Here is a 144,179-nt window from a genome sequence, read left to right as displayed (position 1 = left end):
TCTTTTTTAAAATTTTTGCTTATTTTTATTTATTTATCTGAAAGCAACAGAGAGAGAGAGAGAGAATGGGCACACCAGGGCTTCCAGCCACTGCAAACGAACTCCAGATGCATGCACCCTCTTGTGTATCTGGCTAACGTGGGTCCTGGGGAACTGAGCCTTGAACCAGGGTCCTTAGGCTTCACAGGCAAGTGCTTAACCACTAAGCCATCTCTCCAGCCCCTAAGTACAACTTTTTAAAAGTTGGACTGAATGCATTTGCATCATGTGATGGCGGTGAGCCTATAGGCATCAGAGGTGAAATATGGTAGTTTGAATGGAACTCATCCCACATAGCCTCATGTACTTGGAATTAAGCATCATAATCAATCCCCAGCTGGTGTCACTGGAGGGTAGATCTTGAGGTGTATTACTCCAGCTCCAAGCTCAGTTCTCCCAGACTATGTCCACCCAGATATGACTAGTTCTGAGATGACTTCCTGCTCATGCTATACTTTCCCCACCGTGGTGAAACTTCCCTTCAAAACTATAAGCCTGTGTGGAAGAGATGGATTAGTGATTAAGACACTTGCCTGAAAAAAAACCTAAGGACCCAGGTTCGATTCACCAGTACCCACATAATTTATATGCACAAGGTGGTGCATGCAGTGGCTAGAAACCCTGACATGCTCTTGCTCACTCTCTCTCTCTTAAAAAGAAAGAAAGAAAGAAAGAAAGAAAGAAAGAAAGAAAGAAAGAAAGAAAGAAAGAAAGAAAGAAAGAAATTTTAAAATGGGCTTGAGAAATGGTTTAGCAATTAAGTACTTGCCTACAAAACCAAAGGACCCAGGCTCAATCCCACAGAACCCACATAAGCCAAATGCCCAAGGCACATACATCTGGAGTTTGTTTGCAGTGGCCAGAGGCCCTGGCTTGCCCATTCTCTCTCCCCCCCCCTCTATCTCTCTGTCTCTCAAATAAATAAAAGTCAAAAAATTAAATTAAATTAAAAAAAACCATAAGTCTGAAATAAAATCATTCCTCCCATCTGCTGCTTCTGGATGTGAGTTTTTACCCCTCAATTTGAAATAGGTAACCACTATAATGATGAAGGGGATTGGTTAGGTTAGCTTACACAGTATGGACTGGGCAGTCCATCAGTGACTGAATTCCAGTTCAAATGTGGGAAAACCCAGTATCTGCTCAGTCCATGAGGCTGGGAAGCTCAGGAGTGCCAGTTTGAAAACTTGGAGAATTCCTGGAAACACACTGGTCTTCTGTCCACCTTGGAAGGCTAGTAAAGCTGTGTCCCAGTGTCCAAAAGGGACAGCAGCAGCGGGTAGACAAAGATGCCAGCAAGCTGCCATGGAGGACAGGCAAGACTGCATTCTCCTCAAGCTTCTTTATCATAAAGTCTTCCATGGGAATGGCTGCCCAATCGAGGGGAAGGTCTTCTTCCCTCCCTCCACTAGTCCTTCCTAGAAAAGCCCTCAACATCCACCCAAGAGGCATGTTTCCTACATGATTCCTAATCTGATGGAGTTGACAATAGACTTTGACCTTCCCACCTTGACAGTATGCTCCGAAGCCCATGTCTTTTCCAACCTTTATATTCTTTTTGTCATTTTCACTCATAGTAGAAACAACCAAAGAAACCTGTATAGCTCCTATTGTTGCAAAGGGTTGCGAAAGTGCTCAAGTAGCTCCACCAGTGTGCAAAAGCCCTTGGTGTTGCACAGCATTGTGAATGTGTTTACAATGTTCAGCTTGATTGTCAACTTAATTGGATTGAGAACCATCTAGGAAACTAGAAAAGTGTATCTCAGTGTGTCTGTGATGGCATTTCAGAGGTCATGAGCTAAAGCCTCTTTAATCACTGATATTCATAATAAAGAGTGTGACTCTTCAAGAATATATAAACATATATATACTTATAGTATAGTCCTGGGTATAGTATTTGCTTGAATGTAGTAGAACCCTGAGATCCTAGATGGAATTAAAAAAGTGGGGTGCAAGCTGAAGAGATGGCTTAGCAGTTAAGGTGCTTGCCTGCAAAGCATGAAGACCCATGTTTGACTCTGCAGGTCCCATATAAGCCAGACACACAAGGTGACACAAGCACTCAAGGACGCGCATGCATTCAAGGTGGCACAGGTATCTAGAGTTCAATTACAATGGCTAGAGGCCCTAGCAGCCAATTTTCTACCTCTTTCTCTCACTGTCTGTCTGTCCCTCCCCCACATGATAAAAGGCCAGTCTGTTGGGCTTGTCTCAAAATGGAAAGGAAGGAAGTTAGGAACGAAGGAAAGAAGGAACAGAGGAAGAAAGAAAGAGGGAAAGAAAGAAAAAAGCAGGGGGAGAAAGGCTTCTAGCCTATGTATTCTCTGATATCTTCTGCTTCCTGGCCGCCATGATGTGATCTGAACTGCTCTGCCACATTCTCCACATCATGGTGGACTGAAACCTCCAATTCCAGTACCCCAAATCAATCTTTCCTTGCTTGCTTCACTCAGGCATTTGATCACAGAAGAAAAAAAAAACATGTACACAGGGCTATTACATCATACACTTAGAACAGCTAAAATAGTCCATCTTAGGTTGTGTAGACTTGGCCATCGGTGGTGGTTTCCACCAGATAGTTCCCATAAACTCATAGGTGGAGCCTTTCTGGAGGACATGTGTTGCGTTGCTGGGTGTGGACCTCGAGGTCTACGAGGCCCTAGCTTCCCACTGTTAGTTTGGCTCCTTGTCCTGCTGCTGTTTTCCACCTGTTATGGCTTGGGTGAAATCCAGCCTCTGCTCAGGCCATGTTGCCCGCTGCCATCCTGAAGCTTCCCCTTGAGCATCTGGAGTTTGTTTGCAGTGGCTGGAGGCCCCAGCGTACCCATTCTCTCTCTCTCTCTCTCTCTCTCTCTCTCTCTCTCTCTCTCTCTCTCTCTCTCCCTCTTTCTCGCTCTGTCTGTTGCTCTCAAATAAATAAATAAAAATAAACAAAAAATAAAATTAAAATAATGAAAAAAACTTTCCTCCCATCCAACTGTTTTTGGTCAAGTACTTTGTCCCAGCAAAATGGAGGTAACTGCAACCTTACTATAATTTGTTTTAGATTCCAGAACCTATTTCTGTATTGTTTCGTCTAGTCTCTCCCAGCCCAGTGACCATTTTCTTAAATGTTCCTGGAACCTAGATTTCTGTGAGTCTTCTAAAGCTTGTATTTGTTTTCCCCGCAAATGAAATCTCAGCTGCTGGAAAAATCTTTTTGTTTAATTCATTGTTTTCAGTGATATATTTTATTATGCCTCATTTCTACCTAAGTATAATATAATAACCAAAATTCTGAAGTGTAGGGGAAAGTTAATTTGCTACTTTGATAACATGCAGAATTTAGTAAGGAAATCTCCTAGACTCAATGCCACACAACTCTAGAATTCCCTTCCTGACCATAAAACAGGCAGGATGAGAAAAGATTTCTGCATATAAGACTGCTGGTACTTGAAATGCAGCCATCACGGGGCAGAATTTAGTTCCGGGCAGTGTACAGCCTCAGCACTGGGAACATCCATTGTCTAGACGTGATAGATGCTTAGTAAATATTTGTAGAAAGAATAATGAATGTTAGTCTGCTCCATGTTTTAGGGGAAGGTGCCTTCTTTCCATCCTAGCTTTTCAAGTGGGACTTTGGGGTACCACAGATTTACAGACACAAAGGGCGACCTGGTAGCTGACTCACATTTACTATAAAGGAGGTGATGATCTGGAATCTACCCTTGCTTTGGAGACACAGAACATCGAAGATGAGCTCTGGTGATGGAGCCACAAGCTGCTGTCTTGCGTCTACTTGCACCTCTGGGCGATGTGTCAAAAGTTACCTGGGTGCTTCACCTCACTGCCACACCCTCCAGGCTACACATGAGAAAGCATCAGGCTTTGTCGACATGGGCCCTTTCACAGGTCAAGTCAGCACCCACGGTAAGAACTGGCCACGATCTTCCAAGGCTACATGCTAAGAAGACAATCCTTAGGAACTATCCCTAGCTGAAATGCATCTGATCGGGTCAAAGGAACAACTCCCCGGGATCTATGTAAGCCAGATGCACAAGGTGACGCGTGCACACCAGGTCAAGCATGCACTCAAGATGGTGCATGCATCTGGAGTTTGACTGCAGTGGCCAGAGGCCATGGAGGGCCAATTCCGCCCCCCCCCTTTCTCTGTCTCAAAATAAATAAGTTTTTTAAAAGGCAAAGACATGTGGAGAAGTATGACTGAGCAAAAACGGTGCGATCTCATATTAAAATCTGGGGGAAAATTTAAAAGGTACGTTCAAATTATTTTGTGTGCCCCTGTGTCTTCAAAGATGGGGTGTTCCTATCTTCCATGGGTAGGGATGGCATCTCACAGGGTCATATGATTTACATTCAAGCAATTTAATAATAATAATTTCATAATATTTTCCCCAGGAGAATGGGGAAAGGGACCTGCATGCTTCTTCCATGAGCTCAAATGCCAAGGAGCCATGTCATGGGCTTGGGCGCCCAGAATCCTGACCAGTGTCTGTCGCCACCTGCAGAGATTACGTCATGCTCCCTTGGGACAGAAGACAGGCACTGAGGGCCCAGGTTGCTGTCCATGAACACCACTAACTGGGGGAGCTATGCCAGTGGTATAACTGAAGGATGGAACAAGTTTTAAGTACCTAGGTGCTAACGACGAAGACACAAAACACAAGAAAACGTAGCTGCCTACCTTAAACAGCCTTGTACCATGTATGCTAATGGTCCCCAGTTACAAAGGTGTACTCCGAGGTTCAAGATTAATATGCCAGGACACCAGGACACGTGATTGATTGAGACCTAAGAGAGCTGGATGGGATGAGGAGGACCACAACTGAAGGAGAAGTAAGGAAAAGAATTCTAGCAAGGGAAAACAGGAGCCTCATGGTTCTTCCCCCACAGAGCAGGGGGAGCTGGGATGGAGGTGGGGTGGAGGAAGGAGTTTACGCCTGACCTTTTGAAATTGATAGGACAGGGTATTGAAGCCAGATTCTTTCAAGATTGCTTTCTGATACCACTGGCAGAAAGAAAATAACAGAAGTAGAGGGTCACTGAGTAAGTGTGACATTTCCCAGGCTCATATCTGTGTTCTGTCAGAGAAAGACGTCCTCCTCTAAGAGGGCTTCTGACTGTCGTGTTTCAAAGCATGATTCACTTACAGACCATGACTGGAAATGACCGCACAGGTCTACATTCACTCTCACCACTGCCCATAGCAGACGTGTGACCATGTCTGGAGAAAGTGTTGGATGTCACACTTAGCAGGGTGATGTCAAGCATGGTAGAGGCCAGAAAAACTCCTGAGCACCATACAATATACATCACGGCCCCATGCACCTTAACAAAGATGTCAGTATTTCCAGGGTGGAGAAACATCACCCTAAGTAGCAGCAAAATGCATCCCAAGATGTGGATGCAGCATAAATAAACATCTTAAAAACTCATGTAGGGGCTGGAGAGATGGCTTAGCAGTTAAGTGCTTGCCTGTGAAGACTAAGGACCCCAGTTTGAGACTCAATTCCCCAGGACCCACATAAGCCAGATGCACAAGATGGCGCATGCATCTGGAGTTCCTTTGCAGTGGCTGGAGGCCCTGATGCACCCATTCTCTCTCTCTGCCTCTTTCTCTCTCTGTCTATTGCTCTCAAATAAATAAATAAAAATAAACAAAACATTAAAAAAATATCATGTAGAAAAACCTACACAAAGTGAGGCAGTCTGAAAGTTTCAAAGTTGAAAAAAAAAGTGACAGTAAGAATTTAAATTCTAGAAGCTTTATCTCTTATTTTTTTAATTAAAAATTTTTTTTCACTTAATTTATTCATTTGAAAGTGGCAGGAAGACAGAGAGAGAAAGAGGCAGAGAGAAAGAGAGAGGGAATAGGCATGCCAGGGTCTCCAGCCACTGCAAATGGACTCCAGATGTGTGCGCCCCCTTGTGCTTCTGGCTAACGTGGGTACTGGGGAATCGATCCTCAAACCAAGGTCCTTAGGCTTCATAGGCAAGCACTTAACCACTAAGCCATCTCTCCAGCACTATTTCTTATTTTTTGACTTGAAAGAAGTAGGAGGATTAGGAGAGAAAGATCCAAAACTATTGGGCAATCTACGCATAATACAAAAAAAATAGACACGCTAAACTAAAAGGCTAGCGCTGAGGAGAAGGCTCAGAGGTTAAAGACACTTGCTTGCAAGCCTTCTGACCTGGGTTCAGGCCTCCTGAGAACCCACATAAAGTCTAATGCAAAGTAATGCATGAGTCTGATGTCATGGTGCCCATGCTAATGGGAGGCGAATCCAGGAGTGTCCTGAGGTTTACAAGCAGCAGCAACAGGAAAGAGCTTGTCTCAGAAAGAGGTAGCGGAAGGGAGCAGCTCTCCAGGATTGTCCTCTGACCTCTGTACACGCGCCCGCATGCTGTGGCTTGTACCCATGCACACACACTTATCTACATACAAACACCTACACATGAGTGCACAATTACAAATTCAATGCACCTGCAAGAGGAAAGTCATCACAAAGGGAAGAGAGTCACTTTCTGTCAGCTTATTTTTCATTTTCTTCAGTGCTTTACGAATAAGTTTCCCACTGATTTCACAGGACGGTTTGCAGTTTAGCTTTATGGAAGCTATAAATTAAATGTCACTAATTATCAATGTCCCTTGTGTCAGATTTTAAATCTCCTAGAATATAGATACATGCTTGTATACAATTTATGCTGAAACCTATATGCTAGGCCAAAACAAATACTTTTGGTGAACGTTATGGGAAACAAATTATTTTTAATTTCTGGGAAAGGTTACATGAGAAGGAAACAAAATCGGCTGTTATAACAAAATATAAGTCCAATTCAAGAAGAACTAAAACCAAAAAGACAAACAGAAGACATCCCAATGGTGCATGAGATGGGTAGAAATTCTTAACAAGGGCTACTTTTTCTCAGCCCATCTGCGTATTTCTTTGTACAATCCAGTGCTCACAAAGAACCCTCTAGATCAGCCTTTGGTGTTTACTGTAGAGCATGAAGCTATAGTGTGAGTACATCCCACAGAAGTTCATGTATTGTTAGAAACTAAACCCCTCACCTGGCAGTGTTGGGAGGTGGGCCCCAGCAGGAGGTTTTGGATTATGGGGAAGGCTTGCACGTGGATTAATGACATTGTCTCCTGAGCAGCTTCTCGCTCTGACATAACTGAATTGGCCACACGAGCGAGCGTGGGCTGTGATGAAATGCAGCTTCCCCGTGCTTGCTCCTTCTACCCACTATCCAGGGCCTCTACTGTCCTCCAGCACAGATCTTCACCACATGCCAAATCCATGCTGGAGGCATGCTGTGCTGGACTTCCCCATCTCCAGGACTGTGCCAATAATCTCCTTTAAAAAAAAAAACATATCTAGTCTCTTGTACCCCCCATAGTAATGAATAAAATGAGATTCTTACCCACACACTCGTTCAATGGAGCAGAAGCCCCAACCACCACACATAATCACCATGCTACCTTTTAGTAATTAATAACTCAATGATCTCAACCATAATTCTCAACTCTCCCACACTACATTGAAAGCTGAACCTTATCTCTCATGCCACTGAAAAGTCCTGTTCTTTAAGGTCCTTACTGTGACAGCCCTAAATTAAGCTGTCTTTCATACACTTCAACAAATATCTTTGGGTAACTTTCTATTAAACAGATAAAACTAAAAACTCTATGATACTGTGTTTTTCCAGATTTTATCATATATGTTATTTGTTGACATTTTGAAAAACAGGAAACAAAACAGAAAAAGATAAAGATGATTAGTATTTCTACCACTCAGTAGAAGTAAGTGTATGCATTTGTAGCAGAGAAGGCTTTCTTTCTACTCTAAAAATCCTGTCATGGGAGGCATCTTTAGTAAGAGAAGAGAAAGAACCAGAGTCCCTCTTAGAAAAATTAATGGTATTTCAGGAGCAGAGTCAGAAATAACAAAGACTGGAAAGGACAAGTTAAATTCTGGAAATATTTTTTATTTCAGAACTGCTTCTCTTAGAAGGACCAGAATTGGTGACCTCTTTCCCGAAGCCCTCTCCTCTCAACGAGGGGTAACTGGAAGGAGCCAGTTGACAAGCGAGGAACTGCACCACAGACTGGGACTCTCAGGTAAGTTGTGGTCTGTATGTAAGAGTGAATGTCAGAGAGACCAGACTAATCATTGCTACAAGGACCCAGGACATCCTGAACATAAGCAAGAAACGTTTTCAATACATTGACTCTCGAGATAACATGATCAACTATCACGAAGATTTCATTAAAACAAGGCATGGTGACTCCTGGCTATAATCTCAGCATTTGGGAGGGTTAAGACAAGGAGATTGCTGTAAGTTCAAGGCCTCCCCTGGCTACATATCAATACCATATCTCAAAAATTAATAAGTAGACACCTGTGCAATAGTGGCACACTGCCTATGCAGGTAACCAACTGTTCTCAGATTGCCCATGAGACCTGCTCAGTGGTAGAGAACTCATGCCTGGTGCCAAGAACCAAGTCATCATCCCATGGATATGAAACTCATAGACTCCAGAGAGAAACCTTCACTGCTCTCTGGAGAAGCAGAATGGGTGTACACATCAAAAATCCCTCAAATAAATCACTAGGCTTGTACCCTTTAATTCAAACTTCTCTCACTTTTGGTCACTCTGCCACATCTTCCAGGACATAGGAGACATTGCAGAAGAAGTGGCAACAGGAGTACTGCTCTCACCGCTAGCCTGACAACTAGTTCCAGGGAGATGGTGACAGACACTGTGATAACTCAGATCTCATCAAGAGATCTAGAGGCTACAGAGAATTCAGCACTGAATCACATTTCTAACACACCCACCAAGGCTCAGGGAACACTGTGGAAAAGGGGCCAAAAGATTTTAAGAACTAGGTGGATGGGATTAGTCTAAGGCACAATTCCCCCCCCCCCATGCCCACAGAGATTGACTGAGGCCTTCAGGATCCCACAGTGAATATCAATAACCCCACTGAGAACAACCCTCAGTGGAACAGGGGTGGGGAGAGGGGGGTATAATGAAATAACCTTTGAAAAAAACTAAAATTTAATTTTAAAAAATTTGAAAAATAACACCTGTAAGAAAAAGAGAGAGAAATTAAGAAATTCCCCAATTATTACAACCTGTTCTGGTGGTCATGGAGGGAAAATGTGAGTTAACAATAAGCTAATCAACTAGCTGGGCCCATAATAGGACAGGGTCTACCAAAATGTGCTACAAACTAAAGTTCACTGAAATTTTACTAAACTTACTACAAACTTCCACTTCTAGAAACTGTTCATATAGAAACGGTCATGCATAGTAGAAATATCTCATAAGATGTAAGGGACATAACCTAAGTTGTGTATTAAGTTTAGGTACATCCCCCAATTGCTCCCATTGCCTTTTGCAGAGCTATGAGGGTGAGCCAGGAAGCAAATAGACCTCTCAGTTCCTCCGTGGTTTCTGGGTGTCCTGTGACCACAGGCTGCGGTGTCTTCAGCATCAGGAGCTTACCTTTTAGCCAGGTAACCAAGTGATTTGGCAATGGCCTGCATTATTTTGGGAACCTCACATGTCTCTCTCACCAAAAGCTCACTGTGGGGAGCCCTGGGATTTACCAAGTGAAGCCCTTAGTGTTAGGATTAAGCTTCCTCTTCCTTCAGCAGGCCACTTCTGTTTGGGTGTCCTCTCCCCATTTCCAGGGGTTATATTTTGTAGAAAGCTATCCAGGAGCAAGATGTCTATGGTTCTGGTTCATGTTTTCATTAGTTCTATGGAATTCTCCACCCTCCTTTCTCCTCACTACCCCCAAGACTCTGCCAGCCCTCTGTTCCTTCTTTGGTTCTGTTCTTCAACTTGCTTGTTGAGCAGCCACTCCTCCCCTGCCTCTCTGTTTCCCCTCCTTCCTAGCCTCATTCTTGTTCCATGGCAATACTCCTGATGCTTACTATGGCTTACAGCCAGCTCAAGCTGTCCCAGGGTAGTGATCACATATGAGAGAGAATATGTCTTTCTGAGCCTGTGTGAACTCACTTCGTATCATTCTTCCAAGTCCATTCATTTTCCTGAAAATTTCACTATTTTGCTTTTCCTTACTGGTGAGCAGAATCCCATTGTGCGTAAGTACCACGTCTTCATTAACCATTCATCTGTTGACGGCCATCTGCGATGATTCTAGTTCTTAGCGATTGGGAACAGAGGAGCGATGAATATGGTGTCTCTGTGGTATAGTCTTTAGGGTATATGCCCCCCAGAAGTTACAGCTGTTTCTTTTTGGTAGGTTTATTTTCAGCTTTTTGAGGAGTCTCCATACGGATTTGCACAGTGGCTGTGCAAGTTTGCACTCCCACCAGCAGTGGAAAAGAAGCCATCATGCCCACATTCCTACCAGCCTTTGCTGTCACTTGACTTTTGATAATTGCCTTTCTGGTTGGAGTTAGATGGAATCTCAAAGTTGTGTTAGTTTGCATTTTCCTGGTGAATAAGAGATGTTGAACATCACTTCGAGTATATATTGGCCATTTGTATTTCTTCCTTTTGAGACTCTTTGTTTAATTCCCTGCCCCATTTTTTTTTTTTTTTTTGGAGTGGATTGATTTTTTATTGTTTACTTTTTTTTGAGTTCATTATAGATTCTAGATATTAAACTTCTGTCAGTTGTATAGCTAGTAAAGATTTTCTCCCATTCAGTATGTTGTTTGTTGACCTCTGTTGATGATGTGCTTATCTGTGCAATAGATTTTTAGTATCATGAGACTCTTTTGAAGAGGCTTGAATACTCAAGGAGTGTCTTGTTCTTCAAAGTCTGCTTTATTCACCCATGGATTAACAAAGGAACATCCTACCTGGAATTATGTACTATAGGAAATGTAGGAAAGAGAGAGTCATTGACTTTGCAACATGATCTTATGTTTTGAAAATGGCCATGGGCAGTGTGAAACAGGATTGCGTGCATGGAGACCCAATGGAGCTGTGGGGATGAGCAATAGATTGCAGTGGAGACCCAGCAGAGATGCCTAGACCACAAGATGGCTTCTAAGGAAAGTTGCTGGCCTGGAATGAAGTTTTCCAGGAGCAGCCTAGCTGAAAGGGAGGAAATGGAACTCCAGAGAATTGCTGCTGGTTAGAATTATCAGACTTGGAGACTTGTCACTGGCTAGAGTTGTTGGATTTGAAGCTACAGAGTTTGACGTTTGCCCTAGTTGAAATCTTGTATTGGCTAAATATTTCTTTGCTATGTCCAATGCCAACTTTTACAGTGTGAATGTTTATTCTGTGCCATTATGGGTTTTTTTGAGGTTATTTTTGACATTGTGGCTCAGTTACAACATCTGGGACAACGGGGATGTATGAACATCATTGGAATTGATAAAAACCTGTGGGGACTTTTCTGAATGCACTGCATTTTACATCATGTGCTGTTATCTGTTTATGGGGGCCAGGGGCAGAATTTGGTGGTTTGATTCAGGTGTCCGCCATAAACTTAGGTGTTCTGAATGCTAGTTTCCCAGCTGATGGAGATGTGGAAACTAACGCCTCCTGGAGAGAGTATATTGTTGGGTGTGGGCTTATGGGTGTTTTAGCCAGTGTCCCCTTGCTAGTGTTTGGCAAAATATATTCTTGTTATTGTCCACCTTATGTTGGCCAAAGGGTGATGTCCACCCTCTGCTCATGCCATCATTTCCCCTCCATTATGGAGCTTCCCCTTGGAGCCTGTAAGGCAAAATAAACCTCTTTTTTCCCACAAGGTGCTCTTGGTTGGGTAATTTCTTACAGCGATGCAAACCTAACTGCAACAGTCCCAGTGGTTGAAAGTTGGTCTAATTCCCTAGGCTAACAGAGTCTTCTTATTCAGAAAGTCTTTCCCTACACCTATATTGTATAGTGTTATATATATATATATATACACATATACATACATACATGTATATACTCTAAAATAACTATGTATGCATATATATGCATAAAATAACTATATATGGTTATTATATATACATATATATATAGTTATAGTTATAGTTATTTTAGAGTTTGTTTCAGGTCTTACCTTGTGGTCCTTGATCATTTGAAGTTGGTTTTGGCGCAAGGCAGTGAGAGATGAGGTTCCAAATTCTTTAGTCGACTTGTGGCTGTCCAGTCTCTTCAGCACCCTTTGTTGAAGATGTTAGCTTCTTTCCAGTGAGCTTTTTTGCCGCTTTGTCAAAGATTAAGTAGCTATAGTTACTAGAACTTATTCCTGAATCTTCTATTCCACTGATATAAAGTACCTGTTTGGTGCCAGTAACATGCTGTTTTTATTATTATGGGCATATAGTACATATTAAAATCAGGTATGGTGATATCACCTGAGGTATTCCTTTTGATGAGGACATTTTTGGCTATCAGAAGCCTTTTGTGCTTCCATATGAATTTTTTTTTTTTAATGAGGTAGTGTTTCACTCTATAGTCCCAGGCTGGCCTCGAACTCACAGAAATCCTTCTACCTCTGCCTCCTGAGTGCTTGAATTAAAGGTGTACACCATCACTCCCAGATCCATATGAATTTTGAAACTATTTTTTTCTAACTCTATAAAGAATGTTGCTGGGATTTTTAACTGGAATTGCAGTGAATATGTATATTGTTTTTGGTAGGATGGCCATTTTAGCCATATTAATTCTTCTGATCCATGAGCATGGGAAGTCATTCCATGTTCTCATATATTTCTCCAGTTATTTCTTCAGTGGTTTTGTTTGTGTTCTATAGGTCTTTCATTGTCTTGGCTAGAAACAAGATAATTATCCAAGATAGTTAATTTTTTCTAGTTATTGCAAATGGGACAGCTTCATAATTTCTTTTTCCATATGTGTGTCATTGGTATATACAAAGTCTACTGATTTTTTCTGTGTTGATTTCGTATATTGTCACTTTGCGGAAAGAATTTATCTCTTCTATGAGGGTTTTTTTTTGGTGGAATTTCTTGGTTCTTTTATGTATAGAATCATGTCACTTGTGAATGGGGCTAGTTTGATGTCTTTCTTTCCAGTTTCCATACCTCCCTTTTTTATGGGGGGGGTTCAAGGTAGGGTCACACTCTAACTCAGGCTGACCTGGAATTCATTATGTAATCTCAACATGGCCTCGAACTCATAGTGATCCTCCTACTTCTGCCTCCCAAGTGCTGGGATTAAAGGCATGCACCACCATGCCCGGCCCCTTCCATCCCTTTTATTAATTTCTCTTGTCTTATTACTTAAGCTCAGACTTCAAGCACTGTGTTGAAAAGCACTGATGTCAGTGGGCATCCCTGTGTAGTTCCAGACCTTAATGGGAATGCCTCAAGTCTCTCCCCATTCAGTATGAGCCAGGCCTTGATTATATTGAGATATGGTCCCATCACCCCTAGTTTCTCCAGTGTTAATCATGAAGGGGTGCTGTATTTTGTCAAAGGCCTTCTCTGCATCTGTTAAGATGATTATGTGGTTCCTGTCATTAACTCTGTTTATGTGATATATTGTGTTTATCGATCTGTTTGTTGAATCATCTCTGCATCCCTGGGATGAAACCTATGTGATATTTTTTTTTTCGATATTTTTAATGTGTTCTTGAATTTGGTTTGTGAGAATTTTATTGAAAATTCTTGTGTCTAAATTCATCAGGGATATCAGTCTGCAATTCTCTTTTCTTATTGTGTCTCTGTCTGGTTTGGGATTAGTGTAATGTTGGCCTCATAGAAAGAGTCAAGGATCATTCCTTCCTTTCCAATTGTGTGAAGTGACTTGAAAAACAGGGGCTTAAGTTCTTCAGTGAAGGTTTGGTAGGATTTGGCAGTGAATCAGTCTGAACCTTTTTGTTGGGAGACTTTTAATTACATTTTCAATCTCAGTTGATGTTATAGCTCTATTCGGTTTATTTATCTGGTGTGGGTTGAGTTTCTTAATGTTCTATTCACAGTAACAATTATTGTATTTTTTATCCCTAGAAATTTGAGCTAATCTATATTTTCTTTGGAGTGCATATTTAAGTGGGATCATGTAACATTTTTCTTTGGGGCTAGCTTACTTCAAGAATTGTTACTGTGAATGGGGGTAAGGGTCAGAAATGGGGGATATAGATCAGAAGGTACAAAGCAAAAATATGGAAAAAAAACCAAGTTGAAAGTCTAATGTACAATATGAAGACTATAGTTAATAATGCAAGGTGCTGTATTTGTGATTTTAGTTAAATAAGTATATTTCAATTATTCTTGCCATGAAAACTATGTGAATATATATATATATAACATAACTTATATGATATATGTTAACTTATATTAATATCTATATGTATATTAACTTATTTCACTTTGGTAACTATTTTGTTTTTTTTTTATCTAATCTAATACAAAATTTTGTCAATTTCAAATATTGGCAATACAACTTATCTTAAAATATACTTACACTATTTTTAAAATACTTATAATAATGTCCTCTTCAAGCCTAATTTTTAAAATTTCTCTACATTATTGGCTGCTTTTTAAAGACGAAGTTAACTGATTTAATTTTATTTGGCATTCTTGTTGTATTTCAAAACTATAAATAACCTTTGGAGTACTATTTGGGCTGTATCGCAATGCATGTTTTCATTCAATACAGAAGAGACTAGAGTCTCCATTCTGCCCTAAAATAGTTTCTAATGGTTTAAGCTTTGTGTTGATTGTAACTCTGGAAGAGACTGTGTCTTGGCTGGTTGTGAAATGTTTATCAGGCACTGACGTTGTGAATAGCAAGGCTCCTATACTTGCAAATGTGGCCCGGTACCTATCACCAAACTGAATGTGACTAGCTGAAATTTTTTCATGTGTGTCAGAACTTCAAATCACTGTTTGCTTGGTACAAAGTCATGGATATTATCAGTTTAGTTGTGTAATTTTTTTTATTAATTGAGAACTTTACTATATAAACATATTCCATTTTACTTTTTAAATTTTTTTGTATGTTATTTATTTTGTATTTATTTATTTAGTTGACAGAGATAGAGGGAGAGAGAGGGAGAGAACAGGGATGCCAGGGCCTCCAGCCATTGAAAACAAACTCCAGATACATGCGCCCCCTTGTGCATCTGGCTAACATGGGTCCTGGGGAATCGAACCTGGGTTCTTTGGCCTTGCAGGCCTTAAATGCTAAGCCATCCCTCCAGCCCTATAAACATATTCCATTTTAGTCATATTCCACTGGGTTATACTCACATGTTCCCTCTCTCCATCCCTCATCCCACGGAGGACCCTCCTCAGCAGGGCTATTTGTATTCACTATGGGGTCATGAATGTACCAGTCTCTGTTGCAGGGGGCTACTCCTTCCCACCCATGGCTGTTACAATCTTTCCACTCCCTCTTCCTCAGTGTTTAGTGAGCCTTGTGGGGCCATATTTCTTTCAAGTCTCCTGTGGTACTTAGTTCTCAAAAACCTCTGGTTTTCTGCTTTGATGAGTTTTGAATCTCCTCACCATCTACCACCATCTCACTGGAGGTGTTTCTCAGGCTGGCAGTGAGAACAGCATTCTTATGAATCTACTATGCCTTCTGTAAGGTTTCCTAGGCCCTGGAAGATGTGATAGAGATGACCTATATAATTCTAGGCAGACAGCTTACTTTTCTTGTAGTATGGATGGACCTTGGGTCTCCCCAGTATTCACTGCCATCTGTGAGAAGCAGATTGTTTCAACAAAGGTGATATGAGAGCAGCCTGGCTCAGAAGGGATGAGCATGGAGTTGTAGAAGACATTTTGAAAGACATAGCCTTTCCTTGCAGCCAAACAACAGTGGAAACTGCCCTGTAGGGTCTATGACCTTCCAAGCCATGGGCTTCTGATTTGGTTCTCAGGACCACATACGAATTCCCTCCCACTGAACGGGCTTCAGATCCAATCAGGAAGCAGTTTATTACCCCTACAACCTATGTGCCACTATTGCATAAGTATATTCATCTTACCTGGATGGTTGATTTAGTAGCTTGAAGGATCCACTGCTTGTTCACTCTGTTGGTGACCTTTGTCCCCCCGAAGCTTGCTACCAATTTCTAACACCATGAGAGCGAGCCAGCAGGGAGCTGACTTCCATATCAGTCCCAGCATGAGCTCTCAAGGTCCTGCGACCAAGCCTACGTTGTCTTCAGCAATAGGGTCTTACCATTTAGATCTTGTGCTAACTGAGTGCTTTGGCAATGGCCTGCATTGTGTAGAGCCTCCTTCCTGGACAAGAGCTCAATATATGGGGTAACCCAGTTCTGGCATTGGGATTCGCCAGCAAAAGCCTATGTGTTTAAGGTAAAGCTTTCTCTTCTCCCTACAGGGTAATTCTGACCAAATTATTCCCTCCCCCAACATCTCTTATTAAGAATTATAGTCTTTAATTAGCTAACCAAGAGGAAAATTTCTATGGTACTGACTCATGTCATCATTAGTTTGGTGTATTTTCCCCTTCCCACCCTTCCTTACTCCAGTATCCCAAGATCTTTCTAAGCCTTGTATTTTGTATCTCCACTTGCCTATTAGGTATTCCATTCTCTCAGCCCTCCCTGCTCCCCCTCTCTCCAAACTTTATTCTAACTTCCTTGAGAATGGTAAAAAAAAAAAAAACACTGCAACACTAAAGTGATACAACTTATAAAACAAATCAATGCGTTCCCTGTTAGCAACTGCACACGAGAGAGAACATGTGGTGTCTGTCTTTGTGGACCTATGTAACCTCACTTAGTATGAATTTTTTTTTGAAGTTCATACATTTTCCTGCAAATTTCATTATTTCATTTTTCCTTACTGCTGAGTAGAATTCCACTAAGTGTATGTACCGCACCTTTGTGATCTGTTCTTCAGTTGATGAATGTAGCAATTTTAATGCCCCCAATAGACTCAGGTGTCATTAAAATTGAGCTTCTGCTCCTACCAGGCAGACTTCTGCTACAGTGGGGGCGTATCACTGGGAAGTGGGTCTGAATTCCAGCCTGAGGTATGAGCTCTGGATGGGTTCCCTGCAGTTTGGTGCCTGCGTATGGTGGCTGCTGGTGGTTTACCAGCCTTTTCTGCCATTGTGGAACTCCCCCTAGATCTGCAAGCCTGAAATAAATTACATTCCTCCCATACACTGTGTCTGGTTTGGAGGTTCATCCCAGCAGTATGGAGCGGACTACAGAAGAAACTGGTACCAAGAAGTGGAGACAATTTTGATATTAATCTGTGGGTTTGGGGAAAGTTTCTTCTGGAGGAATGGACATGGACTTGGTACTTGCCCCTGAAGATGCCTTCCAGAGTGCTAAGCAAGTTTTATGGACTATTGTGGTGAAAGTTTAAAAATGCTAAGTGTCAAGAGAATTGTATTTGCAGGCTTTGATTATAAACTTTCAAGAAGGAAGGAAAGACTGTAGAGAACTTTGCTAGGACTGGGCCACCAGCAGAAGGGCTGGCTGTGTGCAGCTGCCTATGCTCAGAAAGGTTGAATTTCAAAGAAATTTCAAAGAAATGATGTACATAGTGAAAGATATATGAGAAATTTAAGATTTAAAATTTTAAAAATTAATATAGGTTTAAGATTGCTGGCACTGAGACTTGTTGCTAAAACTGCTGTTATTAGGGTGATATTACCATGATTAAGGATGGCCCAACTGCTTTACATTGAAATTATGGAAAGGATGCCTGAGGAAAGACTGAATGGTAAAAATGCAAATTCTTTCAGAAGCAGAGCAGATGACTGAAAGGAAGGAACCTGCTCTTCAAGGTCATGATTTATTTCCTCCCTGAAATAATAACATGGTTATATCCCATATACTTGGTATTGGTTTTGGAAGCATGCAAAATGCAAGGAGCAGGTCACGAAGCACACACAGCACACACAGTTCCAGGAGCAAGTGCTGAGACATGGCAAATGAGGCAGGACGCGATGATCCCGATAACGAGGACAGTCAACCTATTTGAAGACAGACCATGGTATGCATGGAGACCCAAAGATGTTTTGTGTATTGCAGGACTGTGAAAGGGCTACCATGGAGCACTGCTGGCTCAGGATGGAAGATTTCCCTGACTACTCAGCCCAGCTGGAGGGGTGGAATTAGAAAATCCAGGGACTTCCAGTCACTGGTTATTTATACCAGACTTGAATTCCCGATGTTGGATGACTGCTTAATGGTTGTTGAATCTGTATTAGTCTAGCCTCTCCTTGTTATGCCCATTAGCAATGGGGATTTAAATTTTGTTTTTTGTTTTTTTTATTTTTATTTATTTATTTGAGAGTGACAGAGAGAAAAAGAGGCAGATAGAAAGAGAGAGAATGGGTGCTCTAGGGCCTCTAGCCACTGCAAAACTCCAGACACGTGATCCCCCTTGTGCATCTGGCTAAAGTGGGTCCTGGGGAATCGAGCCTTGAACCGGGGTCCTCAGGCTTCACAAGCAAGCGCTTAACCGCTAAGCCATCTCTCCAGCCCAGCAATGGAGACTTTTACTCTGTGCCATTATATATTAAAATATTGAAGTTGTTTTGATTTTACAGGATTCACAGCTAAGAAATAGTCTTGAATCTCAGATGAGGCTTGGAACTTCGGAACGATCTTAAAGTCGGTCTGAAGTTGTTCTGAATACAATTTACAACGTGAGATAATCATGAATCCATTGGCAGCTACGGGTAGGATGTAGTAACTTGAATCTCTGTCCCCCAATAGACTCAGTTATAGTTAAAATTGAGTTTGCAGCTTCCACCCCTAGCCGGCAAACTCCTGCTTCAGGAGGGGCGTGCCACTGAGGGGTGCATTTGAATTCCAGCCTAAGGTATGCAGAGTGAGCACTGCCTGGGTTCTTTGTGGTTTAATGCTTGCTTGTGGTGCTGGCAGTAGTTTTTCTATCTGCGTGGATTTGTGAAAGGAGGCCTTTCCACCAGAATGGAACTGCCCCTGGATCTGTAAGCCTGAAGTCAACCCCATTCCTCCCATCAAGTATATCTGGCTTGAAGGTTGAACCCAGCAGTATGGAGCTGATAATGACAATGGGCATCTGGGTTTGTGTCATTTTGATATGCTGATTTCTTTTTACGATGATTTTTATTATTATAAACTTCACAGCATGACCATATTGCCATTATTTCCACTGGGTTGTATTCTTATTTCCCATTTTTATTGTCCCCCTTCCACTAAGCACCTTCCTCAGTGAGGCTGTTGGTAGTTACGTGGGATCATGGGATCAGTTACTTTCAGTGGGAGGAGATGGGCACAATGTCTCCAGATATACCTTGCTCTCCTGTGGCTCTTACATTCTTTCTGCCCCTTCTTCAACAATATTCCCTGAGCCTTGGCAAGCACTTTTTTTTTTTTTTAATTATTTATTTGAGAGCGACAGACACAGAGAGAAAGACAGATAAGGGAGAGAGAGAGAATGGGCACGCCAGGGCTTCCAGCCTCTGCAAACGAACTCCAGACACGTGCGCCCCCTTGTGCATCTGGCTAACGTGGGACCTGGGGAAGCGCGCCTCGAACCGGGGTCCTTAGGCTTCACAGGCAAGCGCTTAACCACTAAGCCATCTCTCCAGCCCGGCAGGCACATTTTAAGTTTCCCTTAGTGTTGGGCTTTCTGTATCTGCTGAATTTCTGCTTTGAGTTTCTGTATGCTTTACTAGGATATGTGTTAAAGTCTTCCACTAAGTCTCTTGAGTGTCTACTTATCAAGCTATGTGAAGAATCTTTTTAAACATGCTAATTATTACTATGTTCATTAACTTATTAATATCTTATTTATATTTGTATAGATATTATCAGTTCATGATTAATATTGATAATTAATATGAATAATGAATTATTCATTATAAAACTAAGAGGTTGCTTATACTTAAGGCACTTGCCTGAAAAGCCTAAGGGCCCAGGTTCAATTCCCCAGTACCCAGGTAATCCAGATGTACAAGGTAGAAATGCATCTGGAGTTTGTTTGAAATGGTTGGAGGTCCTGGCCCACCCATTGTCTCTCTCCATCTTCCTTTCTCTTTCTCTTTCTCTCAAGATAAGTAAATAAAGAGCTGGAGAGATGCCTTGGTGGTTAAGGCATTTGCGAAGACAAAGGACCCAGGTTTGATTCCCCATGACTCACATAAACTAGATGCACAAGAGCCACATCCATGTGGAGTTCATTTGCAGTGGCTACAGGTCCTGGCATACCCATTCTCTCTCTCTGTGTCTCTCTTCTCTCTATCTCACTCTCTGCTTGCAAATAAATAAATAAAAATTTTAAAATTATTTTAAAAGACAAGTAAATAACTAAAATATTTATAAAACTTTAAAAATCTATAAGCAGTGTATTGATATACATATAATTGTCCCATAATTAGTATCAAACACATGATAAATATTTTTGATAGCAATGCATTATATTTGTGTATAATACACAATGTAAAATAATTATATTAACCATGAGTATTACCAAGGTGATTCCACTCACCGCCTGTAGTACTGAGGTCGGGATGACTGTTTAGTTTACAATGTTCCTCTCGGGCTGTTCCTTCGGTCGTGGTGGTTCGTGGTTGTGTATTTAGCTTCTAAGATGATCTGGGTGGATGTTTGTGCTGTTGCTCCCATAGCAGATAATATAGAGCCAGACCTCGGTGTTTGTGCAAGTGGCAAGGAGAGGAGAGTGGGAAGACCCTGGCATCTTGCTCATCCAACTCACAGCCAACTCTTAGATCCCCCCACCCCTGGGTAAGAACTGGCCCTTTGGAGCAGCATCCTGGGAATCAAGAACTGAGCCGGCTTTTCTGCAGGTGTGGAGTTGCGGGGGCCTGGGGGGCATGTTCTTTCCCAGACTTCTCCTTTCCAGCCCAGGCAGGCTTTCTTCCTGTGGCGTCAGTTCTACTGTTTCTTGGGTGTAAGCTCAAGCTTTAGAATTTACATTACGGTGTGATGAGGCTCTCATCTTTGACAACATTTCTGTCAACCTGTTACCAACTATTTCATATGTCCCAGACATGCAAGTTTCATTGTATCACCAGCATTCCCAGTGGTTTGCTAGTACATTATGAATTTAATTAAATATATCTCACTTTAATTGAATAAGATTTGAGAGGAGGAAGCAATGACTGTGCTTATCATCACCTAAAGTAGACCAAGGCCCAAAAGGGTTTTTCGTGAATTTAGATTGCCACCGTTCAAAACCATGCTTCATTCCTGACTCTATGATCTGGGTAAATTAATGTCCCTTGGCTTCCTCCATTTCAGAGTATACACACCATCACACACGGAAGTATCGAGTGATCCATAAATGCTAACTCTGTCAGTTTATTAAGTACATTGTAAATGACCACATCTTGTACAAAGTCAGCTTTTACTTTTATAACCTGGTGTGTCTGTGTGTGCATGGATATGGGATATAGGGGTATGTGTGTCTGTTTGTATGCTTTCCAATAATAAGGTGCTAGCACTTATAAATACATAGTATGGATCGTGTGCCTTTAAAGTTCGAAACTTCTATTTGCCCATGGCAAAATAAATCACAATGAACATTAGAACTTATTTTGAGCCAGTAATGAAAGCACAACAGAGAACTTATGAGGTGCTTTTTTTCCCATTATGTTTCCTAATTAGCTACTGCTCATGTCTTAAAAATATTTCGGGTTCTATTTATTTATTTTGTATTTAGTTTCAGTACTGAGCAATGCCTGAGGCAGAGGGCTTATGAGCTGCTTTTTTATTTTATTAGGAATTACCATTCCACAGAGCAGAAATGAGGCACAAGGGGAGTGAAAAAGGGGAGATGGAGTCAGCTTGAAGATGCTAGGGAGACAGCCACAGCTGAGTGGACCTGCTCAATGCGTGGAGCCCACTCCAAGGAGGCAGAAACTCTGCCTCAGTGTAGTCTGCAGGAGGAGCAGCTTAGAAGAGGAAAGAGTTTGCCTTCTCCCTTCCCTCTGGGACGTTAGGCCCTCAATTCCCCACCTTGGCAGAAATCCAACTCAATAAGCTTGCTTCCCCACAGGAACTTCAAACAGCTACTGTGTTCAGTGTATCTGGCTTGTCGGGTCATAATCATTGAGGCTTTGGAAAGGAGCACCGAGCTAAAAGCGGCAGGTGATACAGGTGTTTTTATGCTAATGAGTTGTCTGAAGCCTGGGGCTAGCCTTGTGACCAAGCACAGCTTCATAATGAAGCCTTCATTAAAAATCCATGGGTTCTGCAAAATTTTGCAGAAGGGGGGGCAGAAAGAATGTCAGAGCCACATGTTGGGTCATGATATACAGAGACATTTATCGTACCAATAACTGTGGGCTAACCCCACAATGCACGACCCATATACCTCAACAAAGAGGGGCCAATGGGGAGGAGGTAGGTCATGGATGAACCTAATAATGGTACCAAACTGCCTGTACTTGCAGAATAGAAAACTAATTAAAAAGAGAGAGAGAGAGAGAGAGAGAGAGAATAAAAAAAATTAAAAGTTCTCCAGGGATATATTCCTGAAATCCATGGGTAAAGATGTCAGAAAAATAAATTAGTTGGAATAAAACAAGAAAATAATGTGTGTTCAAGGAATATATATTGGATAAATACATATATTTTAAATAAAAATAAATAAATAAATAAAAGTAAAATTAAAAAAAAATCCATGGGTTGCGGAAAACGGGGTGGCTGAATACTTAGAGGGTCCTGGAGGGTAGTGCCCCTTCCCCACACCTCTTCCCATGCCTCTCTCCCATCTGCCTGTTTCCTGTATCCTTTGCATTGCATCTGTAAAAGAAGGACTCCAAGTAACTACCTCCCTACGTTCTATGAGCTGGCCTGGCCAATGCTCAGAGCCCAGCCAAGGCTTGTGGAAACCCTAACTGCAGCCTTTTAGTCAGAAGTACCCATGAAAACCGACTGCTTACAACTGGCATCTGCAGTGGAGACTGCTGGGGTGCTGAGCTCTCCCCCTGTGAGACGCTCCCTGGTAGGTGGGCTCTGAATCAGAGGACACTGGCTGGTGTTTATCACAGAGTCCAGGGCTGCAGAATTGGCTATGCATGGAGAGAAATCCCTCTATATGCACGTATTTTGGTGACCAGAGGTGGTATATTTTGAGAATCACAAGAAAAAACAACAATACTGTGGTGTCTTCTTATCCCTTACATAGTCTTCTCTAAATACTTTTACTTTGATTAAATCTTGTTCAGCTAAGTCTTCACCAAAAAATCATTTTAAAAGTGTATTAGGGCTGGAGAGATGGCTTAGCGGTTAAGGTGTTTGCCTGCAAAGCCAAAGGACCCAGGTTCGATCCCCAGGACCCACATTAGCCAGACGCACAAGGCGGACACATGCATCTGGAGTTCGTTTGCAGTGGCTGGAGGCCCTGGCACACCCGTTCTCCCTCCTTCTTCCTCTCCATTTCTCTCTCTCCCTCTTTCTCTGTCAAATAAATAAATAATCTTTTTCTAAAAAAGTGTATTGGCTTTAAATTTTTTTTTCTTGTTTATTTTTACTAGCATTTGCAGAATTGGATTCCATTACGGTGTCTTTCAAGCAAATGTTGCTGTTTTCCCTTCCCCTTTCTCCCTCACCCCATTCCCTGCCATGTGCCTGCCTCTACCAGAGCCTCTTTTCCATTTTCACCCCACGTGTTGCTGTTTGCTCCCTCCCCCACTATTTATCAGCTCTTGATTCCCTCCCGTGGTCTCCTATGTATTTTCCTAAACAGCTGTCTCATTTACAAACCTGTAAACATTCAATTTAGGAGAGAACAAGTGAATTTGCTCTTTCTGGGCCCAGTTTACCTCACTGAATATATTTTTTCCTAATTCAATCTACTTTTCTGCATATTTCATAACTTCATTTTTTTCACAGCTGAGTAAAACTCCATTGTGCATATTCACCACGTTTTCATTACCCAGTTTGCAGCTCATGGACACCGAGGTTAATTCCATTTCCTGGCTTTTGTGACGAGAGCAGAGGTGAGCAGGGATGGGCAAGTGTCTGAGGTGGATGCTGAGACCTTGGGTCTCAGCCCAGGAGTGGTATAGCTGGGAACATGGCTTTCGTTAAGTTGCTTTCCTAGTGTGTTACAAATTCTCTGGCATTTGGCGGATGAGAAGCACCACCTCGCTCAGCTGTCTCTGTCAGTGGGAAGCTAGACCCAGATCAGTGGGGATGTCTCTGGCTCAGGGTCTCCCAGGCTGTGACTGGGGACTAACCAGGGCTGCACCAATTTTAACACTCCCTTGGGGAGGAACCAGCTACCAGTTTCCCTCAGGGGGTTATGGGCTGAGCATTTTCCCTCCAACTCTACACAGAGAGCCTTGGGTCCTCCTTGACTGCGGGCCTGAAGCTGTCTTCCATTCCTTGACGGGTGAGAGCTCTACAAGGAAGCCTGCTTCATGGGATGAGCCGGTGAGAAGAAACAGTGTGAGAGAAACTCTAGCAAGAAGGAAAAACCTAGTGTATTCTCAAGTTAGAAGTGGCATTCCATTGCTTTCCCTGTATGGAATTTGCAGAAGTAATTACTGGGCCTCAAACACATGCCAGGCTTTTATGTTCTTGTTAAAATTCCCGTTTGGGGGGGCTGGAGCTGTGGCTTAGTGGTTAAGCACTTGCCTATGAAGCCTAAGGATCCTGGTTCAAGGCTCAATTCTCCAGAACCCACGTAAGCCAGATGCACAAGGTGGCACATGTGACTGGAGTTCCTTTGCAGTGTGCCCATTCTCTCTCTGTCTATCTTCCTTTTCTGTCTGTCACTCCCAAAAAATAAATGAAAATAAGCAAATACAAATTTTGAAAGCCTCCCCTTTTGGATGGAGAAGAAAGCTTTTATCCCTCTACAAACGTAGCAGCAGCAGATAGCACCTGTACCAGCTACTTTCTTGTGACTGAACAAACACCCAACCAGAAACACGCTATGGAAGGACAAAGGTTTAAACAGTTTACAGCGTCAAGGGAGAGTTGCATGGTGGAGAAGACATGGCAACAGAAGCAGAGATCTTCAAATTGTTTGCTGTAAAGAGGCAGCGAGTAAGCAGCCAGTGGGAAGGATTTACACAGCTTACCATCAGCCTCCAGTGGCCCACTTCCTCCAGCAAGGCTCCACCTCTTAAAGGTTCCACAGTTTTCTTAACAGTACCACCAGCTGGGGCCCACGTGTTCAAACGCATGAGCCTATGGGGGACATTTCACATTCAAACCCTAACAGCAATCTTTTCACTGCCTTTTTAGCAGCTGGAAGTCCTGATCTGCCCTTACCCACTTGGATCTACCAGTCCAGGCTTTAAAACAAAAGCTCCTTGCAGAAGGAACGTGGTGGCAGCAACATGCAGGAGGCAAACACAGCTGTGTGGCAAGGGCACTGTGGATCCTGCTTGCAATGGCTCTGTGGTCCAGGCCACAATATCAGTGCCTAATTTTCTTCATAGTTCAATACCGAAGTCTCCAATCCTGGCTTTGGAACCTCTGAGATACTATAAACTAATTAATGTCTTTAAGTGAATTCCTTTTCTCATTAAGTTAGTAGTGTTGTTTTCTGTAGTTTGTTGTTAAGAAATTGGAATGCCATAGTAGTCTCATTATAGTGTTAATTCTTTTTGTTAGTGCCCTCTTCACCATTTGGAGCTCTCCATTCTAATTTCTTTCTTTCTAAACTGTATCATGTTTCCTTTCCCTGTGCAATCTGAGATGTTTATGAGTCACCTAACAATGACTTGTTTTATAAATTGATCTTCTGATGATAATTTGAATTTTATAATCAACTCTTCATATTGTTTGCATTCTAACTTATCTCATCTACTTATCTTATTTCTGTCTTTTTTTTTTGCCTATTCATGTATGACCAGAATTTCCAATTCATTGCTGATTTCTTATTTCATAGAATCCACTTCCTTTTATATGTAATTGAGTATGAAAGCAAATTTCCACAAATTTGTTTCCATGGTGAATATTTTAATGCATTTGAAAATACTTTTTTTTCAATATTTTTATTTATTAGTTTTTTTATTTATTTCAGAGACAGAGAGAAAGAGAAAGGAACAGGAAGAGAGAATGAGTGCCCCATGGCCTCCTGCCACTGCAAATGAACTCCAGACACATGTGCCAGTTTGTGCAACTGGCTTATTATGGGTACTGGAGAATCAAACCTGGGCTGTCAGGTTTTGCAAGCAAGTGCCGTCAGCCACTGAGCCATCTCTACAGTTCTTCATTTTCCTCCAACTTGCTTAGATTCTTTCTTGTGTAAGGTACACATTATTTCAAAGATCAACTCTTTCAAGAATAAATTTTACTCATATATCATATATATTCACTGTCTACCTGCTGCAGCTAAAATCTTCCCAGATTTAACCATGAAAGCATGTTGGTTTTCATGGCCACTAGCATACTTTAAAAATATGGTTTAAGTCTAAATTCTCAGAACACACACAGTATATCCTTACATGTTGTTTCTTAGGTAAGAAGCTTAAAGGTTGAATGGGGTTATGGACACGGTTGAAGTACGTTGTGTACATGTGTGAAGATATGGTAATGAAGTCTATCACTCTGCTCAAATTATACACACTAATAATTTTAGAAAGAAAGTGCTTTAAATTCCACAACAGCATAAGTCAAGCCAAGTCAGAGAGAGCAAACTATACAAAAGGGAAAAGTTGTCATCAAGGTTAATTCTCCAACTACATGCATAAATATTGCTCTTGGTGGGGCTTGGAACAAACAACCCCAAAAGATGTGACTAACTTAACACATTGAATATTGTAAAATAAAGGAACTTAAGAAATAGCAGGTATAGGAAGGACTTATTGACTTACCTCTAAAGTGGTCATAAGACCTCAGGAGAGGAGCCTAACCTACACAAGAAGGAAAGAGAGAGCTTCCCTCTTAAAGGAGAGGGACACCAGGAGCAGTCTGAATGAATTGCCCTCGCTAAGTTTTCATCGTTACTCCACTCAGCTCATATGCTTTTGCCCAATCATATTTTTTTATGGTTTTTCATTCTTGATCTAGTGTAAAAACACATAGGTGTAACCATTTCTTCATATATTTTCTTCATTTTTTTATTAAGTAGAAACTTTGCATGGACACATCATGTGTTGGTACCATCATTGCCCTCCTCCCTGCCCCCATTCTACAGGGACCCTCCTCAGTGGGCTTGCTGGCATTCCCCTGGGGCTGTGGTCATTGTAAGATGGGGGCAATGCCTCTGGATATTCCCTTCCACTTAGTGGCAAATGCTCCCATGTCTTATGAAACTTATTTTTCCTTTTTAATCTATTTTATGTCAGACTAATTTGTAGGATCCCAGCCAGTGCACATAGGATAAATAGAAGGAAACATTTTTTTCTTCCCATAAATTTACTGTAACTATCATTTATATATTATAGACTGTCAAAAAAGAGAAAACAATAACCTTATAGATGTGTACAAAGGTTATAATTAGGTAACTCACAAAAGAGGAAAATTAAATAATTTTATACTTATAGAGATCCCTCAAAAGAAGAGATTTCAAATTCAAGCTGCAGTAAAGCCCCATTTCATATTTCTGACATTGGGAAAAATTTTGCAAAGCGCTGTGCAGTCAAATTGTGTGAAATAAGTATGTCATCCACAGTTATTGGTGACATAGATGTGATACAATTTTTATAAAAGTTCTCACTGTTACAGTTTTAACTGCATCTACCTTCTGCCTCTGCAGTTCCATTTGTGGTCTTTTATCTGACAGGTGTGCCCAGAGGTGATATGCTAAGCTGTTCATCACAATATTTTTTTATTTTGTAATGACAAAAGATTTAAAACAGTCTAAATGTCTGTTAGCATGGGAATGGTGAGATAAATTACAGAAACTCATATTGCCAAAGCGATTCAACACGCAAAATAATGTGATAATTTGTTTTTCTCACATGCAATACACGCCAAATCATGGTGGAAATGGTAACAGAACAGTAAGAAAAAAGAAACAAGGTGCTATTTGGGGTTCATCTTATGTCATCATCTGAGAAAGAAGAAGGAGGCACATCTGGTTAAACGCTGGTGTTGGCACTGAATATCTCCAGAAGACTAAAAGATACAACTACATTGTTCACTCTGGCAAAATGCTGAGGGACAAGGGAATCCAATAGTGTGATCGTCACACTGCATCCTGTTGTGATATTTGGTATGTGACATATATATAATTTCAAAACTATAATTAAAAGTTTTAATGAGTGTGCACTGATATAATCAGCACAAGTTTTCATCCATAAATATTGTTTCAACTATATGGCTTGTACTTGTTTTATCTTATTTTATTTTATTTTGAGACAAGGTCTTGCTACATAATCCAAATTGGCTTCATATGTATGATTTCCATTCTCAGTCTTCCAAGATCTGGGATGACAGGAACATGCTAATGAGCCTTGTTTATTTGTGCGCTTTACTAATGCAAATTGATGCAAGAGCAATCGGATTTTCTGGACCCTTATATTCTCAATAGCTTTGCAAATTGAATAAAGGCTAGTTTAAGGAACAGAAGCATAATTAATTTTAAAAGTATTTTGTTGTAAGTCATTAGACAGTAAAATCATTTTGAGAAGTGAAGGGTAAAACGGTTCAAATTCTTGAGTCCTTTTAAGTTAAACTTGACTCAGAACTTGAACTAATTACACTAAATGAATCTGCCCAGTTCAGAGGATGTAACCGAATGGCTACCTGCATGGAGACAAACAGAGTGTATCTAATATATTCCTCAGCTTCCTCACAAAATGTCAGGCTTTGATCTTGGCTGCAAAATTACTTCACCTGTGTTGGTTATTTCTCATTAAATTATCTTGATTTTAATTATGGACTTACATCTTTCTTTCTTTTCACAAGTTATATTTCATTTTTTGTTGTTGTTGTTGTATTGTTTTGTTTTTAATCCAAATGGAAATTTTCACTGAGACTGCCAGAGTTCGTTATTTATAGCAGTCTGCCAGGATTCTGAAATGAATGGAGTTTTGTGAGTGAGAGTGGCTGCTTCATTTGTAGTATCCTATTTAGGAAAATTTAAAAGGAATTTGAAATCACTTTTCTCTTAGAGACTAAGAATCAGTAGAATCTTAACATTGGCATACATCCCTACTACCTAACGAAGTGGTTGATTTATTTTTGGCTCACAGTTTCAGAGGTTTCAGTTGATTGTCTTTGGACCATGTCTGTGGCCTCCAGAGTAGAAGCAGAGCATCTGGGTGGGAAGGGTCCAGTGGAAAAGAGCTGCTCTTATCACGGTAGCCAGGAAATAGAACAAGAGCCAGCAAGCAGTGACAGAGAAGAGAGAGAGAGAAAGAGAAGCTGAGGATAAGTATACCTTTCCAGAGCATTCCCAAGTAACCTACTTTCTACAATTGGACCCCACCTTATAATTTCTACAACCCTGCCCCCAATGATACCATCAGATTATGAATTCACCAGTGAATTAACCTGTTGATGAAGTTAGAAACTCCCCCGCCCCCCATCTCATCTTTTCTCAAAATTCCCAGTTCTGACTGCTGATACATTGGAAACCAAACCTCCAACACATGAGTCTTTGTGGGAACATTTCACATTCAAACCATAATAGTAGCTATGCTCATATAGCTGCTTTTGTTGGCTCACAATAGACAAAGCTATATTGTCAAGAAGTTATAATTATTAAAGTGGGAATTCAATTATAGAAGGAATTTATCAAATTAGCTCCTATTTGGTATTGTTAGAAAATTTCCACTGTTTAAAATTTTTATTACATATATTTGAGGTATAGATAACAGTTTGATACACATATACATGGAGAAGTAATTACCACAGGACATTCATATATTCGTATAATAGTATAGTATTCTACAATACAATTGTACTGTTAATTATCATTTCACATGACCCTAGACATGGTTAGCTAACATAACTATAATTTTATACTCTTTGACTTATTCCTTCCCATTTCCTGGATCCTGATATTTTATCGGTTAAGACATTTTTTGCCTGTGAAGCCAAAGGCTCCCTGTTCGTTTCTCCAGGACCCAAGTAAGCCAGATGCACAAGGGGGCGCATGTATCTGGAGTTGGTTTGCAGTGGCTGGAGGCCCTGGCATGCCCATTCTCTCCTCTTTCTTCCTCTTTCTCTCTCTCACATAAATAAATATACAATGTTTTTTAAATGATGCTGCTGGGATGGAGAGATGGCTTATCAGTTAAGGCTTTGCCTGCAAAGCCTAAGGACCCATGATTGACTCCTGAGAACCCAAGTAAGCCAGATGCACATGGTGGTGCATACATCTAGAGTTTGTTTGCAGTGGCTAGAGGGCATGGCATGCCCATTCTGTCTCTCTCTCTCTTTCTAAGTAAATAAATAAATAAATAATATTAATAAAAATAATGCTGTTTATTCCCAGTTGCTTTCCTTAATCAGCACTTCATCTTTCTGAATGGAACAGTCATCCCTCAGCATCCACAGGGGCTGGTTCCACTTCCCACTCCCCACGACCAGGAATACCAAAATCCATGGACATTCAGTCCATTACATAGTATCTAAAGGCATCATATTTTCTTATCACCTACACATCCTCTTATATATTTTAGATCACCTCTAGATTACTTTTGATATCCAATATAGTATAACTGCTATATAAATGTATGTTTGTTGTAGGGACTAATGACATAAGAAGGACATTTGTACATGTTTAGTACAGATGAAATTTTTTCCACATATTTTCAACCTGTGGTTAGTCGAATCCATGGATGACGAACTGGAAACCTGATAGAAGGAAAGAAAAAGGCTATATATCACATACCAGTGATCCTGATTCAAAAAACTATGCACAGGTATAGAGGTATAGGGCTCTGGCTACGTGGGGGCCTGTTTACATTTTTTTTCCACATGTCTCAAAGTATGTATGTGTGTGTGTCTCTGTGTGTGTGTGTGTGTGTGTGTATAAATATAATTTTATTTATTTATTTATTTGACAGAGAAAGAGGGGAGAGAGAGAAAGAGAGACAGAGAACGGGTGCACCAGGGCCTCCAGCCACTGCAAACTAACTCCAGATTCGTGTGCCCCTTATGCATAAGGCTCTTTCTTTCCCTCCCTCTCTCTCTCTCTCTCTCTGTGTGTGTGTATATGCGTATCCCCCTTTCTCTGTTAAATAAATAAATAAATAAATAAATAAATAAATAAATAAATAAATATTTTTACAACTTGAGTCTGCAGATTCAGCCCCAGCAGGCAGACTCCTCTTACTTTCTCTCTCTCTCTCCCTCTGTGTGTGTGTGTGTGTGTGTGTTTATGCATATCCCCCTTTCTTTGTTAACTAAATAAGTAAATATTTTTAGAACTTGAGTCTGCAGATTCAGCCCCAGCAGGCAGACCCCTGGCACGAGGCCGTGTCACTGGGGCAGATCTGAATTCCAGCCCAAAGGTGCAGCGAGGTGGGGTCTCCAGCCGCCTCCTGCTTGCTGCTGTGTTTGCTGGCTGTTTCGGTTGTCTATCTCTGCTTGGGTCTGTGCAAGGTGACCATTTCTTCTGCCATCAATGGAACTTCCCCTGGATCTGCAAGCTTGAAAGACATCCCTTCCTCCCCTAAACTGTCGCTGGTTGGATGTTCACGCCAGCAGCACTGGGACTGTCTACAAGCCCCTTACAGCACTTCACAGATACTTCGAACCCCCAAGGCGCACACTGCCGGATTCCAGACAATGTTGCCATCAAGATTGTAGGGCCAGGATTTCCAGATTTTCCTCATCTTTAGATAATGATAACGTGTTCAAGCATTTTTACTACAAATACGTTTGTTAAGTAAGCAAGCTGTATTTGCAACTCTAACTTTGTTATGTGGGGCCATGTTCCTGGGCCCCAGGATCATCTTGGGAAAGAACATGTGCTACAGAAAGTGGCACGCAAGCTCAAAAGCTTGGTGACAGAAGCAAAGGTCCAGGGGAAGGAGCCAGTGACCGCGAGCGCCACATGCAGTCTTGCTCCCACTCCGAGTGTCACCGTGTCTCTGAGCAGAGCTGTGCACCTAAGTCCTGGCGTAGGGGAAGGAGGATGAGAACCAAAGATCTACCCATGACACGCTGAGCCTGGAGTTCCCCTCCGATAAGAAGTTGGTGGCATCATATCAGGACTCTCAGGCTCCACAGAGACCATAAGCCTTAGTTTTCCAGGAGCTGAATGGGTCAAGAAACCTGGCTCTGCCCAATAAGGCATTTCACACTTACTCTTTGCTTATAAGTTGGAACAGAAACAAGTGAGAGACATTTTTGTTTTGTTTTGTTTTGTTTTGTATTCCGAGGTAGGGTCTCACTGTAGCTCAGGCTGACCTGGAATTCACTCTGTAGTCTCAGTGTGGCCTTGAACTCATGGTGATCCTCCTATCTCTGCCTCCTGAGTGCTGGGATTAAAGGTGTGCACCACCACTTCTGGCTTGAGAGACAGTTTTACCTCTACCTTTTCCTACTAGTATAAAGCACTTGATTCCTCTGTGAAACACACTGATTAAACCCGTCTCTCTCCCTTGTGTACAAAAGCTGTTCCTAATAATTAAAAATTTTTTTGTTATTTTTACTTATTTATTTAACATTAACAGACAGACAGAGAAAGAAACAGATAGAGAGAGAAAGAGAATGGGTACGCCAGGACCACCAGTCACTGCAAACAAACTCCAGACACGTGTGCCTACTTGTGCATCTGGCCAATGTGGGTCCTGGGGAATTGTGCCTTGAATCGGGGTCCTTAGGCTTCACAGGCAAGCGCTTAACTGCTAAGCTATCTCTCCAGCCCTGTTCATAATATTTATTATCAGCTATTAAATGTTTCCTCTTTCTCCAAAATATCGGTTTTATGCTTTTATTCCTGTTGTTGCAATTTGTATTTCCTGAAATATTTTCCTCTTATGCTGTAGTGTAATTGACCTTGTCAATCCTCCATCAAAGAAGTATGTGTGTGGTGGGGAGTCCCTGCCTGCTGGAATCTAGATCAGTGGCGAACCTGCTTAAGCCATGCAATTTGGTAGAAGATACTCCACGTGACTTAGAAGGCCATGTGGTCAGGTTCTGCAGCCTCAGTGTAACTGACCTTGGGGGGTGGGGTGAGATGAAACGGGGCATCCTGTACACACAAGACTGTCTAGAAGCACCCCTGGTCTCCACCCACTGGAGGACGGAGTCAGCTTGCTCTCAGCTAAAACGACCAACACGCAAAGGTCCACAGATGCTTCCCATCATGCCCCGGCTGGGCGAGAACATCCCCAGTCGAGAACGGTGCTCCACAAAAGGGCCACCAACATTACAAAAAGCAAACTACTCAAGACCGTCCTGCAAAGAATCAGTTATGTGTCTCATCAATAGCTCCCTATGGAGTCTAAGCTTCTCACCAACACTCCCAACTTGCTATATTTGTGAGTAGAACCGTATTGAATCCTCCAGAGCAGCCCAACTACCAGCTAAGCACAAGCCACTACACTTAGTGAACACCACTGAGTCTTGAGTCCTTACCTGCAGAAGCTGTGATATTGAATTCTTTTTATTTATTTGAGAGAGAGAGAGAAAGAGACAAAGAGAGAGAAGGAGAGAGAGAGAATGGGCACGCCAGGACCTTAGCCACAGCAAACAAACTCCAGAAGCATGCACCACCTTGTGCATCTGGTTTACATAGGTCCTGGAGAATCGAACCTGGGTCCTTAGGTTTCACAGGCAAGAACCTAAAGTGCTGAGCCATTTCTCTAGCCCATGATATTGAATTTTGAAGAGGCTACCATTTGAACCAACATGTTGGGATGGTTTGTATATAGCAATGAGTAGAGCACCTGAACAGAAGACAGGTGAAGTGATGATATTTTACTCTTTTTTCAAACGAAATTGATATTCTTTGTTTACCTTGAATGCTTGCTTTAATTTAAAAAAATTAATGTTTTATTTACTTATTTATTTGACAGAGAAAGAGGGAGACAGAGAGAGACAGAAAGAGAGAATGGGCGTGCCAGAGCCTCCAACCACTGCAAAGGAACTCCAGACATGTGCGCCCCCTTGTGCATCTGGCTAATGTGGGTCCTTGGGAATCGAACCCAGGTTCTTTGGCTTTGCAGGCAAACTCCTTAACCACTAAGCCATTCCTCTAGCCCTTTATTTTAAATTTTAAAGAACTTTATTTAGAGGCAGATAGAGGGAGAGAGAATTGGCACGCCAGGGTCTTGAGCTGCTGCAAACTCCAGACACATGTGCCACCTTGTGTATCTGGCTTACATGGGTACTGGGGAGTTGAACCTGGGTCCTTTGACTTTGCAGGCAAATGCCTTAGCCATTAAGCCACGTCTCTGGCCCATTTCCCTGCGATCTTAATGGGTAACTTGCTTTTTGGAGGCAGTGACCTTGGCAGACCTTTGTCTTCTTTGGCTTCTGCTCGCAGGAGTCCGCTTCCCTGAGCTTTCCTCCCTCCGTCTTCCTGGATCCTGCCATGCTAGCAGAGCACACCCAGCATTGCCTCTTCCCTAAAACCTTGCGTACTCAGTAGAAAAAATGGACTGTGGGGCTGGAGAGATAGATTAGTGGTTAAGCACTTGCCTGTGAAGCCTAAGGACACCGGTTCAAGGCCTGATTCCCCAGGAACCACGTTAGCCAGATGCACAAGGGGGCGCACACATCTGGAGTTCGTTTGCAGTGGCTCGAGGCCCTGGTGTGCTTATTCTCTTTCTGTCACTCTCAAATAAATAAATAAAAATGAACAATTTTTTTAAAAAAAAATGAATTGTGTCTCTTTCTAGCCTGCCCATTTTTTCTTCCCCTTGTTGTCTCCATTTAATATTATGTATTATTGTCCTTATTCAAGGCCCAACCTTTCCTCTTGTTTTACACAGAAAATGGAGCCCATGAGCATTAAGTTCATGGAGTCCAGTCCCTGACTCACAAACCACCCCACATGATAAAAGCAATTCATGTGTACATTCATACGGGCATTTTCCTTGAACAGGATGCTCCTTCCATTGAGGGCCACTCTACCTGTGTTGTGGAACCACAGCTATCTTGCTCTCTGTCATGGCCAGCTGCCTCTAAGAGTCAGGCTACATCTCTCTCGCTTGCTTTCTCGCTCGCTCGCTCTGTGTGTGTGTGTGTGTGTGTGTGTGTGTGTATGCGTGTGTGTGTGCTCGCCTTTCTCTCTGACCCCTACCTCTTTCACCTTACCCTCTAGTGGCTTCAGCATATATGATAAATTAAAGCTTTTCCTGCTAGTAAAAGTGGGGGTGCTGAAAAGGTTGCTCAATGGTTAAGGTGCTTGTCTGCAAAGCTTGAAGACCTGGATTCTATTCCCCAGGACCCATGTGAAGCCAGATGCACAAAGAGATGCACGCATCTGGAGCTTGTTTGCAGTGGCCAGCAGCCCAGACACACCCACTCTCATGCATTCTTACTCTCTGCCTCTGTCTTTCTCTGTCCTTGGAAATAAGTAAGATGGACATATGACAAAAAGGAGTGAGGGTCTTCCTTGCTCTGACTTCAGCTGCACCTGCTGTCTTCTCGCAGACACCCTTCTTGCAAGCGTTAAACACGGCCACCACCCCTTCGCCGCCATTTACGTATTAGCCTTATTCCATTTCCTGCATCCTCATCCCAGTCCTCGCCCAATCTCTCACATGTTTTATGAAAATGTCCCTGATGAAACAATTTTCAGCTTGCATTTTGGTAGCCTCTGCCTTTATCCACACAGCTGCCCGATTCTTCCTGCCCATGACTCCCTTGCTTCTCCAAGGCCCCGCTCCTCTCCCCCTGCGCCTCCTCTGTCTGTGTACACAAATCGAAATATTCTCTTCCTAGAGTTGCTGCTGTTCAGGTCACTGGAAGGTGCCTTCAAGAACTCATACGGCATCGGTCACCCCAAATCGCTCCCCTTGCCCGGGGCTTTCAGTCCAAAGGCTCTCTACGGGGCTCACTGATGGGGCTGCTTCATGGACATATCCAACTGGTCATCCCTCAGGCACCTAGAATGTCACAGGCTTAACTCCTAATTCATTCTCCACCTGTCTAATTCCATCTGTCCTTTGGTCTCCATCTGGAGGACAGAACCGTGTTCTCTGAACTAATCCAACCCGCCACCAAACCTGAGGCTCCTCCTTTCATCATTGGACTCAAGTCACTTGGGAACCCATTATTACTTCCTTGGACCTCTGCAACTGCCTGCTAATTAATGTTCATCTTTAAATATGCCTGCATCTAGCCTCTCTCCTCCATTCTGCCAAATCCCTCTTCCCAATGCAGCTGTAAGATCATCAGAATGGGTGCGTGCCGTCTCCCATGAGAACGGAGCCCGAGTTCCTCAAAACCAGACAGAACATGACAGGGTTGCCTCTGCTTTCTTGGCTCACCTCCTCCTGCATCTTCACCTGTGTACTGGCCACACCAAGACCATTTATAACCCTTAAATACATCCTATTCACTCATGTCTAGAATTTGCCAATGTGGTATTTATTATTTTTATTTTTTTATTTTGGTTTTTCGAGATAGGGTTTCACTCTGGCTCAGGCTGACCTGGAATTCACTATGTCATCTCAGGGTGGCCTTGAACTCTGAGCGGCAAACTTCCTAACTCTGCCTCCTAAGTGCTGGGATTAAAGGCATGCGCCACCACGCCCTGCAGTATTTGGCTGGTACTTTTTGTCTTTAAAATTATTTTTATTGGGCTGGAGAGATGGCTTAGCGGTTAAGCGCTTGCCTGTGAAGCCTAAGGACCCCGGTTCGAGGCGTGATTCCCCAGGACCCACGTTAGCCAGATGCACAAGGGGGCGCACGCGTCTGGAATTCGTTTGCAGTGGCTGGAGGCCCTGGCACGCTCATCCCCTCTCTCTCCCCCTGCCTTTCTCTCTGTGTCTGTTGCTCTCAAATAGATAAATTTAAAAAAATGAACAAAATAAATTTAGAAAAAATATTTTTATTTACTTTTTGAGAAAGAGAGAGAGAACATGGGTGGGTACGTCAGGGCCTGTTGCTGATGCTGCAAGCCAATTATAGATGCGTGAGGCACTTTGTGCGTCAGGCTTTATGTGGGTACTGGGGAATCAAACCTGGGCCTGGCAGGCTTTAATTTTAACCAGTGAGCAATCTTCCCAGCCCCCTTTCCCCCCCTTCTTTCTGGATCTTTTTTCTTTCTTTCTTTCTTCTTACTCTTTTCTGAGTTGGGTGCATGTGCTCGGTCTTCAAATCCTTCAGCTCATTTGTCAACGACTTAGGTAGCTCCCCACCCCCATGTGTTCCCCAAGGAGCACAGAGTAGAAACCTTCCCCCCTGGTGACTCAGCAAACCCTGTTTTTTCTCTGTGAGAGCACTTACTCACTGTTCCCTATAGCATTGCCATCACTCTCCTCTTCTGTCTTTAGGCTCTAAGCCTCGTCCAGGCATACAGCAGGTATTGCAAAGACAAACACCAGGCGAGAAGCAGCTTATGGGAGGAAAGGGTTAGTCCAGGCTCACAGATTCCAGGGAAAGTTGCATCACAGCAGACTCTGCCTTACTTCCTCTTGCATCCACAGCACAGAGAGGATAGCCAGAGCTCAGCCCCACCCCGGGGACAGATGTCTTTCAGGAGAACTCAGCCTGGTGAAGCTTAATCTTAAACAAAAACACCCGAAGCTATGGGGCGTATTTACATCCAAAACTACCACCATAGGTCTTCGGTAAATGCCTTGAATAACCACATTGCACCTGCTGGGAAAGCACTGTGCATGGTCTCCATCTTCTTTCTGATTGGCACATCTGTCTACCACCACATGATATGACACAAGAATTTTTCGCATGTGCCCAGATAAACCTAAATGGTTTATCTTTTACAATACTGATTGGCACCATGATGCCATCATAGTGAAACAGGCAGCTAGCTGTGACTTGTCTAGTCAGAGTGCACACATCCTTTCAACCACCATACTGCTATACAGTCTTTTGGCATCTTGTCCACACAATAATTTGCATTGTTTCCACTATGATTGTATACGACAGTGCCTTCTGTCCCTAGTCAGGCCCTGAGGGGGGCAGTTCTCTGCAGCCAGTGTCTGTACTCCCAGAAGCTGAGTAGAACAGCCAGCAGAAAAATTCAGCTCGCCTCTCTCTGTGCAACTGCATGTTCATCAAGCCCATGCATTGTGGATCTGCTGCGTGATAAGATGTGAAAAATCCCCCACTCCACCTTTACTTAACCTTGCAAAATTCTAATTCTGGACTTATTTTGTGAGATTTCACAACTTTTAGGACATTACCTGTGACCTATTAAACTTGGATGCCTCCATACTTATTTTATGGTAACTATAACAATCTTTTCAGTGCTGGATAAATGTCCTCACATGTTTGCGAAGCAGAGTCTCTCATCGTTTACTGCTGGGCTGACCAGGCTAGCTGGCCTCCCAAGCTTCCGGGCAATTCTGACTCTTCCTCACTACAGCATCAGGCTTTCTGTGAGCTCTGAACACAGGTGCTCAGGCACCTGCTCTCCATCTGAGGGGGGCTGTCCCTTCTGCAGTCTAATCCCAGCAGCCAGTGATGGCATTACTCTGCTTGATAGCCATTTGCCCCAATTTCAGTTTGGAAATTACCAGTTTCAATAATAGTTGAATCTCTACTCAAAATGCTAAAGTTTTATTGCATGAGAGAAAAAAAAAAAAAAAAAGGCCAAGTGCTTTACCCTCTGAGCCATCTGCCCAGATCAATAGCTTTTAATGTATATAAAATCTTTTTCCAGTCAAGGCAATATGTGGATTAGTGTATGAAGAACATAAATTTTAGTCTCAGTACAGTTCTACTGTACTTGAGTTAGGTTCTAAAGTCAGTCATTTTGGCAAAATGCATAAAACAACTAACTCCCTTTGGCAATCAACCAGCCAAAGGCAGATATTCCTCACTCCAAGTCCAATACAGCTGGATTTCCTATGTTGCCAGAGATATCTGTTTTTTCAATTTACACCAAATGAAGTTTCTGGCTTGCATTTAAAGGCTATTATACAAATAACATTTCTATTTTTAAAAAGAATCATTTTCAGTAGTGTGAGATGTTCACACAATCAGAGAATTGCTGGAATTGACACTAGATTTGTGTCCCATTTAATCTGACTCTGGGAATGCATGGTCTTTAGTGAACAGCAGGTAGAATTGCCACAGTGGAATCCCTCTCTCTCTCTCTCTCTCTCTCTCTCCTGTGAGATAACACAGGGAAGCTAAATGTACCTATTCTGTGACTCCACTGGAATTTTCCCCAATACCTATCGCAAACCTGCGGAAACCAAGAGCCTGTCTTTGTACACACTGCATTGTGCACATTTCCCATATTCTTCCACTACAAGTCTGACTTCTGTTCTAGAGTTTTGAAATTCCATTACTGCATCACATAGGAACAAACTGGATTTGTGTGCTTTTTACATAATTTAACAAACAAAAAAAAAAACAGACCCGATGACATGATCTATGGCTGTATCTTTTGAATTTTAATTTGTTCCTTGGTAAATGTACACACATATACATTGGATTTTGATCATGAAGGGCTTCCCTTACTCTCTAATCCAGCTCTCACCTCCACTGAACCCCTTCTGCTTACATGAAGTGGACAGACCACTGAAGAGAATGCACACCATTCCCCCAGCAATCATTAACTATCAGTAACGCCTCAGGGAGTGGTGATGTCACATGATTCTGTCCCCTGCCCATGACAGAATCTTGGCTGGGCTCATCCTGTGAGTCTTGGGCAGGCATCTTAAAGTCCATATAAATTTCCTAAAGGAGCTGATGGTTTCCACTATCCTACATCTGAGGCAACATATTTCCTTGAATTTTGGAAATGAAAACTGCTCTGTGCACCTATAATGGCGGATTTCTTATAAGAAATATTGACTTTTGTGTGGTTATACCTTAATTCTCTAAGATGTAAACTGCATTTAGGGATCCTCATAGGATTCATCCAAACAAATTAAAATTTAATCTGTCATCTATGTGTGTCTAGATTCTATTGATTTATCTACTGCAAAAGTAAAAGAATAAGTAAAGACAAAAGAAAAGGAAACTGGATAAGAGTATCTGAGAAGCCCTGACACTGGAATAGAAACTAAAGACAGCTAACATAGTATGTATTTTCTCTCTAGTCCTTTCAACCATGTTGAAAAAAAAAATGGATGTGAGGTTTGCAAATGAAATAGAGATTTAAAAATATCCAGTGATTTACCCAAGGTCACAGAAATAGATGGTAGAGCAAAGACTCAAATTCAAGTTTATCCGACTCCCACACTCTGAACTTTACCACATACCATGCAACTACCATTCTTGCCATAGCCTATGTTTCTTTGTTGCCTTATCCTAAAGGCATACTTATTTTTATAATAATTTTTCTTAAGCTAGGAGATTTTTGCGTACTGATTTCTTGAAAAGATGTAGTAAGGTAGATCTATGTTTCACTTTAGCTTCTGAAAGTACCTAGAAGTTAGATAAAAGGTTTTTTTTTTTTAAAAAAAAAAGAGAGAAATAACTGTCTAGGCAGTAGGTAGGTAGAGTCTGAAAAACAGGAGATTAGGCTTTTACAATAGAGTTGTTTTGCCAAATGTGTACTTGAATTTTATAGCCCCAGGGGCTGTAGGATATAAGACATAAGATATAAAGCCCAAGGTTTACCCCAGGTAGTAATTGTAGATACAGGACAGACGGAGCTGGAATCCTGAAGAGTTACAACCTAACACAGCAAAAAGTAAGAAAGTGAGGCTGCGTTCCCAGACTCAGAGTGCCAGGGCATAAATCGGCGTCTCCGTCCTTGGTTTGAGCAGGCGGTAGTGAGAGGGTGATGAGAGTTTGGAGTTACCAATTGGTTAATATAAAATACCTACTTAACTATAATATAAAACCCCTATTCAACCGCCTCATGAGACTTGAAGATCTCAAGCCAAAAACTTAATTCTGAGAAAGAACGTTTATGCAATGAGAACCCATGACAAAATTATTTGGAAATACTGGAGTTCTCATAATTACTAGCCTTACAAGAGGACATTATAGGTAGAAATACAGACACCACTATTTATTTCTCCATCATGAAGTGTCCCATGCAAAAAGCTAATATCACACGCCTTGAGAAATACCAGTAGTGGTGGTTTGCATTAGATATCCCCATACATTCACATGCTTTGAACATTTAGTCCCCACCTGGTGATGATGTGGGCGGCAGAGCCTCGCTGGAGAAGGTGCGTTGCTGGGCAGAGCTGAGGAGTGAGGTAGCTAGTTCCCCTCCGCCAGGGCATGGCTCACTCTACTGGGCTGTGGCAGAGGTGATGCCCACACCACTCTAGCAACTGTCCCTGCCACCAGGCCACTCTGCTCAAGACCAAGCTACAACAAAACCTCTCCTTCCATCAGCTGCTTCTGGTTGGATGTTTGGCCCCAGCAACGTGAAGGCAGCCACAGCTCCAAGTTGACATGGATGGGCAGCACCTCAAAAAAAGCCACAAGTAAAAGTTGCCCGAAGAAAGACATATTTACCTCAGATTTCAAGAGTTGTAAACCCTTCCCAAAGTTAAGCAATAAAAATGGCATAACAATGAAATAAACAAGGAAATAAGCACAGCACACAGTAGACATGAAATGTATGTGCCCTGCCCTAATAGATTGCAGTTCCCACACTGGTACCTGGTAACTGGTACCAGGACAGTAGATAGATGAGAGATTCTATCTGGGACATATGCCTAACACACTCCCCCACCCCAAGCACACCATAGCATGGCCAGCCTAAGATTTACATCTTTCCTTGGCCTGCCTCATACCTGCACCAGGGCCCTGCTGAGACTAACAGGGTAGTCTATCCCGGGGACTCCTAAGAGCTCAACAGCTCATAGGAGCAGGAGCACAGGCACGAAGGGAAGATCAAGAAGGGAAGTCATGGGCTGGAGAGATGGCTTAGCGGTTAAGCGCTTGCCTGTGAAGCCTAAGGACCCCGGTTCGAGGCTCGGTTCCCCAGGTCCCACGTTAGCCAGATGCACAAGGGGGCGCACGCGTCTGGAGTTCGTTTGCAGAGGCTGGAAGCCCTGGCGCGCCCATTCTCTCTCTCTCCCTCTATCTGTCTTTCTCTCTGTGCCTGATGCTCTCAAATAAATAAATAAATAAATAAATAAATAAAATGAAGGGAAGTCAAGCCTAGCGTTAATCCTAGCACTTGGGAGGCAGAGGTAAGAGGATCGCCCATGAGTTCAAGCCCACCCTGAAACTACATAGTGAATTCTAGGTCAGTCTGGGCTAGTATGAGACCCTACCTTAAAAACTCAAAAAATAAAATAAAATAAAAAGGAGAAGTAAAAGGGAAATCAGCCTAGGAGAAGCAGCTGTGGAAGAGGGGAGGGAAGATGGTACGATGTGGAGCCCATCTCCGCTGCAGAACCAAGCCTATGGCACCATTCCATTGGCTTCAAATACAAATCACAAATGCCCATTAATTAGGAATGTCAAGGTGGCAACTGTGGAGCATTGCATTCCAAGGTAGAGGCCTCTCTGCTCTTGGGGCTCTATGTGCCCACATCAGTGTCACACCACCTTGCAGGCCCTAAAGCTACTCTCACAGGGACCTGTGGGGACTGTCACACCAACACGCATACATCCGAGATGGCTCCTTATGTTTGCAGGGATACGTATGTCACTGCAAGAATCTAAATCCCCTCAAAGTGTATATAGTTTCATTGAAAGCCTTTCTTTTCAGTTTCCCTTTCTCAGGCATGAATCCCTTGGCTTAGATTTCCTCTGCTTCTGACTCTCCGTCCAATATACCTCTTGTCTCCTGATACAGAAAAGGAGTCCGGAGAGGAAACGAGACGAGTGAGGAGCAGGTCTGTAGATCGCTGCTTCGTATATGACTGCCTGTCCGCGTGGGCCCCGCACAGATCCTGGCCATGGAGGTAGATGGTGCTTTCTATTTCCAAAATCTTCTGGTTCAGGACATTGTGATAGAATTCTATTTCATTTCTTCTAGTTCACTTTCCTCAGCATCTCTGTTTGCCATTTCTCCTGTTTCCCTTCTAGTTCCAAAGCTGTGATGCAGTTCTCTCTGCTCTGACCACTTTCATTCTATGGATTATCATATCCAAGAATCCCTGTCATGCTAGCTTCCTGTATGTTAGGAGGGGGGAATGGAATGTCACACATGTAATCCAATCTACATGATTCTTGAAAACCTCTCTTTTGTTAAGTCTCCTTCCCATTTGAAGACAGAGGTTGCGTCTTTTCTCCACTTGTCCAGTGGTTTATATCGAAGTTCAATTCACAATTAGGACTAGGATGTAGGACCCAAGATACTGGTTTCCACACGGGTTGCAATCACATTAGCTGGAAAGAAAGCACAGGTGCTCACTGTTCAAGCAATGTTCCTACAATGTAGGCACATTGTAAGGGAAGCTACACAGACATTGTGCTCCTGTTTCTCCAAAACACATGAAGACGAGTTCCCAGCAGCAGTCGCTAGGCCATGGACACCCTTGGCCCTGCGCAACAACAGATCCAATTGGAGCAATCAGGTAATCTCCCCTTAACTCAGCTTTGAACCAAGATAAGAGAGTTAGGAGATAACAGTAACCAAGGAAAGCACGTGGCAGCATTCAGGAAGGAGGGCCTTGAGGTTCCAGTGCAGAGGTCCCCAGAGTCACCCTGGTCCTCACACATCACAGGGTCCTCAATGGTCAGCTCATCTTCATGTCCTCTGAGGTAGTGCCATATTCCATATCTGCCCAAGGAAGTCTACCTTTGTGTCCAATGTGATTCCACGAGCATGATACTACAACTGAAAGGAAAAAAAAATGATGCACAACATCCTGTAACTTTATGCTCCTTGCTTTTGCATATTTAAATCAGCCACAATGACCATATTTATATCAAAATAATTACTGGCAAATGCTACAATCTTGGATCTACTCCCATCCATCTGTAAGGTGAGCTGATTCGTTGTTTAACAGTGTCTCACTGACTGCCATCCCAATTGTACTTTCCATGTTCCTCAATTTACCCATGACTAAGAGACATAATGCCTTGGTTTTTTCTTCTCAAAAACATGATGGAGATTTAACCTAGGTAATAGCAAGCAAAGGTTTAAACTAACAAATGCTCATAACTTTGACAGTTTCAATTTGTTTTTAATGAATTCATTGCTCATTTACATGTGACGTGGCATTTAATGGGTTAATGGTTTTCTTTAATGGAAAGAAAGTATATAGACTGAACAATGTGAACATGGTGGGACTGTGCATTACAGAAAATAAAATAATGTAATACTATTCAGGACATAGTTTGAATGCCAAGTAAGTAAAATTTCCATGATTCTTTAGTAAATCAGAACAACACCCATTAGAACCATAGAGAGTTTAAAAAGAAAAAAAAAAAAGGTATTTTTACTGCCATACCTTCTCTTTCACAAGGTATCAGATTGGAAACATTTTCTCTAAGAGATGGAAACAGGCATCTATTCTGAAGGAGTAAAATCCTGTCTGCACGGTACATGGTTACTCCGCGTTTGTTCATATTTTACAGAGCAAGTCTATGTGCCTTGTCTTCTGCAACTCTGTTAAGATGTATTTTCATTTTATCATCCCAGTAGAACTCTCACCTTGCTTTTTCTCTTTGCTCCCACATAAGCTAGACATTCTCAGATAAAAGATAGATCGCATTTCCATTCCTGGTGCAGAGTAAGGATCCTCAACCCCGGCATTCAGATCCCTACCCCGGGCTTGTGTTCTCCACTCTGAACAACAGAGCCACCATCGCCTCGATGCCCCCCATTGGAAACTGGAGATGGGTGAGGACAGGGTGGCCATCCATCACTGAGGAGAGCAAACGTGTGTGCCAAGCAGTTCGGCTAACGTTAGAGCACACGGCAGTTAGATGTTAGCATGGATGTGGGCCTTTGAGAGAGAAGCCCTGGTCCGTTGGGGCTAGGCTTGAAGGACAACTGAGGAAACAGAAGAAGTAAGTAAATGGAGACATGAGAGCTGAGAGGAAAGCAAGTCTCAAACATCGAGTGCTTCTGGCTTTCAGTTTCATCTGTTGTACTTCCTTGGGCCATCTCTTTTCATCATGCGCTCTCCTAGCAGGAGGGTTTTATTAGAGGGCTGCATTCAAACGATGTGGTGAAACAAATTTGTAATTTCCACTTGGCTGAGGAAAATCTAAGAGAAATGATTTTCATATGCAAGGCACAGCCTAGGAAAATTTAAAATGGGAAAGGGAGTATCAAGACATAGAGAAAACGATGAAAGGAATATATATATATTGGGCAAGAGAGAAAAGGAATTTCTCTAAGAGGAAATGAAAAAGGTTAAGAAATATATGGTGTGTAACATAGTATTATCATATCTTTATTTACTAACAATTCAGAATTACACACCTCTCATGAGCCAAATTTTCACTTCCATACCAGAATGAAAACAGAAATTGTTCTTGCCTGCCTGGTAGGTGCTTTCCTCCATCCTTCTTTCCAGGTGCCAAGTGCATGCTTTGCCCATTAAGACCTTCGCCATGTCTGTTATCTTTAACCTTTATCTCTGAGTTAGAATGGGAAGCATTGTTCAGGTAAAACAATTTCAGAGATCATTGAACAGGAACGTCTTTGCCTTTGGAACCCATCCACGGAATCTATCACAAGCTACCAATTGTGTGTACTTACATATTTTAATTATCTTTCGGCTTTTGAGGCAAGCAAAAATCTAACTTTCCAGTGCTGATAATGATTTAGAGTCAAATAAGTAAAATATTCAATGTAATAAAATTGAGCTAGTTCTAAAATTAGATAATGTAATGGCCATTGGCAAAAAGCAGACATTCTAGATGAAGGGGAGGATGAATATACCATGCAGTAATTTCTTCAACCCTATATTTATTCACTCATTGAATGAGCAGCCATTCTGAATTAAGACATGATCATTGCATTTATTTTTAGGGAGAATGAGACAAAAAGTTCTTTGTTCCTATAGACATTATATTACAGGTGAAGGAGGAAAACAAGTAGCTAATCACACGAGAAACACATCAACTAGTGACAAACACTGTTTAGGGATCTAATAGGATGTCAAGCCTTTTAAGTTGAATGGTGAGAGGTCTCTGCAACGAGGTGATATTTCATCGGAGCAAGATTGTGTGGAAATAAGAAGCAGCAATGCGAGTGTCAGGGAAGAATATGCTCAGAAAGGAGCACTGATGCCCAAAGGGTGAAAGGATTAGCTTGTAGCTGGACTTTCTAGCTGAGGAAAGAAGGCACGAGGTAATACTGAAATTGCAGGCAGGAGTCAGATTGTACACAGTGGGAGAGCAAGCACAAAAACTAGGCTGATCTTCATCCAGATTACTATGGGAAGCTTTTCTAGAGTTTTGAAAAGGAGAGTGATAAGATCAGATTTCTGGGGTCTTTTTTAGCTTTTTGTACATATTTATTTTATTTATTAGAAAGAAGGAAGGGGGCTGGAGAGATGGCTTAGTGGTTAAGCGCTTGCCTGTGAAGCCCAAGGACCCCGGTTCGAGGCTCGGTTCCCCAGGCACCACGTTAGCCAGATGCACAAGGGGGCGCACGCGTCTGGAGTTCGTTTGCAGAGGCTGGAAGCCCTGGCACACCCATTCTCTCTCTCTCTCCCTCTATCTGTCTTTCTCTCTATGTCTGTCGCTCTCAAATAAATAAATAAAAAATTTAAAAAAATAAAAAAAAGAAAGAAGGAAGGAATGAACAAATGAATGAAAGAAAGAAAGGGAGAAAGAAAGGAAAGAAGGAAGGAGGAAGGAAGGAAGGAAGGAAGAAAGAAAGAAAGAAGAAAAGAGCAAGTAGAATGGGCACACCAGGGCCTCCAGCCACTGCAAACGAACTCCAGATGCATGTACCACCTTGTGCATCTGGCTTGAATGGGCCCTAGGGAATTGAACCAAGTTCCTTTGGCTTTGCAGACAAGCATCTTAACCACTAAGCAATCTCTCCAGCCCAGATTTCAGGTTTTAAAATATCACATGGGATGCTGTACACAGGATGATTCTTCTGGTGTCAACCACAAAAGCAGAGGACACTTTCACAAGCTATCATGGCAGCCAAGCAGAAAATTGACCATGGCTTGGATAAGATCAACAGAAATAGATAGAAGTGGCCAAGTTCAAGATACAGTTTAGAATGGCCCACAACAGTTCTTGCTTATAAATCAGGTAGAAAACAGTTGAGGGGGAAAATATACGATGAAAATTATTCTGGAGGAATGGAGTGGATCATAATGCCTTAGCTGGGATGGAGACATGTTGGTTAATAGGCTTGTTAGGAGGATGTAGAGAGATAGGAATTCCTTCTGGCTGAATTAAGTTTGACAAAGTTATTATGTATCCAAAAGGAGTGCTAATGGTCAGATATTTTGGGCTGTGGAACTTAAGAATATGATAGGCCTGAGATAATTCCACTGGTGATTAAGTCCATGGAGTAAATGGTGGTCCTTTATGGGTGCAGCTGTAGAAAAGAAAGTGAGAATGATCCCGAGGACACTCTGAAAACCTGTTGTTCAGGAAGTGTTTATGAAATAGAATTCAATTTGGTAGAGCGGGTGCCTTATAAGTATTTCAATAAAGGAGGAAGTAGTTAGATCAGAGATTCAAAAGTTAAAAGTAACTATGGGCCTCGACAGTATGGAAATCGTTAGTGACCTTGACAAAATGACCTCTAGAAGAGTTAACATAGGAGACCTCACAGTCCAAACTAGCTAAGTAGAGAAGTTGACGTATGGAAACATCGCCAATGACAAGCAGCTAAGATGGAGTTGGGTAACAAGTGATTTGGTAAGTAGATACTGATGTGAAATCAAAGGATTTCTGTTTAGATGTGAGATTTTAGAATAGGTTTATACACTAGTGGTGATTGTCCAATGGGGAGAGAGAAATGGATACAAGAGTTTGCTGTAGACAATGGAAAAAGTCCCAGAGAACTCATGGAGCGTAAGTAGTGAAGGCAGTATAAAGAGTGCCATAAGCCTTCATCCAGAGTAACAATGGCAGGTAGAAAATAGCTATTATATAACGAACCCTAAGAAAAGGCCAACGGTTGAAGGGGGAGGAAGAACTTGTGAAGAGATAGTAAGTAGGGGCTGGAGAGATGGCTTAGTGGTTAAGCACTTGCCTGTGAAGCCTAAGGACCTCGGTTCAAGGCTCGATTCCCCAGGACCCCATGTTAGCCAGATGCACGAGGGGGCGCATGCATCTGGAGTTCATTCGCAGTGGCTGGAAGCCCTGCATGCCCATTCTCTCTCCATCTGTCTCTCTCTCTCCCTCTCTCTCTGTCACTCTCTAATAAATAAATAAAAATGAACAAAAAATGTTAAAAAAAAAAAGAGATAGTAATTAGTATAAAAGATAGTGTGAACGGTATGAAACAACATGCTATGGAAAATGTAGTGAAATTGTGGACAACATTGATTAGTCATTAGAGATTGCTTAAGCGATCAGTGGAAATCATTTTGACCAGTTGGCATCCCAGCTTTTGCCATATCTGGCAATGTATACTTGCTTGAGTACCACATGAAGAAGAATATGTTGTATTGATAGTAGAGATTTCCAGATAAAAACAAACTTTGGGGAGTAAGGATTTCCAATGGAGTAATGATGGCACCTGGAATCAAAGTAGATACAAAGAAAAGTGATCGTATAAACACTATAACTGCCCATGAACATTTTATGGCTCGTAAGTAGAAGAACTGAGGGGTAAATTCACATAAGTAGAAAGAATAGAGCTGGTGGGAGTTGGAAGTCATAAACTGACACTTGATATCAAGAGTAATTCACTCCCACCGAAGGTGACTGTGTCAATGGCATAGTCATAAGAGTAGATCACTGGATGCTATGGAGGAAATGTAACAGTGATGAAAGTTGAGGAACTGAGAAATGCCACCAAGATGTCATCAAGGAGAGGGAGGTGTGATTTCATCACCAAAAACAGAATGAAAGTGGATAGCAATGGAAGGCAACAGATAGGAAAGTGTGTTCATGGTGCACGCAATCTCAGGGTCACACGTGAACTTGAGATATAGAAGACAGAGGAGGAGGAATTTCTGAAAGATTGCAACAAAGTAAATACCTAATACCAAAGCCTACAGATTTTAAAATGTGGATGAATAAAAATCCTTTATCTAAGAAATTTACTCTAGAAGTAATATCATAAAGAACACAAAGGAGGAACGGTCAAGGAGAAACACAGAAGAGGCTTCGGTGGTAAAAATCAATATTGTGAAAGAAGGCAGGACTTTGTCCACCAAATACTTGCTGACTGAGCAGCGATCTGGCTGCTTTGTGTATATACAACAATGACAGTCATGGTCTTCCTGTCAAAACAACTCATATTTTGGGCTGGAGAGATGGCTTAGCGGTTAAGCACTTGCCTGTGAAGCCTAAGGACCCCGGTTTGAGGCTCGGTTCCCCAGGTCCCACGTTAGCCAGATGCATAAGGGGGCGCACGCGTCTGGAGTTCATTTGCAGAGGCTGGAAGCCCTGGCGCGCCCATTCTCTCTCTCTCCCTCTATCTGTCTTTCTCTGTGTCTGTCGCTCTCAAATAAATAAATAAATAATTTAAAAAAAACTCATTTAAAAAACTCATATTTTAAAAGAAAAGATTAGGTAAGAAAGAAAATTTTTTTGTAAATTAAGAGGGAAAGTGAGAAAATTAAGTCATTGCATGGCAATGAAGAGCGTGATTTAAATAGTGCAATTGTGATCTGACCAAGTGGCTACTTTAGCTTAGGCACTGAAGAGTGAGTCTGTGTAGAAGAGTTTTAGAAACAGGGTCCTGCAGAAGGAGGGGGGCAGACAGGGTAGACGTGCATTCCCATCAGTGGCAGTATGGGGTGAACATGAGCCTCCGCAGGCTCGGGAGGCTGAGAATTGTCTCATGTCTTCTGTAGCAAGGGCATTGCAATATGGTGGGAACAAGTACAAAATCCATGGTACTCTTATCCCTGGGGGAGCTGGAGTTGAATCAAAGTCAGATCCTGAGCATAACGGAGATGGAACACACCTAAAGGGGGCCTGCATCTCCATGGATGGGGTAGGTGCACCAGTAAGCAGCATGCACTCAAGAGTGTTGCCTGAAGCTCTAACCTCACGGCACTAAAACGGTTGTCTGCGTAGGCAGAGGAAGGGACTAGAGAGCTCTGGCTCCCCACGAAAGCACGGAGGGAAGGGCATGTGAGGAGAGAGAATGGGACTACCTGAATCTCAGATCCAGTGTCCCAAGAGACCACCTACCACAGCCACTTTCCCGTGTGTAGACGAGACCCCCAACCATAGGCAGCTTCATGAAAGAGGTGGCTTCTTTCAGCTCACAGTTTGGAGGGGAAGCTTTACCATGGCGGGGAGATCAGAGCAGAGCAGACACAGCAATTCTGCATCAACATCTCATCAGCAGGTAGCAAGGAGAGCGAGCTAGCTTGGCCTGGCAAGGGGGACTAGACCTTAAAATCCCAGGGCCTCCTTTAATCCCAGCACTCGGGAGGCAGAGATAGGCGGATTGCCATGAGTTCAAGGCCACCCTGAGACTACATAGTGAATCCCACGTCCGCCTGGGCTAGAGTGAGACCCTACCTGGAGAAACCAAAAATAAATTAATTAATTAATCCCAGGGCTTGTCCCCATTGGCACATGCCCTCCAGCAAGGATCCCCCTCCCACTGGCTCTATCATTTGGGGATCAACTACCCGGCTTAATCATAGACTCATGCGGCTAGGTGGGGCATTTTACAAACAAACCAGACCCGTCGCACCTGACCATAAACTTCCAGCCTCAGAACAACATAAAGTGAGCTTCTGTTGTTTCCACTACCCAGTCAGTGTTGTTTTTTTTTTAATTTATTTTATTAACAACATACATTTTATGGATACTTCATGTGTTGGTACCCCCTTTTCCCACTTCCTTGACCCCATTCCACAGGGGGTTGTCCTCAGTTTGGTTGCCAGTATTACCCATGGGGTTGTGGGGTAAGCCTTGTGGAAGTAGCAGTCAGTTATTGGGAGGAGACAGTACCTCTTGGCATGACATCCCAACCTGTGTCTCTTACAGTCTTTCCAGCCCCTATTCCACAAAATTCTGTGAGCCTTGGTGGGTGAGTTTTAAGTCTACTTCAGTGGCAAACCCTTCGGAGCCTTTGGATCTCTGCTTTGGTAGGTGTTGAGTGTCCTCAGCGTCTGTCTCCTTCACCCTGGGACTGACAGTCAGGCTCACCATGGAAGCATCTCTCTTGCTCGTCCCCCCAATTCCTCAGGGGTTTTGCCTAGGCCTTGACTGAGAAGTGACGGGTAGTTTATCTTCTCAGATCCCACTACCTTCTGAAAATAAAAACAAATTCCTCAACAGAGAGTAAAGTCAGCATAAGTAAACTTGGATAAGCATTATTCATTTAGAGGATTTTGATGGATGTAACCCCTCTTTCAGCCAAAGACTAGTGAGAGCTGGACACTGGAGAGCATGATCTTTGTCTCCATAGGATTCTGACCTGGTTCCCACTTCCAGATATGGGTTCCTTTCCACTGAGCAGATCTCTTAGCCACTCAGAAAGCCACTGGTTACCCACAAGGCAGTGCGCCCCCACTGCACTGGTGTGTTCTGGTCAGGCTGGTTGCTTCTGAGTGGCTTAGACCCCTGCCTGTTCACACTGTAGTTGGCCACTTTCCCCCAGTAGCTCATGTAGCACTTTCTGGCAGTGGAGTGGCTAACTGTCTGGGAAGTGGTTCTCTTTTGGACTCCAGCCAGGCCTCTCTGTGCTCTGTGTCAGCAGCATGTGGTGTCTTCAGCAATACCGTCTTATCTTTTTCCTCAGGCAGGTAGTGCTTTGACAGAAGCCTGTCTTATTTGGAGGACCTCTAAAGCCTCTCTGATGAACAGCTTAATGTGGGTAACACCCACTTCTAGTACTGCCAGTTACAGGTCAGAGCCAGTTTATTTATTTATTTATTTTTTTAAGGTTAAGCTGCATGCCACCCTCTCCAGGGATCTTCCTTTTGGATGCTTCCCTTACCCTCCTATTGAGGGTTATGACTTTTAGTCTACCTTCAAGGAGAAAGGTTTCTATGGTACCAGTTCATTTGGGGTTTAGTTTTGTGCTTATCCCTCCCCCAACCTTCCCTTCCCCCATAATCCCTTCCAGCCCTATTATCTGGGCCTCCAGTTGCCCATCCGATATGGCAACAACTCAATCTGATCAGGCTAGGAATCGCAGATGAGTGGGCACATGTGGCATTTGTCTTATTGTGGTTGTGTGTGTTTGCTGAGTATAGCCTGTTCTAAGTCCATCCATTTTCCTACAAATTTTATTGCATCATTTCTTCTTACTGCTGAGTAGAATTCCATTGTGTATTTGCACCATACCTTCATTATCCATTCGTCCAATGGTGGGCACCTGGGCTAATTCTAGTTCTTAGCTATTATGAATTGAGCAGTTATAAACATGGTTGAGCAAATCTCTCTGTAGGGGAGCATGGAGCATTCAGGGTAAATGCCGAGTAAGGGAATAACTGGGTCTGTTGGTAGTTCTAGATTCATCTTTTCCAGGAATCTCCATATTGATTTCCCTAGTGGTTGTACAACCAACAGTGGATGAGGGTTCCTCTTTCCCCACATTCTCAGCAACATTTCTTGTCATCTGATTTTTTAATCCTTACTGGAGTAAGGAAGAATCCCATAGTTGTTTTAATTTGCATTTCCCTGGTGGTTAGGGATGTTGAGCATTTTCTGAAGTATGTGTTAGCTGTTTGTATTTCTTCCTCTGGGGGTTGTTTGATTGCTTATTGTTTAGTTCTTTGTAGAGTCTAGATATTAGGCCTCTGCAAGTGGTATAACTGGCAAACATTTTCTCCCATTCTGCGGGTAAGCTAGTGGCTCTGATTTCAACAAAACACATTCCTTAACAGTAATGATTTCAAGGTCGTTTTCTTGTTTTCTAAACCAAATTTGGCCAGCATACATTTCTTTTGTTTGTATTTTCCAGTAGAAGATATAAAAATTCTAGAGCCTTTCAAAATCCTACTTTAAAATCTAGCAATGCAAGGCCAATGTTTGGAAATGAGTTAAGAGCAACTTGGGGACTCTCCAGGCTAGTACTTGAAATCTGTCTTAATTTTCTTTGAAAGTTTTCTGTTTTTGTGGCATCTCTTTTTTTTTTTTTTTTTTTTTTTTGTATTCACATTCAGAGAATAGAAGTGGTGATCTTAAATTCTTTATCTACCAGGGCATTACAGACCACTGATTGTGCCATTTGTCTCAGAGAAAGCTGTCTTATTGACATTTGCACATGTCAAATGCCACCTGAAAAAGAGATGCTCGCAGAGGACCCTTTATTCCCCATCTTCCTGCCTAGCCTACCCTAGCAGCAGTGGTCCTTACCTCAGAAAAGGTGGCCCCACTTCCCTACGGGCAAGCACACAGGACCTCGGAAAATAGCTACCTCTTAGTAGAAAGTATCCCACTGTGGTGGTTTGATTCAGGTGTCCCCCATAAACTTAGGTGTTCTGAATGCTAGGCTCCCCAGCTGATGGCAACTGGGAATTGAAGCCTCCTGGAGGCAGTGTATTGTTGGGGGGCGGTCTTATGGGTGTTACAGTCAGTGTCCCCTTGCCAGTGTTTGGCCCACTCTCCTGTTCATGTTGTCCACCTGATGTTGGCCAGGGAGTGATGTCCACCCTCTGCTCATGCCATCGTTTTCCCCTACCATTGTGGTGCTTCTCCTTGAGCCTGTAAGCCAAATAAACCCTTCTTTTTCCCAGAAGCTTCTCTTACTTGGGTGATTTCTACCAGCAATGAGAACCCACCAACAGTGATAGAGGGTTTCTCTCTCCGCACATCCTCATCAACATTTGTTGTCACTTGATTTTTTAATGCTTGCCATCCTTACTGGTATAAGGTGGAATCTTGTAGTTGTTTTGTGATGGTGAACATTTCCTTAAGTGTGTGTTAGCCATTCGTACTTCTTCCTCTGAGAACCCCCAATGCAGTTCTCTACCCCAGTTTTCAAGTGGGTTGTTTGGTTTTTTTTTTATTATTATTTAGTTTTTTGAGTTCTTTGTAGACTCTAGGTATTAAGCCTCTGTCAGTGGTATAGCTGGGAAAATTTCCTCCCATTCTGTGGGTAGTCTATTGGCTCTGCTTATGGTATGCTTGTCTATACAAACAATTTTTTTTTGCTTCATTAGATCCCATTGGTTGAGAGACTGTTTAATTTTTGGGCTACTAGGGCATTGTTCAGGAAGTCCTTCCCCACTTCTATATTGTAGAGAGTTCCTCAGATTTTTTTTTTTATTGCAGTAGTTGATGACTTCAGGTCTTATATTGAGGTCCTTAATCCACTAGGAGTTGATTTTTGTGTATGGTCAGATAAGTATGTCTAGATTCTCTTTTCTTTTTTAAAAAACATTATTTATTTATTTTTATTTATTTGAGAGAGAGAGAGAGAAAGAAAGAAAGAAAGAGGCAGATAGAGAATGGGCATACCAGAACCTCCAGCCACTGCAGACAAACTCCAGATGCATGCACCACCTTGTGCATCTGGCTTACATGGGTCCTGAGGAATCAAACCTGGGTCCTTTGGCTTTGTGGGCAAGTGTCATAACTCCTAAGCAATCTCACCAGCCCTAGTTTCAATTTTCTACATGTGGTTATCCAATTTGTCCAGCATGATTTGTTGAAGATGCTCTTTTTTTCTTTGCTTTTAAAATGTTATTTATTCATTCATTTATTTTCAATATGCACTTTTTTTCTCCAGTCTACATTATTGCCAAAGTGAGTAGCAAATTAGCACCCTCCCCAGTGGGATTTTTTGGTTTTTTCAATGGAATCCCAAACAGACCAAGAGAGTAAGTGGAGATCTTTCAGTTTTCTGAATTTTGTTCTTTTTGGTATAATTATTAGGAGTCAGATGTCCCAGAGAGATGTGAGAGGGATCAAAGTACTATCATAAGCCAGGCGTGGTGGCGCACGCCTTTAATCCCAGCACTCAGGAGGCAGAGGTAGGAGGATCACCATGAGTTCGAGGCCACCCTGAAACTACATAGTGAATTCCAGCTAGGGTGAGACCCTACCTCGAAAAACAAACAAAAACAAGTGCTATTATATCTCATAGAAACATCTCTGCAATCTTCATGACAAAGTTTCTGATTTGATCATTAAGAGTTTTTTTAAACAAATATATACTGTGTTTTCATCATGTACAAGTCACATAGTTTCATCACGAAACTACAAAGAACGGACAAGATCTAGTAGAAATTGATGAACCTTGATCTGCTGCCAAAGAGAAAGTGACTTGATCTACTGAATATTTCTCCATGATTTTGTACTAAATGGAAAGAATGTTAACTTCTAGAAGCATGACTCCAAAGAGATCATAAATATACCTGTGCTATGAAATTAATGTGATACTATTTTTTTAATTAGTTTTGTACTCAGTGAATGCAGTCAAGCTGGTACCATTGTTAGCCTCCTCCCTGACCAGCCGCCTCTGCGGGGACCCTCCTTGTTGTGGAATATGGGTTGTGCATTGTGGGGTTAGCCTTTTTGTTTTAACTGTGATACTATTTTTAAGTTGTGCAAACATTGGGGGTGTATTTTTAACAAGTATCGACATTCTGCCATTATAGACACTAGTTTTCATTTCATCTCTAGCAACAAGAACTCGAATTGTTCCATCCTCTCCCCTGTGCCTTCTAAGTTCTTACCTCATGTTTTATTCCTATTATTGCAAGCCATTTCCATTTGATTGCCACATGGGGAATTATTTTGACCCTTCATAACAAGTTTAGGAGCTTCTTGCAAACTGAATTCTCAGTTTGTATTCACTTGAAGCTGTTCTTGGCTGGTCCATGTGGAAGAGCACAGAAACGGGAATGGAGGGTCACCGTGGAGGTCTGCTGGCGTTTCACGTCTTTATTAACAATCTGGGGGAACATGAAAATGCGGCAGTCCTGAAATCTGATGCTACTCTGGGAAGGGCTGCGATGACAGAGAAATACACCATAGATGGAGGAAGAAACCACAAAGTGGCTGAAATTCAACTTGGCAAGTTATAATCTACAATATCTGAGAACTGAAAAAAAAAAATTCAAAATGTGGACTGTCAAGGGCTGAGCGAAGTCAGTCAGATATTAATGTCCACAAGACCTGAGGGCGATGGCAAAGTAATCATGCATGTTAGCGGAACCGAGACGGGCAAGACAAGGATCGATGCCATCTTGTATGCATATGAGAAAGTATGGTGGGGATAGAAAAATGCGGTGGCTCGGGAGATGGCATCTAGATGTCGCCTTTGTGTTGGACGTGTTATTGCTTGGAAGGAAGCCCCCCAGTTGCAGAGAAGTTAAGGCACCCTTCAAGGAAAAAATGAAAGCAGAGGACCAGCCTTAGCCAAAGCAGATTGGATAGGAGAAGAAAGCAGATAGCATCTGCTAGGCGCTCTGGCGGTCACTGAAAGTTATAGAAAGTACCGTGGCATAGTCAGAAAGAGCTGCAAAGTCAGATGTCTTTGAAATCTCCCATTCTGCCCCCTTTTAGTTGCTTGACCTTGCCCAAGGCACATGAGTCACAAACTCTTGGTGATTGGTCTGAAAATCTGAAATAGTACAAATGCTTCATTCGTGTGTGCATGTGTGCACGTGGCTGTGGCTGTGTGCCTATGCGTGCGCCCATGTGGGGGCGTGTGGGGGCCAGTGCGTGTGTGCAGGAATGCTTTCTTTTGAGGGTTGTCCGGGAAATGAACGAAATAAGGCATGTGAAGGAATTAGTGTAGCAACTGGAATATACATGCTCATCAATGTTGAATGCAACAAACTACAACAGGAAAAAAACTCGGAAAGCCATTTTATAATAGTGTACATACGTTTTTGTCAAAGATTTTACTAACCCCAGATGAGTTCATACAACTGAATCCAAATATAGGAATGTCTAAAATTTGCAATAGTAAATGTTTTCTGAACATATACAACTGGTTTTTATAAACTTTTCCTTAGTGATGATTTGGACTTGGAGAGTTTTTCTATGTGACGTGAGACTTCATATTTTCGACTCAACCACACAGTAGCCTTTCTACCAGCAAAGTATTAATCGTGAGCAGATCATTGTCCCCATTACTCTCCCCACCACATAACTCTACCATCTGTCCTCACATCTCTTCGTAAGCAGGATAGCCCTAACAGACAGCCTGCATCTAGCATTTTGTTGTTTTTGTTAAAAAAAAATCCAAGAGAATATGGAATGAGAGCCAGATGGCAAATTTAAGCAGATCTAGGACAATCACTTTATTTAGCTGTGAAAACAAACAAAATTTAAAAATCGCTTCTCCTTTTTTTTTCCCCCACTTGTTTTTCTACCCAGACAGCTCCTGGAAGTTTTCTGAATGACATAAAAGTCCCATCCACTTATCATGTAGCACATATCACCTTAAACCGTGATGTGCCAAAGTTGGGATATACTTAGGGCGTGTCATTTTGAAAAGGATTCAGTCAGAGTGTAATTGCTCCCTGTTGCCCATGTCAAATATGTGATTTTAGGCTATAATGTAAATGGAGGTCTTATTGTTAAATGATAAATATTTGAAGGAAAACCACGTGTGAACTCTAGGATGCAGTAGGACCATGTGTCTAAGGATAAGGTTGGAATTCACCAGGTTGAATAGTTTCTACTATCCTTAAGTCTGCCGTCTGACTTATAGACTTCTGAGACACATGAACAGTAATGAAGTGTATCAACATAAAGGCCTTGTTCTAACGTTAGAAGCCTGCCTTGGTACTCCACATCTGCTGTATTAATTAACAAGGCTGGACACATTCCTTTTTCAATTGAAAACTTGTGCCCCAGTGACTTGATCTGTCTGATTACATTCAAACAAAAAAAGACTTCCAAAGACTTTCCTGAGAACAGAAATGAATCACATAATGCTTCTAGACATTGTCCAGACATGTCAATTTCTTTTCCAAAATTGAACATTTTTCAAAGGGTTGGTAAAAACTATCAAGCAGATTCCGGCAAGACATTACTTTGAGATAATAGAGCAATCATCCTAAGTCTTTCTCTACCATCTTGACATTAACACCATTGAAATAACTTACTGTAGTTTAGGCTATTTCCACAGAGATCATCAAACTATATATTATAAATAAGTTCTTTCATGTGATTAGCTTGACAGATATCTCACTTCTTTCCTTAATACTGTCATTCAACATAATAACAGAGACGATCCTATTTTAAAATGTATGCTACTTTTCCTCTTGTCAGACAGTATTTTTAGACAGAGTCTCCTTATGTAGCTGTGAGTGGCCTGGAACTCACTATGTAGAACGTGCTGGTCTCGAAGATGAGGAACTCACTCCTTTATCCGCCTCCCACGCGTCACAGTTACAGGCAAGTGTCACCACACACAGCTTGAGGCGTTCACTTTCTGTTTTCTTTTCGCCTGAAGGAAGTTATCTTCTTTAAGAGAAGGAACAGTTGGGGCTGAGGAGATGGTTCAGTGGGTACAAGCACTTGCGACACTGGTAGGACAAGAGTTTGATCCCAGCACCCGCGTGAAAAACACAGGTGTGGCTGCATGCCTGCCGGCCCAGCACTGAGAGGGGCGGAGACAGGAGGATTGCTGGGACTTGCTTCTCTGTCGGTCAACCAAACAGTGGAGAGACTGGCTTGGGGAAATAAAGCAGAAGAGCACTAGAGAAGGATATATGTATATATGTATGTATGCATGTATGTATGTATGTGTATATATATATATTTCCCCCCCTCTGGTCTTATGTGATGGGGAGGGGTGTGGTCTGCCTATACTTGCATATACCACACATCACACTTATATACCAAGTAAATAATTACATGAAAATGGTACATTTTATAATCTGTAAATACGAGCATTAAAAGAAATAACAGAAATATTGTGCATGGGAGTTCAATCAAATTAAAGATAAGTTATTGTACTTGACAGGCAGAAGCAGGAGGATAGTGAATTTGAGGCCAACCCGATAAACCTAGCAAGACCTTTTCTCGACCACGCAAAAAATAAAAACACAAAGATAATTTATTGTCAAGAGAGGGATTTTTCATCAATAGAAACGCCGTCGGTATATTTCAGACATATCTTAATTAACCGTCTAGCTCTTGGCCTGCAACGGAAAGGTAACTTATTTTAGTTCAGTTCGAGATTAAAGTTTTCATAGCTTATGTAAACAGAAGTGACAGCATGCCGGATCATTTTCCACGTGTCTGCTGTGTGGAAAAGTCAGGAGCACCCATAAGGCACAGTGAGTGTTCTCCCCTGGGACATTGTGTCTGCGTCCCAGACCAAGCTTCCACAGTGTAAACTTCGCTCACTCCCTGGAGGTTACAGAACGCAATTCTACCGGCTCTCTGGATTTAACAACTATGCCCATACCTGGGTTACCTGTTGTATGGTAACCCAGCCACAGCTGCATGGAAATAAGTTTTCTTTGAGAATTTGCTGATCAGCTTATTGACAATTTGGCTAACAGTTTCTATGGACAAAGAATAATGATCATAAAGTGAATAAAATTTAATTTTATTATGTGGGTTACCTTTTTGATACCTGTCTCTCTCTCTTTATCAAGCACCTAGATAGAATTCTCCTTTTGTTTGTTTATTTGTGTGTGTGTGTGTGTGTGTGCGCGCGCGTGCGTGCATGCCAGAGTCTCTTGTCCACTGCCAATGAATGTCATCTGGCTTTACATGGGTGACTGAGGAATGGAACTCAGGTGAGCAGGCTTTGCAAACAAGCCTTTAACTGCTGAACCACCTGCCTAGTCCCTAGAATTAATTCTTGATATTTTCCTATATAAGATTTGTTTAAAAACATTCAGGGGAGCCAGGCATGGTGGCGCACGCCTTTAATCCCAGCACTTGGGAGGCAGAGGTAGGAGGATCATTGTGAATTCAAGGCCACCCTGAGACTCCATAGTAAATTCCAGGTCAGCCTGGGCTAGATTGAGACCTTACCTCAAAAAAAAAAAAAAAAAAATCAGGGGGCTAGAGAGATGGCTTAGCAGTTAAGGTGCTTGCCTGCAAAGCCAAAGGACTCAGGTTTGGTTTCCCAGGACCCACATAAGCCAGAGGCACAAGGTGGAGCATGTGTCGAGTTCATTTGCAGCTGTTGGAGGCTCTAGCATGCCCATTCTCTTTCTCTATCTGCCTCTCCCTCTCTCTCTCTCTCTCTCAAATAAAAATTTTAAAAATCATTTTAAAAATTCTATTCCTGGGCTGGAGAGATGGCTTAGTGATGAAGGCACTTGCAAATCCAAAGGATGTAGGTTTGATTCCCCAGGACCCATGTGAGCCAGATGCACAAGGTGGCATCTGGAGTTCATTTCCAGCGGCTAAAGGCCATGGTATGCCCATTTTCTCTCTCTCTCTTCTCTCTCTCTCTGTTCCCCTTTCCCTCTTTTAAATAAATAAATAAAAATAAAATTTAAAAAAATTCTGTTCCTAAAGTCACTTGGACATCCTTTGGTTAAAAAGAAAATGCTTATAAGGAAACACAGAATCGGCTTCTTGTAACCCCCAGGCTGGGCTTTGTCCTCACATGACTTGGGTGACTTCATGCCTTCATGAACGTCAAGGAGATAAACCTCAGTCACTGCATCTCCAAACACTTGAGTGGGTTGACACTGAACACTTACCAACGCTGGCCGGCACAAATATGACTTCTGATGCCTCATAGGATTGAATCACACGTTTCCTGCTGTGTCAAGGTTACACAGATATGATGAGCAGATCCCGTTTCGGTGTAGATAAGAGCAAGCTGTCCTACATTAGGTCCAATTGTGCAGCATTAGACGTCTGCTACCTTAGGGGTGTTTTTTGCTGCTTAGATTAAAATACCTGATAGGGACATTTGTGTACTTTCATTTAACATTTATTGCTCTAACTTGGAAGTCTATTCTCCCGAAATGTCCTTGGTATGGCACAGAAAGGATGGATACAGTGTCTCTGTTATTTACTACAGAAAATGCCTCCTTTATTTATACTCAAGCCGCTTCTGTCTCAATTGTTTTGCTTATCATTGCTATGTTGTCCTTTAAAGTCTTTTACGTTGTGAGTGTAACTGCTTTCAAAACAGTTAAAAGGTACTTGGAATTCTGTTCCACAGAGGGAAATTAAAAACAGAAAGAAGGGGGCTGGAGGGATGGTTTAGCGGTTAAGGCGTTTGCCTGCAAAGCCAAAGGATCATGGTTCAACTCTCCAGGACCCACGTTAGCCAGATGCACACCGGGGCGCACGCATCTTGAGTTCGTTTGCAGTGGCTGGAGGCCCTAGCATGTCCATCCTCTCTCTTCTCCCTGCCTCCTTCTCTCTTTCTCAAACAAATAAATATTTTAAAAATAGAAAGAAGGGGAGAGGAGGCTAGTCCACATCCTACCATGGCTTACATAGACAGTCTTCAAACTATTTTACATCACAAAATGTTCCATTCTGCCAAAGCTTGACGGGGTGGGGAGACAAAACAAAAGATTACCATAAAGAAAGTAAAGGAATGCAATGTTTAATTAATGCTGGGGTCCATTAACTAGGCAAGAGGAAGAGATAAAAATCACAAGAAACTGGAAGCACTGCAAAGGCAAGAATTCAGGAATTTCCGGAGCCTCTGAACCTCACCTGGATGCGTTAGTGGCCTAGATCCCAGGCCCACACATTGTATCTGAGAAGCACAAAGAGAAGATGCAAGAATTTTCACACCCACCACTCTCCGCAGGACCCATACACACAATGAAATCTGGGAGCCACTCACAGGCTGGTGTCTAAAGCACTGAAAAATGTCACTGGCCTGAATCCCAAGACTATCTTCATGGCCTTGACTTTGTCAAATAACAAAACCAAATATATATCTCATCCAGTTTTCAAAAATGCCTCAGGGACTGGAGAGATGGCTTAGCAATTAGGCACTTGCCTGTGAAGCCCAAGACCCTGGTTCGAGGCTCAATTCCCCAGGACCCACGTTAGCCAGATGCACAAGAGGGCGCACGCATCTAGAGTTCATTTGCAATGTCTGGAGGCCCTGGTGAACCCATTCGTGTCTTCCTCTCTCTCTCTCATAAATAAATAAAATAAAATTTTTAAAAATGCCGCAAAAGTTATAACCTTCTACCTGGTGACATCCTCCTTAATATTTCTTATCTCTCAACCAGGCCTAACTGCTTTCCTTCTTATTCCCTACCATCTGTTCTCAAAGAGTAGTTAAGAAGTTTTAAAAAAAATGGCCCTGTTAGTTCCCTCCTACACCTGGTAGTGGCTGTTTAAAAAATGCTTAGAATGCTTCTCTCCAGCTGCAAAGAGGTTCAGGTTTCCACACCTGCCTGCCTCTCCTTTCCACCCCCATCTAATTCTTCAGAGCCACCTTCTTGCAGATCCTCAAACATAATCAGACTGTTTCTCCCCTGGGGCTTTTGAACTTGTAACTGGTTTATTGAGAGGGCTAACTTTGGGAAGAATGATTAGAAGAGCTCAATACTCCCCATCCGCATTTTCAGCAAGAGGCTTTCTTCCCTTCCCTACCTCCAACAGCTTTCAGCTCCTCTTCTAAATAAACCTCCGGGTCTCCCTCCCAGGGTAAAAGGCCTCCTGTCTCCCAGCTCTAGTTTAATTGTCTGCTCAGCAGAAGGGAAAAGACGGGTCCCCTTTGTTCTCTTCTTACTTTATCTCCTCTGGCCTCGCATTTGAGGTTGAGAACAGGGTGGAGGGGTTGTTAGGAAAAAAGACATCATAACTGTGGTGCATATCCACAGCTACTTGAGTTGCCTCTTGCTGCCCTGACGAAGGCCCAAGCAATAGCTCTGTCTCGCAGGTCTCTTTTCCAATAGCGCTAAAGATTTCCTCTAGAAAAACGATCTCAGATCTCACGAAACTTTTTAGTGTCAATAAAAAGCTGAACAGAATGTTACTACCCTGGTCAAGATCAAGGAGAGTGTCCATGTTATGTCTTTGATATCTCTTCCTTCAACAGTCGGTTATGGTAAATTCACATTCTTGAGGGAACCGCAGTTTAAATGGGAACCTATAACCTAGAGATTTTGTGCCATTGCTTATACTTGAATGATGATAATACCGAAACATCTGCAGTGATTTTGTGTGCGTGTTCAGGTCCCACAAAAAGTGCATCCCATGGGCCAAATGATGGTGACCAGAACATTTTCGTACTGCCTTTGGACATTCGAATATCTTCCCTTCTGCGGAAACTCTGCAAGAATATAGAGGACATTTTGATGCATTACTTTCCATAGGTAGATGATGCTTTCCCTAGGACTATCATGCACACCATAATGATACACCATTTTTTAGATGTCTGAGACACTAAGTCAACTCCTGGTCCCCAAAATAGTATATTATCCTCTTCATCAAAAACTGTATTAACTATGTGAGTTGTAGCTATCTTGCTTTAATTACATTTTGATTTGCTAATATCTTCCTGTAAGAAAATGGTAAGTGAAAACTCAATAGTAAATACTTCTTTGTATTGAGAATCTTGATATATGAGCATCCTGTTAGTCCTAACCCTCTCCCATTACCCACATTAGCCCTTCCCCTCCCCACAACTCCAGTGAACCTCCTTCTTTTTCCACATAACACTCCTTCTTACTATGTGCCTCTACTCTGCCTTACATAAATATTTATTTATTTATTTATTTATTTATTTATTTATTTATTTATTAAAGAGAGAGAAAGAGAAAGATAATAGGTACACCAGGTCCTCTAGCCACACTGCAAATGAACTCCAAACGCATACACCATCATGTGTATCTGGCTTACGTGGGTTCTAGGGAATCAAACCTAGGTCCTTGGGCTTCACAGGAAAGCGCCTTAACCTCTCAGCTGTCTCTCTAACCCCAAACAAATAATTTTTAATGTAATTTGTGATATGTTAAATGCTATTCTAAAAACCCATTTTGGTTTTGGTTATATTATCTGAGGACATGTGAATTTGTTTTGATTTTCCAAGAGAACAATTTACTTGAGTTTTTTTCACAAACCCCATCTCACAAGGCATAGAACTACCATTTGGAAATGTGTCCACCCATGGCTCCTCCTCAAAGCAAAGTACTTAGCTGACTGTTCCATGCTGAAATTTCTAGTCTCAAGAATATCATTCACTTAATTGATGGCTACTGTCTTCATCACACAGCTGTTTGCCCATCAAGGGACTGCTAATGAACTTGGCAATAGACATTGCATTAACTTTTTCACCCTAAGGTTAATCATGGGGAATATGTTTAAATGTACTTTTGATGTGCTAAGCTTCCCTAATAAATATGATTAAGTAAGAGCAAGCTGCAAAAAGAACATCAATGCAATGAAGATTGCTTAGCACTGGGCTTTGTGTTCACATTTGGGTAGAGAAATTTAGTGACTGTACTTTCCCAGTTCTGACAAATAAATCATCACTGATGTAGGTACTGACCCACCTGCACTGAGCTATTCAAACACTGATTAATAGCCAAGATTCTGATCTTCTACACAATAGTATTTGTAAAAAATAATAATAATGCCAGCTCTAGGGAGGCAGAGATAGGAGGATCACTGTGTGTTTGAGGCCACCTTGAGAGTGTGTAGGGAATTCTAGGTTAGCCTGAGCTAGAATGAGACCCTACCTTGAAAATTCAAAAAAAAAAAAAAAGAATTTAGCCCAGTGTGGTGATGCATGCCTTTAATCCCAGCACTTGGGAGGCAGAGGTAGGAGGATCACTGAGAGTTCAAGGCCACCCTGAGACTACATAGTGAATTCCAGGTCAGCCTGAGCTAGAGTGAGACCCTACCTTAGAAAACCAAAAATAATAATACTAAGTATTCTTTGTTAGAATAAGAATAGAGCATATTCTATGACTCTACTAATAACAAGATGTGTTTCATTAAAGAAATATTTCCTTACAATAAGTAAATTTTGTATAATATTAAATCTAAAACAAAATATATTTGCTCGCTTTTTAGAAAAACAAAAACAATTTACAGTGTATTTGCTGCTTCCACATCTGTAACTACCCCGTCATCCATCCTTATGGGTGCTGTCATTACAGCCCTTATTGATTCACTTGTTATCAGATTAGACTCTGGGAATAAAAAATACATATACTGCATGGAATTTAGAGCAACGAAGACTAAGCAGGTCATTAGAAATACATTCTGGGGCTGGAGAGATGGCTTAGCGGTTAAGCGCTTGCCTGTGAAGCCTAAGGACCCTGGCTCGAGGCTCGGTTCCCCAGGTCCCACGTTAGCCAGATGCACAAGGGGGCGCACGCGTCTGGAGTTCGTTTGCAGAGGCTGGAAGCCCTGGCGCGCCCATTCTCTCTCTCTCCCTCTATCTGTCTTTCTCTCTGTGTCTGTCTCTCTCAAATAAATAAAAAATTTTTAAAAATATATATTTAAAAAAAAAAGAAATACATTCTGTGATTTAATGCTTCTTATTTTGGTTTCTATTACTATGATTAAAAATAGTGGCTTTGCATTTAAATTTGCTCTACAATGATATTATTTTTGAGCATTTTGATATAGGCAATTTAGTCATTTTTTCCTGTGCCAATCAAACCTCCAAAATGACTAGAATGATGACATCAGTGTTCAGGATGATAGCAACCAACAGTGAAGAGAGAAAATTAATTTATATTAGAATGGGATCCTTTTATTTGTTTTTCAAGGACAAAATCAGTACTCTCTTACCTCTTAGTACAAAATGTATTTTCAGAGTTAGAATCATCCCATTGAAGCTTTCGGGGCTCATTTGGCTCAATAGTAGCTGAAGGATACAAATCACAGAATGGATGTCAGTAAGAGAGGAACATTTGCTTACAGTTCCCCACAGCCTTCTCCAGACACATCCTGCATGCAGACCACAGCTTTAATCTCACATGTGAGGCTCCATTTACAAAAAGAAAAAATTGTATGTTTGGTAAATTTAGAAAAACCATGAGACAGTTCAAGTCCTGTAGAATTATCCTGGTAAAGGTGTTTTGAGAATTACTTGTCTCCAAAATTAGGTCCTTCCCTAAATTCCTTAGAGGATGATCTGAGCTTTTCAAACAACTCACAGCCATTCAGTAAGAGCAACCAAGAGTCTTTGAAGGAGACAGAGGAGTCCATAGAACTGTATAACACAGTCCAAAAGCGATAACCAAATTGGGCCTGTGCCTATTTTGTTCTATTTTAAAACCTGTGCTGAACAAATAAAAATTGCATATATTTAAGATGTACAGTATGAAGACTTAATATGCATCTATATGGTACACTGATTAGTACAATTCAGCTAACACATCCATCGTCACTCACAGTGAGCATATGGAGGGGAGAACGACACAAAATTGTTCTTGTGTCACAACTCAGGTAAACAACACACTATTAGTAACTAGTTCCAATGCCGCACATTGGATCCCCGCAATGGACTCTTCTGGCCAGCCTTTCCCCACCCCGTACACCCTCATCCCAGCCTCTGGGAGCTGCTGTTTAATTCTCTGCTTCTGTAAGTTCAATGCTCCTCGGCTTCACACATAAATGAGATCGTGCTGCCTCGGTCTGTCTGCGCCTGGCTTATTTCATTTAGCCTATCTCCTAAGTTTATTTCTGTTATCTCAGGGCAGAGTTTCCTCTTCTTTTGTCTAAATAATATTCAGATATATAGCCAAAGAGGGATGGTTTATAGTCTACAACCTAGTCATTGCAATATATCTATAACATATGTACATATATAATATAAATATTTGATGTATATGTGTGTTTGTGTGTGTGACATAAGCAAATATTGTCTCCCAGCTGTCTTTTCATTTCTTATTTTTTCTTTTGCTGTTTCAATGCTTTTCAGTTCAAAGTTCAATGTAGTCCCACTTATTTATTTTTGCTTTGTAACTGCCACCTGTTGTAAATAAAGTTTTTTCAGGGTTTTTTGTTTTGTTTTGTTTTTCAAGGTAAAGTTTCACTCTAGCTCAGGCTGACCTAGAAGTCACTATGTCATCTCAGGGTGGCTTCGAACTCATGGCAATCCTCCTACCTCTGCCTCCCAATTGCTGGAATTAAAGGCGTGTGCCACCACGCCCAGCTGTAAATAAAGTTTTGTGGTCACACAGCCTCACCATTTGCATGTGTTGGAAATTAGCTACTTTTGTGACAAATGTCAACATTGAGTAATTATGACAAGATGTGTTTGCTTGTGCTATGAAACACAAAATGCCTCCTATCTGGCCATCTTTAGAAAATGTTTATTGCTACCTGGTCTAAAAAGTCGCGACGAAGAGAAAGCAGCCACGGGCAGAAGACTGCTCTGGGACTCACTGAACGGACCCATGGCAGAACAAGAGGCCGTGGAGGGGGAAAGGCATGGGAGCGCACCTCAGCGTCAGCCTGGACCTTGGCTGCGCTGTGGAGGTGTTGATGGGAAAGAGGCTGTAAGGGTGCATGAGAACTCTCACACTTTTTGCTCAGTTTTGCTATTTACCCAAATTTTCTCTAAAAGATAAATCTTAATATTTTAAAGTTTTTTTTGTTGTTGTTGTTGATTTTTATTTATTTGAGAGTGACAGACACAGAGAGAAAGACAGATAGAGGGAGAGAGAGAGAATGGGTGCGCCAGGGCCTCCAGCCACTGCAAACGAACTCCAGACCTGTGCGGCCCCCTTGTGCGTCTGGCTTACGTGGGTCCTGGGAAATCGAGCCTTAAACCGGGATCCTTAGGCTTCACATACAAGCACTTAACCGCTAAGCCATCTCTCCAGCCCAAATCTTAATTGTTTTGAAAACTGCTTCTGAAAGGGAAAAATTCAAGCTGAGTCAAATACGCTTGAATCAATACCTTTGGTATTTACACAAGACAAAATTTCCCAAGGAGACGTACAGGAGAGCGGGTTTGGAGAAGAGTTCACCTTAACGCTGTAGTCTAGACAGGATGCTGCTTTCAACAATGAGACACAGCTTCCATGCTCAAGCTGAGAAAGCTCCTTTCCCATCGTCCTCCTCTGTGTGATATTGACTTTTTGCAGGGTTTTTGTTGTGGCTGTTCTGCCATCAAATCTAGGCAGGTCTGTGAAGACCACAGACTCCGTGATGCAGAGTTTCTGGGAGTAAGGAGTGAAGGCAAGGCGGATTCCACCAGGTCCTCTTGAATCTCTTGCAATCACGTTACAAGGAAGTGGCAAGATCTGACAGAGGTCGGGCATAAGCTTCTGGCTTTAATTTCTAGGTGGAACGCAGCCCACAGTCATCCAGTCACCTCTACACGTGATGAGGTGAGCTGTAAGATGACCATTGGTCCAGGCGCTGCCGGCCTCAGCAGTTAGCAACCAGGCATTTAAGAAAAATAAAATGGTTTCTATTGCTTTGATGTATGATTCATTAAATGGCAATAGCTGTTGCTTCTTAATAAAAAAATGGAAAAAATAGTTAATGTTATAATATCCAGTTCTTATGTTTACTTTTTACACTTTGAATAAGTGGCTTAAGTTTTCTTTCTTCTCCGCAGTGTTCTCTGAACTAATAGCATCCCACTCTTTCCGAGGCAAATGGTCTAGGAGAGCCAGAAGGGCGACACTCAAATGCCATCTATGAATTTCATTAAAAAGAAAGTAAGTCGAGGGCTGGAGAGATGGCTTAGTGGTTAAGGCACTTGTCTGCAAAGCCTAAGGACCCAGGTTCGATTCCCCCCAGGACCCACGTAAGCCAGATGCACAAGGTGGTACATGCCTCTGGAGTTTGTTTGCAACAGCTAGAGGCCCAGGTGTGCCCATTCTCTCTCTCTTCGTCTCTCTTTCTCTCTCTTAAATAAATAAATAAAAATTTAGAAAATAAAATAAGTCAGTCATCATTTCATGTATGCAGATCACAGTGATAGAATGGAGAGAGCTCTCGAGTGGTGCCATTCATTTCCAAGATCAGCTTTATAAAATTACCACCTTAAGCCGGGTGTGGTGGCACACGCCTTTAATCCCAGCACTTGGGAGGAAGAGGTAGGAGAATCACCATGAGTTCAAGACCACCCTGAGACTACATAGTGAATTCCAGGTCAGCCTGAGCTAGAGTAAGACCCTACTTCGAAAAAAAAAAAAAAAAGAAAGAAAGAAAAATTACCACTTTATGTTAAATATAGCAATTCAACCTTACATTTTTGCTGATGTGGTCACAGACCCCTGAGGAACCCCACACGTCTTGCTAGGGCCTTCTGGCGTGTACTGCGTAGCCTAATTATGGTTACAACCCCAGCAGCCTCTCATTCATTGGGAGGCAATGAGATGCGTGATTTAACAGGTCACATTCTTGGGCAAATTCCACTCCACAGTCAAGCAAAGGACAGCTGCTGGAGCATGCCCAAGGAAGCAGGACGTGGACACATCTGCTCCCAAGCCCACACTCACCTCTTCGTTCCCCCAAAACAAAATTCTCTCCCACTTAAATCCTTATGGTCACAATCTGAGGATTAAATGCCCCCCTTATTCAGAGTCATAACCTTCAGCTTTCCTGTTGAAACCCCCTTGCTACCTTCTCTGAGTGTGTCCCCACAAATTCTTACATTTCTCCCACGTGTCAGCCGGCCCCACTCTCGTGACTGTTGACCCTTATCTATAAGCCATTAAAAACAGTCACATTATAAAAATTAATAAGCCCTTCTTTGACCTGGTATTTCTTTTGTAGCTCCTTTTCTTCGTCTGCCAACCAGCTTCTCACGCTGGTACCCATGCTGCCCTCATGAGTTGAACTTTTCAGGTTGCCAGTGATGCACAGAAAAGATTTTCAGTCTTTCTGAACTTGAACTTTGTGTCTGTCTAGGGAGTTCTGAACATTTCATCCTTGGGAATAATACACCTCCTTAATTTCCAGATCATCTTTTACGGTGTTTGCTTGTTTGTTTAATTTTGTTTTGGTCTTTGTTTTTGGCTTTTCCCTTTTGGTGTTGGGGATGGAAACCAAGGGCCTTGTTCGTGCTGGGTAAGAGCCCTCTATTCTGATTTATCCTTCCCCCATCCCTTCTTCTTTTCCTCTCTCCTTGTCTTCTTTCCTTCCTTCCTTTGCTGCTTGCTTTTTTTTCCCCTCAACTCCTTTTCCTAATTGTCTCTCAAACATAGGGTAAAAGTTTTCTGGCAAAATATGGAAGCAGAGCGGGGAGGACAGGGAGGAGGCTAACAATGGTGCCGACATGGCTGCATACACACTGTGTACTAACTAATAAAAAAATAATAAAATAGTCTTTCTACAAAAATATATGTGTGTATATATATGTATGTATCAAAGCTATCAGTCGTAGGCTTGCCTGATACAATGACTAAATCCGCCGCTGCCTCCTTCCCTGCCCGCCGCTGTTCTGAGTTGCTGGTTTTCATGTCCTTGCTACTTCCAGGTCTCCATTGTCATTGACCCGTAATTACGTCCTCAAGCACCTTCCTCAAGGGACTGAAAGTAGGCACACTAAGTCTCGTTCCCACTTCTGAAGAGGCAAGGAGACAAGGGCCCAGGACCGCATCACCAGTGCCAGGATGGCACTGTTGATGACTGCAGAGCCCCTGGTCTCCTGAGCACAGCCTGACTGTCCCCTCATCCCCGGACTAAGGGAGGGACCCCAGCGCACAGAGCTCTTTCTGTCAGCCACGGAGCACGACTCTGGCTCAATCTTCCTCACAGTGTTTTCTTGCTTTAAAGAGCCCATTGACTAGTCTAGGTCTGGTTTTTTGTCTTAGCCTCTCACGCTTTCTCTCTCTCTCTCTCTCTCTCTCTCTCTCTCTCTCTCTCTCTCTCTTTCTGCCTCTCTCCCTGTATCTCCACCAGGACTTTTTAAAACTTTTTTTTTTAATTTATTTATTTGAAAGCAACAGTCAGAGAGAGAGAAAGAGGCAGATAGAGAAAGAGAGAATGGGTGCGCCAGGGCTTCCAGCCACTGCAAACGAACTCCAAACGCCTGCGCCCCCTTGTGCATCTGGCTAACGTGGGACCTGGGGAACCGAGCCTCGAACCGGGGTCCTTAGGCTTCACAGGCAAGCGCTTAACCGCTAAGCCATCTCTCCAGCCCAACACCAGGACTTTTTTTTTTTTTTAATATTTTAGTTTTATTTATTTGACAGAAAGAAGAAGAGAGAGAGAGAGAATGAGAGCACCTTGGCCTCCAGCCACTGTAAACAAACTGCAGGCGTAGGTGCCACCTTGTACACCTGCCTAAACTGGGTCCTGGGGAATCCAACCTGGGTCCTTTGGCTTTGCAAGCAAGTGCCTTAACCGCTAAGCCATCTCTCCAGCCTAGTTGTCAATAATTTAAATACACACACACACACACACACAAGCACACAAGGGTGGATGGCTGGAGAGATGGCTTAGTGGTTGAGACACTTATTTGAGAAGTGTAAGGACTCATGATCAACTCTTCAGGTCCTACATAAGCCAGACGCACAAAGCGTCACAAGTGCACAAGGTTGCACATGCACACAAGGGGGCGCTCGTGTCTGGAGTTCGATGACAGTGGCTGAGGCCTTCATGCACCACTTCTCTCTCTAGCTCTCTTGCAATTAATAAAAAGATTGGAGTCAGGTGTGGTGGCGCACGCCTTTAATCCCAGCACTTGGGAGGCAGAGGTAGGAGGACCGCTGTGAGTTCAAGGCCAGCCTGGGTTACAGTGAGACTCTACCTCAATCCTTGTCCCCCCAAAACAGATGAAAGTATATTGTGATGATTTGAGAAATAATAATTGCCTTCTGACCCATTGTCTTAAAAACAAAAACCTCACCCGCTTTTTAATACCCCCTGGCTCACCTCTTTACCAAGCTGCCCCAGCCAGTCTGCAGGCAGAGCTCAGAGGCCTACAAGCCCTCCCCCATCAGCTGCCCAGAGCAGCCCAGAGTTCCTGGCAGCATTCTTGGCCTCCAACTCTGTGGGCATGCCCAGCCTGGGAGCCAGCTGAGGACTTGACCTGTAGAGATGTTCCCCTGACCCAGCCCCACACGGGCCTGACAGTGGCCCACCGTTCTCCTGGCTTTGGTGGCCTCATTAAACTTCATTTAGGTTAAAACAGATTCAGGCTCAATAAGAAGTGTGTGTGTGGTGGGAAGTGGCGTTGGCTGTTTGCGAGCCTTCGAGAGTGAGATGGGAATCAATACAGGCTCCTCCCTTCCAAGGGACAGGTCAGCCAGCCGCACGGTTCCTAAGCCCTTCCTGTCCAGGTGGGGTGTGGGGCTCTTGCCAACACCAGGACTTTTTAACCAGAATTTTCAACAGACATTTCGAAGTCAGCATGTTCAAATTGGAACTCACGGCTGCTGTGCCTCTTACCACTCATTTTGTGACTTTTTGTATTTTCTGTGTTTATTTGTGGTCAGATTCTATAGCCATCCATTCAACAAACAAGCAGGCAAAGATGGCCATTTAAATTACCTTCTTCTCCTCACCTACAAGGTGTATTTTGTTAGCAATTTTCGCTAAATGCCTCATAAACCTTAGCCTTGTCTCTCCCCCCTAGCTTTACTTGAGAACCTGCTTGTATTCAGATGTACTGAACGCTTATTTGATTTTGTTCCTTTGCACACTTCCAAACGCTACTGGACAGCACAGTGCAAGAAAGCCAAGATGAGGGCTGGAGAGATGGCTTAGCGGTTAAGCGCTTGCCTGTGAAGCCTAAGGACCCCGGTTCGAGGCTCGGTTCCCCAGGTCCCACGTTAGCCAGATGCACAAGGGGACGCACGCGTCTGGAGTTCGTTTGCAGAGGCTGGAAGCCCTGGCGCGCCCATTCTCTCTCTCTCCCTCTATCTGTCTTTCTCTCTGTGTCTGTCGCTCTCAAATAAATAAATAAATAATGAAAAAAAAAAGGGGGATTTTCTTAAGGAAAAAAAAAAAAAAAGAAAGCCAATATGAGCATCTGATTTTCTGCAACTACAGCCACCGACCGGCACATAGCCCTGTGGACCAAGTATGATTCACGGGGCTCAACATGTGTCTGCAGAGGCCACATCACCACGTCCCACGCTGAGCTGCTTCCTCCCCGTCAGGGTCAGCTATTTGAATGAAAACCCTGTGTCCTCCACGCCCCTTGTAGTAAGTGAGGAGTACAGTGCTCTCTGCTAAAGACCACAGAAGCATTAAAAAATATTAAAAGGTGGCTGGAGGGATGGCTTAGTGGTTAAGGCATTTGCCTGCAAATCCGAAGGACCCAGGTTCAATTCCCCAGGACCCACATAAGCCAGATGCACAAGGTGGCGCATTTGGAGTTCGTTTGCAGTGGCTGGAGGCCCTGGCATGCCCATTCTCTCTCTCTCTCTCCCTCTTTCTCTGTCAAATAAATAAATAAATAAAACTGGAAAAAGTGTTTAAAATAATAAAATAAATTAAACATGAAAAGGTGGTGCATGCTTCTGGAGTTAGTTTGCAGCAGCTGGAAGCCCTGGTACACCTTCTGTCTATCTCTCTTTTTTCTCTCTCTGCTTGCAAATAAATAAATATAATTTTAAAAATATTTTATTTTAAAATATTAGATTACACAACCAGTAAAAACAACATATGCTTTCTATAGACAAAAGCGGCATGCATTAATTTATTTCCTCTCAGTCTGCATTGCAAATGGACTCCCCATAATGGGTCACCATGAGTGTCTGAGTCCATAAAATAAGTCTTGGCTCTGATAGGCTCAATGTTCTTTTCTGGTCTCTTGATTTATGCTTCTGTGATTTTGAGATAAATAAGCCCATTATGTGAGAGGAGGAAAATTGCTATCCCTGGTGATGTCCTGAAATAATATGTGACTCAAAAATGCAAATAGTTATTTTTGGCAATATGAGGTTAATCTCAGTCTTTCATGGTTTCAGAAGCATGATTGATCTTTCGAAAAGACTATTTAAGCAATATATTCTTTTGAATGTGGGTCAGAAGTTGAAGGCATTGGCTCTGTGATTATATCAGAAATACTGTAATAAATCATAACAATGGAGAGATTCCTTACTTCAATGAAATTCTTAGCATACTAAATAGTCCCAGGAGATAAAACTATAAGTAAAACTAAGATAAGATTAACGTATTATAAAACAATTTATCCTACTACACTTAGACATTTTAAGTTGAAGGAAATTTTATTGGCTCCTAAAAATACATAAATGGTTTTCAACTAATTTATAACAAATAAAAAATGAACAAGTTATCTCCTCTAAGTAAAATATTTATTTCTATTACACTATCAATGTTCTTTTATTTCAAGTGTTTTTTTATTTCAAATGTTTTGCATTTGAAAAATGTCATCTTTTCTTATCTATTTTTCTCATCATTCTTAAGTTATCGGGAATAATATATCTTATACTTACATAGTGTTTTTATACTGTTATTTCTTTTGTATTTATCTCACTACATTTGAAGCTTCACGTTAATCTCATGAAACAGACAAGCCAAATAGAATTTCACAAATGAGAGAACTGTCACCTTTATCCAGGGTCACATGATTAGTGATGGCACTAGGAGAAAAATATTAAATCTTCAGAAATTTAGTCTAGTGCTCTTTGAAACTGATCAACTGTTCCAAACACCAAAAACTTAATAATCTCCCTCAGCCTTTCCTGTAACCCAGCACGTGGTTTGCACTTGGATGTGCAGAGCGCAAATTGCTTGCAGACTTTTGAGCACCCTTTCTTTCCTTCTGCCATCCCATAACTACAATGGCGAAGCTTGGGAAGGCATCCAAGCTGCCTGCCATGAAAACTTTACTTCGTGGGACTTGAAAAAGTCCAGCTGATTCTGTCAAAATCAAGACAACTAGTGTTCATGCAAAATTCATAAGACAAATGAATTTTTAAAACCCCGCGAAGATGGCTCTTACACTCACAAGCTGTAATTCAAAACGTATCAGCCGTCTCCCGCTTCCCCCGGGCCAGAGCGGCTCTCTCACAAACGGCAGCTGTAAACCTGGGTGAGATATACAAGGTGATTATTTCAGATGCTGCAAAACAGACACCCAGACCTGTGAGTCCTGAAACAGGATGGTGAGAGAAGCTCACAGCCTGTGCCTGGGGACACTTGCCCAAAGCGCAGTGGACACAGAGGACTCTGCACTCCAAGGAGGCCACAGGGAGAGCTCGGCCCTACTGTCTCCCTTCCCCAAAGAAGCACATAGCTCTTTCTATGTTAGTTACACTCTTATACGTTCTCTAATGAAAGAAATCACCACTTGCCATTCCTCAGAAAACAGCCAACAAGGGGGCTGGAGGGCTGGCTCAGTGGTTAAGGCACTTGCCTGCAAAACCTAAGGACCCTGGTTCAATTCCCCAGTACCCACATAAGCCCAGATGCACAAGGCGGTACATGTGTCTGGAATCTATTCATTGCAGTGGCCTGAGGCCACTGGGCATCCATTCCCTGTCTCTCTATCTGCCTTCTTCTGTCTCAAAGAAATAAATAAAATAAGATGAAACAGCCAGCTCCTCCCTTGAGATGTTACTTCCTCTTAGACGTTGGGTTTCTCGTTGCTTGCCTTTGTTAGTTTGCAGCCTGTCTCCCGGCAGGAGTCATGGCCACTGACTCCTCCTTCACGTGCCACCACACCTCTGCTTCCCAGCACCAAAGAGGCACCGCACCCACAATTGTTGAATGGATGCCGATCATTCGTGAGCATGTAAATAGTATCCTTGTGCTTAAGTTGATTGACTTTGGAGACCAAAGAGTGGTGTATTGGACAAGCGTGGAGGTATGAACAGGACAGGTATGAGCAAACTCACAAAATCCCTAGAGGAAAACAAGAGATGCTAAAAAGAAGACAGGACACAAAGAGAGACCATAGACAGCAATAATCTCTATCTTTGCATTTTGCATAGAGTCGAGGCTCTCAGCATCAGTGTATGCAGGGTGCCCTGCCATTCAGCAAACTCCATGACATTTTCTCTCTCTCTCTTTTTTTTTTAAGTTTTATGTATTTGAGAGACACAGAGAGAGAATGGGCGTGCCAGGACCTCCAGCCGCTGCAAACGAACTCCTGATGCACGCACCACCTTGTGCATCTGTTTTATGTGGGTCCTGGGGAATCGAACCAGGGTCCTTTGGCTTTGCAGGCAAATGCCTTAACCGCTGAGCCATCCTTGAAGCCCTCCCTGACATTTTCTCCCCTAGGTTCTTTGATGGTCAGAAGAAAATAGTGTGATGACATCAGAAGGCGGTCATGCCAAACTGCTCCTGCACTATAGTTCTTGGTGCCTAGGCACCTGCTTTCTTCCTTTCATGCGCTCAGGGAATGTGGTTTCGCACTTCCTGTGTGTCAAGCACCAGGAAGGCTGTACGTACAGGAGTGTAAGGTTGAACACAGGAACAATCCAGAAGAAGCCAACAGCCTAGCGAGGAAAGCGAAAGTAGAGCCAGTCTGCTGAAGGCTGCCCGGGCCTGACATGGAAGCACACAGGTGACTAGGAAAGCCCAGCAAAGAGGCATCGAACCCAGCCCACCTGTACAAGGGACCAATACATGCACACACGCTGAGCCCCAAAGCGTGTGCTTGCTTTGCATGCAGAAGAAAAGCTAAGGCCCAGACCTGGGGCAGCGGGAATGTAAGATGCCTTCAGGACCACAGAGCAGCCGAGGGAGTAATTGGGAGTCATATCCAGTATGTGACAGGCTCTTGAGAATTTTATATTTGAAAGAGGTATTTCTGAAGTATTAGAAACATGGTCAAAAGTGTACTGCTGCAAGAGTAATGGAACAGTGCGTTACGACAGGAGAAATAGGCTCCTGCTTAAGTTCACTGCAAGACAGCAAAGGCCTGATCTGCACTAGGGACAGTGGAAGGACAGAGAAGAGGAGGTCCAAGGGAGACAGGCAGAATCCGGGAGTCTTCATCTCTTCAATATTTTTTAAAGCCTTTACCTTTTTAAAGTACTTTTATTTTTCATACATGCGTGTACTGTATTTTGATCATATTCACCCCGTCACCCTCTCTTATTCCCCTTCCACATAAAACCTTCTTTCTCCTGACGAATCCCCTTCCTGCTTTCAAGTATGTTTTGTGCCCCATCGCATTAACTTGCAGTTGCACGTGTATAGGTGGAGTTTATTTATTGGCCTACAGGCAAGTTGCCAGTGGCTAAACCACAAATTTCAAGGGTGAGAAACAGGCAGAAGTTCAGTTGATCCCAAGGTTTTGCTGCTTAGACATCAGTACAGAAGGCGTGTCCACACTGAGAGATCCGCTGGTGACCACGTGCCCTGGAGAGGTCTGGGTGCGCAATGAGAGGGTCAACATCTGTACATGTCTCTAACTCCGGAAAGAAGACTGAACACTGGGATGCGACTTCTCTCAGCTCATAAGCTGAGCGTGCAACTGTGGTGCACACACAATGCAAAAAAGACAGGTGTGCTGTAGGGCCCCAGGGAATAGATGGCATCTGGAGGAGATAGAAAAGGACATTACATGAAAGGTAGCAAAAGGAAATCGGGACCAGGACTCTCTGGGAATAAAAAGAGGGTTTCTGGGTGTAGAAGAGGAATAAGAGAAAGTAATGGGGCTGGTGAATATGATAAACATATATTATACACGTGCGCACTCGCATGCGTGTGTGTGTGTGTGTGTGTGTGTGTGTGTGTAAAGTGTTAAAAATAAAAAGTAGTAAAGAGGGGCTGGGGAATGGCTCAGTGGTCAAAAGCAGTTTCTTATAACACTTGCCACCCTGAGTCCAATTTCTAGTACCCACAGAAAGCCAGATGCACAAGGGTGCATGCGTCTGGGGTTGTCCTCAGTGGCATAAGGACCCTGACGCACCAAAACTTACACACTCACTCTCTCTCTCTCTCTCTCTCAAATAAACAAATAAATATGTAACTAAATACAAATATGTGGAGAAATTGCTCAGTGGCTAAAGATGCTTGCTAACAGAACCTGACAGACTAGGTTTAATCTTGAGTGTCCATGTAAAGTCAGATGTACAAAGTGGCATGTGCTTCTAGAGTCCTTTTGCAGTGGAAAGTGGCCTAGGCATGTCATTTCTATCTCCCTTCCTAAAAATAAATAAAAATATTTTTTTTAATTTTTATTTATTTATTTGAGAGCAACAGGCAGAATGAGAAAGAGGGAGAGAGAGGGAGAGAGAGAGAATGGGCGCGCCAGGGCTTCCTGCCACTGCAAACGAACTCCAGGCGTGTGCGCCCCCTTGTGCATCTGGCTAATGTGGGTCCTGGGGAGTCGAGCCTTGAACCGGGGTCCTTAGGCTTCACAGGCAAGTCCTTAACCACTAAGCCATCACTCCAGCCCAAAACTATTTTTTAATATTTTATTTTTATTTATTTATTTGAGAGAAGAAAAGAAGGAGAGAGAGAGGGAATGGGCAAGCAAGGGCTTCCAGCCACTGCAAATGAACTCCAGACATGTGTGCCTCCTTGGGCATCTGGCTTATGTGGGTTCTGGGGAACCAAGCCTGGGTCCTTTAGCTTTGTAGGCAAGCACCTTAACCACTAAGCCATCTCTCCAGCCCAATAAAAATATTTTAAAAGAATAGAAAAAGGAAACTTTTATGTAAAATATGTACATATTAGCAGTTAAGGCCTTCAAACCCAGGTTTGATTCCCCAGGACCCAAGTTAGCCAGATGCACAAGGGGGCACATATGTCTGGAGTTTGTTTGCAGTGGCTGAAGGCCCTGCTGTGCCCATTCTGTGGCTCTCTCTCTCTCCCCTCTTTCTCTGTCAAATAAATAAATAAATAAAATATTTTAAGAAATTCTGCAACCAATTAAAAAGTTAGAACAGGGTGAATATCTATCAATTATGTACCCCCTTCCTCTTCCACTGGCATAATAACGTGGTTGGTTCTTTGCAATTACGACACGATGTCATATCTACTCTTCAATATGTAGGGTGCTTCTGGTTGTGAAATTCTGTAGCGTTGCAAAGGTAAGATGACACTTTGCTATTTATGTTCTGTGCAAGCTTCATGTTCTATGAGCCAGTTCTACCCTTGGATTTCACTGGGACTACGTTGACATATCAATTTAATGCCTTATTTATTAAATTAAAACGGTCAATTGTGAAATTGGTCCTGACCCCCAGGTCTTCTGTAGGCCCTTCCATTACAGCCTGGATGCCCCACTCTGGCTGCACATTTGAATCACCCAACAGACATCCACCGCTGAGAATCACCACATTCTCCCATTTTGGTGGTCACTTGTCATGGTTAAATACAGAGTTCACAATTCCAAACCTGCACTCTTGAGGAAGTGTTGCTAAAATACAAAATTGCAGGGCGTTGAGATGGAGTTCTTTGTACTTATTTTAAATAATTCACTCACAGATAGTTGAATTGTGCCAAGTACTGCAAACATTGACTCTCATAAAGGGAAGTGGCGCTTCCTGATCTGAAGAATTTTTAACATAGCAAACAGACTATTTATATTTGTTCTGTGCCCGGTTATTGATTATTTTTTAGGTTGGCATGCATAAGTACACAGCAATCCTGATGTTCTAATCTTCCTATATGTGGACGGAATGCATTGGCTCAGGTTTTATTCGTTGCTCAGTGAGTACTTTCCCATCAAACACCTCACTAGCTCCTTCATTTCACTGAAATGCTGTCTTTTGCCCTAAACTCAAATAATGAAAGAGATAAACTATTTAATCCACCAGCTGAGTTTTTTTAAATCTGTTGTTGCTTAATTTAAACCTTAATGTTTCTTATGAAAGCTTTTTATTTCCAACCTCTTTTCAAAATTAAATTTTGCCTTTAATAAGAACCAAGAAGCAAGAAGTAATACATTCAAAAGAAATCATTTGAGTTTTCATATTTGCCTGGAATTTCACGTGCAACTGACCTGCCCTTGCTTTATCCCTCTCTCCATTTAAGTGAAGTAGCACTGATCCCTGCCACCAGCCATCTTTTTCTCTTTTCTAAAAAATATTTTATTTATTTACTTATTTGATAGAGAAAGAGGGAGAGAGAGAGAAAGAATGGGCACGCCAGGGCCTCCAGCCACTGCAAACACCAGATGCATGTGCCCCCTTGTGCATCTAGCTAATGTGGGTCCTGGGGAATCGAACCTGGTCCTTTGGCTTTGCAGGCAAACACCTTAACCGCTAAGCCATCCCTCCAGCCCCATTTTCTTTCTCTTTTAAGGCCACTCAAAGGAATCTATGGGCAGTGAGCAGAGTAACTGTGTCAAGACTTAAGTTGTCATTATAGCTTAGTAGCTGTGTGAAATTGGTAAGGTGCTGGAATGCTACAAAATCCAGTTTCTTTTTCTGTAAAATGGAAGGCAAATATGCATCAAAACACTGGCACTATGTCAGTGGCCACAGGTGAGGTTTTTGCCATGTTTTATTTCATGGAGGTAAGTTTACTCTTCGCATCTTTTACTTCAAGACCTCTGGATACATGAGAGCTGAGAAGGAATGGCCATGAGATATATTCTCCATAAATGAACAATTTGGGTAAGCTTCTCAATGGGTACATTCACCATCAATTGGAAATGAATACATGCCTTCAATATTTCCTCATTTGGAAAATAGCTTCTAAGATGGCAAGTTGTTTTGTCATTTGAGAATGTGTTGTTTTGGATGGTCTTATAATTTGATTGACATCAAGTCATAAGAAAGGCCATTATTGATTACTCAGTGTTAGCATCTATACAATGATTTCCTTGTACAACATTATTTCTGAGTCACCTGGGGTAGTACACACTCTCTAAATGTATGGTGATAAAAATGGTGACAATGACTAAATACGCATTTAAATACGAACGTGAAATCCAGCATCGATTTAGAGTCGTGGAGTTAGATAGGAACATGCTTGCTGACAGTGCGCTAAACGCTGTCCTCCGCACCTGACACAGATTAAGTAGCTTGCTCAAGATGTCGCTTTGCTGCAGAACTGAGATTGAAACACAACCTGAATCAAAATCTAAGTCTCTCTTAAATACTAATTATAGAGATACCCCTGCACATTTTCACAGTAAAAGAGTCAATGCTTAAAACTGAACAGGATAGAGAAAGAATGTGCTTAAAATGTAGGAGCAAAGTATTTAATTAAAACATGGATTTTAATTAAAATTTTTCCAAAGATTTCATCTCACGGGTTTCATATTATATGAGAAGTGTTCAAGTCAAATAATACGAGAGTTCTTTGTTCCAACATAGATTTTTTTTTTCTATCGTACTATGAGCGCCCAGTTAAAACATACTTAATTTAGTTGCTTACTAAAACTTGCAATATTGGCCTTAAACTAGAATTTAATAATAGAAAGCGTTCTAACAAAATTAGCCTGGCTGGTGTTCATGTTATTATTCTTCTGTAGAAAATTTCAAAAAAAGCAACTTACAGAGAAAAAAAAAAATAGAACCATCTCATATAACACTCTACCCATAATTTATCCACGTTACTGATCACTGGCTGGCCTGACGAGGCAGGCCTTTCCTTTCATTCAGGCCAGTCAATGAGGAGCATGTCTGCAAATAATGGTTGCTAAGATGATAACATCATCAGGGATTGTTAGTCCTGCAAAATGATATGTAGCATATTCAGGATATTTTCAAAAATATTTTTATTTATGTTGCAAGAACAGAGAGATAGAAGAGAAACAGAAAGATGGAGAGAATGAACACACCAGGGCCTCCAGCCACTGCAGATGAACTCCAGACGCGTGCGCCAAATGCCCTGGCTTTGTGTGGAATACGATTCAGGCCGTTGGGTTTGCAAACAAAAGCCTCAGCCACTGAGCCACCTCTCCAGCCCCTGGACACTTGTAATTTGGATAAAATGTGAAGCAAGGGAATTCACCTAAACATTTAGCAATGTGCTGTTGGCTTGCCACTGGAGTAAGGAGTTGGATATTCAAGTAGAGTTTTTTCTAAAAATGAAAATAGTTTCCAAACCTTGTGGTTGGTAACAAGATACAACTAAGCTCCAGTCTCAGGCCTCCCACTAACTCAGGTTAGAGGACTCTCAAAGCCTCCCTGCATGACATATAAAAGATGCTTAAAAATAAAGACCGACTTCTACTGCTGGCCCCTGTTCTCCCAGTCCTAGTCCAGACTTTCTAGGAAACAAAACTTGTAGCAGCGCTGTAAGCTAAGACTTCACTGGAAGGCATAATCTCAAGGCATTCAAAATAGGGAGAAAGGACAGAATTAAAGTCAAAAGTGTTTTCTCCTGAAACTGCCATAGCTTCTGAGAAAGATGTGGCTGGTTCTTAGCTCAGAGCAACATCCAGAGGGACCTGAGCCTCGATGCTAGGGGAAGGGGGGACGGATCTCCTGCCTGCTTGTTACCACCCTGGAATTCAGTCCAGTACACTTGGCCCCTGCCCAGTGTCCCATCAGAAGCCATAAATGATAGGAGCAGGAGAAACCTACAGCTAAGCTAAGCTCACTTCTTCCTTGACCAACGCGATGGAGACATCCTTCCTTCACCTCCACCCCACACATGGAGGGTATCAGAGGGGCTCTTCTCCAAGCTGGACACGAGCAAGTGAAAAACCAGGAAGTCTGACTCTTGTTAGCATCATTTCCCTTGGGTGTAATACCGCTCAAACAAAGGGACAAGTCAAAAATTTGAGGGCTGGAGCGTGGCTTAGCGGTTAAGCATTTGCCTGTGAAGCCTAAGGACCCCAGTTTAAGGCTCGATTCCCCAGGACCCATGTTAGCCAGATGCACAAGGGGGCGCATGCATCTGGAATTCATCTGCAGTGGCTGGAAGCCCTGGTGTGCCCATTCTCTCTCTCTCTCTCTCTGCCTCTTTCTCTGTCGCTCTAAAATAAATAAATAAAAAATTTTTTAAAACTTAAAAAAAAAATATCTGATGTTGAGCCAGCACTTTATAAATAAATAAATTTATAAATAATGTAAATATATATAATATAAATATACTACATAAAATATACATAACATAAATATAAAAAGAAACAACATATAAATAAAATTATATATTTATAAATATACGTAACTGTTTCAGTTGAATTTGATTTTGAAAGAAAGTGAATATCCTGTAGAAACTGAGTGATAAATCTTTTCCCAGGTCTTACTTTTAACACAACTGAAGGAGGCAGTTTATTTATTTTCTTATTATACATACTTGATTTTTCCATATCCTCAGAGGCATTTAAAAGATTTTCATGGCACTGCTAGGACAAAAGTTCCTTTATTCTTTTCTACTTATTTCCATGAAAATGTTTCTCAATGATTATATTAATTAAAAGAAAAACTGGGAAAAGTATTGATAAAAAACTCTAATTCTCTGCCGGGTGTGGTGGCGCATGCCTTTAATCCCAGCACTCGGGAGGCAGAGGTAGGAGGATTGCTGTGAGTTCGAGGCCACCCTGAGACTCCATAGTGAATTCCAGGTCAGCCTGGGCTGGAGTAAGACCCTACATCAAAAAATAAATAAATAAATAAATAAATAAATAAATAAATAAAACTCTAATTCTTACAAAGAAAAAATATGGAATCCTCAAAACCTATCCTGCTTGAAACAAAAAAAATCTACCTATCCCATTAGCAAATAAATTTCTGCTTTTATATGCCAATAACTATTAACATTCAAACATATATGATTTAAACCATTTTGACAAATTCATGAAAATTTTAATTATAAGATATTCAATTCAAAATAAAAATAGTTAATATTTAGGGCTGGAGAGATGGCTTAGCAGTTAAGTGCTTGCCTGTGAAGCCTAAGTCCCGATTTGAGGCTCAATTCTCCAGGACCAACGTTAGCCAGATGCACAAGGGGGCGCACGCGTCTGGAGTTCATTTGCAGTGGCTGGAGCCCCTGGCGCACCCATTGTCTCTCTCTCTCTCTACCTCTTTCTCTCCCCCCCCCTCAAATAAATAAAAATACAAAAATACTTAATATAGCCGGGCATGGTGGCACACACCTTTAATCCCAGCACTCGGGAGGCAGAGATAGGAGGATCACCGTGAGTTCGAGGCCACCCTGAGACTCCATAGTGAATTCCAGGTCAGCCTGGGCTAGAGTGAGACACTACCTTGAAAAACCACCAAAAAAAAAAAAAAAAAAAAAAAACCCTTAATATTTAGAGCTCTAGGGCTGGAGAGATGGCTTAGTGGTTAAGTACTTGCCTGTGAAGCCTAAGGATCCCAGTTCGAGGCTCAATTCCCCAGAACCCACATTAGCCAGATGCACAAGGGGGTGCACTCATCTGGAGTTCGTTTGCAGTGGCTGGAGGCCCTGGTACACCCATTCTCTCTCTCTCTCTATCTGCCTCTTTCTCTCTATGTCACTGTCAAATAAATAAATAAAAGTGAACAAAAAATTTTAGCGCTCTATTGTCATAGGAATAAAAAAATTTGTAATTTCAATTTCTAAATTTTGTTGAAAGGTTTCCAAAATGAAGATACATCGTAATGACACTTTGTAGCATAAATAAAATAAAAATAATATGAAAAGAGTAAGGAGTGGCATAAATTTCCCAACTATTGAAGAATTTGCTCATGAATATATTAAGTAATTTACGGATGTTAATTTGTATAACAAAAGTATGTTGGTTTCATGCGGTTGATTTTGAAGCAATTTTTAATTGTTTTGTCTCAAACTGTTCGATACATATCGTACCCCAATTTCTTTGTCAAAATACTTATCAACTTCTAAACATATCACCTTACAATGGTGTTCAGGGTGAAGCTCTGCCATCTCTTCTCCGAGCTCACGTTTGCACGTGAAGTTGGGAAGCACTTTGCCAGCTCCCGCTGCCCGCTCAGGTCTCTGTATTCAGCGTACCACTTACTAAGGTCCATGACAGCCATTTCTTGGAGAAAAGCTACCTGAGGTCACAAGTGCTCACTGTTTTATGAATCCAATGAGCATGGACCTTCCTCATCTTGCCTGTTTGAGGCAACTTGATTGGTTTTCCATGGCTGCCATAACAAAGCACCACAGACTAAGAGGCCTTAATGAGCACAGAGCTACCCTGATGCCATGCTTGGGCTTGGGACAGATCCTTTCCCACCTCTTCATAGCTTGTGAGGGTGGCCACCCACCCTGGGTGTGCCCTGGCGCACAGCGGAATCACTCGGCCCTTATGTCTGTCATTGTGAGCCATGTTCCTGTGCCTCTGTGTCTTAGCATGAGCTTTTCTTTCCTCCTCATTGGAAAATACCCATTCTCTTTAAGGGTTTACTGTACTCCAGTATGAATAGATCTCTCAACTAATTACACCCTCCATGACCCTAGCTCCAGGTCAGCTCATATTCTGAGGTCCCAGAGATGAAGACACGGTTCTCCTTGGAGCCGTGGGAGGCTTGAGGCTTTCTTTCATAAACTGCCTCCTGCTCTGGACTCTCCAAGGCTTCCTCTCTCTCAGGCTCCTGTTTGGCGCCTTGCTCTTCTGACCTCTCACCTCTGGAGTCCCCAAGCCTCGTGCCCCACTTTTCAATCTGTAGTCCCTATGGCTGAGGTCATCCATGTCTAAAACTTTACCACATGCAACCCACTGTTACTTATCCTGCTCTCTCCTCTGAGCCCAAATACGCAACTGTCTCCTTAAAATAACCTCTTAGTTATTTATCTCAGAGGCATCGATAACCTACTGCTCCAAATCCCACGGCTCACCCCACACTCCATCTGCTCACCTCCTAGTTCTCCATCTCTGTTACTGACACCCACACCCCGCAGTTGCTCATGCCAATAACCTGACAATCACCCTGCATATAGTCTTCAAAATATAACTTGAATCGACAAAGCATTCCATTTGCTTGACAATACTCTAATTGATCCTGCCACCATCACCGATGAAATCATTGCGCTTTAGACAAATTGGAAAGTCCACATAAGGGTTTCATGGCTTCTTGTGTGTCATCTCTTACATTTCCTGGATAATAAAAGTTGTTACAGGGCTGGAGAGATGGCTTAGCGCTTGCCTGTGAAGCCTAAGGACCCCGGTTCGAGGCTCGGTTCCCCAGGTCCCACGTTAGCCAGATGCATAAGGGGGCGTATGCATCTGGAGTTCGTTTGCAGTGGCTGGAAGCCCTGGCTCGCCCATTCTCTCTCTCCCTCTATCTGTCTTTCTCTCTGTCTGTCACTCTCAAATAAATAAATAAAAAATGAACAAAAAAATATTAAAAATAAATAAATAAATAAATAAAAGTTGTTACAGAGACAACTTGCCCTCAGAAGAATAAGTGGTAGTCAGTCTGGGTGTGATGTCAACCCCAAATCTCCCCTCCTGTGGTTAAAGTCAACCTTCCCTGGTCAGGAGAATATTTATAACAATTAGACTCTTTTTAAAATGATGGAGCACAGAAAGATTCAGCCTGCTCTTGGGCATTTAGGGTTCTCAGAGTAATTAGTCTAGGACATCACATTTGGGGTGCTCAGAGTAAGTAGTCTAGGACATCACATTTGGGGTACTCAGAGTAATTAGTCTAGGGCATCACATTTGGGGTGCTCAGAGTAAGTAGTCTAGGACATCACATTTAGGGCGACATTTCTTTCAGCAGAACTGCTCACTACAGAAGAAGCAGAGAAGTTTCCTGACTCAGGTGACTGAACCAAGAGCCTTAGAATAAGAATTAGTTATCTGGGTGTGGTGTGGTGGTTGCCTTTAATCCCAGCATTTAGGGGCCAGAGGTAGGAGGAGTACCATGTAAGTTTGAGACCACCCTGAGACTACATAATGAATTCCAGGTCAGCCTGGGCTACAGTGAGACACTACCTTATAAAACCAAGAAATCAATAAAGAATGAGTTGCAAAAGACGGAACGCATGAGCAGCATTAGTACTTGTTCCGACGTTTCACTTCCTCTTAGATGACAGAATAGACATTTATCTCTTTCTTCTCATGCACTCCAAAGTGTTGGGAAAATATTCTGCCAGGTCTGTCCCTTGTTCCAACCTATTCTGCACTTGTCTGCCAAAGACATTTCATGTTATTCTCATTGCCCATTCAGAAAATTCATAAAAATCAAATGATCAAATTAAGGCTCAACTTGAAGAGACCCCAGGTTGTTGCCAGGAGGTGATGGAAATGAGGAAAGAGGCGATGCGTGTCACTGTCGGGTGACAGCAACTTTGGGTTTAATGGGCTGGGGTAGTAGGATGGATGTCAGGGAAAACAGGCACGGTATTGTGGAAGTAAATTCCAAGAGACAGGTCAGAACCTGTGAGTTTTTGTCCATTCCCATGCTTTCTGAGAGAGTTGATTTCCAAAGGCCACTGAACTGACAGTATGCTAATCTGTGTAAATGACCTTCTATATTTTTTTTTGAGATAGGGTCTCACTTTAGCTCAGCCTGACCTGGAATTCACTATGGAGTCTCAGGGTGGCCTTGAACTCACAGAGATCCTCCTACCTCTGCCTCCCGAGTGCTGGGATTAAAGGCATGCGCCACCACGCCTGGCTTACCTTCTATATTTTTAAAACCATTTTTATTTATTTATTTGAGAGAGATAGAGAAAGGGCACAACAGGGCCTCCAGCCACTGCAAACAAACTCCAAACGCATGCACCCCTTGGTACATCTGGCTTACATGGGTTCTGGGGAATTGAACCGAGATCCTTTGGCTTTGCAGGCAAGTGCCTTAACCGCTAAGCCAACTCTCTAGCCCAGACCTTGCATATTTTTGAAATGTTTTAGAAACAATACCTATTTCAAATGAAAATGTATAGAAACCATCCTTTGATGAGCATGTGAGTCTATTGATGGTGGGCGTGACAAGAAGTCATTTTAGTGGCAAAGTGCACAGATGAAGACGCTTGTGAACTTTTCCCACTGCTCAGTACATGAGTATTCTCATCTCGTTTTTCTTTTTTCTCTTATTACCAGTTCCTCCCCATCCCATACATGCAGCAAAATATCTGCCCTATCTGTGAGAATCTACTAATGAAATATCACTCCCTTTTCCCCCACTTACTATCCATTCTATGGTACTAGCCCAGTAAACAGAGATACAATCACCCTAGGGAGACACAGCATTGTCCTTACCCCGCCCCCCGACCCCGGCATCATTGTCGCCTCAGTCTCACCTCCCTCAGCCCTCTGCCATCATGTGTCACTTTGATTCCCCACGAGAAGTCCGCATCTATAACTGCTTTCCCAGTCCTAGAGCTGTTGACATGCTCCTTGCGCGTCACATAAAATACATCGCCATTGGCTTTCTGCTCACCGGCGGCGCATTCTTTTGAATCAATAACATCTTCGACATTGGTTGTTACGTTTTACTTCTCCTAAGAGAATTAACCTGCTATTTTTTTTTTATCTTGATGGATTTTTCCAAGGATTTAAAATTCAGAGCAACAGCCACCAAGATATGTCATTTAGAAATGCCTACATGAAGACACTATTTTCAAGGTTGTATATAATTGATTCATAGAAATATTAATCATCTCAGGAAGTGCCTAGATTTAACTTGGATTTTACTGTTTTTTAATAGTTTATTTTTATTTATTTAACAGAGAAAGATGGAGTGAGAGAGAAAGAAAGAGAATGGGTATGCCAGGGCCTCCAGCTACTGCAAATGAACTCCAGATGCATGCACACCCTTGTGCATCTGGCTAACATGGGTCCTGGGGAATCGAACCTGAGTCCTTTGGCTTTGCAGGCAAACATCTTAACGGCTAAGCCAGCCCTCCAGCCCAGCCTTTACTCTTAACAGGTTAAGCTTGGTGAAATTGCATATTTACTTGTTGATTTTATTCTAATAGAAAAGAGAGCCCTCAAGGTTATGATTCTGCTGCTCTGTAGGACGTTAGCCATTTTTATAAATCTAACCTACCCAGCACGTTCTAATTCTTTCATCAAAGTGTGTGGGGGGGGGGGGGGTCCCGTTTCTTGAGAGGCTGCTTGGTCTAGCTTCACCATCTTTGTGGATATCTCATTAACTAGTTAATGAGCCCCTGACTTGCATCATCCTGTATTTGCATCCTACGGTTGTGGTTTGGGCAGCAAACGTCCCCACATGGCTCAAGCATTTGATTGCCCTGTCCCCAGCAGGCAGCACTGTTTTGGGAGGTGGTGGAACCTGTGGGGCATGGAGCCAAGCTGGCAGAAGGAGGTTACTAGAGGAAGGCCTTAGAAGTTTATGCCCACCTCTGGTTCAGGCCTGTGTTCTCTGATTCTTGACACATGTGGGAAAAAAAAAACAACCAACTTCCTGCCACCACACCACAATAGCATGATTAACGGTAATCCTGAAATCATGGGCGAAAATACAAGTCTTCACCTTGAACTTGTGCCTGTCAAGTATTTTTCTCATAGCAAGACAAGCAACCCTCACACATGAGAAACCGGTTGTTTTTTATTTCTTAAATTATACTTTAACACCAGCATTTGAAAGCACATTATAATTACTTAATTTCCATAAAATCCACTTCACTTGCTTTTTTCTTCCCCGTGCTTCTCGCCTTATAAAACTACCCCTCAATCCCAATTTATTAAACTAGGGGACAGAGCCCATGAAAAAATTCCAGATTTGTATCACCAACACTTTACAGTGTCATGCAATGGCAGTTACAAACCTCCCATCAGTTACTGTAAGGGGAAGGATGAACAAAAACCCAAATAAACTTGTCATAATTACTATTACCCTAAAAGCTATTTTAGACAACATTGTTTTTACCTCTACTAAAAAAATATATGGATTCTGGGCTGGAGGGATGGCTCAGCAGGTAAGGCACTTGCTTGTAAAGCATAGCAACCGGGTTTGATTCCCCAGTACCCATGTAAAGCCAGATGCACAAACTGGCACATGCATCTGAAATTTGTTTTCAGTGACAACAGGAGCTGGTGTGACCCCCTCTCTCTCCCTCTCTCTTTCCTTCTCTCTCTCTCTCTCTCTCTCTCTCTCTCTCTCTCTGTTTCTCTATGCTTGAAAATAAATAAGTAATATATATATATATATATATTCTATTCTCATATTTTTGGAGACTACTTCACAAGTCTTCAATGAGCATATTAGCTTTGATATATTCCTTTAATTTTACAGAATTGTCTAATAAAGCTACTATTATCCTGAAAAGAAAGACACAGTATGTTCAATGCCATATCTGTCAGTATAAATAACAAATTAGGTCACTCAAAATAAAATAATTATAGAGAAAGGAAACTGAAATTTTTACAAGATAATTTGGGGATGCACACACAACAACTGCAAAAAAAAAAAAAAAAAAAAACCCTGGTAGATGTATAAAAAATCAGTGAAGGCAATAATTTGGTGCCTTTTTAAAAAATTCCACTTCACATAGAGCGCCCATTAAGTATGAGACACCTACATCAACATAACTCTGTGATGAGTCTGAGAAGAAAGACCATCTGTATTAACTGAGCTCACTGTCCTAGGTAATTCTTGCCCAGGAAGATAATAGTGTCAATCAGTCATTGACTGTACCATTTGCTTCAGGAAGCCCTTACAAGTCGACATGCCAGGGTGAGTTGCTGTATGGAAACAGCCTCTTATGCCCTCAGCTCCACACAGAAACAGCTTGTCCAACAGGCTTGCCTCTGACCACTCAGAGTACATTTTAATGTAGTAGAACTTGTCCAATATTACCTAGCCCTAACTTAAAAAATTAAAAAAAAAAAACTATTTTAAGGCATTTGGCCCATACCTCAACACCCTATTATGAAAACAAAATAATCAAACAAAAACTCTTCCAAGCTTCCTCCTCTTATGAATCGGGTAAAGATCCCACTGGCTGAATAAAACTTTGCTTCGGGCAGATGTCAGTCAACAATATAATCATCAAGTTTACAAAAGAATTATTAGTACTAAGAAGTGAATGATGTGGTGAACTTGGTGATTGTTTCTAGATCCTTCTTTAGTAAGAACCTTGGCGGAGGCATGAGATGCTCTTGCCTTGGGCTATGAGTTCGCTGCTGTTTCAACTGGATTGTCCCCCGAGGTTCGTGTGCTTGGACCGTTCCTCATGTGACAGCGCTGAGAGCTGGTGGAACCTTTTGATAGTTCTGGGAGATGACTAAGTGAAGGGACGCCGCCCCCAGGGGAGAGTAATTTCATCTTAGGGAAGTGAGTTAGAATGTTGCAGAACAGCACTGGTCACTTCAAGATCAAGTTGTCAAAAGATGAGGCCTTCCCACGCACTTGGTCCCTTCGGCACACATGTGCACCACTTTTGCACAGGTTCCTGCCAGATGATGCCATCTGCTGGGCTGCGCACACCGGCATCATACATTTGGGCCTCCAGAAATGCACACCAAAATAACCCTCTTTCTTTTACTGAAGAACCAACCTCAGATACTTTGTTATTGCAGTGGAACGCGACATCACTGAACGAAAGTCAGACCACCGGAGGATTATCGGAATTTACAGACAACACAGCTGTACAAAACGGATTAGCACTACAGTAAGCCAGGAACTGTCCTCCCCACTTCTCGACCGACTTTCCAATGCCGCTGAGAGAAAAGAGACCAGCATGAGTGAGGTTGAGCATGGATCCGTGTCCGTTTTGTCCAGTCCCTCATTTTATCCATTGCTCAGAATTGGCTTCCAGCAAAATATTAAAATAAGAGTTTGTCTATGAAAACCCATTTTCTCTTCCTTAGTAGTTTGACTCCATCCACCCAGGATGCCAACAGCTGCCTGCAGGCTCCTTGTTTCTGTCTCCGTAAGTGCGGGCTCAGCACAGTCATTCCTACCTTGGCACCACGGACTGACTTTCCAAGCCACGTCTTTCTTCTCCCTTCCCTTCACTGGCCACCCTAGCCCGACCATCTCCCATGATATTTTCCCCCAAGATATTCCCATCGGAATCCTTTTTTTTTTTGTTTGTTTGTTTGTTAGTTTTTGTTTTTCCTACTGAGGAAATGAATTATCTTTGGTGAAAGGAATTTCAGGGGGGGGGAAAAAAAAAGTAAATTCCATCGGGACCAAGGGATTTCCTACACTTACTAATGCGGTCCTTTCAGCCTAGAGGGAAAGCTAGTCACGGTCACTCTCCAACAATGGGGACTGCTTCAGGAGAACGACACAGGGAGTCGATCAACAGAAAAAGATAAGTCCAGAAGCGCAGCGTTGAAGGGCACCTGGGCCCGGATGCACCAACAGTTCAGTGGCAGAAAACTCTTCTAGATCACCAAGCCACATTTTTCTTTGTTTTCTCTAACTGAGGATAGAGTTGATTTTTAGACTTTATAGGCCATATGGCCTCTGTCACAACCAGTCAACTCAGCATTTGTGGACAGAAAGGGCTCCTGGACCCCACCCAAGTAAGCGTCTTTTCCCCATCAAACTTTATTTGTAACAATGGAGAGGCAGCCTGGAGGATCTGGCCTGTGTTCTCTCACTCTACAGTAATCGTGTGAAGGCAGTGTGCATTCCATAGAAACCGGGCATCAAGTAAGCCATGACTCCCAATTAGACCCCCATAGTGTTGCTAAGCTGTGAAATTTTTGGCAGGTTAAGCACATTAAATATATTTTTAATTTATAATAGATTTACCTGGGTTGTAAGTCAAGGAGCATCCATAAATGGTGCACCACTTTTTTTTAATGATTTTCTTTGTTTATTTTTATTTATTTATTTGAGAACAACAGACAGAGAGAAGGAGGTGGACAGAGAGAATGGGCACGCCAGGGCCTCCAGCCACTGCAAACGAACTCCAGACTCATGCACCCCCTTGTGAATCTGGCTAATGTGGGTCCTGGAGAATTGAGCCTCAAACCGGGGTCCTTAGGTTTCATAGGCAAGTGCTTAACCACTAAGCCATCTCTCTAGCCCTAATTATTTTTATTTTTAAAGTTTTTTACACTCACTGATTTGTGGTCAAGAAAGAAAATTATTTACTTACAACCTTAAAAGTTAGTACATACTCAGGTGATTAAAACTTCATCTTTTCATATGCTATTTTTATTTTAATAAAATTAATATATAACTTATTTTTAAATATAGTTTGTGAAATGGATTAAAACAAAGATTATTGCTAAAATGAGCATCTTCATTTTTAAAATAATCTTGATTGTTTTGGAACTCTCAAGAAAATAAGAAATAGACTTCCCACAAATTTGTAACTCATAAATCACATTTGCTATTGCCCAAAGAAAATTTTATGCTTAATGTATGCAGTGAATTATGTATAGTAATAAATGTGTCATTTAAATATATATGGCTATTAACTTTGGATTTTACATTTTATTAAAGGAATTCTGCAGTGCATTACTAAATGGTTGTTGTCATTTAACATAACTGAGACTAAAATTGTACAAAGTATTTCTCCCCACAGCGCATTGCTTGACTCAGTTAGCTTTTTATTTTTTTTTTCACTTTACTGTGATTTCCCTTCTGTAATAAAATTTGAGAGTTTAAATTCTTGCATAAATGCATTTGTGTGGATCCTAGTATTCTCCATAAATATACAGTAGAGGGTTAAGAAAAGTCTCTAGATTGACAATTTGCTATACGAGTACTAACTGACTTTCCAGTACTATGGTACAGTGACTTCCATGCCAACACAATGTGCCTTGTTTATATGCTATGCTGTGTTGTGATATGATATGTTATATGTTTGTTATGTTATTTGTACGTGTACCTACGTGTGTTCACGTATGAGTACACACGGTGAGCACATGGAGCTCAGAGGAAAACCTTCCTGCCATTGAAGACCGGCGGCCTCCTCCTTAGAGGTGGGGCTTCTCTCCTCTGCTGTTCTTTGACATACGCTGGGTAGAGAAGTCCACGATGGCTTTCGGCTTTTTCCGTGGGGTCTGGGGACAAAACTCAGGTGCTCCATCGAGCTGCCATAGCTTTATCCTCAGACCCATCTCCCAAGCCTGCAATGTGCGTTCTTAATGAACACATTTCACCAGGGTGGGCTTGCTCTTTTTCGCTGTAAGAATGGTTTCCTCCCTAAAGGACCATTACGAATTAAAATGTTATGTTTGGCTAATTGTGTAACCCACTGGCGGTTCTTTTGTCTTTCTGTCTGTGTTTTCGAAATTCCAGCACAGATGAAGGATGCTGTGATGGGCACCTCTGGCTCTTCCCACCACCAATGCCCTCAGATATCTTCTTTCTTCACAACCACCCCAAACCTCACAATCCCTTTGTTTTTAGGAGCTGGAGTCGGCTTGTTCTTGTCAGCTCTAGAAATGTAGCCTCTCCCACATAGTCACCACTACTATTGTGGTTTATTTTATGATTACACCTTACCAAGACAAGAGATTCCCAGATAGCTGGAAAAATATGGTTTCTGGGGGGTGTCAGGAAATTTAGATTGAAATTTAAATCCATGGACCAAATGAAGAAAACCCTTGCCAATCTATTGAGGAGCCAAATAGGGAGAACTTGGCACAAGGATGGATTTGTACCTCTTTCTCCTTGAGTTACCCATCTATCTTCTCCTGTCCATTGACACTGACACTCCTGGACCTCAGGACTTCAGACTCAGAGCAGGACTTAGCCATTGACTCCCCTGGTTCTCAGGCAGTCAGGTCAGTTTGCACTGGAAATGCACCACTAGCTTTCTAGATCCTCCAGTCCTCAGGGACTTCTCGGCCTCCATACTCACACGAGCCAATTTCTTATAAGTCTTTTTTGTACATGTTGATATCTGTATATGGTAGTCCCTAGCATTCCCAGGTGACTTGCTCCAGGATATGATATGAAATCTGTGTATGTTCAAGTCCCTTGTATAAAATGCCATGGTATGTTCATAGAGCCTAGGTCCATCTTTGTGTAGACTTTAAATTATCTCGCTTACTTACATCACATGATACAATATAAACACTGAACAAATAGTAGTCATACTGTATATTTTTTAGTAAATAAATGACAAGAAAAGGAAAACTATCCATTTCAGCATAGTTGCAAATTTTTAAATTATTTTTTCCTGAATTTGGTTGAAAGTATAAATGTGGAACCCAAAGATACAGGGAACCGTGTGCTTGTGTGTGTGTGTGTGTGTGTGTGTGTGTGTGTGTGTGTGTGTGTGTGTGTGTGATATATTTGGACACATTATATATGTGTTTGGATTACATATGATATATATCTTATTGCCTCTACTTTTCTGAAGAAATCCAACATAGAGTGAGATGGTTGATTTTCTTACTCTGACTCCTCTTCTTAAAAAATTCCCTATACCTGTGTTGCAGTCCAGTTTGCATTGCTGGTAGAAATCATCCAACCAAGAGCAGCTTGTGGGGAAAAGAGGGTTTTTTTGGCTTACAGGCTCGAGGGGAAGCTCCACAATGGCAAGGAAAAATGATGGCATGAGCAGAGGGTGGACATCACCCCCTGGCCAACATAAGGTGGACAACAGCAACAAGAGAGTATGCCAAACACTGGCAAGGAGACACTGGTTATAACATCCATAATCCCGTCCCCAACAATACACTCCCTCCAGGAGGCTTTAATTTCCAATTGCCATCAGCTGGGGAACCTAGCATTCAAAAAAACCTAAGTTTATGGTGGACACCTGAATCAAACCACCACATTCCACCCCTGGGTCCCTTAAACTGATATCCCTACATGATATGAAATACAATGCAATCATCTAACTTTAAAAGTCCCTATAGTTTTTGATCAATTCCAATGATGTTCATATATCCCCATTGTCCAAGATCTTTTAACTGAGCCATAATACCAAAAAATAGCCTCAAAAAACCCATAATGGCACATAATAAACATTTACATTGCAAAAGATGGCATAGCAAAAAATAAACATGACTTAAATACAATACATGCAATACATGACTTAAACAGGGCAAATACCAAACTCGGTAGCTTCAAGTTCAACAACTAGTTAGTGACAAATCTCCCAGTCTGATAATCCTAACCTGCAACAAGTCCCTGGACTTCCAATTCCGCCCCTCCAGCTAGGCTACTCACAGTCCTGAAAAACTTCATCGGAGCTGGCAGATTTCCTTAGCAGCCATCTCCTGGTCCCGGCATTTCTGCTGGGTCTCTACTGCAAGCCATGGTTCATCCTCACAGCCCCATGGGGTCTCCATGCAGGCAACCAGCAAACCTGCTTCACACTGCCCATAGCCATTTCCAAAACACAAGACCATGTTGTAAACTCAATGACCTTTCCAGCATTTCTTATACTCCACAATACCAGGTAGGGTGCCAATTTGTTAATCCAGGGGGGAAAGCAGTCTTTGAAGAACAGGACACTCCTTGAGCACTCAGGCCCTTCAAAAGAGTCTGCATTCTTCCTGTTGCCCCAGTGCAGGTCAGCTGGCCCAATCTCAATGGTTGTTATCTCTCAATTGCAGCTGAATGGGCAGAAGTTCACCCAAAGATTTTTCTTTCTATGCCATATCGCTCTGCTCACACTAGTCCATTTCTATGCATTGCAAATTCTGCACAACTTCTCAGGACATAGGCATAACAGCAAGCTCCTCACACAAACTGCTAGCCCAGTCCAAGCAAAGCTCTTTCTCACCCTCACAAGCCAAACCTCACAGTCCATAGTTCTTACTGCATTCAGGTCTTGCAGCTCTGAGCAGAATAGTCCATCAAGCTGTACTTACAGCACTGCAAGGCATCTCTTAGGCCAAGGTTTTAAATCCTGCCACATTCCTCTTGAAAATCATCTCCAAAAGGCCAAAGCCACACAGTCAGGCGTCTAGCAGCAATCCCACTCCTCGGTACCACTTTACTGTTGCAGTCAGGTTTGCATTGCTGGTAGAAATCACCCAACTAAGAGCAGCTTGTGGGAAAAAGAGGTTTATTTTGGCTTACAGTCTCAAGAGAAAGCTCCATGATGGCAGGGAAAATGATGATATGAGCAGAGTGTGGACATCACCCCCTGACCAACATAAGGTGGACAACAGCAACAGGAGAGTGTGCCAAACACTGGTATGGGGAAACTGGCTATAACACCCATAAAGCCCATCCCCCAAAATACACTCCCTCCAGGAGGCTTTAATTTCCAATTGCCATCAGCTGGCGAGCCTAGCATTCAGAACCCCTAAGTTTATAGGATACACCTGAGTCCAACCACCACACCCTGACTGTTATGGCCTTCAAGTTTCCATCACAGACAATAATGTGAGATATTGCTTAAGGGCAGCAAGTGGGGATTATAAAGGCAGAACCCAGATCATGAGTCGGCCCCCAAAGCCTGTGCTACCAATTCTCCACACAAAGACAGCCTTGCTTTTAAGTTTGTCAGCGTTCCTCTCAATCTCCCTTAGACCCATCTACACTCCCCTTTCTGTTTTGTTCCTTTGACATCTCAGGACATAAGCAATTCATAGCCAACTATTTGAAATTCAGAGGAGATATTTTTTTAATATTCTTCTTCCTAATACATCACAATCATTTCTAGTACTTTTTTAAATATTTATTTATTTATTTGAGAGCGACAGACACAGAGAGAAAGACAGAGAGAAGGAGAGAGAGAGAATGGGCGCGCCAGGGCTTCCAGCCTCTGCAAACGAACTCCAGACGCGTGCGCCCCCTTGTGCATCTGGCTAACGTGGGACCTGGGGAACCGAGCCTCGAACCGGGGTCCTTAGGCTTCACAGGCAAGCGCCTAACCGCTAAGCCATCTCTCCAGCCCCATTTCTAGTACTTTTAATAAGCATCATAAAGTGGAATGAATAATACACACAACTCACAAAGAAAAACAAAGTAATTTGTCACTTATGATGCTTTGCATATGAAAGAATGCTGATAAAAATTAAAAGGATAAAAATAAAATAAATATCATAGTGCAAAATAAAATGGAAAAAACACTGCATTTGGGCTGGAGAGATGGCTTAGTGGTTAAGCCACTTGCCTATGAAGTCTAAGGACTCAGGTTCAACTCCCTAGGACCCACATAAGCCAGATGTTCAAGATAGCACATGCATCTGGGGTTTGTTTGTAGTGCCTAGAGGCCCTGGCATGCCCATCCTCCCCCTCTCTACATATATATATGTAGAGAGAGAGAGAGAGATGCCTCTTTCTGTCTATCTCTCTCAAATAAATAAAATTTTTTTTAAAAAAACACTACATTAAATTGAGGTGTAGTTACCTGATACAAGGGTCCTTGCAGTTTTAAATGAAAGTTCTTGAGATGAGAGCATCCCAAACTAAGCAGGCAAGGCCTACATCCAGTGATTTAACCTTAGAAGAAAAGGAGAAAGACATAGAGAAGAGTAGGCATGTGCCCATGAGACAAAGTTTGTAATGATATATCTGTAAGCCAGAGTTGCAAAACATGAGGGCAGCCCCCCATACCCCGAGTCTAGAAAAGAACCATGGGGCAGAGCCACTCTCAGAGCCTCCAAAGGGAACCAACCCTTCCAACACATTGATTCTAGACTTTTCAGCTCCAAAACAATACCAGAAGAAAAGATGGGTGGTTTTAAGTCACCCAGCTCCCATACTTTTTAATGACGCATCTAGGAAAGTCATATAGCAATGGATTCAAACTCTTTCATTACAAAATGTGATTGTTTTGAAAAAGTAAAAAAATGCTTACACATGACATTATCAAAGTAATGAATAACATAATAATTTCTTTGTTTTTTTTCAAGCCTTGACTTTGTAAAATACCTCCATGACTTCATCAGCATTAATCCTTGAACATTATTGTTCAGTGCCCGTGTAATCAGATTTGTTCTCCTTGTTGGCATTTTCATCTTACTTTAGACGTTTCTTTCACGTTAAGCCACAGCCCTACAAACAGTTAGAAAACACCTAAAATGTCAGAACCAGCTTGGTGGAGGCACACCAAGTCCTGTTGGACAGGTTCCAGAAACCTTGAGAGTATCCACACCTTGGCTACCATCCTTTATAGAGGTCTCCCAAATCCTCCTTCTTCCCACTGAAACATTCCACACAGTAATAAGAATTCCAACATGTCACGCAGGGAGGCAGTACTGAGTATTTTGTTGTTCATTCTGGTGGTCATAGTACTGTTACTGATCTTTGTTGTCATTGTTCATGTTTGGTTTTTCGAGGTAGGGTCTCACTCTAGCCCAGGCTGGCCTGGAATTCACTATGTAGTCTCAGGCTGGCCTTGGACTCATGGAGACCCTCCTGCCTCTGCCTCCCGAGTGCGCATGTGCCACCACACCCGGCCTTACTGTTCTTTCTAATATATTCTTTAAACCCAGGAAAACGTCATATCAAAGGGGTGAAAGACACCAGACCTAACGAGAGCCTGAGCATTTCTGAAGCTATAGGAATAACTACGGGAAAAATGGGAATGACCGAGTGTGCACTGTGCAGCCAGAACTTCTCCAAGTGAGCTCGCATGCAGAATGCATTCTCACTGAAACACAGCAAAGTCCAGCGTGTTAATCTGAAGCTCAGTGATGTGCTGTATCTTTTTTTAATTCTCTTCTTTTTATGTTTTGCATCCTCACTGTCTCTGCTTCTGCTGCCATTGTGAGTCTCTTCTGTGAACAAATACCCTTCCAGAAGTCCATCAGCCACATTCGATTAGGGCGCCCCTGATGCGCTCATTGTAGCTCAGTTAGGAATCCACTTCCAAGCAAGGTGACATGCATAGGTATGGAAGTCAGGGCTTCCAGCTACCTTTGGGATGTGACTCAACTCACAACGGGAGCTTACGATTCCGTCTCCTGTAACTACAGAACACTGTGCATTGCGCTAGTTAATCGGCACCTAATTCCTGAGGTAGCAGCTCCTTTTCTGTGACAACATACTGAATAGTGTGTGTCCTTTGTCTTCCTTTTTAAAGACAATTTAAGCAAAAGCCTTGAATACTGATTTCTCCTTTTGAGAATGAGTCATGAAATTCTGATTCATTTGGTAGTATAGATGCTGTTTTCCTGTAGGCCTTTTTTTTTTTTTTAACTCCTACCTTACTGGAAATTTCTCAAGTGCAGCCATCCGTCTGCATAAACAGTGTTCTGATGCTTTGAAGCTGTATATATGCCCCCCCTTTCCTCTAAACTTTAATTTCTTGGTTAATCTGTACCTTTTTATTAACTTCTCAATAATGTAACAATTTTATTTGATGAAGATTCCATATCTATCTTTAACTTTTCTGTGAAGCCTTAGATAATTAGAATGGTGGATGTTTTTCAAAAAAATATTGGGAAGCCATTTGGCCAAAATTCTGAGCTCTTGTAAAATTCTGACCTTCCTCCATACACAAAATGGTTTGTCCTTTCATAGCTTGTTTCTCAGTTTTCTTACAAACTCTGAGTATATCTGTCTTCTTTGTCTCTCTCCTACTCTTTTAATATAGAAGCCTTTTCTATACTCTAATGAGCTAAGGATTACATAGATATGTATTTATCCCTCAACTTTCTTACTATTATTTCTCCATTTTACCTGTTATTTCCCAACATTAATGCCTTATGAGAATAATATCAAGAAAGGCTACAATTGCCCACATTCTTCATGACCATGGTTTAACTTCCGCAAGTACCACGTCGTTCTGAAACAGTATTTACGTAAATGCATTTTAGCAGGAACGACGACATACAATCTGAGGATGAGGCTTTTCATTATCTTTAGTGGTAAAGGCTCAGAATAGATCTGCGAGTCTGGGGTCTGCAGCTTGAATGTGCTCCCTCCAAAATTCTCATGTCCATGTAGACTGAATAAAAAGGAGAAAATAGCTAAGAATGAGCACTCATGGCTCTCTGCTTCCTGACTGTGGACACAATGCCACCAGCTCTGCTTCACACTCCAGTCACCAGGCCTGCGCCGCCATGCTGGACTGCACCCTCACTGTGAGCCAAAAAAATAAATAAATAAAAACAGAACCCCTTCCTCCTTCAAGATGCTTGGGCATGTATTTGCTGCAGCAAAGAGAAAAGTAATCGTACAAGGGGATGGACAGTGAGGCTCATGACGTCAGCGGAGACAGGACTGCTGCGTGACTGCAGTGACCGTGAGGACACGGCCACCCGCAGAGCGAGGGCAAAGGTGACAGTGGGATCTAGAAATGGACACAGGAGAGCCGCAGCACAAAGCCTCTGCCATTCCTGAGACAGTGACGAAGGATTTGAGGGCTCGTGGGAGGTCACCTTAGCTGTGAACCCCAACCTTTGTGGCCTCATCTATTTTAACAAAGAATTGAAAAGGCAGCCTCTAAGAAGAGTAAATTATAGTTTATTTTGGAACGAATTAGTATCCACGGGGAGGTAGAAAGACTCAAACCGGAAGGGCCTTCCCCTCCTTCCCCAGCTGCAAAGAGCCACGAAAGAACTCCAGGAGAAGAGCCCATGGAAAGGGCACGTGTGCAAGACCAGACCAAAAGATTTTAAAGAAACACGTGCACGTGCACACACGCACTCGGGAAGCAGAGCATGGGAGTGCAAGCTCTTCACCTTCCCATAAGAAAAAGCAAAAGATCATATATTGGGCTGGAGAGATGGCTTAGCAGTTAAGCGCTTGCCTGTGAAGCCTAAGGACCCTGGTTCAAGGCTCGATTCCCCAGGACCCACTTTAGCCAGATGCACAAGGGGGCACGCACATCTGGAGTTCTTTTGCAGTGGCTGGAGACCCTAGCACACCCATTCTCTCTCTCTCTCTCTCTCTCTCTCTCTCTCTCTCTCTCTCTCTCTCTATATATATATATATATATATATATATATATATATGTATGTATGTATATTTCTTTCTCTCTCTGCCTGTCGATCTCAAATACATAAATATAAATAAACAAAGAAAAATTTTTTAAAGATCATATATTAAAGGGACCAAAGCTTAGAAAAATATCATGCATGTACCAAAGCAAGAAAGCATCTGGAAATAAAATGCATGTAAGAAATGAGCAGAAAATACCAAGGCCTCCCCTTTCTCTGGGTAAAAGATCTTAGACACTGGTGTTCGGCTGGAAAACCACAAGACAGGAGGCCATGGGAGAGAGGGAAGTAACACTTCCGGGTCAGCTCCCCACCCCCCTGGGAAAGGGACAGTGGGAGGGAGCTGGAGAGCCAGCGTCTCAGAATACATCCAAGGCATCAGGTACCTGTGGCAAGCCTGTCATAGTTCAGACGTCAAATTAGGATGGACCTCGTCACCCGACTCGGGTGTGTAAGGGAGACACGGGATTGGCACTTAGACTCAAGAGCAGCCCACCCAGGGAAGAAGAAGGGGGCTGCTGTTGCTAAGAAATCACCTGTAGCCATCTTGGGTGAGATTGCACCAGACGTGTGTTCTGGTTTTGCCAGGGCAGGTCAGGGGGCACCTCCTCACTCTCCCTTTGGGCCTCTGCCCTTGCCTGGCAGCTGACAAAAAGCCCTCTTGCTCCTGTTTCTCCTTGAGTACAAGAAACCCAAACAGGAATTGGAACTGAAAGCGCTCACTGAGAGATGGAGCTTTAAAGAGGGTCCCTGGCTTTTGTCCTCAAGGGAATCACCTACGGGGAGAAGACCCTCTCCTCCCACCTACTGTCAGGGCTTCCCTCTGGCCCACCTGGAAAGTTCAGGGAGGCCCAGGGGTGTGGCTCCCCAGAGCAGGACACAAATGGTCAAAACAAATTTGAGGGCAGAGAATGAAGATGAACTCGCACAACATCCTACAGAAATAGCTGGGCAGCAGAAGCTTAAATCCTCATCAGCTTTCGTTTTCCGCAGTGCATGCAAAGACATCAGGTCTCTTATTATTTGCAATTGAAGGTGCACAAAAAGCTATAATTTTGGCCGGGCATGGTGGCACACACCTTTAATCCCAGCACTCAGGAGGTAGAGATAGGAAGATCGTCGAGAGTTCGGGGCCACCCTGAGACTCCATAGTGAATTCCAGGTCAGCCTGAGCCAGAGTGAGACCCTACCTCGAAAAACCAAAAAAAAAAAAAAGGTATCATTGTTTAATTTTGCACTGTGAAACTCATACGTCATTCAGGGTTATTGGAAAAACAAAAAGAGAAGTAAGTGACATATACACAAGGACTTGACCCAGATTTGAGCCCCATCTGCGAGTCACTGGACTAGGCCAGGCTTGCGTGTTACCTGAACTTAATCATGGCCCGTTGTCATGGCTGTCTGAGTAATTGCTTCTGGTCTTCTTGGGTGAGATCTAAAAATGAGACACGAGCTCTAGTTTTGCCAGGGCAGGCCAGGTGGCATCTCCTCGCTGTCCCTCGGGGCCTCTGCCCCTGTCTCACAGCTGCCAAAAAGCCATCTTGTACACATTTCTCCTTCAGTAGAAGGGGTCAGAACACGAAGAAGCCCACTTCTGAGTACGCATTCTGCTGCTGAAAACCATCTGAACGCTGCCATGCCATCAGGCAGTTTTCAATGTCCACTCTCTTTTATCATTTCATTAAACTCACAAAATCAGTGGGAGGTCAGTAGGACAGGAAGCCAGCAGAGCAAGGCTCTTTCAAATGTCCTACTTCTTGTGTACCACAGAGGAGAGGGACTGATCCAGGTCACCCAGGGAACGCAGGAAAACCAGGATTAGAAGCCAAGTCTACCTAATTCCAAATTTCCATTAGTCTACAGTCACTTTAAAAATCTAAGCCGGACATGGTGGCGCATGCTTTTAATCCCAGCACTCGGGAGGCAGAGGTTGGAGGATCACCATGAGTTCAAGGCTACCCTGAGAATACATAGTGAATTCCAGGTCAGCCTGGACCAGAATGAGACCCTACCTACCTCAAAAAACACAAAAAGAAAAAAAATTTTTTTTAAATGTTTAGTTCAGAGATGCTAGCTATCATATCAAAATTGACCAGTGCAGTCTCCCAAGAAAACTGTCAAGAGTGAAGATTGATGGAAGTGTATAGAAAGAAGAGGTCAGCCCTCTGGAATAATAAAGCTCTACATGGTGTGGGTCACTTTCCAGTTAGTTGCAGACAACGTCCTCCTTGGGAACCACAAGGAAATGTGTCCAAGAGGGACAAGGAAAGGACTTGTATCTCACCTAGCCCTAATGTGTCCAATAGAACTTGAGTAAGACAAAGAGAAATCACAGCTCCAGTTTGTAATGCTCAGGTAAATTGCAGGGCAAATTATAGTGAGGAAAAAAAAAACCTGTGAATCATTTGCAGATGTACGAAATGCAACCAGAAACAACAGCAACAACAACAACAAAAAAAACTCAGATCTTCCTTAAAAATGAAAAGTTAGTGCATGGATATTAAAAGCAGGAAGGAAAAAAATGTAGTTGACATGAAAACGTGAAAGTAAATAAAAAGCAAACTCTGATGAATGCTTGCCCAATGCCTTTTAATGGCACTATCTTCAAAATGGCTTGCTGTTGAAAGGCCAGGGTTAAGAGCAACTATATTTTCCACTTTAGAGAATTTTAGAGAGGACAGTTGTAACTATCTTAGGAATGTGACTATTCCTAGCCACAAGTGTGTGCATGGCACTTGGGAAACTGCCTTGAGCTGAAACCATACGATACGTTATTTCAAGTAGGTGATCCCTCACTTTTGTATCATGTCTGTGGCATGCTATAAATCACTGGAAAGCCTTAGAATGATTGTTGGAAACGAAGGACTCTTGTTAAGCACGTTAGTAAGTGTCTGATTCTGCTTTGTTTCCCAATGATACTGCTTTAAATTCATTGATATAACAATTGTGCATCTTTATGGAGTATGGTGGATGTTTTGCATATTTCTACATTGTGTTTTGATAATTCAAGATACCTGGGTTATCTTTCATCTCATACCTTCATCACTTCTTTGTGATATCTGGCTGTAACTCACATCCATTATCTAATCTCAACCATAAAAAAAAAGTCAAAACTATGAAATTGCAAGGAAAATGGATGGAATTGGAAGGTTTTATACTAAGTGAGGTGACACAAACCCAGAAAGAGAAATGCCACTTGTTCTCTCTCACACATGGATCCTAGCTTTGAGTGTTGAGATTTGGGTGTTTAAGTTGAAGTGAGCATCTGTAGAGGCCAGGAAGCAAGCAAGGGCCCCTGTGGAGAGAGTCAGGAGAATGTGGGATGTGGAAGCAGAAGGAGGGAAAGATTGAATCAAGGAATGCGGTAGAAGTATAGAGGAGGGAAGCAGGTAAGGAAGACGGTTAACCAAAACTAAGGCTGCAAGGAAAAGCCATATGGAAACTTACTACATTGTAAGCTAATTTAAAAAATTGAAAATTAAACAGAGAGCTGGAAAGAAGGCTTAGCAGTTAAGCACTTGCCTGTGAAGCCTAAGGACCCCAGTTCGAGGCTTGATTCCCCAGGACCCATGTTAGCCAGATGCACAAGGGGGCGCACGGATCTGGAGTGCTTTTGCAGTGGCTGGAGGCCCTGGTGAGCCCAGTTTCTCTTTATCTATTTGCCTCTTTCCTTCTCTGTCTGTTGCTCTCAAATAAATAAATAAAAATAAACAAACATAGACTTTGAGTGAGGTATCCTACATAGGCAATAAATGTTGCTCCCAGAAGCCATAGATGTGAGATGCTGTTATATGAATTGCTTGTCAGGGACGCTCAAGAGCCCCAACCCCCAATACAATACCGGCTATTGCCATTGTTCTTGGTCGTCCACCAGAAGGAGAGGGGAGAACTGGGGAGATGGCTCAGTACTTAAAGGCCCTTGCTTGCAGAGCCTACTGGCTGGAGTTCAGTCCCCCAGTACCCATGTAAAGCCATATGCACAAAGTGACACATGCATCTGGCATTTGTTTGCAGCTGCAAGAGGTCCTGGCATGTCCATTCTCTGTCTTTCCATCTCTCTCTGTCTTTCTCCACTCACCTCATAAATAAATCTCGTCTTTAAAGAACTAGATAGCAGGGCTGGAGAGATGGCTTAGCGGTTAAGTGCTTGCCTGTGAAGCCTAAGGACCCTGGTTCAAGGCTCGGTTCCCCAGGTCCCACGTTAGCCAGATAGATGCACAAGGGGGCGCACTCATCTGGAGTTCATTTGCAGAGGCTGGAAGCCCTGGCGCACCCATTCTCTCTCTCCCTCTATCTGTCTTTCTCTCTGTGTCTGTCGCTCTCAAATAAATAAATAAATAAAAATTTTTTAAAAAAGAACTAGATAGCAGTAAGACCCTATTGCTGGAGACACCACACACGGTAGTAGTTCAGGAAGACAAGTCGGAACTGAGCTGGACTGGCTCTCTTGATTCACCCATCTCACTGCCTTTGTGTAAGTACCCAAGAAGGAAGTTGCCACGTCTCTCTTCTAGTTTTTACGAAGCCTCTGTATTCTTTTTCATAGTGGCTGTACCAATCCATGTTCATTCAAGCGAAAGCAAACAAAAAACAACATAAACAATCTGATTTGAAAACAGCCAAATGAGTGTAACAGGAATATATCAAAAGAAGACATACAAATGGTCAGCCAATATGAAAAAAATGTTCTCCATCATTAATCATTAGGGAACTGCAAATCAAAAACCACCACAAAATGTCATCATTACCTAGATATAATAGCTGTAATTTAAAAAGCAAGAAATTGTAACCAATATGTTTAAACCATGTCTCTTTCGTTTTTCTCAGTCACTGGTTTTTTTCATAGAGCTGAACTTGACAAACATATCAATTTCACACATATTGCATTTTTAGAAGTAGAATTTATTTAGAAGTTGATTTATATTCACAGGATAAGGGCAGACTTGAAATCCCAGAGATTCAAATGGTTTTCTATTAAATGGGACTGGAGGGGGGACAATTCATAGTGGATGAATTAATCAGGAAATTGTGAGGTTGTAAGGTTTGGGTGGCAGCTTTTGACCTGCCCCCCTCCCTCGTGAGCAAAAGGGGTCATTGCGGCAGCTGGAGGGGGGTTAGTGTAAAGGAAAGCACCACATATGCATAAGCACTAATGTCCATTAGTGAATCCCCATGCGGTATGTGCCTATATGTAGACCAGTTATTATTATCATCACTATATATAACCGCAGCCAGCCTGCACTAGGAAAGAACAGCTGCCTCCCCCAAGACAATGCGCCTCTGAGGAGTTCCTGAGCAAGTCTCAGCTCACAGCAAAACAATCAAGGCTGATTAAAAGGCTAGCATTTGGGCTGGAGAGATGGCTTAGCGGTTAAGCGCTTGCCTGTGAAGCCTACGAATCCCGGTTCGAGGCTCGGTTCCCCAGGTCCCACGTTAGCCAGATGCACGAGGGGGCACACGCGTCTGGAGTTCGTTTGCAAAGGCTGGAAGCCCTGGCGCCCCCGTTCTCTCTCTCTCCCTCTATCTGTCTTTCTCTCTGTGTCTGTCGCTCTCAAATAAATAAATAAATAATTTAAAAAAAAAAAAGGCTAGCATTTAACCACGTGCGAGACAACGCAGACAGGAGACATCATCACACCTAAAATCACACTTGCATCATCCACAGGTGTTAACAAACCTATAATCATGCTGATACTTGTTTATAGTTGTGATCACAGATCCCAATGAGAAAATTAAAAGGTTCTTTGTTACACAGGTGTCAAATCATATCATGTTCTCAGTGCACAAGGAATCAGGTTCACTATGAAGCAAGCAGTGAGAACTGTTAGAACTGGGATTATTAACACCTTCCTTAAAGTCACCCCCCAGGAGGTGACAGTCTTGTCTCTTCACTCTTCTATAGGAAAAGTTGATTAGTCATTCACGAGTCTGTTTGTCTGCTTCTCTCTTTCATTTTCATATTGGTGGAAAGATACACAATGAGGAAAAGCTATGAGAAGCCAGACACAAAGATGGACTCTGGCAACTGGGTGGAAACGACACAGGCCATGCTTTTCAGGCTCCATGGAGACCGACCAGAAGGCACACCATGATGGCACTTAAGAGGAAATCTGGGCTAGAAGGATGCTCAGACCTTGAGCAGACTCAAAGGGGTTCCTCTTATCCATTCTGTTCTCAAATAATTTTGGAGATCCTTCTTTTCCCCAGACCACACAGACATTGATTGGCATCCTGTGGGGATGACAACACAGGAACAGAGAATCATAGACCATAAGGAGAATTCTCTTTTGTGCTGGAATTTTGTTGATTTTTTAAAATATATTTTGCTTGTTTATTTATTTAAAGCCATCATGAAAATGGGTTAATTTCTAATATTTTTCTGTTATCATTTGTACTTTTGAGTACAAAATGCTTCAAACATGCAAGAAAGTGGAGGAAATAACTTGATAAATGCCTCATTTCAGCAATTTTCCCTCATCTGTAACCACCACCATCACCCTAGGCCTACAGATTATGTGAAAGCTAGTCTCAAGTAATCATCTACCTTCACATAGAAACATCTCGGTGTACCTGCTTAAGATACAAAACACAGAAAGTGAATATGAGCTCAACATGAGGAGAATATTAGTCCTATCCCTTGTTTTTAAAATGTCATTTATATTCTACTTCACAAAAAGACAACCTATTAATGTGTCTCTCTCTTTTGCTCACTTTTTCTGTCACCAGAATAAATTCAATCATGATGAACTATTTATCTTTCCTCCTATCTGCCCTGGAAATTTCACCATCTGCTCAAATGAAGACACGAAAGAACAGAATGACATCAGTTTCTTTCCAAAATATATCATTTTTCTTTCATAATGTGAAAAAGGTAACTGCTCGCTTGTACAAATGGCAAGTCCAGTGTCATGATCCAAATGACTTCACATGATGTCTAGGTTCAGATATGAATTTTAAGTCCATTCCCGATCCATTAGGTCCTCATTCATCATTGCCTCCAGGGTCATGGGCCAAATGCCATGCATATCATATCACTGCTATTCTTCATGAAACTTACACAGCTCCTTATTGCCTAGCAGTCTCTCATCTGACTGCTTAATGAAAGAGTCTGTACCAGTTGTGAGCTCAATTTTATTCATTCATGTCTCCACCTTCCCTTCCCAACTAAGCCAAATGCTTAATCATAGCAACCTCATCTCTCATTCTTTGTTGGCCCTTGAGTAGTTTTCCCCTGTGATTCAGTTTTCCTCTGTGGATGCAATTTTTCTTGTCTCAATGCTACCATTATCATTTGGGTACAATTACTAGCTTTTGCATAAGGCTAAGTAGTAAAAGGGAAAAAAAATGTTACTTCAATTGACTTTTCTTTGGATATGGGATATCACATAAAGTGTTCTTTTGGGTCAAACACAAAAATGTGAGCACAATGACATTAAAATAATATGAAGAATTCAAGCTTTAGTACTAGATTGAAGCAGAGTTGTTTTATATTAAATTATTCATGATGGTAAACTTGCATGTTATAAAATTGTAGTTTATGTAACATGACCTGGCATACAAATTATGTTAAACTACACAATAATCATTTATGGGTATTAAAGGAAAAAGATGTTCTATACTCATTTGTTCATTAAATACTTATTGAACACTATTATGTTATAAATTCTAAGGTCTCATCCTATGTTTAAAGACATGTCAGTTAACAAAATAGACTAAGACTATATGTATGTGAAACTAAAATACTAGAAATGGATACGGAATGGATATGGAAGCAGAGATTAGGATGACGCATCTCTTGCCCTGGGAACATTGTAGATGGTGTCAGGATTTGGGAAACTTCCTCCTCGAAGCTCTAGAAGATAATCAACCCTCCTGTTACCCTGATTTTGAACACCTAACTCTTTGAGCTGTAATTTTAAGCCACACTGTGTGTTAGTTCACTTCATTTCTTGGAAGGTAATACACAAGGCAATAATCTTCTGAGGAAGGGGGTGAAAGTTTCAGTATTTTATTTTGAGTCATCTATTGAATTAATGAATGCATTTGATTCACTTGACCACTTCTCAAGTCTACGGGTGAAAAATTTATCAAATCTTTCAAAGACAGGTGTGGGTGCACACCTTTAATACTGATACTAGAGAGACAGAGGTAGGAAGATTGCTGTGAGTTGGAGGCCAGCCTGGACTACACAGTGAATTCCAGGCCCGCCTGGACTAGAGCAAGACACTACCTTAAAAAAAAATCCTTAAGAGTGTTTACGTAAAGAAAAACTCAAAGAGCCATTTTAAACCATTTCCTCGCTCTGATCTGCATTACATGAGTGGCCTGAAAGCTGAATGACATTGTTTCAGTCGCCTGGACGTGTTACGATTAATCCCTTAATTTGCCCTCCTTCTCCTCAGCACTGTTTACAGAACCAAGGAGCCATATTTCTGAATGGCTATTCCACGGAGGTCAAGCGCCTTTATTACCTTGAGAAAAGCCAAGTTCAGGAATTCCATTAAACTTCTGGGGGGAAAAAATGTGAACCTCCATCCACCCACGTAGTCTTACAAAGTTCATTTGTACTTTACAACAAGAGAGGACAGCACTCCGTGGTCATGGTATTACGCCTGACATTGACAAAACCAGTCTCTGCCAAATGCCTTTCCGCATCTCACTTTCGGCCTGTGGGAAATGGTGGCAGCTGCGGGCTGACAGACGGATTACACTCTTCGGAATTAAAGTGATGCTTTGTACCAAAACTACATTGCTCACTTGTAGCATTTCTGTACTATGGGCAAATTATTTAGAAGATTATTTCTTTGGAAAAAAAAATGTAGAGCTGGCTTAGCGGTTAGGCGCTTGCCTATGAAGCCTAAGGACCCAAGTTCAAGGCTCCATTCCCCAGGAGCCACGTAAGCCAGATGCACAAGGTGGCGCATGTTATCTGGAGTTCGTTTGCAGTGGCTGGAGGCCCCAGCGCACCCATTCTTTCTCTGTCTCTGTCTGTTGTTCTCAAATAAATAAATAAAAATAATAAACAAAAAACAAATGTAGTGTCTAAACCAGGTTCTCTCCCACCACAGAACAGCAAAAATAGAAAAGAAACCTACTCTTGAGGCAGCAAAGCGAGACTATCATGAGACAGAGAGGGGAGCACAGGTCAAGGCTTAAACCTGAAGGGCTTTGGATCAAAACAGCCTGAATGACTTAAAAGGAATGAGACAGAGAATGCTTCAACTCTCCAGGGGTCGCAAATGTGGCTGACAAAAAAGGCTGTCCTTCCCCCAGCCATCCACACGCAGGTAAGGACAGATTGCCCAGCATGCCCCTACCTGCTTAAACTATGTAAGGCATCTTTATTTAGTTAGTTAGTTATTTTTATTTTATTTTATTTTGGTTTTTCAAGGTAGGGTCTCACTCTAGCCCAGGCTGACTTGGAACTCACTATGTAGTCTCAGGGTGGCCTTGAACTCACGGCAATCCTCCTACCTCTGCCTTCCAAGTGCTGGTATTAAAGGTGTGCACCACCACACCCGGCTTATTTATTTATTTTTTGCTTTATGAAAAGAAGTAGAAATGAAAAGGACAGTAAGGGCAAAAGTTTGGGGTGAGGAGGTAAAAAGAGAGAAAGGATTTCCTTTGGTTTGAAAAAAAATAAAAAAAGGGCTGGAGAGATGGCTTAGCGGTTAAGTGCTTACCTGTGAAGCCTAAGGACCCCAGTTCGAGGCTCGGTTCCCCAGGTCCCACATTAGCCAGATGCACAAGGGGGCGCATGCGTCTGGAGTTCGTTTGCAGAGGCTGGAAGCCCTGGAGCGCCCATTCTCTCTCTCTCCCTCTATCTGTCTTTCTCTCTATGTCTGTCACTCTCAAATAAAAATAAATAAAAAATTTAAAAAAATAAAATAAAAAAAGTTGTCAAAAGATAATAAAATCTTACAGCCATATACTAACAAAAACAAAAATATAGTAAGTTCAGACAACTAATTAGGAGGTTTGTGCTATTATGATAGATCTAATTATATAAAGATATTGTGCTATAATTTGAAAACACAGAATATATGTTTTCACAGATTAAAAAACAAGTAGCCAAAAGAACGCAGTGCAGAAGGGTCTTGGAGGGGTGCACTTTCCTCCTGTCTCCTCAAGTAGTTTCACAGACTAGTGTAGGTGGAAGGCTGGGAGAGGCCAGGCAGACCGACTGAAATGATGAACTTGAACTTCTGTCTTTAAAAGCCCCACCCCCCCAAGAACAGCAAGTCCCTTTCCCTCACTTTCCAGGTTTGTGGCCCCAGGGTGAAAAGAATCTGTAGGTGGAGCTGATTAAATCAACATTGTGATATATTCATTTCTCTTCGGTTACAAGTTCCCTTCACTCCTTTACCAATAATATGTCTACTAAGCAGTGACTTTTTAAAAATAAATGATACATTTACACATCAGCATGACACAAGGCTTCAGGGTTATAGGCTGTGGATGATACGCACTTTCTCAAGCAATTGTGCCATTGTTTAAACGAGCCATTTGCTGAGCTCCCTTCATGGAATCATTTTCAGATCTTGTGTCTGATTCTTTGAAGGCTGCTTTGTCGAGATACAACTTTAGCCTCTGAGAATGGACCAGCCTTCTGCATAGGTTTGGAAGCCACTCAAAAAGAACAATACAGCAAGAGGTGAATAATAAGTTAGGTGAGGTGTTTTTTGTTTTGTTTTTACAGTTAATTCACAAAAAGCAGAATATGCCCACCATTGACATCATTATTTTGGGGAACAATCCATCAATTTCTAGGATAACTGAGGAAAAATAGACCTTTCCTGAGGCAACAGCCCTAGAGAATTCTTGTTTATATACACAAGGAGTTATATGCCAGGAAATGTGTATAAGAAGACATATACAAGGAGATGTGTACAAGGAGATTCTTTATACTTAGTTTATTGAAGAGTATATGATTTGATATGAATTCTTGGCTATTGAGCAGTTAATTTTATGAGATCAAAGAAAATCTTTCTTTAAATTCAACAGAATGGTGGGGCATGGGACCCCATGCCACTCTGTCAAACTTAAGTGGACATGACCTTGACAATTACTCTGTTCTGTTTCTTGAAATCTAAAGGAAGACTCAGTCTCATTATTCTTTAGTCACATAGCTTCAGCAAAACCAAGACATGCCATAGAGACGCCAGGTGCCATTGAGCTCATCGGTTGTATAAGGAGATGGGCATGTGATGGGATTGAATGTTTTCATTTCCCCTGAAACAAACTCAGCTGCAACCATCGCTTTTTCCTTCCTCATTAGCATTTACTGGTCAAGATCTGTTACCACCGCGTCCCTTTCTAAACTTCAAGACCCGTTTTGCTCCTTGGCTATAGTTCTTCTCACACCATTTCCCTGTACCACACAGGCACAACCCAACGACAGTGTTGTGAGAGCAGCCAGAAGCTTGTCCGAACTGTCTGAACATCAGAGTCCATCAGTAGAAGCATAATTTGACTACACTGTGGAAATGGAAGTAGTGAACTCCAAAGGTCTTATAAAAAAATGACTGCTTTGGGCCATTCAAAGTCCTATGACAGGATACCATAAACTGGACGAATTATAAGCCGCAGATTCATTTCTCACACTTCTGGGAGCTGGAGCCAAGTCCAAGGTCAAGGCAGTAGCCAATGCAGTGTCTGCTGAGGCTGGCTTCCTCATTCATAGAGCACGGTCTTTTCTCGGTGGTCCCACATGGCTGAAGGAGCAAAGAAACCCTTTCGATCTCCACCACCGAGGTAGTGACCGTTTTCATGAAGGCTGTACTCTTACGACCAAAGTGCTTCCCAAAGGCCCTATCTCCACATTATCCTCCCATGAGAGACCAACTTTCCGCATAAGATGTTAGGAGCATACATTCAGGTTGTGGTCCAGACATCTTGGGATCTATTTCTCCTAAAATTGAAACACTGCCTTAAATATTGTTGGCAATGGTGACTAATTAGAAATGAAAAGGTTTTCAGAAACTAAAGGCTTGAATTCCACAGTCATGATAATAATCCTTGACATTCAGTTTGCAGATATTTTCCATTATTGTAGAAACATTAAAAGAACAGTTTGTACCACTGTTCAATACAGAATAGTGTCTTATTACCATAAATGATATTTTTAGCCTCTAAGCTTATGTAAAGTCTCTTCTAGGTGGTTTTATTGTTTGAAATTTCTTCATCTGTATCTCATCTGTCCAGGTTTAATTTTAATCATTGAATAATAAGCAAGGAAAAGTTGCAATTCAAAGCATTATTTTTTCCCCTAAAAATTGGCTATAACTTCTAGCAGAAAAGAGGTGGTTGATATTGCATGTTCCTTCAAGTGTGTGACCTCTTGATTGAGTAGAAAGGTGGCCAAAGTCACAGCTTTGTCTAAAAAAAATTCTCCAACCTGTTGCAAAATGCACATGCAAATTAAAAATTACAATCGCTTCTCTGCACAGAAGGCAGCTGTGTCTTCAATACAAAGGGCTGAACTCTGGGAGGAGACCCAGCTGAGCAATCCTGAAGCCTGGGCTGGCTCCCACTTGTTCATAGACCATGGTTTCAAGCTGGAAGCAACTCAGCTCAGAGCTCCCAAGAGGCCCTGGGAGTATTCACTCACTTTTCCATGTTCATGTCATGCTTGCACTTTCAATCAGTGCCCAAGAGAAATTAAAATCTTTTTCTAAGTTGTAATGGTGTCCTCTTTTAATAGAGAGGGAGATGAGGAGAGGAGACTTTGCCCTTGACAGCCACAGTGGTAATCATAGTAAGTGATGTCTTCCATCTTGGTGTTAACTCATTCTTTGTGCCTTATATCATCATATCATATGATATGTCATGCTCATTAAGCAGTATTTTTTTACGTCTGCAAATAGAACATTTGTCTTATGTTAATACATATTAACGATCTAGTTACTCCTGGGATACTAGTGAGAAATCTCATAGGTTTTCCTGTAAACATTTCTGCCTGGAATCACATTATAAAACACACACTTCTCTGAAAGGGAATTGAACCTGGGCTGTGGTGGCAAAAGCATCAAACTCTAGCTATTAAACTACTCCTGCAAACTTTTCTAGTAGAATAATACAGATTTGGAAATAAAGTATTTTTGAAGTCTCTAACTATTATGTCCCTGTGGGGCACCCGCTCGGCTTGGCTCCCTGTCTGAGCGTTAGGCAGCTGCTAGATTGTTTTGCACCTAAACCCTCATCCTACCCGTGAAGCAACTGATTCCTGCTACCACTACATGTGTGCACTTTTGCCATCCTAAGGGCACATGTACCATCACTAACATTTCTTGCTACGAGTATTTTTAATGTGAAAAAAAAACCTGAATAGTAACAAATGCCACCAATTGCAAAACTAGACTTCTCTCTTTGTCTGCCTCACTTTGATCAAATGTGGGCCTAGTTCACTGGATGCCTTTGCCAGGAGTGCTGAGCCTCACAGCACAAATCACAACACTGCTTCCTTTTTACCTCAGCCCTTGTAGTTTTGTGTGCCAAACCATGGCTACAGGAGCGAGGGGAGAATATAGTCAAAATAATTCAATGATTTGAAGTATTCTCTTTGAGTCGCTAGACCTTCTGCATGTGGGTATGCACATGTATGTTTACATATCCATATATATGTATATATATATGGCATTAAAGATTATAATATGTCATTGTCAATAGATAACAACAAAGATGTTGTATGAGACTAAAGCCTGTCCATGGCCTTGACTGATTGAGCCAGGGCAGTAACATTTTATACACCAGTGTATAACATTGAACAATGGTCTACAGTGAATATAAGTGCAAATTTTGGAGAGGTTGGCTGCTCACTAGGGTACAGGCAACACTCTCTCTATTACGATTTCAGCCAAAGGGTCATAAAGCAAAAATCTCCCCTTTTCTCTTGCTAATTACAAGCAGCTTAGGCCAAGACCAATGCTTCTTTTTTTAATTTTATTTATTTATTTATGAAAGAGGGAGAGAGAGAGAGAATGGGTGTGCCAGGCCTTCTAGCCACTGCAAACAAACTCCAGATGCATGTGTCTCCTTGTGCATCTGGCTTACTTAGGTCCTAGGAAATTGAACCTGGGTCTTTTGGCTTTGTAGGCAAATGCCTTAACCACTAAGCCATCTCTCCAGCCTGACCAGTGCCTCTTGAGAACGCTGGTAACAGGACTTCAAAGATGGGCTCCGGGTTTGGACAAGATGCACTAATTCTGTCATGCTATGGACAAACAGGAAAACCTTGTGACCCTTCACTCTACTAAGGCAAAGAAGCCAGGGCAGCCTCTCCTGTGCTGCATGCCCCCACAGATTTATCCCGCTTCTCCTTTGCATCTAAGCATTTGGGAATTCTTTTTCCTCCTCTACTGAACACAATTATTTTTAAAAGAATGCATATGATAATACACACAGATATAAATGCCACTCAATTATGTTTTTATCAGCAATAATGGTTGCATGGCATATTTAAATTCTTCAAAAGGCATTCAGTAAATACAGACTGTGAACTTCTTAAGAGTCTTAATTTTTCATTAACAACTTTAGGAAAATATACCTAAATGAGCAGTATAGAATATATTTTGATTATTTTATTATTACTTTATTTGAGAGAGAGAAAGAGACAAACAAAGAGATGGAGAGAGAGAATGAGCATGCCATAACCTCAAGCCACTGCAAACAAACTCCAGATGTGTATCTTGTGTATCTGGTTTATGTGGGAACTGGGGAATCAAACCTGAGTCCTTAGGCTTTGTAGGCAAGTGTTTTAACTACTAAGCCATCTCTCCAGCTCTATTTTTAAAATAATACTTGAAATATTAATCCAGGTAATGTAAGTTGAATATTTTTACAAGAGTATGGAATTTGTGATATTACTTAAATATTATCAAATCAGTTTTTTATATTTTATTAATTTATTATTATTTAAGAGACAGAGAGAGGCAGATAAATAGAGAGAATGGGCTCACCAGACCCTCTAGCCACTGCAGATGAACTCCAGTTGAATGTGCCACCTTGTGTAGCTGGCTTACATGGGTATTGGGGAATCAATCAAACCTGGGTCTTTTGGCTTTGCAAGGAAGCACCTTAACTGCTAAGCCATCTCTCCATCCCTCCATTATTTTTTTAAGTGAGTTTTTAAAATTGTAATTTTGCAGCTGGGGAGTTGGCTTCATGGTTAAAGGTGCTTGCTTCCAAAGCCTGCCACAGCCTAGGTTTGATTCCCAAGTACTTATGTAAAGCCAGATACACAAAGTGGCACATGCAATCTGGAACTTTTTTTGCAGTGGCTAGAGGCCCTGGTGTACCCTTTCTCATCTCTCCTTTCTCTCTCTTTCTCTGTCTCCTGGCAAATAAAAATAAGAAAAATAAAATATAATTATAATTTCCTTAGCTATTCCCCCTTATTGGAATTCTCAATTTTTTTGCATAGACAATAGCAAAGCATTTCTTAAATATTTACATCAATGATAATAAAGTATTCAGCTTACAAAACAAATGCAAGGAAGTTCATTTAATTTAGTCTTTGTGAAAAAACAAATCCATAATGTTCTTACATTCCTCTATTTTAGCATGCAGCAACTTACTCTTTGTCACAAAATAAGCTATACAATACCATTTAAACCAAAGCCCATAATCTAACTTAATGTCAAGTGAATTGTCTTGAGTGAGTATATTAAGTAAATCCTAAGATTAAAATTTAATTGCCCAATTTATTTTACTATGTAAAACTGAAATTGCCCAGTTCTTAGCTTGAAAGCCTTAATACAAAATATAAACTACATAATCTCAATTTCACTGTTTCTATATAACGTGCTGTCTTTCCCCTTCTTGTACTTCCTCTGTAAAACAGACAAGCGACCCCATTTTCAGAACCCGCCCAGACCCTGCCCAGAGGATGAAACCACCCACCGATCCCAAGAGCTGACTGAGCTTTGCTTTAGCACCTCTTGCAGCATTCTCTGGCTTGTAGCATGCAATGGGCCATTGCACTGAGGGATATCTACTACAAACTAAGAGGCTTGTTGTTACCACCCGCCAGAGCCAGTTGTTAACTACTTAGCAGCTGGTGTCACCACATTTATAATGACCCAAGTTGACAAGGCAGACCTTGCGTACTAATGGGAAGAGATTAGGTTAGATGGTGGGACCAAACAACCCAAATCTTCATGGCTTGGTTGGAACAGAAGTTTATTTATTATATATAGGTATATGAGTCCTATGCAGGTAATAACTGCTTACCGTGTGGGGACCCTAAGATCCAGGCTTACAGAGACTCCCCATCTCATACACATGACCCCCCTCCATTGTCAACGCTGCAAAGAAATATACAGGTATCTCATCTGGCAACAAAACGGTTCAGCGTATTACTTTCCTAAGGCTACTGGGACACATTAGCGCAAACTCGGTGGTTTAAAACAACACATATTTATGAGCGTACAGTTGTGGGGGTCAGAGTCCAAAAGAGGTGTTCCTAGACTGAGATCAAGGCAAGGCCATGTTCCTAGCTGGAGAATCCAGGTCCTTGCTTTTTCTAGCTTGTCACCATCACCAACATCCTCGGATGGCCATTCCCTCCACCTTTGGAACCGGCAGCATGAAGGCTCTTCATAGAGGGGTGCAGCCTCTGACTCGCCAGCTTACCCTCAGTGTCCTGCTCCCATCGCCCCTGCTTCCATCCTCTAAGGATTTCATGAAGACACGGCATCTGCTCGTGCAGGATAATCTCCTTCTTTAAGGTCCTTAGTCATCTCTCCAAGATCCCCTTGAGCAGAGAAGCATTCACGAATGCCAGCACTCACACATGGGCATCTCCAGAGGCCATCGCTCCACCTAACAGAGATCCTGGAAGAGGATGGCAGCAGCAGATGTTTTTAATCTCTTCAAAGTATTCATTCAAAACATTGACAACAGGGCTAGAGAGATGGCTCTAGAGGTTAAGGCATTTGCCTGCAAAGCCAAAGGATCCCGGTTTGATTCTCCAGGACCCATGTAAGCCAGGTGCACAATGGGACACATGCATCTGGAGTTCATTTGCAGTGGCTGGAGGCCCTGATATACCCATTTTCTCCCTCTCTCTCTCTCTCTCTCTCTCTCTCTCTCTCCATCTCCTTCTTTCTCTCTCTCAAATAAAACTAAAATATATTTTTTAAAATACAAAAATAAAAAAATGACAACAAAGTTTAAAATGTACTTGTTGCATAGCCCAGGATGCCTTCAAATTTATAATCTTCTTGCCTTCTTAGTTGTGAGATTATAAAATTCACTTGATCTTAGCCAAAAGGACAAGAAGCAATGGGATTATAAAACTCTTCTACTAAAAAAAAATAATTACATGTACACAGATATTCCATGTTTCTTGTTTTTTGTTTTTTTTTTTTTCTCCTCCAATGATCATTCTCCAATGGCATACATTTGGGGAAAATTCTCTAGGTCTGGTAGAGGTTTTTCTGCCTCAGAGTTGTTCCATCTCTTGTGATGACATGGATTTCTTTGAGGGACACTTTCTACTCTCTAAGAGGTAGCTATTGTCCTAAGTCCTGTGTGCTTGCCCATAGGGTAGTGGGGCCACCTTTTCTGAGGTAAGGACCACTGTTGCTAGGCAGGAAGACAGAATAAAGGGTCCTCTGTAAGCATCTCTTTTTCAGGTGGCATTTGACATGTGCAAATGAAAATAAGACAGCTTTCTCTGAGACAAATGGCACAATCAGTGGTCTGTAATGCCCTGGTACATAAGGAATTTAAGATCACCAGTTCTGTTTCCTAAGTGTGAATACAAAAAAAGATGCCACAAAAAAAGAAAACTTTCAAAAAATTTTAAAAGACAGATTTCAAGTACTATAATGGAAAAACCCCTAAGGTGCTAGTAACTCATTTTCAAACATTGGCCTTGCATTGCTAGGTTTTCAAGTAGGATTTTGAAAGGCTTTGGAATTTTAAAATCTTCTACTGAAAAATAAAAAAAAAAAAAAAGGAAATGTATGCTGGCCAAATTTGGTTTAGAAAACAAGAAAATGGCTTTCAAATCATTACTCTTAAGGAATGATTTTGTTGCTGTTGCTAAAATTGTACAAATTGCAACCAAATTTAAAACTGCAATAGGTGAATATACTGGCCCGTAGAATACCTGGTGCTTCTAAAAAAGCTATTGCACAAACATACCATAATCAGAGCCAATAGATTACCCACAGAATGGAAGAAAATTTTTGTGAACTACGCCACTGACAGAGGCCTATTATCTAGAATCTACAAAGAGCAAAGGAAAAAAAAACTAAACAATAAAAAAGCAAACAGCCCATTAAAAAACTTTGGCTCTGGTCTATCACTCCCAGTACCAGAAATCAGTGCTACCCACATTGAGCTGTTGACCAGAGAGACCTATGAGGTCCCCAAAACAAGAAAGGCTTCTGTCAAAGCACTTAAGTACCTGCCTGAGGTAAAGGGCAAGACCCTATTGCTGAAGACACCACATGCTGCTGACACAGAGCATGGAGACACCTGGCCCATATCTGGAAGAGAGCCAGTCCCCAGACAGTTAGCGTGTTTTGTGCTGGAAAGCGCTGATTGAGCTACTGGGGGTAGGGGACTGGCCAACTACAGTGTGAACAGGCAGGGGTCTAAGCTCCTCAGAAGCAACCAGCCTGACCAGAAGAACACACCAGTGCAATGGTGGCTCACTGCCTTCTGGGTAACCAATGGCTTTCTGAGTGGCTAAGAGATCTGCTCAGTGGAAAGGAACCCATATCTGGAAGTGGGAACCAGGTCAGAATCCTATGGAGACAAAGATTATGCTCTCCAGTGTCCAGCTCCCACGAGTCTCTGGCTGAAAGAGGGGTTACACCCATCAGACACCCCCTAAATCCATAATGCTAATCCCAGTCTATGCTGACTTCACTCTCCTTTGGAGAATCTGTTTTTCTTTTTCACAAAGTGGCTGGATCAGAGGAGACAAAGCACCTCCCACATTTCATCCAAGGCCCAGATGAAACCACAGAGGAAGTGGGGAGACGAGAAAGCGTGCTGTTCTGTGCTGAGCCTGACAAGCAGCGCCAGGGTGAGGAGACGGATGCTGAGGACAGTCAACACACCAACGCCTGAATCCAGAGGTTCCTAAGCGCTCATCACTGAAGGAGCCTTAAGATACACCCACCACAGTTCAGGGAATTTTTCAGAAGAGGGGGTAAAAAGATTATAGGAGACACAAGTTGGGACATCATACCCAAATACATTGCCCTCCCCCATAATTGACTGCTGATCCCAGAGCGCCTAGCCCACAACCCTATGGGGAGTACCAGTACCCCTACTGAAGTGGGCCCCAGTGGAATGGGGGCAAGGAGGAGGAAAAAGATGGTACCAACACACGATGTATCCATACTATGTACTTAATAAAAAAAAATTAACTAATTAAATAAAACAGAATTCCTGGAGCTTCATAGATATGTAAGGAGTGATGACATTTCAGTGTGCAATTACGCACCTGATCGGATATCTTATAGACAACATATGCCTTTCCCGACTTTTCTGCGACCAGCTGAAAGCCTTTCCCTTTGCACCTAGCCAATTACAGAGCCCATTTGGATGAAAACCGGAGTACTAAGTCATTTCCCCAGATAATTGTCTCACGGGCTGGAAGCTTGTGCCATGTGAAGATCCGCTACCATCAAGCGGCCAGCTCCACTCCAGGGAAGATGCTCTTGCTTCCCACCACCATCTCCATGGGCACCGGAAAGGGCAAAGTTAGGATGTGAGGATGAGAGGCCTTTACTTTCTGGCTTCAGAGTGATCAAGTCTCTTTAGCAGTTACACAGGTCACTTCAGTGGGAGATGCAACAGTCGGGGGACCTGCTGAAACTTAATTACTCCCCTTATTTACACAGATCTCTTCTTAGCAGCCTGGTCCATGCCTTAACTCATAGCTAATAGAGGTCAGAGTCAGGGCTAATAGCCTGCAGTTCGACATTCATTAAGTCGTTCACTGATCATTAAAACATCCAGACAGAGCTTTGCCCTGAAGTTTTAATAGCAGCAATATATGGAGGCTTGCTATTCACCAACACTAATAACATTCTTTTATGACAGCAAGGAAGTGTGTGCATCCCCAAAACTAAGATTAGTCTTGATCACTACTTCTGTGCTCTCAATGCAAAAGTTAAAATTTAAAGAAAATGTTCAGGGCTGGAGAGATGCCTTGGTAGTTAAGGCGCTTGCCTGCAAAGCCAGAGGACCCAGGTTTGATTCCCCAGTACCCAAGTAAAGCCAAATGCACAAGGTGGCACATGCGTCTGGAGTTCATTTGCAGCAGCTGGAGGCTGTTGCAGGCCCATTCATTCTCTCTCTCTTTCTCTCTCAAATAAATAAATAAAATATTTTTTAAAATAAAGAAAACTTTCATAAAGGCAAGATTGTGTCCATCAGAACTCTCATGGTCATCAAAACCCAAGGTTGAAGGCCATGGTCTTTGGGATCAGTCAAGGCTCTAGACTACAGAGCCTGCCTTGGGACTGGCCTGGAAGATTCCTCTGATCAACAGTATTCTTGTTCTTTCAGAAGACACTAATCCTAATCACAGCTGTTAGCTATGATGAAATGGTCCTGGACTGAGGCAAAGCTGTGAATAATCCCATGATCTAGTCATCTGAACAACACAAGAGTGGATAAGCTAAAGGATGGCCAATGGCTCCATATGCACCATTATCATGGGTCTCCAATACACTGCTGAGTTAATATGTATATCCACATGACTTCAGAATTATACAAAATACTACCAACTGTCTCTTAATACACATCCAGGTTTCTAAATATGTCTTAAAAGACTGGAGGATTCATGCTTAATAATGGTGAATTCTAAGTTCAAGTGGGAGGTATGAGCAATGGAGGAAATGAAGGTGATGGTTTTTGTAGCTCTAGATAATTTATTGTGACGCTGTGTGAAATAACCACTGTGGCTTTTGTTATGTTTCTGAGAAAATAGAAACAAGCTGAATCTAATCCTAATGTTACCTAAGAAAACCACAAATTGAGTACATGTCATAAAATAAGTGACCTATACTGTTCAAAAATGTTAAGGTCATGAAGGAACAAGGGTTGCCAAGGTACTAACCATGGAGACAGAACAGTTAAATGTAATGCATGCTCCTACATTGGATTTGGAGCCAGAAATGAAAACAGCTATAAATGGCATTGTTGAGACAATGACAAATGTTGAAAGAATAGTGACTGAAATCATGGTATTACAGCAATGTGAAAGTTCCTGACTTATTTTTTAATTTATTTTTGTTATGTATGTAAGTATATGTGTATGTTCATATATATGAATACGTGGACATACATGCATGTGTGTGTGTGTGTGTACATGTGTGCATGTGCAGAGTGGAGGCCAGAGGACAACCTCAGGGGTCTCTCTCAGGAATTCTATTTACTTCCTTTGAGACAGGGTCTTTCACTGTCTGGAACTCACCAATTAAACTGACTTGCCAGTGAGCTCTAGGGACCCTCTTGTCTCTGCTTCCCCAGCACTGAGACTGAAGATGCTGCCATATCTTCCACATTTTATATAAGTTCTGGAGAACAAACTAAGGTCCTCCTCAGCCCAGAATTCCTGATTTTATATAACTGAATTTTCTTGCTCATGAGTAGCACACATGCAGTTTTTAGACATAAGCAAAAACTAGGAATTATCTACAATCATTCAATGTTTTAGGAAATAGAGAGAGAGGAAGAGAAGGACAGAGAGAGGGGGATTTTAAATTGGTCAGGCTGTGAACTAGAGCTCAATGAAGAGCTGACTAGTCAAGAGTCAGAAATACACTAGACGGGCTGGAAACCCACACAGGGTTTCTACGTTTCAGCCTTGAGGTAAGGTTTTCTTCTCTGGGAACTGTAAGTCTTCACTCAAGCAGATGAGGCCACCTGCATTACAGACAGCATTCATGGTTTGGATATAAAGTATTTCCCAAAAGACTTGTGCTCTGAAGACTTAGTCCTCAGCTAGAAATGTTGCTGAAAGGCAATTGGTAACTGGAACATAAGGGTATTAACTTCAATCCATTGATGAGTTCCTGGCTGGCCAGTCTCCTAAGAGGTTGGAGTTCGGTCACTAGGGGTATCCCTAACTTCTTTTTATCCTTGTCTCTTTGATTCCTGTGTATCCTGGGGTAAGAAGTCTCCTTTGCCACACACACCGTGATCTTCTCCATCACCATATGTCCATCCCAATGGAGACAGCCAATCATGAACTGAAACCATGAGCCAACATAAATCCTTCCTCTTTTAAGTTGATTTTTCTTAAGTATTTTGTCATAACAACAAAAGCTAACACAGTAAGTGTTCCACTTTAAATGAGATAGTTGTAAACATTCATCACATCTACAAAATACCTTCACAAACAAAATCTACTAATCAAGTAAGCATCATAGCCCAAGCATCATAAGCTAGCCAAGTTGACTCATAAAATTAACCATCACATGGGAAATGGGATAACAGTGGTATCAAACATTAAGCTCAAGAACATGGGAAAAACCACTGGAGACTACAATGAGTTCTGGTTCAAAAAAACTGTGTTGAAATTGACCTTAAGACAGCTAAGTAAGCTGCTGGAGGGACAATTTGACATGTGGTCTAGACAGACCATACAGATGTGGTCAGACTGAATCAGTAAGAGGAAGAAGACTTAGAAAGGAAAAGAGTTGCCAATCTCAAATGCTGGGAGGACAAAGATCCTATCAAATCTGCTCCTATGTAGGCTGAGCATGAGATTGGTGAGGGTGTTAAGTACAAACTGAAATGGGTCTGAAATAGTTGATCATCGGCTACTCTTTAAGAGCCCTTCCTTAGGATAGGACTCCTTACAATGCATTCTGCCAGACACAAAATGGCCTGGATATCCATCACCTCCCGGTGCCTGGCACTACCTACACAAGACCAGTGTAATAGGAGGAAAAGAATATGACATCAAAATAAAATAGAGGCTGATTGAGAGGAGTAGGGATATGACAGAGAGTGGAGTTGTGAAGTGGAAAGAGGGGAGAGAATTTTTATGGCTTATTGACTATAATTAGGAAAGTTGTCCATAATAAAAAGCTATTTTTTAGCCGGGCGTAGTGGCGTACGCCTTTAATCCCAGCACTCAGGAGACAGAGGTAGGAGGATCACCATGAGTTCGAGGCCACCCTGAGACTCCATAGTGAATTCCACGTCAGCTTGGACTAGAGTGAAACCCTACCTCGAAAAAAAAAAAAAGGTATGTTTTAAAAGAACCTTTCCTTGACAACTCCCTTGTTTCCAGGAGTATCTAATGTACCAAAATAATAAATTAACAATGACAATTTAGACAGCACTATGTAGTCACCAGCTTGAACCCAAAATACCCTCAGAGGAAGGGGCTGAATTACTCTGCAAAGGACATTGTGACTCATTACTAGCTCTTCTCATGTCCTGAGCAAACCACTTAATCATTCTGATCTTTAATTCTTTTTTCTATAAAATTGAAATAATAATAATTGAATAAGAATGAGGGTTAACCTATAATTATGTGTGAAATAATAGTTTATGGAAAATATATGCAAATATTATTCAATATAAACATATTCCAATTAAACAGTTACACAATGAGGATCTAAACATTTGGTCAACTTTTACTTGTAGCCTATTTTATAGAATTTGAAGGGAAAACAATTATTTCCTAATGATACAGATTGCATGAATATGTTAGAAAACTGAGCTTTACACATCATTGATGTTCTGCATCAACAGTGTGTGGTGTCTTCAGCAATAGGGTCTTACCTTTTACCTCAGGTGGGCAATCAAGTCCTCTGACAGGAGCCTGTCTTGTTCTGGGAACCTTGTAGGACTTTCTGATCAACACCTCAACATGGATTGAAACCAATGTCTGGTGCAAGGAGTTGCAAGCCAGAGCCAAATGTTTTAGGGCTGGGCTTCATCCCACCCTCTCCAGGGCCCTTCTTACCAGATGATCCCTCCATGCTTCTATTGAAGGTTATATCTTTTTGTCCACTATCCAGGAGAAAGGTTTCTATAGTAGATCTTTTTTAATAGAACTAAGAATATTCTCTGGTCTTCTGGTTTCCAGGGTTGAGGAGGTGTGGACCTGTGCAGGTGTCATGGAGGGTTGAGGAGGTGTGGACCTGTGCAGGTAGCGTGGAGGGTTGAGGAGGTGTGGACCTGTGCAGGTAGCGTGGAGGGTTGAGGAGGTGTGGACCTGTGCAGGTGTCATGGAGGGTTGAGGAGGTGTGGACCTGTGCAGGTGTCATGGAGGGTTGAGGAGGTGTGGACCTGTGCAGGTAGCGTGGAGGGCTGCTATCCCAGTGTTTTGCTGTCTCTGTTGTGTTTGATGCATCTGTTGGGATGCATCTGCCCTTCAGGGTCTTCTCCCCTCCACTTCTACTCCTCTCCTGTTCTTTCTGTTTGTTTGTTTTATTTTGAATGATTCCTCCTTGTAAGTTGCCTTCACTCAGAATTATGTTTCTTGTTACTATTTAGGGGAGGGAGACAGAGACTCTAGTAACAGATATAATAATTTAACAGCAGTCATGGTGTTGAACTGTAGTACAAAACCCTTATTTACGCCTCACTCCTGTCCCATATTAAAATTCAGGGAGAATAGTGTTAGGATGCTAGCTGTGGAAAATGTATATATATACACGTGTGTGTGTGTGTGTGTGTGTGTGTGTGTGTGTGTGCGCGCGCGCGCGCGCGCGTTAAGGGTATAAATAGGTATAACAACAAAATTAGGCAAAGAAAAAGAAAGGTTAGTCATACGAGTCTTTTCTGGCAAGATACAAGTTAAGACACAATAACCTACCAATTAAAGTACAAAGATGAACAAATAATAATAAATGAAAATAAGCAATAACATGAATTAGTATTAGGTCCTCAGGCAGTATTTCCTCCTCACTAGAATATGGTTTCTCCATCACCCTCCCAGGGCTTGTTTTTTCTATCAGGTTCTGCAGGTGGGGAAGAAATCTGGATAATTGAAGCTAGTTAAGTCAGTGCCCGTCCTTCCACAGGAGAGGGATTTCTGTGACCCATGTCTACTTCCTGCTAGTATTTCCCGATTGGTACCTCACCTCACTGTAAGTCTCTGGTGTTGGGGGACGGATCGTTCCCTGCACAGCACCTTCTGAGGCAGAAACCCTCAGGGTACAGCTCTGGGTTCCACAGCATGCTTCCAGTGGCCCTGTGTGGCTCACCCAGACAATGATGGCAGATGGCATTTCCTTTTTCTGTGGTCAGGAACTCCTGGCCTTAGCTTCCGGTTCCTGAGTTGGTTAGCACACCATACTAATGAGGCCAGTTGTTCCAGACTGCTCTCCATACATTATCCAGCTTGTCATTGTGTGTCCAAAGCCTGGATCCTCTCTCTGTGGTTCTCCAGGTGGTGGCCCACTTCGCTGGTACATACGACTGATGCCAGCCAATAGAAGCAACTTGTCTCGGCTCAGCGCCAGCTGCAGCCTGGCTCTCTCTTTTCAAAATATGAGTAGAATTCATCCAGAGATGAATAAACATGGGAGAACTGTGAGACTCGCCACTGGCAAGCAAGAGTAGTCAGAGGCTAAGAAAATGGGAGACGCTGGTAAAGACAGATGGCAGGGCGTGCAGGTATGTCTGGAGGGCTGGAGAACAAGCTGTGGTAGGTGAGCAAGACCCTTCAGGTGGAAGAAGTTAGTGCCAATTTATTTGTTTCTCTGGGCTTCAAGTCTTCTTTTAAAAAATGGAGCATCAAAAGAGGAGTATAGGGCTGGAGAGATGGCTTAGCAGTTAAGGCGCATGCCTGTGAAGCCTGAGGATCCAGGTTCGATTCTCCAAGTCCCATGTAAGCCATGGCGCATGCATCTGGAGTGCATTTGCAATGGCTGGTAGCCCTGGCACGCCCATTCTCCCTTTCCCCTCTCCCTCTCTCTCTCTCTCTCTCTCTCTCTCTCTCTCTCTCTCTCTTCCTTTCTCTCTGACTCTAATAAATAAATAAAATCTTTTTTAAAAGAGGAGTATTGGCGCACACCTTTAATCCCAGCACTCGGGAGGCAGAGGTAGAAGGATTGCTGTGAGTTCGAGGCCACCCTGAGACTCCATAGTGAATTCCAGGTCAGCCTGGGCTAGAGTGAGACCCTACCTCGAAAACCAAAAAAAAAAAAAAAGAGGAGTATAATAACTGAAACTGTTATATATTTCCCTTACACGAATGTGGTCTTTCATTAATATGAGACCACCTCCTCCAAAATGCTTATGCACGTGCGCACCCAGACCCTGCACAGTGTCCTCACAACACCTTGTAAACAGTCCCACTTTGAGACAGAGTTTCTTGACACTGCAAGTTCCCACTTTATAAGCAGTAGTAGATCTTCCTAGTCATGAATAAACATAAACTCACGTGTGGCTCAAGGAGTTCCTTAACATTAAAAGGAAATGAATGAAATCAATTGTGATACATGAATGACATATTTGTAAATACTGTTCAAAAGTAAATGCGTAGTGTGATAAAAACAGTCATTTCATGTCCTCAACATTGATAAATCTTTCTATCTTTATTAAATTTTAAAAACTACATTTCTATAAAGGATTGCAGCAAGCCATTTTGCAGTATATGTCTTTAGAGAAAGGTCACATTTTTCTTCAGAGATATGTCAAAGCTAATGGATATATTCAAAGGTTCAATCTCAGGGCTCTGGACTGAATTTGCTTCCTGCTGCTTTATAATTGCATGCCCGTGGCTACCCTAGTGGGTTAGCACACCATACTAATGAGGCCAGTGGCAAAAGTTCAAATCCCTAGGCAGGCAATTTGTTTTTCTCTGCTTGTGGTGATGACTACAATACTTATCCGAAGTCAGGCATCAGAAATATGCGTCCATCGTCACAATGTCAACAGAGAGACAAATGCTCAAGTGAACACCTGTCCCTTCTATTAGAAAAATGTCTCAACATGCAACTAATGTGGGACAGTGGTGTCACCTTCACATGAAAAGCCAAATATTCTTCACATTACTAGAACAAACCGAGCTCTTGCCAGCAGCGAGTCATAAATGTCATCAAGAGTGATGATCTTAAATTAGATTCCACATGAATAATTCCATCATTTTTCATCTTGGGACAAACAGCACTAAATTAACCATTAAGTAAAAACTATGTGAAGTACACATTTACCTGTTTCCTTCCTGTCGCCCAAAATCGTTATGACGATGAATCAGATAGTATCTTGAAGGCATTTGGAAACTAATAAAATATTAACCCAAGTTGTCCCCTTCTGGCTCAGCAGGTTAGGAGAAATACTGAGTTTTCAAAAACTGAAAGCAAGGGCCGATGTGTAATTCAGCCTTGAACACACCACTCAGAAAAGGAAAACAGAATTCCAAGCCTGCTACTGGAGGGAAATGGTGTTTTGTAGGAGTTAAATCATCAGTTGGAAGCATAAGGCAGACAGAGCCATTAGCAGTTCTGACATGCCCACCTCCACGTGTTCAGCTCAGTGCTACTCACTGGGGAGAATTCTGAACCCAGTCTGTAAAGAAAACTCCACAGTGGCTTTGTCAATGGAAAGGTTCCCTGAACACAGCCCTACTTGTAAGGAGGAGACTAATGAAGGCCGTCAAGAGATAGCTTATGCAGCTAGCCAAGAGGCTATGCAGGTAAGGTTTTAAACAAAGAGAAACAGAAAATTAAGAATTACACAGCTTCAGGATCTAGTCCTCACATCTGTAGTCCAAAAACCGAAATCCGAGAACTCCTCCTTGACTAACCCTTCTGAACCTCATGTATGATCATTCACTTACACTGTTTGGCACACTCACGCCTCTGCTTCCTGGATATTACTCAAATCCATTCATGTTATAGGTCCTGCATTATACTCCCTCAACACCCCACTCCTCTTGATATTCTTGGAAAGCTAACAAGACGCCATGAAACAAACCCAAGTCTACATGAAGATTGGTTTTTCAGGAACGGTTTATTTTGACTTACCATTACGCGGGCTTCAGTCCATGCTTTCATGATCCTGTTGCCCTCGGCCAGCGTGGTACATCAGAGCAAGACCATGTGGCTGTCAAGCTGTTTGCATGCAGGAAACACAGAGAAAGAGAGGGCGAGGCCACGGTTCAAATACTCACTTCAGGGGTACATCTCCAGTGACTCAATTTCTGCGGATGAGTCCCCACTTCTCAGTGTTTCTCTCCCAAGCTTGTCACCAGAAACAGACCCAAGCACATGGGCCTCTGGAGACATTCAAGATCTAAATCTGTAGCAGATATGGAATAAGGCCAGAGTGTTGACTCTCACAAGTAGAAATACTGTTACACAGTATTCCCAGATGCCAGCCAAGAAATGAAAATACAGGGGTACAGATTACGTGGTTGATACCCCATTGCTTTTAAATATGGTTGATATTTCTTTATAGTTAAAGGTTACAAGTGCAGAAAGAATTATAGGACTGGGGAGAGAATTCGGTGAGAGGCGTGCTTGCTGCAGCAGCATGAGGACCTGAGTTCAGATCCTCAGCGCCCAGCTCCAGGAGTGGCGGTGCACTCGGAAAATCCCAGGGCTGGGAAGACAGAGGCCGAATACTTGGGGTCCATTGAGTAATTGGTGTAATTGCTATGTTATAGGTTCAGGGAGAGACTCTGTCTCAAAGAACAAGGTAGAGAGGGATTGATAAAAACATCTGATGGGATAGAGAGATGGCTTAGTGGTTAAGGCACTTGCCTGTGAAGCCTAAGGACCATGTTTGACTCTCCAGATCCCACATAAGCCAGATGAACAAAGGTGAGTCAAGCACAAAGTTGCACATGCCCACTAGGTGGCGCAAGCATCTGGAGTTTGATTTCAGTGGCTAAGGTTCTGGCGCATCAACTGTCTCGCTCTTTCTCTCTCTCTCTCTCTCTCTCTCTCTCTCTCTCTCTCTCTCTCTCTCACTCCAAAATAAAAATAAAACAAATTTCTAATCTGACATCAACCACTGGTCTCCACATGCACACACACACACATATATGAGCACACATATACATATAATATGCAACTTAAAACAATCATAGAAACATTTAAAGCTTGGAATGGTGATGCCTTATTCGTTATTTTCCAACCAGAAAATGATTCACAGCTGCTGCTTGCTCAGGGAACACCCTCTGAATAGGCAAGCCTGCTGAGCGATTAAGAGTTATTCCATAGGGCTGGAGGGGTTGCTTAGCAGTTAAGGCACTTGCCTGCAAAACCAAAGGACCCAGGTTCAGTTTTCCAGGACTGACGTAAGCCAGACGCACAAGGCGGCAAAAGCATCTCAAGTTTGTTGCATTGGCTGGAGGCCCTGGCACACCCATTCTCTTTCTCTCTCAAATAAATAAATAAAGATAAAATTAAATAAATGAATAGCTATTCCATAGCTATGGAGTTAAGTTGAAAAGGGTTAGAGGGACACTTACACTAGGCCAGAATCATTGGATGCACCATAACCTTTCTACCTTTTCAGAACTGTGGGCTGGCTAAAGAGTGATATCATGGAGATACATTCAAGAGGCAAATGCTGTTTTTCAATATTATCCCATATTGTTCCTCAGGGCTCAGCCTTTTGAGGGACTCCTGGTTTATTGTAAATAGACGAGCTGAAGTTTCTTCTGCAAAGGAACAGGTCAAGCCATGGGTTCTCTAATATCTCATTTATACTAACCCCTTTTCCCTTTTTTTTTTTTTTTTTTTTTTTTGGTTTTTCAAGGTAGGGTCTCACTCTAGCTCAGGCTGATCTGGAATTCACTATGTCGTCTCAGGATGGCCTCGAACTCACGACGATCCTCCCACCTCTGCCTCCCAAGCGCTGGGATTAAAGGCGTGCGCCACTACGCCCGGCCTGTGAGCACCTTTCTTTTAAAAGCAACAGGAAGTAAATCATGAGTGCGGCAGATACCTTCCCATTTCTGGAAAATAAATAAATAAAAATAAAAAACCTGATCAGAAGCAACTTACGGGAGGAAAGGGCTTATTTCGGTTTGTAGTGTCAAAGGAAATTTCAGTATGGTGGAGAAGCCATGGCAGGCCTGAGCGTGATGTCACAACTCACATCAACAAGAGCGAGCACTCTCTGCACTGGACTTTCAGCTGGACCCTATTAGCCCAAAGCCCATCCCAGCAGCACACCCCCTCCCGCAAGACTTCATTCCCACAGGCCCGCGTAGCTCTCCCAAATTGCCACCAGCTGGCGAGCAAGTACGCAAGATACATGAGGCTGGGAGGGACATTTTACTTCAACCAACCACAACGAGCTTTGACACCAAAAGCAGGTATATCTCTCCGCATAAGAACGAAGGTCCTACAGCTAGAATGATAGAACTCCCGTCTTTCCGATTATGTTTTAGAAATTTTAGTGTGGGTTTCTTAGTTGGCCTAATGATAAGTAAGAATGTTGGTTCCCCCAGTGCAAAATTCACTATTCTTACTTCTAGGTTTAAGCATTAATAGGACCACAGCTTTTCTAGAAAAAGAGAAAGGAAAAAAAAAAAAAAAAGCCTTGCCCTACATGTTCACAATGACAATGCTTTCCTTCTCTCTGAATATCCAAAGCTGAAATAGGATCTGGTAGACAAAAACAGTTGGACTTGCTTGCTACAGGAAAATGAACTAAAATGTAATACTTTTTAATACTACGATTAGAGTCAAATTTCCCCTCTTCTATGTGGGGTGGTGAATTTGGTAATACAGCCCTGGAAAACACTACATCCATATCGTTTGTATTTGACTTTTCTTCTCCCTGTCAACACAAAGGCTGATCTGGGAATGTAGCCAGACCCGGGAACCCACCTAAGCAGAGAGGGAAAAAATGTCTTACCTTTGAAACTTGCAATTATTGCTATAATAAAATACTGAAACAGACCAATCAGAGAACATGATGATTACATCCTTGGACTAACTTTCTACAAAGGCTAAAAGAACAATTTCTGCCTGAGGGTCTCAGTTTTGTCCATCCATTCATCCCTCTGATAGGAAGGATTACCTCATAGGCCACTACTTAAATATGTGCAGAGCATATTTCTCAGACCAAAGGCAGAGATCAAACCCTGTTGTGTTTCTAGGTTTGTGACATTTCTCTACCGTGGTTAAGTGCTTGTGGCTGTGAATATGGAGAGAATGAGTAAAAAGGCCCCCAGAGTGTCATGTGAAAGGCAACGAAACTAATCTTAGTGCTACTTATTACAGATGGTTCTCTGCGATTACAAACATTGCTGAGAAATGAATGTAGGTCACCCTGTCTAAGTTGCTTCAGAAAGGAAAATGACCTCCAGAGCCAGAGAACTTTCCTTCCAAATTTACACACACATTAAAAAAAAAAAAAAATGGAAGGCCATCTGTCAGGTACTAGGTCATATTTCGTTAAGGGGCACACCTCTAAAGGGTGCCTGCTAGGAAAACTAAATGGTAGGCCACACTTGCTGAGCAGCAAATTTACTTTGGGACACCCTAAACCAACTAAGGCCGTTGCTGTAAGTACATGAGCGCATGCACGCTCAGCCAGCGCAGAGGTAGGCTATAGACTTCTGCTTCTAAACAGCGGAGCGCCCCCACGTGGAGGGAGACTGAGAGCAACCAGGGCTCAGGGCGGGCCGGGACTGGCTGCAGCAGCCTGCTGCTGTGTCCACAGTTCTCTTCCTTGGCTGGGTCTGGAGACCTCCAAGGACTCCCAAGGCGATGGCCAACTGTGTTTTGTATAGCTTCCAGGACTTTGAAGCAACGGCTTTTTATCAGCTGCATCAGAAATATTTTTTCCCTCCATTTTCTCAAGCAGTTCTTAACCTCTAAGCCATCTCTCTAGGCCAGTGCGGCCCTATTATATTTGTCTGTCTTGCGTCTGTCTTGGGAACAGTGACTGGTGTGCTCCACATGCTTCCAGAGGTGCTGCACTGACTTCCCAGAGAGCAAGTTTCAAAGGAAGGAATAGAGAGAGGGAGTCTGTTTTGACATCTGAGCTCTTCCTCCTCTTTGGTGTGACACAGCATGGATTCATGAGGATAGAGCAGGCAGAGTCTGATATCAAGGTACATAAAATCTGCTAGATTAAAAAATCTGTTAGATTGGCTGGTGCAATGGCTCACAGAAGTTTGTTTTGTTTTAAGTTTTTGTTCATGCTTTATTTATTTGAGAGCGATAGAGAGAGAAAGGCATATAGATAGAGAAAGAATGGGCGCGTCAGGGCCTCCAGCCACTGCAAACGAACTCTAGACACGTGCGCCCCCTTGTGCATCTGGCTAACGTGGGTCCTGGGGAACCGAGCCTTGAACCAAGGTGCTTAGGCTTCACAGGCAAGCGCTTAACCGCTAAGCCATCACTCCAGCCCAGAAGTTTGTTTTGATATCAGTGATGTTCAATTGCTTACCAGTTTTATCTCACAAATAAAATGATAAATTGTGGTTAAAATAATTGATAGCATAATGGTGGTTGGAAAAATATAAAGTTCTAATTAGGCATTAAAGATAGTATAGGGATGGAGAGATGGCTTAGTGGTTAAGCACTTGCCTGTGAAGCCTAAGGACCCCGGTTCGAGGCTCGGTTCCCCAGGTCCCACGTTAGCCAGATGCACAAGGGGGCACACGCATCTGGAGTTCGTTTGCAGAGGCTGGAAGCCCTGGCGCGCCCATTCTCTCTCTCTCCCTCTATCTGTCTTTCTCTCTGTATCTGTCGCTCTCAAATAAATAAATAAATTTTAAAAAAATTAAAGATAGTATAAATAAGGAGTTGGAGGAAAGTACTGTTTTTTGGAAGACCAGCACTATAGCATTTTCCATCTTTAGGAGAAGAAAGAGAAGAAAGAAGAGAAAGAGAAGGAGGAGAAGGAGCTGGAGAGATGGCTCAGCAGTTAAAGGCATTTGCTTGCAAAGCCTCCTGGCCCAAGTGGAATTCCCCAGTATTCATGTGAAGCCAGATGCACAAGGGGGCATATGAATCTTGAGTTCATTTGTAGCAGCAAGAGAGCCTGGTGTATCCATTCTCATTCTCTCTGTCTCTTTCTCCTTGTAAATAAAAATATTATTTTTAAAAAGAAGAAAGTTCCATGAAACAGAGGCCCACTGGTAGATGGGAACAGAAGCCCGTGAGCACAAGCTGCCCCTGAGAAACTGTATGGAGTGAGTGCCGATGCCGGTTAGGCACACGTGTCACTGCAGCCTCACCCATCCATGCGTCCAGCCACCCTGTGTTAGAGCCTGACACGGGACCCGTCACGTGTCCTTTGCAAGTCTTCTATAAGAAGCAAAGTACTATTTTGATTCTTGGGCTGGGGAAATGGCTTAGCAGTTAAGGGGTTTGCCAGTGAAGCCTAAGGACCCCAGTTCGATTCCCCAGGACCCACGTAAGCCAGATACACAAGGGGGCGCATGCGTCTGGAGTTCATTTGCAGTGGCTGGAAGCCCATGCTTGCCCATTCTCTCTGCCTCTGCCTCTCTCTCTCTCTCTCTCTCACACACACACAAATAAATAAAATATTTTTTTAAAAAAAGAAGCAAAGCACTATTTTAATTCGTGCTTTATTCCTCATGAAGGCAACTATCACATTAGAGTGACAATTCATTTTACCAAACGAATTGCAGCTATGTAATGGCACAGTCAGCTTCTTGTGGCTGGGATGAATTTTCAAACTGGACGGTTAATAGGAGAAAGGACTTATCTCATCTTTCAGATTCAAGGGGACGGTCCATCAGCGGCAGGAGAAGCTGGCTCCTCTTCACAAATCCTAGCAGAGAGCAGGCACGAAACACCGCGAGCCACCACGCACGCAGTCACACCCCGGCCGCAGGAAAACGGCAGTGCCCGCCAGAGCTCAGGCTGCTCTGCACACCTCTAGGCTAGAATCAGATCTGCCCCCAGTGGCACATTTTCCAGCAAGGTGGCTGGAAGTCCAAGTTTTAATAAAACACCTGAGTCTTCTGAGGGACATGCATTCAAACTACCACAATCTGTAAGTAGGAATACATGCATTCCTCAGTTTTAAAAGCACAAAGCAAAAGTGGAGTGAACATCCGATGTATTGCCCAAGCTAGGATACACGTGAGAGTGAAGAATAGAAGGGACTATTCACAGAGACACAGGAAATCAGGGACTGAACGGATAGAGGTCAGACCAGGGCAGACATCAGGGGAGCACATAAACAAGAACTCTAACGGCCCCCGAGAGTATCACACCTCGGCACAGCGCCTGGGCTCTCTACTCTTTCTTTAAAGTAACAACTGTTGCTATTTATGAAGGGTGACAATTTGAAGACATTTTAATCCATAGCATGTCTGACAGAAAGCTGAGAACATTCACGGAGCCAGAGGAGGTAACATTAGTGGTGGAAAACAGAAGCAACGTCATTCTAAGATCATGGAGTAACTTCAGCTCACAATTTTTTTCTTCTCTTTTCTTTTCTTTGCGGCAAACCCAACAGATTGGCCTTTTTTTTTTTTTTTTTAAATTGAGAGTGAGAGAAAGAGTGAGAGAGATGATTGGCACTCCAGGACCTGTAGCCAGCACAATCGAACTCCAGACGTGTGTGTCCCCTTGTGCACATGCGGGGCCTTATGCACTTGGGTCACTGAGCATCTGGTTCACGTGGGACCTGGAGAGTTGAACACAAGTCCTTAGGCTCTGCAGGCAAGCGCCTTAACCACTTCTCTCCGGCCCTCAGTTCACAGTTCCATCCAGGACTATTTCTCTGTCTCTCACTCCCACGCTTCCCAATTTGAAGCACTTCCTCTCAGCTCATTTTAGCTCTACGTAAAGATAACCGACCCTTACCAGTCAGCTATAAGAGATGACGGCCACAGAGACCCGCCTCACATTGGGAAGTCTCTCAGAGATCTCTTTCATCAATCCTTTTCCGTTCTACATGGCTTTGCCGGGCTCTTATTTTCTAATTATTTTTAGAATAAGCCAGTTAGGATTGTGTTCTGATGCTAGAATTAACATAAATATTTGAGAAAAATTATTCCTAACTCACTTTGTTCTAAAGGGGACAGACAAGGCTCAGTGAACATTGCCAGAGAAGGGGTCACAAAGACAGTAGGAGCCACAGGGTGGGTAGGCATTGTCCCCCCACACCCCCACAGAGCCTGACTGAGGCAGTCAGGACCCTACAGTGGACGGCAATATCCCCACTGAAGGGCCATCAGTGGAAGGAGATTGGGAAATACGGGACATAAGGGTAGATCCTTTAGAAAAATGTTAATTATAAATAAGTAAGTAAATAAGGCAGAAAAATGTATACAAGTCAGGAGATCGATTATTGAGGAAAACCATTCTCTACCCTTCACTCATGCTTCCTTTGGGAAAAAGGAAGATCCAGTTGGTGAGGATGGGAGACAGAACAGAGCCCTTCAGAAACTCCATCAGCAGCAGATCAGGCCTTCTGAGCAGCAGAAGGAAAAGGCTTCACTCACTTGTGCTTGTTTGGTGGGTCCCAGGACAGCTGGTGCAACGATTTCTAATTCACAGCCAGGTTGACTCAGTCTATCTGGCCCGCACTTAGAGTCATGTTTTCTCCTCAGCTTCATCCATCATCACGCCAGCTTTCTTTTGATTTCCCATCTGCCTGTCTCCTCTGGACCACCTCTCCGCTGGCTCCAGAATCTGGAGCTCAAGATGAGTCGCTGGCTGGAACTCCAGGCACAGCTCTGACAGATGCGTCCTGAACAGCTAACTATCCTTTACCTGTGACCAGCACGCTGAGCGGAGGTGACAGGGAACCTGACCCGTCTAAACTGCTTTCCTCTGTCCTTTCTGTCTCTGGCCAATAATGCTCATTTAGCTGTAGGCCTCAGAGTCAGTTGTGATATGTAGAATGACAGGACAGTTTCTTCTCTTTAGAGTCAGTAGCCAAAGAAGGGCTGGATGGTCGAGCACTTGCCTACTGTGGGCAAGGCCCCTAGTTTCAGTCACCGGCACAGGAAAACACAAATAAATGATAAATAGAGTTAATAGCTGTGGTAGTTTGAATAGATGGCCCCCAATATATTCAGTGTTTGCATCTGCAGCCACCTGGCTGGAGGTGGTGTCACTGGATAATATTAAGGTGTGGTGGTGGGGTTGAGATTTCAATCTGAAGATATGCAAAGTGTGCCTAGCTGGAGTTCCTGAAGTGTGCTGTGCTGTGTGGCTTTTGGCTTTTAGGCTTGTACTTCTCTCTCTCTCTTTGCTTGGTCCTGTGAAGGCAGGCCAGCTTCTTCTGCCATTTATGGAACATCCCCTGGATCTGTAGGCTCCAATAAATATCCTTTCCTCCATAACTGTGCCTAGTCTGGAAGTTCATCTCAGCAAGCCTGAATCTATCTGCTACAATAGCCATAGAAATTAGCAGCTTTTAATCCTGAATTTATTAGTATTACACCCTATGGCAGTGGTCCTGAACATTTTTTCCACTTATTTGTGTGTGTGTGTGTGTGTGTGTGTGTGTGTGTGTGTGTGTGTATGATGTGTGGGCATGGGTGCGTGTGTGCCATGGCCTGTGTATGGAGGCCAGAGGACAGCCTTCTCTGAGACAGAGTTTCTTGACGCTCAAGCCAATGTCCGTCCCACTAACCCGTAAGCTTCGGATGCCCCTGGTTCCACCCCCGTTGCCACAGGCATTTGGGGAGGGATCACAAACGCATGTGTCTATGCATCTAACTTTAAGTGAGCACTGGGGAAGATCAGTCCTTCAATCAGCAGGCTTTGCAAGCAAATGCCTTTAACCACGGAGCAAACTCCCCAGCCACCTTTGTCATTTTTAGAGCCGTGGGCCTTTCAGATTGTTACGTGGATGTGGAACTCATAGCAAAAAAAAAAAAAAAAAAAAAAAAAGTCTAAGCATATCATCAAAAAGCTTATCATCTAATTTTTCTAGCTTCCTGAATTCCCTAAAATAAGTGGTTAATTTTGTCATGTCCTACTATTTACAGTGAAGGAAGTACCCTGGGCTCTTAGTAGGAAGAGGACTTAAGAGCTCATTGAGTCAACTTCCCATTTTTTTAATACTTTAGTTATTTATTTACTTGAAAGCAGAGAGAGAGAGAATGAGAGCGAGAGAGAGAGAGAATGGGTGAACAGGGGCTTCTAGCCACATATACCACTTTGTCCATCTGGTTTTACATGGGTACTAGGAAATCAAACCTGGGTCATTAGGCTTTATAGGCAAATGCCTTAACTGCTGAGCCATCTCTCCAGCCCTATTTGCTTTTTCAGTATTGCATTCCTGAGGATGGAACATAGGGATTTCGATATATCATGCAAAAGCTCTACAACTGACTAATAGATCTATTAGATAATAAGGGAGCCAACTTCCTCATTTAGACTAAGAAAACAGACCTAGAACAACACTGTCAAAGGCAGTGATTTTCAAATGCCCTGAAAGTCTTGAAGATTAATGTTTCCAGTGCATGAGGCATGAATTCCCCTTCGCAAACACCCTGGAAATCCTCCCGTCTCGATGCTGTATTGCCTCTGTGCTGGTTAGTCTGCGTGCGAAACAACAAAATAGCGAATAGAAGTTTCTACTGTTTCCTGGAATAAACTAACCTACCTGCTTAATGATTACTGATACAGTGGGCTGTTCTCAGGCAAAAAGAAGCCAAAAGTGAATAGTCTTTAAAAATACTGAATATGGTGCCTGGGCCCAGTAGGTACTGAGGAAATGATAATTATCTGCCAATAAAAGAAATAAATGCATTTAAAAAAACACAGCTGTTTGTATTTCTTACGCCTACACATTGTGTGTGTAAACATTTCATCAGTTGCACATCAGCTCTGGGCAGTTGGCCAGAGTGACTCCAAACCACACAGTCCAGACATCTGTGTTGTGCAATGCCACACACCAGACAAGAACATTAAATCATCTTGTCACAATTTTCATCTTTTCTTGCCAGTTTCCCATTGTTGTTTGTTTGTTTCCCTTCCTTTAGTCAGCAGCAATTAAGTCCTTGCTCTTCCTCTATTAGTTTTCCAGGACCATAAACCTTGGTATGTCCTTCCAGGTTTCCTCATCCTTGTTTCCCTGACATCTGAGGCCAGGCCAGTCAAGCCAGGGATGGCCTAACCTGTATAGTTGGCAATAGCCTTGGCCTCTCCTTGCTAGATGCCAGCACCACCATACTTCACTTCACACAAGAAGCAAAATCCAGGGCTGGAGAGATGGCTTAGCAGTTCCTGTGAAGCCTAAGGATGCCGGTTCAAGGCTCAATTCCCTGGGAGCCACGTTAGCCAGATGCACAAGGGGGCGCACATGTCTGGAGTTTGTATGCAGTGGCTGGAGGCCCTGGCGTGCCCATTCTGTCTCTCTGTCTCTCTGTCTCTGTCTCTCTCTCTCTCTCTCTCTCTCTCTCTCTCTCTCTCTTTCTCTCTCTCTGTTGCTCTCAAATAAATAGATAATTTTTTTTTTAAAAAAAGAAGCAAAATCCACCTCTGGTCCAAGTTAAGAAGGAATGGCTGAAGGAATCATCTGGAAATCAACAGACTAAAGGAAATTAAAAATGGAGAAAGCATCAGAGTTGAAGGGAGCAAGCTGATTCTGTCTTCTGGGTGAGTGATGTCAAAGTCCTTGAGACCTGATGTGACTCCCATGATGCATCTAAATAGGCATGGGCGGACAGTCATCCTCCTGACCTGCTGACCGCTCCTGTCCAGCTTTAGGAACATTCCTCCTGGCGGTGAATCATGCTGTCCTTTCTGGTTCTAACCTCTGCTAAACTCATAGGGGACACCAAATTCATTCTGTTTGGACACATAATCAATGCCTGTGTTTCCTTAACAAAAGGCAACCGGGTGAAAAGGAAGAGAGAAAGTAAATGACTTAAATTGATGTGCCAGGCCATCAGAAATTTAACTGCCAGTGTAACCATTGGCCCAGTGATTCTAGAAAGATCTTTGCAAAGTTGGATAACTCACAAAGGTCCCTCAAGATGACAACCATCCATCCACAAAATCGGTATTTAGCCCAATGCCATATGGAATTGGTTTCCAGTGTACCTGGCTTTGTGGTACCCTCATTCAAATTCCCTCCACCTTGCAATGCCAGAGCCAAAACGAATGATGCCGCTCATTAAGAAGCCCCAGGGAAGACTTAGGAAACAGGCCCTTTATTTCCTTTCCTTAGAGCTTTGTTTCTACTCCAAGGTGTCCCATTTATTCTAGTTTGAACGACTAAAAGAATTGGCTTGAAAAATAACTTGCCACAATTCATCTCTGAGCTGGTTTTAGTCCTAACTCTTGTTTCCTGAGGGGCATCTGGTTCAATTCCAATTCCAAAATCCAATTGAGCAAAATGAGCTCATATTTTTTAACCTACAATTAAATAATTCATTTCTGTAAGTCCACAGCATCCAATCCAAATAATCAAGCAGACAGGAACTCATCCACTGCGCTCATTAGTGAGAGGCACCTTTCTTCCCCTTCTCTACTGACGTCGCCTTCCGCAGATTTTGGTGGTTGTTTCAGAGCATGCCGAACAGACAATCAATACCTCATTAAGTTGTTTCAAATCACTGAACTCCAGCTGCTTCAAAGCACGGGCATAAGATATAGTTTCATCAATAGAAACCCAGGTTCCATCCACACAAAGACAAAACAATTGGGTAATTTAGTCAATTTTGTAAAGAAAAAAAAAATCAAATGGGTTCTTTGGTATTAGATAGGCCAAACAATTAAGTGCCCTATTGTTTTTGCTTATTTATTTTTGTCACATACACAGGCCACAGAAGTGACCGAGGCTGCCATGACTTTCCTAGTCCATTTGAGTTTCTATAAGCGGAATGCCTATTGTATCCTTAAATGCCACCAAGAAAATTTCTCTGCTACTTAGCAACAAGCATGCTCTTTTTTTTTTTTTTTTTTATCTGACTTAAGCATGAGAGTGGACAATAAATCAGTGAAAATCGAGTACTTACTCTGAGTCAAGTTCAAGGTCAGAGAACTTTTTGAAAGAGTATGAACATGGTTCTTGCATATAGCATGTACTCTAGATTGGGGAGCCAACAAGAACAAGAATCTAAACTCATCAGGAACACACCCTGATAAAGCAAGGGGACCTAGGCAACAGCGGGACTTTGGGGCTAATTTTGGAGGAGTTTAAAAGACAGACAAAAAGTTACCAAGGATTGGCAGCATTTTTTCGTAGCTTGTAGTTAATATTATCTTTATCCCAAATCGCTTCTACACACTGTGTTTAGGGAAGTGCTTCTTTTTATTAGCATATGTTAATTACGTAAAATAATGGCATTTTCATACATATGCACTGTGTGTTTTCATCACATTCCCCCATTACTCTCTTGCGTTCCCCTCCTGCAGCTCCTCTCCCACTTCTCAACAGTTCTTTCTTACTTATTTATTTTTGGTGAACCAACAAATTTCACTGGAGTTGACTATTGGACCCTGGGCGAGGGATTATTCATAAGTGCATGGGCCTCCTTACTGGTGTCTACTCCACTGAAGACGTCTCCTCCTCCTCCAGCAATGACCACCAACTATTATAGATACCCTCTGGAAGTAAGAAATGTACGAGAGGCTATGAAACGCCTCACAGCATCTCTTGAGATCACCCACCTGTGCCTGGCAAGTCCTGCCCTGATAGAATCTCTCATCTTAGCCTCGTTTTCTATTTCCTTTTCAATGTTAATATTGCCTCTGACCTCATTTTTCCTCGCTTCCAATTAATTTTAAAATATTCCCTGTATGGAAATTCATGCACAAGAAAGCAGAAAGATAGGAACACAAAATTCATTTAATTTTCTTACACAAAACACAATTGTAGGTGAGGAAAAATAATTTCTGTCCCATTCTTCTTAGTTATCTGCTATGACCCTTATAACAAAAGATAGGTGAAAATAGAATAGACAGCCCAGAAATAAATCCATACATTTACAAGCAGTGAATTTTGGAAAATGATTCTAGGAATATGCAATGGGTAAAGTAAATTCTCATTAGTAATGGTGCTAGGAAAGTTAGCTATCCACATGCAAAAGAATGAAATTAGATAGAACCTTATATCTTATATAAAAATCAATAAAATTGAAGGCTTAAATGTAGGATCTGATACTATAGAACTACTAGAAGAAAAAAAGGGGGAAACGTGACATTAATCTTGGTTAATTCTTTTGACTTAAGAATTTTAAAGCTTTATTTAAAAGTGACCTTGTTACAAGTTAAAAATCTGGAGAAATCCTTGATCCCACCCAAAGCCTTTGTAAATAAGAAAAGCATGGCTAGTTTTTAAGTTTAAAAAGAGCCTGTTACAAGTGGCAAAAGACGACCCCTCTAGGCATTATTCCCACCCCTGGGAGGCAGTGAAATCATCAAGCAGTCAGTGCACTGAGACTGTAATGTTCTTACATCCCAGAATTGTTTAATTCCTACAATAAACAGGAACGTGAGAAACTTTTATGGTCCAACCAAGGTAAACTGTCCCTAGGTAACACTCCTGGTTAAGTTCCTGTGTGTTCAATTTCAGATGACTTTGAGCAGTTTCCCACTGACCTTTAAGACTTACACCTATTTTCTTGTTTCCGTTTCATCCCAAGATTAATCAGAAGCCATCATTGAACGTAGATGACACTGATGTAGCCAATGAAACCTAATTGTGTGGGATCCTATGTGATTGAACATTCAATGAGAAGACCTAATGGGTATATGTGAACCCTGATGCCACAGGAAGTTAGGATAACAAAGGAACTCAAAGAAGTCGCATGTGGCAGTTTGAATGAATGTCTCCCAATTGATTCAGGATTTTATTAAAGATTGTAATATAGATCTGCAGCCTCCTGGCCAGTGGAAAGGTCACTGGGCTGATCCTAGGATCCAGCCTTAAGGTGTAGGGGTGGATTTGGAATCACAATATAAAGATATGCACAGTGCCTGGAGGGTGCTTGCTTGTGCTGGTGTGTTAGTGATGGCTTTTCTCTCTCTCTCTCTCTCTCTCTCTCTCTCTCTTTCTTTCCTTGGTCCTATAAGAGGGGGGCCAATTTCTTTTGCCATTATGGAACTTCCTTTGGATCTGTAAGCTTCAAATAAATTCCCTTCTTCCATAACTGTGCCTGGTTTAGAAGCTCATCTCCGCAACATGAGGCTGACTACTACAGAATGTGAACTCTGATGCCACAGTAAGTCAGGATAACAAAGGAATGAAAGCAGTCCTGTTGAGTGAAGGAGACTGGGAATCTGTGTCCCAGGAAGAGCTGGTTGGGCTGAGGTTGCGGGTTATCTGCAATGGGTGCTCCTCTCACTTTGACCTGGAGCCGGGTTGCACTGTGGATTACAAAGACCTCAGTCAGACCAGGCACTGACACAAAAAGCACGAAGAGCCCTCCTGACATGCCCAAGAGCTTCACCTTGGCTGCAAACCTCAGCCCAAAGGCTCACAGGAAGCCAGGAGAAAATCTCAGCAATGATTCTTTCAGAAATGACCTGAAGAAGGCAGGCCACAAAAACGAAGTGGGAATCTCAGTGAAAAGCTTCTACTGAGCACAGGAAACAGTCACCAGTGAAGAGACAAGCCAACAAAATTAGAGAGAATATTTACAAAGTACACATCTGATGAGGAGTTAATATCCAGAATATACAAGACACCAAAACAACGCACAAGAAAAAAAGTCTATTGAATAGAAATATCTCAAAAGAAGACACATAAATCACTTATCACTATATGGAAAAAGTACTCAATATTTAGAATCATCAGAGACACCCAAGTTTAAAGCATAGTAAAATGTCTCTTGAGCCTAGAAAGAAAGCTATAAACAAAGTACAAAAGTGAGCATTGGTAGAGATGTGAAGAGAGTGAGAAGCCCTTTCACAGCTTCTGGGAATGGAAATAATACAGCTGATATGGAATAGAGAATAGAGATTATTTCAAAACTTGAAAAATACAACTTACATATGACCCAGAAT

Source organism: Jaculus jaculus, chromosome 13 (assembly GCF_020740685.1).
Source record: "Jaculus jaculus isolate mJacJac1 chromosome 13, mJacJac1.mat.Y.cur, whole genome shotgun sequence".
NCBI lineage: Eukaryota > Metazoa > Chordata > Mammalia > Rodentia > Dipodidae > Jaculus > Jaculus jaculus.
This window is presented reverse-complemented; position numbering follows the sequence as displayed.